General features: G+C 36.0%; 4 protein-coding genes across 8 annotated transcripts; 1 reads left to right on the top strand and 3 right to left on the bottom strand.

Annotated features, from left to right (window-relative positions):
• The first annotated feature begins 47,049 nt into the window (after positions 1 to 47,049).
• Positions 47,050 to 111,489, top strand: LOC123556229 (uncharacterized). Of its 3 annotated transcripts, XM_053542500.1 has the most exons (13): positions 47,050 to 47,788; positions 47,941 to 48,046; positions 48,429 to 48,560; positions 50,410 to 51,158; positions 52,722 to 52,801; positions 58,296 to 58,478; positions 82,866 to 83,016; positions 84,441 to 84,598; positions 84,972 to 85,049; positions 90,519 to 90,640; positions 93,549 to 93,605; positions 95,765 to 95,890; positions 109,652 to 111,489. In XM_053542500.1, the coding sequence occupies exons 4-9, from the start codon at positions 51,149 to 51,151 to the stop codon at positions 84,999 to 85,001; spliced, it is 612 nt and encodes a 203-aa protein (XP_053398475.1). In that variant the 5' UTR covers positions 47,050 to 47,788; positions 47,941 to 48,046; positions 48,429 to 48,560; positions 50,410 to 51,148; the 3' UTR covers positions 85,002 to 85,049; positions 90,519 to 90,640; positions 93,549 to 93,605; positions 95,765 to 95,890; positions 109,652 to 111,489. The 3 variants fall into 3 exon arrangements, with proteins under 3 accessions (XP_053398475.1, XP_053398476.1, XP_053398477.1); XM_053542501.1 differs by lacking the exons at positions 90,519 to 90,640; positions 93,549 to 93,605 and adding an exon at positions 88,683 to 88,866 and having other exon boundaries at positions 47,051 to 47,788; XM_053542502.1 differs by lacking the exons at positions 93,549 to 93,605; positions 95,765 to 95,890; positions 109,652 to 111,489 and adding an exon at positions 88,683 to 88,866 and having other exon boundaries at positions 47,051 to 47,788; positions 90,519 to 92,663.
• Positions 67,570 to 72,958, bottom strand: LOC123556227 (uncharacterized). Its single transcript, XM_045346820.2, has 2 exons — positions 72,860 to 72,958; positions 67,570 to 70,127 (listed from the first exon to the last, which is right to left on the bottom strand). The coding sequence occupies exon 2, from the start codon at positions 70,124 to 70,126 to the stop codon at positions 68,009 to 68,011; it is 2,118 nt and encodes a 705-aa protein (XP_045202755.2). The 5' UTR covers position 70,127; positions 72,860 to 72,958; the 3' UTR covers positions 67,570 to 68,008.
• LOC123556228 (uncharacterized) lies at positions 103,029 to 105,125 on the bottom strand. The gene has a single exon (XM_053543476.1). It carries the CDS (start codon positions 105,123 to 105,125, stop codon positions 103,029 to 103,031), a length of 2,097 nt encoding a protein of 698 aa, XP_053399451.1.
• A 1,907-nt stretch (positions 111,490 to 113,396) lies between the features above and the next one.
• LOC123556231 (protein FRG1-like) lies at positions 113,397 to 141,689 on the bottom strand. 3 transcript variants are annotated; one of them, XM_045346823.2, is made up of 8 exons: positions 141,532 to 141,689; positions 137,116 to 137,207; positions 136,355 to 136,477; positions 125,545 to 125,711; positions 118,929 to 119,033; positions 117,688 to 117,779; positions 114,972 to 115,082; positions 113,397 to 114,406 (listed from the first exon to the last, which is right to left on the bottom strand). In XM_045346823.2, the coding sequence occupies exons 1-8, from the start codon at positions 141,594 to 141,596 to the stop codon at positions 114,370 to 114,372; spliced, it is 792 nt and encodes a 263-aa protein (XP_045202758.2). In that variant the 5' UTR covers positions 141,597 to 141,689; the 3' UTR covers positions 113,397 to 114,369. The 3 variants fall into 3 exon arrangements, with proteins under 3 accessions (XP_045202758.2, XP_053398474.1, XP_053398473.1); XM_053542499.1 differs by lacking the exons at positions 137,116 to 137,207; positions 141,532 to 141,689 and adding an exon at positions 136,860 to 136,884; XM_053542498.1 differs by lacking the exons at positions 137,116 to 137,207; positions 141,532 to 141,689 and adding an exon at positions 136,796 to 136,831.
• Between the last annotated feature and the right edge of the window lie 2,490 nt (positions 141,690 to 144,179).

The raw sequence follows: 144,179 nt of genomic DNA, 5'->3' as shown, positions 1-144,179 counted from the left end.
TGGACGGGACTGAACACGATATTCTTTTCAAAGAGTTTATCTTGAAGAGTGGTGTGGAAGATCAGCAGTCCTACAAAACGAGACAGACTCCTCTGAACTCCTACTCAGACCTAACAATCCCTATGACAGAAGACGAGTTCCACCAGTTCTGTGGATCTGACAGTGAGACTAAGTTTGATGGTTTCGATAAAGACGATCTTCCACTGGGAGATCTGAGACAGTGAGAAACTGATTGTCTCAAATACTGTGACTGGGTTTCCTGGTCAGCCCTTTTAAGGGCTACACAATTTATTCAAAAGAATACCTCTCATATTGTCTATCAAAAACTAAATAAATAAATTTTACTGAAACTGTCAATTTAATTGAATCTGACCTCAAAAGTCATTTTCACAACTTTGTTAAAAATTACGAGAACCACTTCAATGGCCAGCCGATGCCGGAAATATAGAATTTCTTTACATTTTTACAGGTTTTTTAAGATTCTTTTATTAAATAAATAAATTAATTTCATTGAAACTATCAAATAAGTCTCTTTCCTTGCAAATTTCATAAGTCCTTTTCACAACTTTGATAAAATAACCAGCCGATCAATCATGAAAGACGTTGTTTCATAACACATTAACTCGTTTTTTTAGATTCCCTTTTAATCTGTGACCAATATATGGGTATAAGCATTTTTCCAGAATTCTGTTGATATTTTTTCACTGCATCCTATACATGAGAGCGACCTTTATTCGGCCGATTACGGTATGTAAAACTTAACTAACTTCTATGTCAAAACTAAGGTCCGTAACTGAGCTAAATCCTTGTCCTAGTTATGTAGTCTTACCTACATATGTAGACTATGGTGGTAAACAAGTGGCCAAAGTTTCAAAGCCATATGACAAACAGATTAGGCAAAATATGGACTGTTATGAAAAACTTGACTAATTTCCCAGTCCAAAAAGGGCCATAATTCAGCCAATATACTTGACAGAGCTATGTACTCTTGCCTACAGATGGAGATCATGATGATAAACAAGACTTAGTGTTCAAAGCCACATGTCAAATAGTTTTGACAAAACATGTACTTGTACAAGAACTGAACCAATATCCAAGTCCAAAAAGGGAAATAATTCAGCCATAATACTTGACAGAGTTAAGTACTCTTGCATACAGGTAAAGACTGTTATGATAATCAAGTGTTCCAAGTTTGAAGTAAATGTCTTTGATGGCATACAAGATATTACCATAAACTTTAACCAATGCCAAGGCTGATGCCAAGTAGTATAGCTCTCCATATTCTTTAAATCGTAAAGCTAACAAGAGCTGTCACTATTGGTGACAAATGCCCCCGAAGCGTGCCTAAAAATGCTACTGTAACAGTTGTCTGCGCAACATATGCCAGAGTAGTTCAGGTATGAATCATTTTGTGACCTTGACTTTGACCTGAGAGACCCAGGTCATAAGTGTGACACATTTTCTCAATTTAATTAACAACTGAGTCAAATTATTTTCAAATCACATGATAAATGGCAGAGTTATGGACGGGACAAGAAACCGACCTTAAAGTGTGACACTGACCTTGGAGCCATGGGTCTGGGTCTAATGCATGACATGTCATCTCATTATAGGGAACATTTATGCCAAGTGATTTTAAAATCCTTTCATCAACGGCAGAGTTATGGATTGGACAAGAAACAGACCCTCTTAACCTTTGACTTGTGTGACCTTGACCTTGGAGCTAGGGGTACGGGTCTCATGCATGAAACAACGTCTTAGTATGGGAAACATTTATGCCAAGTTATTTTAAAATCCCTTGATGAATGGCGGAGTTATGGACCAGACAGGAAACAGACCATGTTTACCTTTAACCTCTAAGTGTGACCTTGACCATAGTTAGGAGTCTGGGCCTTGCGCATACACATTGTCTTATTATAGTGAATGTTTATGCCAAGTTATTTCAAAATCCATTTATGGATGGCAGAGATACAGCCCAGAAGAGAATTTACATGGACAGATGCATGCACAGATTGACAGTGCGATTTTAATATGCCCACCTTCGGGGGCATAAAAACAAAATTTGTCATTTCCTGTTCCATTGGTAACCATGTTCAAGTAGGGATAAGTTTGATCGGCTGGTCACAGCAAAGAAAACATAAATTTGCTTTATTTAAAGCTGGCCAAAATTGCCCAACGAAAGCAGTGTTACAGTAGTTTTCTGAAACCAGCAGCCAGTATTTCTTTCTTATCTTACCATATCCTAACTTATTTAATCTTAACTTAACGTTTTTCATTCTATTTTTCATGGAACAGCCCTAAAATGCAGTAATGGGTAACTGTCCTGGGTTGACTGTGATTTTACCACTTTTGTTTACAATATATGTCAATGTCACTAAATATATGTACATGTACGATACATAACCTGTGCTTTCTAATGAAGTGGATAAAGATTTTAAATCATACATTTCACATTATTTAACTTAGGTGGTTAATCAGCTTTTGGTCAACTAATTTGTTCCAAACTTAAACAACTAATCATTTATACTTATTTGTGTTCACTGAGTTCTTAATACAAGTTAGAATTTTACTGGAAGTATTTTCAAAATTTGATTTTCTTAACCTTTAGCCTAAGTATAAATTCAATAAACATTTTTTTTTCCTAAGGAATAATATGGATATAAACACTTCTGTATTAGATTTGTCAAAGAATTTCATAGACAAGTATATATTTTGCCAAAATTCATTAGAAATGCAAATTTATAAAATTATTACCTCCCTTTGCCTATCTCTGTTTCACAACCAAGATAGATTGAAAATAGATACATGTCTAAAGGTACTACAGATACTGTGTAAAGGGAGTTTATTAAAATAAATTCTTTGCTTTAAATTGAAATGGGTTTTAGTCTTTTGATCAAATTAATATAAAGATAATTCACCCCACTTAAAGTGTTCCCTAATTTCCTAGACTTGGTTTTTAGATATGTGTTAATATGGTGTCTGCCTGTCTGTGACAGTGTCTGACTCATGATATAGTTACCAAGTGCAGCTCACTGGAGCAGTGGCATTAACAAGGTCCAGTCTTGTTGCTGAATAGTGATCGTGATTATACTGTCCATCTGTGTCGTTATTTTGTGGAGCTCACAACAGCACTACAAAACTTTAGATTAGGCCCAACCAAGGGTGCTACAGAATGAATTTGCTAAAGATCCATCAAGGAGTTCATGAGAATATATATATTTTTTTTACTATTTCTATTTTAAGTTCTGGCAGTCCCTAAAATGAGTTAAGTGAAATAAAGAGAGAGAGAGAGAAAGAGAGAGAGGGAGGGAGAAAAATTCTAGCTATAATACTACAGACCAAATCTGAGGTAGATCCACTGAGAGGTTCATTAGAAGAAGCCTTTTAAAGCTTTTTTTGTTATTTTTAGCTCCAGTGACCCCTGAAAGGGATCAAATTTACAATCTGAACACATTTGAGAAATGTCCATGTAAGCATGCTACAGAAAATGTTTGCTCAATATCTATCAGGTTGTTCATGTAAAGAAGTTTTCCTATTTTTAGCTCTTTAAAACCACTTAAACTATTTTCAAAGACTATACAGACCAAGTTTTTTGAAGATCCATCTATTGGTTCAAGAGAAGAAGTTGTTTCACATTACAATTTTCTGCATTTCCATGATCTTCTTCGTGATACTGTGTTATTCCATGTTTAAATTATTCCAATGCAACTTAGTACTTACATTTACAACATGCTGCTTCGTCTATATACACTTACTCAATGACTTACTGGTCAATATCCAAAACCATCTAAACTGATGCCGAAAGGGCCCTGGGCAAATAGTTCTGACTCTTGCCTGGCAACGCATTCAATTACATGACATTAGTTTTAATTTTCAAAGTTTCTTCTTCAAATTTTAACATAAGCAGAATTTAGTGCTTAACAACAGTACAGTCAACAACCTGTACCGATACAGAAAGTCTCATGATTATATGAGGCAACTGTCTAAATAGCCATCCTATGTTCTGACACATCTTTTAAGCCTTTTTAACTACACACCAAATATATTTTTCTTACATGATAAATGATTGCTTATTTTGTTACAGTTTGTTAATTGTTATAAATTTTAAGTCTTACAAGAGCACCGCCTTGCGGTTGCAGATGCTCATCTGATTTTTTGTCTCTGTATAACAAAAATATTGTCCTACCCATGATTTTCTAAGTCCAAAAGGGGCCATAATTCTTGCAAAAAGCAATGTAGAGTTACGGTATTTGTTGTGCAGAGTCAGCTTTTAATGGCGAATAACTGCTCTGCATGAGTTTCAAAGCAATAGCTTTGACCGTTCAGGAGAAAAATTAACCTAAACACAAAACTTAACCAAGAAATCTGATATTTTCGAAGTCCAAGAGGGGCCATAATTCTTGCAAAAAGAAGGATGGAGTTATGTTTTTTGCTGTACAGAGTCAGCTTATGATGGTGAACAAGTGTTGCAAGTTTCAAAGCAACAGCTTTGATGGTTTAGGAGAAAATGTGACCTAAACATAAAACTTAACCAAGAAATCTGATTTTCTAAGTCCAAAAGGGGCCATAATTCTTGCAAAAAGCAGCATGGAATTATGTTTCTTGCTGTACAGGGTCAGCTATTGATTGTGAACAAGTGTTGCAAGTTTTAAAGCAATAGCTTTGATAGTTTAGGAGAAAAGCTGACCTAAACATAAAACTTAACCAGGCAATGCAGATGCCAATAACTCATCCTTTTTTTCCCCCAAAAAATCAGATGAGCTAAACACTAGATTAGAGTAGTGTAGAGAACAAAATGCAGTGAAAAAGTGAAAGACTTTTTGCTAGATAAACTCTAAATTTACCAAGTTTACCAGCACTTGAATCTGTAATTAAGGAGGTAGGTTACCTTGATATTTGTAAGTGCGCATGTCCAACCGGAAGCTAACGTGACGATTTACGACAACGTTTACGACAAACTAAATGTGTTTGTATATCCATTCTTCTGGAAATAAATCTTGAACCTGCCTCCGATCTTATGTTTAATGGTTTAATAATGCAGAAATAATGAATGAATTGCCGCAGAAACGCTTCAAAACATTGTTGCCTTAAAATGACGTCATTGACGTCATGACGTTACGTGTCAGTTACCGCGCAAAATTAATAGCTTTTATTTTGAAAGTACGTTATTCTGTGCTTTTTCTTCATTTGAACGATTTTTAAACAGCCATTATTTGCTGAAATACTTTTTATTAGTCTTTTGGTCTGAAAAATGATCAATATTTTGCTTCTTTTATGTAATTATATTGAAATGTTATGCGGAATGTAAGAAAATGGATGATGGTAACTGATGTGATTGGGAATATAGTTGGCTGAAAAGGTAACTTATTACGGTCATTTACAAATAAGAATTGGGCAGTTTGATTTGTTATACCTATTTCCCAGTTTCCGTTGATAATTTGTTACTTAAATACTAAAACTAAGCTCTAAAATTGTTCAAATTTCAGTATAAAATTGTGGTGTCTTGAATTAAATTGATGTTACCATGGAAACGAAGCCCGTGACCTATATGTCTAATTGTAAAATTCAAAAGCGTTGGCACTGGTCTATTTAAGGAACACAGCTTCGGCTTTTTATTTTTATTTCAACAATATCCATGAGAATAATAGCAGCATGCAGAACGATTTTTCAATAAAAATGTCAGACGACGGGCACTGCTGTAAGTATTTTAAGCTGTGAAATTTGTTAATTAACTGCAATTCATACGAAAATATTACTAACGTTAAAATAAGATGTTTTAAAGCTACATTAACAAGAAAGATAATTTTATATAATATTTTTTTATAAGAAATTACGATAAAAAGCAACATATAAGCTATTTTAAACATCTCTGTTGCCATGGTTACTCTAAACTTTAAGAAAAACATAGTACCATGTAAAGTTCTTGGTATTTTGCTAATCATATTACGCAAATACTCCATGTTGGTCAATAACAGAATGGCACTGAAGCCGTCGAAAAACCCGTTTTCATACATAATTGTTGAAAAATGAGAGAAAATGCGTTACCATGGAAACACGAGCCCCGCGACATATACATTTTAAGCTTTTATTAGAAAGCTAATGCGCATACTAGTAAAACTATTAATTATGCAGACTTCTACGGATAACAATGAAACCAAAATACACTGAAAAGTGTTAAAAATCCGTATTTTCCTTCTTCTTTCTATATAAAATACCTTAAGAAGGTCGTGTACTTCAAACCTGGATAAAAATTGTACTTGAAGGGACAGAGATAAACGGAACTGAGATTGTAGCAGTTAAAACATTAAATTACACGAAATACAAAAAATCACTGCGGTTCAACTAATTTGAATTTACCCTGGTAACAAGGTAACCTACCTCCTTAACATGTATATTTATGAACAAAATCATAAACTTACACTTAATTTTCCAGAAAGAATATTTAATTAAATATAAAGTTGTACAATATGCAATGAGCTGACTTGTTATATTTGCTGTCTATATCTAGTTTATTACTATGATCAACTTCTTAAGAACTTAATAGCTGATATACCTAAAACACTCTATAAGCTTACTAGCTTATTTTTCTGCTGTATTTTACCCGCTATTTCATATTCCTCTTAAAAGCTGAAATTTTCAAACAGCCAAAAAAAAAAAAAAAAAGACACTTACCATTTACTCAAACCAAGCCTTCTTCTGCTTCAAAAATGCCTCTTACAATATGTACTGATCTTTTTTCTCTGCTCTATGTTTTTGCGGTTTTCTCATTGTGTCTCTCTTCAATAAACTCTTATTTCTGACACATGTTGTTTTCTCATTGTGTTTCTCTTCAGTTAGTAGCTTTTACTTCTGACATTTTTTTTTTTTTTTTCAATTAATAATTTTTACTTCTGCCATTATGCTGTCTTCTCAATATGTCACTAGGATAAATGTTTTTAATTCTGACATGCTTTGTTCATCATATTTCTTCAAGCTTCAAGAGCTTGTCTGTTCAATTTTTTGTTTACACATCTTTCCTTGAATTAATCATCAGTAAGTGACTCTACATGCTGTCAACTGGAATTCCATGCAAATCAGGACTGTCTGCTTTTCAACTGTCTCCAGCTATTTGCTCTCTGTCTTACAATTTTCACAAACAAAACTACTAAAACCATCTATATCATTCCAACCTGAAAAGAAAAAAATTCTAAGTCTATTTTAAAAAGAAAACAAACACAATCATGTCTTTCCATACATTTCATTTCGGTAACAGGAGATGCAATACTGGCTTAAATGTTAACATATAAAGCGAAGGATATGTGCAAGTTAAGAAACCTGCCGCATGAGATCATCGCATGTTGTAGAAGAAGTGTGAAAAAATTGAAAACATTTGGTCAAGTAGTTCCTGAGAAACATAGTCATATGCAAAACTTTCACACAATCTCATATGTCAAAAGGGTTATGTTGATCTATAAATTTAAACAAGAGCACCCCCTGCGAGTCCAATAGCTCTACATACTGGCCATTGGTCTCTGTAGTCTTGATCTTTGAGATAGGGTTCTGGGTTTTGCGCAAGACATGTCTTCCATTGTTGGGAATATTTGTGTCAAGTAATTTTGTAATCCCTGAATGGATTAGTTCTGAACCAGCAGGAACAAGCCCTGTTGATATGTTAACCTTTGACCTGCCAGTGTGACATTGACTTTTGAGCTAGGGTCATAAAATTGTGCACCACACATCTTATTATGGGAAATATTTGTGTCAAGTAATATTACATCCCCTTGAGTTCATAGACAGGAAAAGCCTTTCTGACCTTAACTTCCAAGTGTGACCTTGACCTTTGAACTAGAGGGTCCAGGTTTTGCACATGACACATCATCTCATTATAAGGAATATTTGTTGCAAGTAATATTAAAGTCCGAATATGGATGACAAAGAGTTATGGACTGGACACAAAATTGCAGACTAAAGGAATGATAGAACAAAAGAAAGACAGACAGAAAATGCATTTTCCTAAAGTCCCTGAAACAGTAGGGGACTAATAACTGGACATAAACCTTCCCACAACATGTGAATGATCACCAGGTCCTGATGCTGATGACGTATACTGCTATTTGATCCATTTAATATGTGAAATGTCCTTTTTTGTGAAGCTTTATTTTTAAAAATTCTTACAAAATATTGCGTTTTTGCTACTAATATGCCATGAAAGTTCTTGAAATTATATTAAAAATTGTTGGGTGTCAGAAATGGCCGAAATTTACAATATAATACCAAACAAAAATCTTTTTTATGAATAAATCATTAGACTTGTCAAGATATTTTGAACAAGAGAGTCATTGACCCTAAAGCGCTCACCTGTACACAAGGCTTTGAGTTAATGGTACATGTACAGAGTTAGGTTTCTTCCTTAAAAATAGGGAACCCCGTGGCAGGGCCTCTTTTCACCCCAGGGGAATAATTTGAACAATCGTGGTAGAGGACAACAAGGCAATGCTACATACCAAATATCAAAAGCCTAGGTCTTGTGGTTTCAGACAAGAAGATTTTTAAAGTTTCTTTCCTATACAAGTCTATATAATGTGACCCCCGGGGCAGGGCCATATTTCATCCTAGGGGGATAACTTGAACAATCTTGGTACAGGCCCACTGTATGATGCTACATAATAAATAAAGCCCTAGGCCTTATGGTTTTGGACAAGAAGATTTTCAAAGTTTTTCCCTATATGTCTATATAAACCATGTCACCCCCGGGGCGGGGCCATATTTGACCCTAGGGGGATAATTTGAACAAACTTGGTAGAGACCTACTAGATGATGCTACATAACAAATATCAAAGCCCTAGGCCTTGCAGCTTTGGACAAGAAGATTTTTAAAGTTTTTCCTTTCCGTTGCCATGGCAACCAGAGTTCTATACGAAATTCAATTCTTTGAACAATTTTTAAAGAAGAAATCCAAGGATCATCCCTGTGAAGTTTCATCAAAATTGGCCTGATGATTTAGGAAATGTTGTTTAAAGGAAAGTGTGGATGGACAGACGCCAGATGTACAGATGCCGGACGGTGAGTGATCACAATAGCTCATCCCGAGCATTTTGTGCTCAGGTAAGCTAAAAAGCAAAATAGAGTTATGGAACCTGTGCAATGTAAGTCAGTTTATCACAGTGTATAAGTGTGTGAAGTTTCTATCCATTTCCATAAGTGGTTACTGAGATACCAGCTTACATACAAAAACTTAACCAAATCGGGACACAGACGCATGATTGAGTCCAACAGCTCTACCTTTTCTTTGAATAGTCGAGGCAAAAACTAAGCCAAACATTCAATCTCTTGAATAACTAGTTTTTGCAAAATAATCCAATTTTACAGAGCAGAAAAAAATTTGCAGCCAACACCTGGCGCAAAACTAAAAACTGCAGTCTAGAAATTGAAAATCTCAAGTGCTGTGTGGCGGCTGTAAAGTAGTATCCCCGTCATTGGACTTGTTTTGTTATCTGATCATTTAAGATCATGCAATATTTAACGTTTATATATATTAAAATACCACTTAAGCCAGTACTAGGGCACCCGAAAGTTGCAACACATTTCATTACTCTCTCAAGACATCAATAAAACCGAGTCTACTCCTTTTTTGCATTTCTACAGTCTATGCCTCCAAAATGTCCTATACAGTACAATCACAGTAACTTTGAGATCACTTATAGTTGTGACATCTTATTTTAAAAGGATCATTCAATATAAGACATGGAAATTTTGAAACGGTCATCATTTATGATAAACACAGTTCACCATACCCTGAAACCAGTGTAACAGTTGATTTCAGCTCCCCTGACACTATATACAGAAACAGTCATTCTTGCCTATCTAGTAGAGAAAGACAAGCTATATATGCACACACTGATGTACAGCGTCAAGTTGTAATAAATCATTTCACTTTTACACTGCACATACTCATGTTGTGTTAAACAGCTTCACATTGAGCTGCATGGTACCACAATTTGTTGGGTGATTTCATATTACAGTGCATCGCAATAAGTTTTTCAATGCATCGTTCCACATTTAAATGGATGGAATGAAGTTTTGTATTAAATGGTATCAAAATGTAATGCGTTGAATGCAAATATATTACACGGGATGGAATTTTAGACAAGACAGTGTTGAAATGCACTGCAATGACTGACTTGTTTATGAATGGATTGTATATTTACTAATTTTGGTGGTTAACAGCCAACCATATTACTCCTGTTTTCAGATGTGTGGCAGAGTAGGACATATCAGACTGAAAAATGAAAGTTATAATTTTGTCACGAGTTGGACTAGTGTTTTCTCAACCACTGGACAGCATGGATAAAAAAAGCTTGCTATTATTCAGTTTTCCATTCCATGCTGTTCCTCAGGTTGGGAAAACCCCATCTTTCAAAGGCATGCAGTCATTAAGATCCTTACAATGATCTCTTTTCATGAGAAATAATGTTGTACAAAGTTTTGCATATAAGGCTGTCTTTCTATGACTCTGGTGGAAATTTTACACTAGATATATGTATGTTACATACACAATACATACCAGCATTTAGTTACCCCCAACAGCCACTGGCTTATTTTTCAAACGTAGATAATCTCTCATCTCCGCAGCAACACAGAATGGCATTGCATCCATGTCAATGTGCACTATACAGTGGCTCAAGTCATGCTGCTGTTCAAAATTTTCCAACAATCTATCAGCCTGAAAATATAAACAGATTCTGTAACTCAAATAACACTGTTAATCAAAATCTTCCAACAATCTGTCCACATAAAACTGAAAGGTACAACTTCTATCAATAACATTTCCAAAGAACAACTTAACACTTATGAACACAAGGGGCGACATTTTCTTTCCAATAATATAATCCAATTAACATTTAACAATCTCTGTACAACAAAACAATTATAGTCTTGTCTAGAGGTGTTTGCTCTAGAGAGGATGCAATTTAAAAGCTATGCATTCTTCCTATTACAGAAATTATTTATATTTATAACCAGAGGGCAATGATGCCATTAGATCTAGGCGGCTTGAACAATTTGGTAGCAGTGAAAATATCTAAGAAATTAAAGATCACGAATTACAAAGGATCAAGCATTTTAATTGTGAGATATTAATTTAACAGGAATTTGAATTAAAATGACATTTTGTGCATGAGTTTACGAGATATCCAGTTTCAGCCAGCAGTTTCTGACAAGATTTGAAATGTTTTTACTGTTTAACAATGTCATGCACGAACCTCTTTATACATACAGAACAGGAGTGCCAGACTGTCACAAAATACGCCCGTCTAAATATTCAGTTATGTAAATTCAAGGGCCAACGTCCAAGAGTGCCTGGGGTGATTCGGGTGGCTATCAAACCAAGTGGAGATGTTATGCCCAAAAACACTCATGAAGTTTCGTGAAGATCAGATGAAAACTGTTTGACTTAGAGAGTGCACAAGGCTAAATTGGCAGTTTTTCAGTTATTCAAGGGCCATAATCCAAGAATGCTTTGGGTGATTTGGCTGGTTACTGAATTTGACCGAGATATTATGCCCAAAAACATTCAGTAAGTTTGGTGAAATTAGGATGAAAACTGTTCGACTTAAGAGAGCGGACATGCTTTTGACTGCAGACCTCCTGCCCGCCTTCGGGTGTTCACATAATACACTCCCCTTTTTCAGAGACGGGCGAATAAGAAGGTGAACATTTATTTTTCACTCTGGTTGCCATGTTTGTTGACAAATTAAAATATGGTATAGTGTCATCAAAGTTCAACTTTAGTCATATTGTTTTGAAACCTGAAGAATCTGTGGTAGAATGTCGCCTAACGAATGTTTGTATGAAATTATTTCAGAACTTCCAAAGAAATTTTCCATACAGTCATATAGAGAAAACTAGCTCCGTTCCCGGACAGCCATGCTTTTAGACTGATCAACATAACATGACGGATTTCTGTGAGAATATTTCAAAATTCTGCAAGTAGCTTCTGGAGGTAATATTGTTAAACAATTTTACCTCAAAATCAATTTTATAATAGTCATTTTAGTTTACACTTAAATTTATCCTGGCATCTCTTTACAATTAAAATGCAACATAAGTATTTCTTACAAAACAATTTTACCTTCAAAATTATTCCTTCTTCACTTCATCATTTTCTCAAGTTTAATTTTACAAAATATGATAATACAAACCTATTAATTGTCTTTAAAATCTATAATGTATTTTCAATAACATTTTACATTTTCAATACTAAAACATTTATTGTCCAACCAAAAAGGTGAGAAAAACAGATACTCAACCACTTAATTACTTAAGTGTCATCCATTAATTAATGTTAATTAAACTGATAATGAGTTAAAAATCATCCAGAAACTTTACTCTATAATTACAATAACTAATGAGATACTGGAGTAGAATTTCTCAACAAGTAAACTTCAAAAATGTTTCCTATAAATTTCTGTAAAATCCAATCTAAAATCAAATCGCATCCACAACCATGTAACAGAATCATGTTCAAGTAACACAAAGGTATTTCTCTTATTATTTTAAATGAAATATTTACATAATCATGGAAAATATTCTTATATTCAAGAAGAAAATCTATTTTTCACACTTTATCAATCATAATAGATGAAAAAAATGTTTAAACTTCAAAACACAAATATTTATTTATAATATGAACAAGATCAACAATAATATTAATCTCAGCTTCTAATCTTCATAACTTTACCAATTATCTAGAATATAAATGTGGAAGGTTTCAGTCTAAAGGAGCATCATAGCAAATGAAACTCACAAAGGCAAATTCTAAATACTGAAACTTACTTCTATGCTAGGAAATAACCAGACAGACAGACAGATACTTTATTCACCCAAGGTATATGATATACAACATGAGGATATGCAATATGTTTGTTTTTGTTTTTTTTTTTTAACAATGTATTGTTTGTTCCGGTAGCAGTCAACAGAATATAAAATATGAACTATTAAATTAGCAGTATACATAAGTGTCAAGGGGGAACTCATAGAATTGTATCTCATAACTCATTTACATAAGTGCAAATTACTTGTAATCTTTCTATTCAAGATTATATCTGATCATTTCTGATTCATTAACACACATATTTAATCATAAACACATGTATACAATGCACTAATAAGCAAAGTTATTTTACTATAATATGGTTAACTATTTCTTGCGCGGAGTAGACGAATGACAATTGTAATTAGGTCTGTGAATGAGGGCACATTTACATATGCACGCAAAAAACAGAAAAAGTGATTTTTACGTTGCTATATTTAGACTGTAGAGTTAAAACAGGTAAAAGTAGTGCTGAGAATGTCAACAACTGGATTAACTTCTTAAGGTAGGCAATGTTCTTTCTATAAATACTAGCGTCTACTTTCTGAGTTTTGTATGATCGGGTGGTACTTCTTAAAACTTAGCTAATATTACTCTTATTAATTTACAAAAGTCAGCTAATTTAGATTCATCGACGGTCTGCATAAATGCTCGCAAAGAGTGATCATTATCGGTGAAATTACAGTTTTTTAAGTAAATATTTCTCTTACTACTGAAATAATCGCACTTAAATAAATAATGCTGTTCATTGGCAGCCATCTGAAGAAACTTAAAACAGGCCTGAAACATCTGAAGGAGCTTAACAGGCAGTCTTGACAAAGGTGTCTTTACAACCAAGAACTAACTGGTGCTGATGTTCATTATTCATCAGCATATACGTCTGCTTGGAAATCTAAAGAAACTTACCGGGGTAACACACACCTAAACAATCTGAAGCAATTTAACACACACTATCCTGAAAATAGTATGAGCTAGGTGAAGCAACTGAACATGTATGTATTTATTACCTGACCTTATCAGTACGGACATTTATTATTCTTTAGCACATGTCTATCCTGGAATATAACCATAACATGGCATCAATCTGAAGCAATTAACAGACCTAGAAAACCTGAAGAAATTTACCTGAAGTTTCATTATTACCTAGAATTTATTTGTGCTGATGTGCATTATTCATTAGAACATGTCTGTGATGAGATATACTCGACACTGGCAGCTATCTGACACAACTTTAGAAAGACCTGGGATATCTGAAGTTTCTAAACAGGCACTAAATCTTGAAAAAGATATATATGTCCTTATTACCTAAAATTACTTCTGCTGATAATTGTTTTATCAGCACATGTCTGTGCTGGGAAATAAGCTACCTGAAGCAACTGTACAAATATTTCACAATTGTATGTCTTTATGACCTAGAACTTATTTGTGCTGATGTACATTATCCATATATATGCTAGGAAATTACCATAACTGGCATCAGTCTGAAGCAATTAAACAGAGTCAAAAACACTAGAAGAAACTTGACAGAATTTTCACAATTGTATGTCTTTATTACCTAGAACTTACTTGTGCTGATGCTAATTAATCATTAGCACATGTCTGTGCTGGGAAATAACCAAGACTGGCAGCAGCTACCAGGATGAACAAAATGGACCTGAAATATCTAGAGCAAATCAACATGTACTACATCTTGAAGGTACTTCTTTATTACCTAGAACTTACTTGTGCTGATGTTAATTAATATTAGCACATGTCTGTGCTGGGAAATAACCAAGACTGGCAGCATCTACTAGGATGAATAAAATGGACCTGCAATATCTCAAGCAACTCAACATGCACTAAAACTTGAAAAAGGTATGTCATTATTACCTAGAACTTACTTGTGCTGATGTTTATTATCCATTAGCACATGTCTGTGCTGGGAAATAACCAAGAATGGCAGCTACCAGGATGAACAAAATGGACCTGAAATATATTAAGCAACTCAACATGCAGTAAACCTTGAAAAAGGCATGTCTTTATTACCTAGAACTTACTTGTGCTGATGTTAATTATTCATTAGCACGTCTGTGCTGGGAAATAACCACGACTGGCAGCATCTACTAGGATGAATAAAATGGACCTGAAGTATCTCAAGCAACTCAACATGCACTAAAACTTGAAAAAGGTACGTCTTTATTACCTAGAACTTACTTGTGCTGATGTTAATTATTTATTAGCACATGTCTGTGCTGGGAAATAACCAAGACTGGCAGAAGCTACCAGGCTGAACAAAATTGACTTGAAATATCTCAAGCAACTCAACATGCACTAAATCTTGAAAAAGGTACGTCTTTATTACCTAGAACTTACTTGTGCTGATGTTAATTATTTATTAGCACATGTCTGTGCTGGGAAATAACCAAGACTGGTGGCAGCAACCAGGATGAACAAAATGGACCTGAAATATCTCCAGCAACTCAACATGCACTAAAACTTGAAAAAGGTACGTCATTATTACCTAGCACTTACTTGTGCTGATGTTTATTCTTCATTAGCACATGTCTGTGCTGGGAAATAACCAAGAATGGCAGCTACCAGGATGAACAAAATGGACCTGAAATATATCAAGCAACTCAACATGCACTAAAACTTGAAAAAGGTATTCTTTATTACCTAGAACTTACTTGTGTTGATGTTAATTATTTATTAGCACATGTCTGTGCTAGGAAGTAACCAAGACTGGCAGAAGCTACCAGAATGAACAAAATGGACCTGCAATATCTGAAGCTACTCAACATGCACTAAAACTTGAATAAGGTACGTCTTTATTACCTAGAACTTACTTGTGCTGATGAAACTTATTTATTAGCACATGTCTGTGCTGGGAAACAACCAAGACTGACAGCAGCTACCAGGATGAACAAAATGGACCTGAAATATCTCAAGCAACTCAACATACAGTAAACCTTGAAGAAGGTACTTCTTTATTACCTAGAACTTACTTGTGCTGATGCTAATTAATCATTAGCACATGTCTGTGCTGGGAAATAACCAAGACTGGCAGCAGCTACCAGGATGAACAAAATGGACCTGCAATATCTAAAGCAAATCAACATGTACTAGCTTTTGAAGGTACTTCTTTATTACCTAGAACTTACTTGTGCTGATGTTTATTATTCATTAGCACATGTCTGTGCTTGGAAATAACCAAGACTGGCAGCAGCTACCAGGATGAACAAAATGGACCTGAAATATCTGGAGGAAATTAACATGTTCTAAATCTTGAAGGTTCTTCTTTATTACCTAGAACTTACTTGTGCTGATGTTATTATTAGCACATGTCTGTGCTTGGAAATAACCAAGACTGGCAGAAGCTACCAGAATGAACAAAATGGACCTGCAATATCTCAAGCAACTCAACATGCACTAAAACTTGAAAAAGGTACATCATTATTACCTAGAACTTACTTGTGCTGATGTTTATTATTCATTAGCACATGTCTGTGCTGGGAAATAACCAAGAATGGCAGCTACCAGGATGAACAAAATGGACATGAAATATATCAAGCAACTCAACATGCAGTAAACCTTGAAAAAGGAACTTCTTTATAACCTAGAACTTACTTGTGCTGATGTTAATTATTCATTAGCACATGTCTGTGCTGGGAAATAACCAAGATTGGCAGCATCTATTAGGATGAATAAAATGGACCTGAAATATCTCAAGCAACTCAACATGCAGTAAACCCTGAAAAGGGCATTTCTTTATTACCTAGAACTTACTTGTGCTGATGTTAATTATTCATTAGCACATGTCTGTGCTGGGAAATAACCAAGACTGGCAGCAGCTACCAGGATGAACAAAATGGACCTGAAATATCTCGAACAATTTAACATGCACTTAAACTTGAAAAAGGTACGTCTTTATTACCTAGAAAACTTACTTGTGCTGATGTTATTTATTCATTAGCACATGTCTGTGCTGGGAAATAACAAAGACTGGCATCTACCAGGATGAACAAGATGGACCAGAAATATCTGGAGCAAATCAACATGTACTTAATCTTGAAGGTACTTCTTTATTACCTAGAACTTACTTGTGCTGATGTTATTATTAGCACATGTCTGTGCTTGGAAATAACCAAGACTGGCAACAGCTACCAGGATGAACAAGATGGACCGGAAATATCTGGAGCAAACCAACATGTACTTAATCTTGAAGGTACTTCTTTATTACCTAGAACTTACTTGTGCTGATGTTATTATTAGCACATGTCTGTGCTTGGAAATAACCAAGAATGGCAGCTACCAGGATGAACAAAATGGACCTGAAATATCTCAAGCAACTCAACATGCAGTAAACCTTGAAGAAGGTACTTCTTTATTACCTAGAACTTACTTGTGCTGATGTTTATTATTCATTAGCACATGTCTGTGCTGGGAAATAACCAAGACTGGCAGAAGCTACCAGAATGAACAAAACGGACCTGCAATATCTGAAGCAACTCAACATGCATTAAAACTGAATTAGGTACGTCTTTATTACCTAGACCTTACTTGTGCTGATGTTAATTATTTATTAGCACATGTCTGTGCTGGGAAATAACCAAGACTGGCAGCAGCTACCAGGATGTACAAAATGGACCTGAAATATCTCGATATCTCAAGCAACTCAACATACAGTAAACCTTGAAGAAGGTACTTCTTTATTACCTAGAACTTACTTGTGCTAATGTTATCATTAGCACATGTCTGTGCTGGGAAATAACCAAGAATGGCAGCTACCAGGATGAACAAAATGGACCTGAAATATATCAAGCAACTCAACATGCACTAAATCTTGAAGATACTTCTTTATTACCTAGAACTTACTTGTGCTGATGTTAATTATTCATTAGCACATGTCTGTGCTTGGAAATAACCAAAACGAAGCAGCTAGCAGGATGAACAAAATGGACCTGAAATATCTTGAGCAAATCAACATGCACTAAATCTTGAAAGTACTTCTTGATTACCTAGAACTTACTTGTGCTGATGTTTATTCTTCATTAGCACATGTCTGTGCTGGGAAATAACCAAGACTGGCGGCAGCTACCAGGATGAACAAAATGGACCTGAAATCTATCAAGCAACTCAACATGCACTAAAGTTTGAAAAAGGTATTTCTTTATTACCTAGACCTTACATGTGCTGATGTTAATTATTATTAGCACATGTCTGTGCTGGGAAATAACCAAGACTGGCAGCTGCTACCAGGATGAACAAAATGGACCTGAAATATCTCAAGCAATCAACATGCAGTAAACCTTGAAAAGGGTATGTCTTTATTACCTAGAACTTACTTTTTCTGATGTTTATTATTCATTAGCACATGTCTGTGCTTGGAAATAACCAAGACTGGCAGCAGCTACCAGGATGAACAAAATGGACCTGAAATATCTGGAGGAAATTAACATGTTCTAAATCTTGAAGGTTCTTCTTTATTACCTAGAACTTACTTGTGCTGATGTTAATTATTAGCACATGTCTGTGCTTGGAAATAACCAAGACTGGCGGCAGCTACCTGGATGAACAAAATGGACCTGCAATATCTCAAGCAACTCAACATGAACTAAAACTTGAAAAAGGTATGTCATTATTACCTAGAACTTACTTGTGCTGATGTTTATTATTCATTAGCACATGTCTGTGCTGGGAAATAACCAAGAATGGCAGCTACCAGGATGAACAAAATGGACATGAAATATATCAAGCAACTCAACATGCAGTAAACCTTGAAAAAGGCATGTCTTTATTACCTAGAACTTACTTTTTTCTGATGTGAATTATTCATTACCAAGACTGGCAGCATCTACTAGGATGAATAAAATGGACCTGAAATAGCTCAAGCAACTCAACATGCAGTAAACCTTGAAAAAGGTATGTCTTTATTACCTAGAACTTACTTGTGCTGATGGTCATTATTCATTAGCACATGTCTGTGCTGGGAAATAACCAAGACTGGCAGCTACCAGGATGAACAAAATGGACCTGAAATATCCCAAGCAACTCAACATGCACTAAATCTTAAAAAAGGTAATCTTTATTACCTAGAACTTACTTGTGCTGATGTTTTTTTAATTATTTATTAGCACATGTCTGTGCTGGGAAATAACCAAGACTGGCAGAAGCTACCAGAATGAACAAAATGGACCTGCAATATCTGAAGCAACTCAACATGCACTAAAACTGAATAAGGTACGTCTTTTTTACCTAGACCTTACTTGTGCTGATGTTAATTATTTATTAGCACATGTCTGTGCTGGGAAATAACCAAGACTGACAGCAGCTACCAGGATGAACAAAATGGACCTGAAATATCTCAAGCAACTCAACATGCACTAAAACTTGAAAAAAGTATATCATTATTAAAACACCAAGACTGGCAGCTGCTACCAGGATGAACAAAATGGACCTGAAATATCTCAAGCAATCAACATGCAGTAAACCTTGAAAAGTGTATGTCTTTATTACCTAGAAATTACTTTTTCTGATGTTTATTATTCATTAGCACATGTCTGTGCTGGGAAATAACCAACACCGGCAGCAGCTATCAGGATGAACAAAATGGACTTGAAATATCTCAAGCAAGTCAACTTGCAATTAATCTTGAAAAAGGTATGTCTTTATTACCTAGAACTTACTTGTGCTGATGTTAATTATTCATTAGCACATGTCTGTGCTGGGAAATAACCAAGACTGGCAGCAGCTATCCGGATGAACAAAATGGACCTGAAATATCTCAAGCAAGTCAACTTGCAATTAATCTGGAAAAAGGTATGTCTTTATTACCTAGAACTTACTTGTGCTGATGTTAATTATTCATTAGCACATGTCTGTGCTGGGAAATAAGCTGTCTGAAGCAACTGAACAAATATTTCACAAAAGTATGTCTTTATTACATGAAGCTTTATTGTGCTGATGAACATTGTCAATAAGCACATCATGTCTGTGCTGGGAAATAAAAGAACACTGGCATCTATCTCAGGGACCAACAAGAGCAGTCCGTAACACAGCATGCTCAGCTTTTCTCAGTGCTTGACTCTGAATTAGAGCTTTGTCGGTTAAAACTTTATAAAACCTTTACAAAAAATTCTTATTTTAAAAGGGGCATAACTCTGTCACAATTCAAATCAGAGTTATGGTGATTGTTTCTCCTGGTGTAGACTTTGATAGTTAATAACTATTTTAAGTTTCAATTCAAAGGCATTGTTTTAAACAAGAGATATTTGACTTTATCAAAAACTTTAACCAATGGCGACAGCAAAGCCCGCGTGCAATAGCTCTACTTTTTCTACGAAACATCGGGCTAAAAACAGCCTTTGGCAACAGCCAATCAAAATCATTATTCACTTTTCGTATATACTGTCTGTGCGAAGGGGCTCGATAAAGGTAAACTCATTCAAGGGATATACTGTTTTATCTTAGTTAACCAATGAAAATATGAAAAATTTATTTGCAGTATTATAATATAAACAGTACTATATAAACATGCTAGGTTTTCTATAAAACCTGCAGAAATTGTTGTGTTTTTTTTTCAAATATAAAACTTGGATTTAATATATTTAAAATGTTTTTCCTTTTGCTTGCCATGGCAACAAAATTTTTGCATGGAATGTATTTTTTTGAAAACATTTTGTAGAGTATAATCCAAGAAACATCAAGACCAAATTTCATCAACTTCCATCAAAATGTTTCAGGAATGTTGTTCAAAGAAAAGTGTGAATGAATGCCATAAAATGGGCATGGATAACCATCGCTCACCCTGAACACCTTGTGCTTACACCTTGTGCTCAGGTAAGCTAAAATATGTCAATATTTCATCAAAGTAACAAGATTTATGAAACCTGTCACAGAGTTGATAGTGTCAAGGGGAAGCATGTGTGAACTTCAATTCCCTTGTGAGGAGTAACAAATGAGATGTGAGCTTGCTGTCTATACACACAAGACAATGCTGATAACAGAATGTAACATTTGTCAGTGAGCTACAAACAGGAAACCTTCTGCTAAACTCACCTGAATTAGCACATACTTTGTCCTTCAGTTCAAGTGGTAGACAGTTTAGAATCTTTAAATTATACCAAGGATGTTCTGTATCATCTTGGCTATGACCTGCACACAGATTTGTCCAGCAGACCTGTCAGTAAATAGATATCGTAAAGTTACAATTCATATACTGTTTTATCAACTGTTTGTGATTTATCAGGTCTGACATCAAGGGGAGTGTAATAAAGTCAATTACATTACAAGAGCTGGCCGTAAGACAGCACACTCCACTATTCGGCAATTTGACAGTAAAATGAATATATGTCTCAACTAGAGACCTCTACTTTAAAAGGAAAATACACCAAGGGGCATAATTCTGTCAAGAACACAAAATAGAGTTATTGGGATTGTTACCACACATGCAGATGATGATGGTAAAAATATATTTTGAGTTTCAAGTCATAACTTTATAAAGTATCAAAGTTATGTCCAGAAAACGAAGATTGTCAAAAAATTGAAGTATGAAAGGGGCATAATTTGGTCAAAAATACAAATCCGAGTTATTGGGATTGTTACTACTCATGCAGATGATGATGATAAAGATACATTTCAAGTTTCAAGTCTTTATCTTATATTGTACTAAAGTAACATCAAGAAAGCGAAGATTGCCAAAAAAATTTAAGTATGAAAGGGGCATAATTCGGTCAAAGATACAATTAGAATTATGGGGATTGTAACACACATTATAAAGAAATATTTTTAATTTCAAGTCATTATCTTTTAAACAAGAGCTGTCCGTAAGACAGCCAAGCTCGACTATTCGAAATATTGTCCCAGAAGCAGGAAAATATTACCCAAAAAGGTTAAATGTCAAAGAGTTTTAAGTTCAAAAGGGGAAAAGTTTGACCAAATGCTTTATCAGTTATAAATGGACTTGCTCCTATCAACTATTTTTTAAAACCCCAAAGGCACATGTGAAGTTTAAAATCAATACCTGCATATTTTTGGAGAAAATTAACTTGCATGTAAAACTTTAACCAAATTTTCTAAGTCTAAAAGGGGGCAAATTTGCTCAAAAAAGCATTCAGAGTTATGAGACTTGACCCAGTGAGGTTGGTAATTGATCTAGAAAAAGAAAACATAAGTTTCAAATCTATATGCCTTTTAGAAATAGCTTATGTACTTGCACGCAAAACTTTAAACCCGAATTTTCTAAGTCCAAAAAGGGGGGATAATTTGGCCAAAATGAAGTCAGGTTATGGGACTTGCTGCTATCAACTAGTTTTATAACCCAAAGACACATGTAAGTTTCAATCAAAATCTGCATTAGTTTTTGGGGATAGTAACTTGCATGTAAAACTTTAACCAAAATTCAAAGTCCAAAAGGGGCATAATTTGCTCAAAATACATGGCAGAGTTATGGGACTTGACCCAGAGAGGTTGTAATTTACCTAGAAAAAGAAAAAATAAGTTTCAAAGCTTATGCCTTTAATGATGGGTTTTATGTCTTGCATGCAAAAACTAACCAAGGTGGACGCCGACACCGACGCCTGGGTGAGTAGAATAGCTAGACTATTTTTTGAATAGTCGAGCTAAAAACCAAAAATATGTTTTATAAAGAAAGCTTTCAAAAAATTAACAGAAAATAATTCCAAGTATAACAACTTCATGACCTTGACCCTTTGGGGATAATGGGGCCCGCCCCCGCACATATTTTGTTTGCATGCTGACAATGTTTATGTGAAGTTACAGTAAGATATAAGCAATAGTAACAAAAATATTACAGAAAAACAAAGGTTGCCGAAAAACTTTAACCTTTGTTTGTTTGTTTGTTTTGGGTTTAACGCCGTTTTTCAACATAATTTCAGTCATGTAACGGCGGGCAGTTAACCTAACCAGTGTTCCTGGATTCTGTACCAGTACAAATCTGTTCTCCGCAAGTAACTGCCAACTTCCCCACATGAATCAGAGGTGGAGGACTAATGATTTCAGACATAATATGTTTATCAAATAGTTACGGAGAACATACGCCCTGCCCGAGGATCGAACTCGCGACCCCGCGATCCGTAGACCAACGCTCTTACCTACTGAGCTAAGCGGGCGGGCTAAACTTTAACCTTAAAAATAACCCAAGTATAACACCTTGGTGACCTTGACCTTTGGTATAATGGGCCCAGCCCCAGCACATACTTTGTTTGTATGCTGGACAATGTTGCTGTGAACTTACAGTAAGATATAAGCAATAGTAACAAAGATATGACAGAAAAACAAAGGTTGCCGAAAAACTTTAACCAAGAAAGCTCACGCCGACGCCGGGGCAAGTAGAATATTCTCCGAATAGCGGAGCTAAAAATGATAATACACTAGTGTAATAAAGCTTTGACATCAACCTTGTTTACAGTATAGGAGACATTGGTTATATTGACTTCTTTAGATAGTAAAAGAAAGTAGACTCTTTTTATGTTTCGACAGCAAAAGCTAACATGTAAAAAAAAAGAATATTGCATTTGTGATTTTCCATACTGAATTTATCACACTCATTGAATAAAATTGATAAAATGCTCGCCAGAGCCTCACATTTTATCATTTTATTCAACTTGTTTAATAAATTCAATATGAAAAGACACTTGTGTAATATCCTCTATATAATAGCATGTTATATCTTGCTAAGAATTATAATATTTCCTGTGATTCAAGCCTCAACCTGAAAAAGAACAAGTGAATGAAGTATTGCCATGCAACACAAAGTCCACTACTGGAAGGCATCTAATTTTCTCTACTGCAGTAAAACATAATGAACTGGTATCTGTCAATAATGTATAAACAATATTGTACTATATAAATGAAATATGTTATAACAAAACGCTTGGATTAAAATTTGTTCATATAAAAACCTATAGTTGTTTTTTTGGCCGATTATAAAAAAGGTATCGCCATTATCATATAAGTTATTTATAGTAAAAAAAAAAAAAAAAAAAAACTATACAAGTCCACATAAAACTCTTTACCAGGTAGATTTAGGGCAAAATACACCTAAAAATTGGATGTAACATGCATGTTGTACCACAGAAAACTGGTCTCGATTTTTCCCTACGGCCTGTAATAAATATATTACAATATAAGCTATTTATAGTAAAAACAAAGAGACATAATTCTAAAAACAAGGGTGCCTCATGGTGGTGAACATTTGTGCCAAGTTACATCAAAATCCCTCCATGCATGAAGAAGAAATGCTTGGGACAAAGTCATTCTTGAATTTGGCATTTGACCTCTTAAGTGTGACCTTGACCTTAGACCTAGGGACCTGGTTCTTGCGCAAAACAATCCGTCTCATGGTAGTGAACATTTATGCCAAGTTACATAAAAATCCCTCCATGCATGAAGAAGACATGTTCCAAACAAAGTCATTCTTGAATCTGACCTTTGGCCTCTATGTGTGACCTTGACCTTCAACCTAGGGACCAGGTTCTGGCGCATGACACTCCATCTCATAGTGGTGAACATTTGTGGTAAGTAATATTCAAATCCTGTTATACATCAGACAGGAAAAATGTCCCACAGACCATGACGTTTAAGCTAGGGTTCTGGGTGTTGCACATGACACATCGTCTCATCATGGGAAACATTTATGCCAAGTAATATTAAAATCCCTTGATGGATGGCAGAGTTCTGGACCAGACAGAAAAAAATCCTATTGACCTTTGACCTCCCAACTGTGACCTTTACCTTTGAGCTAGGGGTCTGGGTTTTGCACAAGACACTTCCTCTCATCATGGGGAACATTTGTGCCAAGTAATATTAAAATACCTTCATGGATGGCAGAGTTATGGACCGGACAGGAAAAAAGTACTGTTGACCTTTGACCTCCAACTGTGACCTTGACCTTTAAGCCAGGGGTCCGGGATTTCCGCAGGACACGTCGTCTTATCTTGGGGAACACGTGTGCCCACGGGGGAGGAAGTGTTACATGAAGGATGGAGTTCTTCTGATAACCTGTCATGTTTTCTTCTGATAACTGTTACGGAGTTCCTGGAAAACGTTAAGTTCTTCTGATTTCTGAATAACGAGCCAAGGAATCGGTGGATAAAATGGTAATTATTTATCTTTAAATAGAGAGAATGGGTTGTAAAACTAAAGGTTGATGATCAAGGTTGCCTGATGTCTTGTGCTATGCGTCAGAAAAAACTGTTTAGTCTAATAATCAGCGCCTCTTCTTTGAAATGAAGACATTTTGAGTAAAATATCGAAATCGTTTGCTTATTCATACATATTATTCTTCTTATTCACGTTCTTCATCCTCACCACATGCAATAGAATAATTTAAGTGCAAAGTTGCAAACATAAACCTCTTTCTATCAATTTTATGCCCGATTTTTTCAAATGTTACGGAATTCAGGTGATAACTCTGAAGATGTCACAGAGTTCTTATGATAACTTTTATTACTGCCAGGGTGTTTCTTGAGCTATGTTAAGATACCTTTTAGCTAATTTTATTATTTACAAAGGATGTTAATGATGTTCTAACGTAATATATTTATCCAAGGCATAGTATTGTGGTTATATAATGTACGGTAAGAGTCTTTTGTAAAGTTTAAATTATGTGCAGTATAATGACATCTAAAGTAAAATACGAATAGATAACAAATGCAGTAAATTGTATTCTTTCGTTCTATCAATGGATGTGCCAATGTTCGTGGGTGTCCGTTTTGATTGATCACTGAATTGAAATCAAATCCGTTATCTTTAATTTAGGGTACATCTATTTGCTGCATTTGCAGAGGCTGTCTTTTTCTGAAGCGGTTTATCGGATTAGTATGTATGACTGTGGCAAATTCAAAACACAGAGGTTTGATTTACTTGAGGAAGACATTGGACAGGACGAATCAAAAATATCCTATGATGAAGAAAGTGGTTTGATACAAGTGTTGACGAAAGATACTACAGAAAGTCCTGTACAAAAATTAAAAAGAATAAACACACCAACCAAGACTGTGCATAAACAGTTGTTTTAAATTTGCCACATGGCCTCAATGTTGTAATTGCGACTTTCCTTTCAGGATGAACATTTACAACATGAGCAACTGCTTTGGACGTCAGGAATCTTTTGTGACAGTATTTACATCTGACTGTCGCATCCTGAAACAAAGGACAATTATCTAAAGTTTTACCTAGCATATTGGCCTTTTCAACTTACCACATATTAACTCAACGTAAAGGTCATAATATGAATATGCATAACTAGACAAGCAATTGAACTGCATGCAATGACAACAGCAGTCATACATATTAATCCGATAAACCACTTCAGAAAAAGACAGCCTCTGCAAATGCAGCAAATAGATGTTGATTTCAATTCAGTGATCAATCAAAACGGAAACCAATAAATCGTTGTTCACGAACATTGCCACATCCATTGATAGAACGAAAAAATACAATTTACTGCATTTGTTATCTATTCGTATTTTACTATACATGTATATTTCATTATACTGCACATAGTTTTAAATTTTACAAAAGACTCATACCGTACATTATATAACCACAATACTATGCCTTGGATAAATATATTACGTATGAACATCATTAACACCCTTTGTAAAGAATTAAATTAGCTAAAAAGTATCTTAACATAGCTCAAGAAACACCCTGGCAGTAATAAAAGTTATTATATGAACTCTGTGACATCTTCAGAATTATCACCTGAATTCCGTAACATTTGAAAAATCGGGCATAAAACTGTTAGAAAGTGGTTTATGTTTGCAACTTTGCGCTTAAATTATTCTATTGCATGTGGTGCGGATGAAGAACGTGAATAAGAGGAATAATATGTATGAATAAGCAAACAGTTTCGATATTTTACTCAAAATGTCTTCATTTCAAAGAAGAGGCGCTGATTATTAGACTAAACAGTTTTTTTCTGATGCATAGCATAAGACATCAGGCAACCTTGATCATCAAACTTTAGTTTTACACACCATTCTCTCTATTTAAATATAAATAATTACCATTTTATCCACCGATTCCTTGGCTCATCATTCAGAAATCAGAAGAACTCTGTAACGTTTTCCAGGAACTCCGTAACAGTTATCAGAAGAAAACATGACAGGTTATCAGAAGAACTCCATCCTTCGTGTAACACTTCATCCCCCGTGCGTGTGCCATCCCTTAGTGAATGACAGAGTTGTGGACCGGACATGAAACAGACCCTGTTCATGCCATGTTAACATTTGACTGCCATGTGTGACCTTGACCTTTAAGCTAGGGGTCTGAAAGTTGTGCATGACACATTGTCTTATTATGAGGTACATTTGTGCCAAGTAATATTAAAATCCCTTCATGGATGGCAGAGTTATGGACTGGACAGGAAAAAAGCCCTGTTGACTTTTGACCTCCAATTGTGACCTTGACCTTTAAGCCTTGGGTCCGGATTTTCCGCAAGACATGTCGTCTCATCATGGGGAACATTTGTGCCAAGTAATATTAAAATTCCTTCATGGATGACAGAGTTAAGGACCGGACACGAAATTGCAGACGCAATGAAAAGCGCATTCCTATAGTCCCCGAAACTGGTTTTCAACCAGTAGGGGACTAACAACCAAAGCACACTTAAGGAGAGACTTCTGATCAACACCTAAAATTCCAAGTTAAAATGTATGAATACAGGCTGCATACACCTTAAAACAGGCATCAACAATTACAAGAAAAGTTATTTTTTACTATCTGATGTTGCTAATCTCTGTGTATCAAATGGAATTTTGAACCTTACACATTTTATGTAAAATTATGATTATCAATTTCAGTTTGAGGTCTCTTAACTGCATCAATGTGATCTTGTGTTTTACCTTTTTGAAATCTGACACAAGTGAGTCACTAATAGTGCTAGGTCCTCAAACAAATTACAACTGAAACACGTGCTTCAAACTGGAATTATGATACATGTGCTTTTTTGAAATATGCTAGAAACTTGTTTGAAAGCTTATTTTATGCAACTGCATTGCAGCTTTCATTTCCAATATGTGTAATTAACCCTTATCATGCTGAATATGATTGATTCTGCCTTTGCAACCAGTGTAGATCTTGATCAGCCTGCACATCCATGCAGTCTGATCAAGATCTGCACTGTTTGCCATTCAGTCAGGATCTTTTTTGGTATGTACCCCTTTTTACAGTCAATGGTACTGTCCAAATTTAAAGACGGATAAGTTCATTATAGAAATTGAGCAAGGTAAGGGTTAGGAAGATACTTAAGATATATACAGATATTTGTCTAAAACTCTCATATACATGTACTCACTTGAAGGAAGAAGATGCATAAGGAATGTCTGGGTTTTTTCCAGAGGTACTTTTTGGCTCTCATTCGTGTACTAGGATTTTCAGGAGCTGTAATTTTCACCATCAGGTCTAAGTCAGCTGAAGTGGTGGCAGTCTTTAGTCAGCTTGCAATGTTTCTAGGTATACACTAAATAAGTCTGAAAAAGTCATTTATTGTTCATAGCATTTTCATACTACAAAAAAAAGGTAACAAGAGTGCCGCCAAGTGGGGCAATATACGCCCGAAGGCTTACATCATAGGATGGGAGCAAAATTTTAAGAACTTGACTGTTGTAGCCCCAATGGACTGGAACAACAAAAGGAAAACTTCAAACAAGAGGGTCATGATGACCCTGGATTGCTCACCTGAGTAATATGAGCTACATGTTTCAATGTCAAACTAATGATAAAATATTTTAAAAGAAAGTCAGTAGGTCACATTCATGCTCAATGAAATTCAGTTTTACGATTTGTGTGCAAAACTGTGTATGTCATCAAAATTTCAAGGCTGTATCTTAAACAAGAGGGTCATGATGACCCTGGATCGCTCACCAGAGTAATATGTTTCAAATGTCAAACTGATGATTTTCAGAAATTTTTTGGAAAATTTTCCAATGTACAATCAAGTAACCCCTGGGGCGGGGCCAATTTTACCCCGGGGGTCATGATTTGAATAAAGTTTGTAGAAGTCGACTAGGCAATATTACACATCGAATATCTAAGATCTAGGCCTTCTGGTTTATTTTAAGCAAATTTATGAAGATTTCCCAATGTACAATAAAGTAAACCCTGGGGCTGGGTCAATTTGACCCTGGGGGGTCAAGATTTGAACAAATTTTGTAGAGGTCCACTAGGCAATGCTACATGTCGAATATCTAAGCTCTAGGCCTTCTGGTTTATTTTTAGAAAATATTGAAGATTTTGTTATGTACAATCAAGTAACCCCATGGGGCGGGCCAATTTGACCCCGGGGGTCATGATTTGAAGAAATTTTGTAGAGGTCCACTAGGCAATGCTACATGTCAAATATCTAAGACCTAGGCCTTTTGGTTATTTTTAGAAATTTTTTGAAGATTTTCCTATGTAAAATCAAGTGACCCCTGGGGCGGGGTCAATTTTGACCCTGGGGTCATGATTTGAATAAATGTTGTAGAGGTCCACTAGGCAATGCTACATGTGAAATATCTAAGCTCTAGGCCTTCTGGTTTATTTTAAGAAAATTTTTGAAGATTTTCATATGTAAAATCAAGCGACCCCTAGGGCGGGGTCAATTTTGACCCCGGGGGTCATGATTTGAACAACTTTAGTAGAGGTCCACTAGGCAATGCTACATGTCAAATATCTAAGCTCTTGGGCTTCTGCTTTTTGAGAAGAAGATTTTTTAAGGTTTTCCTATGTAAAATCAAGTGACCCCTGGGGCGGGGTCAATTTTGACCCTGGGGGTCTGATCTGAACAAATTTTGTAGAGGTCCACTAGGCAATGCTACATGTGAAATATCTAAGACCTAGGCCTTCTGCTTTATTTTTAGAAATTTTTTGAAGATTTTCCTATGTAAAATCAAGTGACCCCTGGGGCGGGGTCAATTTTGACCCCGGGGTCATGATTTGAACAACTTTAGTAGAGGTCCATTAGGCAATGCTACATGTCAAATATCTAAGGTCTAGGGCTTCTGGTTTTCGAGAAGAAGATTTTTTAAGATTTTTCTATGTAAAATCAAGTGACCCCTGGGGCGGGGTCAATTTTGACCCCGGGGTCATGATTTGAACAGACTTGGTAGAGGTCCACTAGGCAATGCTTCACACCAAATATCTAAGCTCTAGGGCTTCTGGTTTTTGAGAAGAAGATTTTTAAAGTTTTTCCTTTCGGTTGCCATGGCAACCAGAGTTCTGCATGGAATTCAATTCTTTGAACAATTTTTAGAGAAGACCATCCAAGGAACATCCCTGTGAAGTTTCATCAAAATTGGCCTGTTGGTTTAGGAGGAGATGTTGTTTAAAGGAAAGTGTGGACGGACGGACGGACGCCGGACGGTGAGCGATCACAATAGCTCACCCTGAGCACTTTGTGCTCTGGTGAGCTAAAAAACAAGAAAGAGAAAGTAGGTCAGTAGATCAAGGTCACAGTCAAGTGACATCATATTACTTGGGGTCATCAGGTAATTATAATTAAACAGTCTTGGAAAAAGGATCAGATGATTTTTTTAAGTATTTTTCCTATATAACTGACATAATAACTAAGTGACCCCAGGGCAGGGCCTCTTTTAACCCCTGGGGAATAATCTGAATAATTTTGGTAGAGGACTTCTAGACAATGCATCATACCAAAAATCAAAAGCCTTGGTCGTATGGTTTCAGACAAGAAGATTTTTAAAGCTTTTTCCTAGATAAATTTATATAAAACTTGGGATCCCCAGGGCAGGGCCTCTTTTCACCCAAGGGGTACAATTTGAAAAATTTTGGTTGAGGACCATTAGACAATGCTACAAACCAAATATCAAAGGTCTAAGTGTTGTGGTTTCAGACAAGAAGATTTTTAAACTTTTGTTCCTATATAAGTCTATGTAAAACTTGGGACCACTGGGGCGGGGCCATATTTGACCCTAGGGGGATAATTTGAACAATCTTGGTAGAGGACCACTAGATGATGCTACAAACCAAATATCAAAGCCCCAGGCCATGTGGTTTTGTACAAGAAGATTTTCAAAGTTTTCCCTATATAAGTCTATATAAACCATGTGACCCCCGGGGCGGGGCCATATTTGACCCTAGGGGAATAATTTGAACAATCTTTGTAGAGGACCACTAGATGATGCTACATACCAAATATCAAAGCACTAGGCCATGTGGTTTTGTACAAGAAGATTTTCAAAGTTTTCCCTATGTAAGTCTATATAAACCATTTGACCCCTGGGGCGGGGCCATATTTTACCCTAGGGGGATAATCTGAACAATTTTGGTAGAGGACCACTAGATGATGCTACACACCAGATATCAAAGCCCTAGGCCCTGTGGTTTTGAACAAGAAGATTTTTAAAGTTTTTCCTTTCGGTTGCCATGGCAACCAGAGTTCCGCATGGAATGAAATTCTTTGAACAATTTTGAAAGGGGACCACCCAAGGATCATTCCTGTGAAGTTTGGTGTAATTCTGCCCAGCGGTTTTCAAGAAGAAGATTTTTTTAGAAAATGTTGACGGACACACGACGGACAACTGACGACGTCGGATGACGGACACTGAGCGGTCACAAAAGCTCACCATGAGCCTTTGGCTCAAGTGAGCTAAAAACAAATCTAAGTCCACAAAAAAAATATTCAAAGTCTACAAAAAAATCCTTATCAGGTACAGGTATGTAAAAATACACCTTAAAATTGGAGGTACCATCCATGTTGTACCATAGAAAAGTGGTCTCGGTTTTTCCCTACGGCCAATAATAAAAAAGTTTCAAAATAAGCTATTTATAGTAACATAAAAGAGAAGTAATTAAACAAGAGCTGTCTGATGACAGCGCGCTCGACTATTCGAAGAATTGATTGAAGAATGGGGTCAAAATATTTCCACGGATATTCAGACAAAAGAAATAAATAGATTAGACAAACACTGTTCCTGTATTACTTTGATTTCGATAAGTCTTGCACTAAATGGCAATATATGAGCCAATTTCAAAGTCCAAAAAGGGCCATAATTCAGTCAAAATAGTTATGTACTCTTGCCTACAGATGGAAATTATAATGATAAACAAGTGTTCAAAGTTTAAAAGCCATATGTCAAATAGTTTTGACAAAACATGGACTTGTATGAAAACAGAACCAATTTCAAAGTCCAAAAAGGGCCATAATTCAGCCAAAATAGATGACAGAGTTATGTTCTCTTTCCTACAGATAGAGACTGTTATACTAAACAAGTGATAAAAGTTTCAAAGCCATATGTCAAACACTTTACAAAAAATATGAACTGGTACGAAAAACTTAACCAAGATTTCTAAGTCAAAAGGGGCCATAATTCAGCCAAAATCCTTGATGGAGTTATGTACTCTTGCCTATAACTGGACATGGTGATGGTAAACAGGTGTTGAAAGTTTAAAAGCTTTATCTCAAAAGACTTTGTCAAAATATGAACTGGTACGAAATATTAACCCAGATTTCTAAGTCAAAAAGGGCCATAATTCAGCCAAAATCCTTGATGGAGTTATGTGCTCTTGCCTATAACTGGACATGGTGATTGTAAACAAGTGTTGAAAGTTTCAAAGCTTTATCTCAAAAGACTTTGTCAAAATATGAACTGGTACGAAAAACTTAACCATGATTTCTAAGTCAAAAGGGGCCATAATTCAGCCAAAATCCTTGATGGAGTTATGTGCTCTTGCCTATAACTGGCCATGATGATGGTAAACAAGTATTGAAAGTTTCAAAACTTTATCTCAAAAGACTTTGTCAAAATGTGGACTGGTACAAAAAACTTAACCCAAGGTGTGACGCCAGGGGTGTGGAAATCTCAATATTTTTCACTTGTCCACGGACAAATGAGACTTAAAAATCTACTTGTCCGCAGTCAAAACTTACTTGCCCGGATTTTCAACATTTTAGCATGCAAATAATTCTTTATTTTGGACAATAATCTACAAGTAGTAACAAAGGCGAACATAACAAAGTGTAATACTGTAGCTGTTTCAAAAAATAAGTTTTCGACACTCTAGCTTGTGTTCGTCCGCGAGGCCATCGAACATTCAACAGAAATACCTAAACACTGCTCATCATGCCATGTGAACCAATGTGAGAAAGCATGACATTTTCTGGCTGTTAGAAAAACAAACATGAAACTTCCTGACTTGTACTAGCGAGCTCTTTGTGCTTTGACTATTTACTTCAATTTTTGTTGGCAGACGAAGTTGTAACCATTGAACGAATTTGTCCAAAACATTGTGATAATTGTTTACGTTTCCGGTTTCTATTCGACAAGTTACCGTGTGCAAAAATCACGCGAGATCATGACAGGGAACCAATCAGAATGCAGAGAAAGAGCTGCTAAATTTAGACACAGTATGGTTTTCCTAAAACTGGAGAAATCGAGAGGCCCTTGGTGGGTGAAACATCCGTTTCGTACATCAAATTCTTTTATTAACTCCATAAGCTTGAAGTACTGTTCAGAGTTCCTGAATTATTCTTTCCTTTTTTCATTTCAAACCAGAAATTTGTGCTTGTCCGCGGACAAACGGAATGCGAAAACTCACTTGTCCACCGTCAAAAAGTCCCGAGTCGGACAAGTCGGACATAGGAATTCCACACCCCTGGTCAGTGACGCCGACGCCGACGCCGTGGTGAGTAGGATAGCTCTACTTATTCTTCGAATAGTCGAGCTAAAAACAAAATTATTGTAAGTACAAAAAGAGATCTGCCAAATAAAAACAACAGCACTGCAATGCAGAGCAATATACACAAAGCAGTCATATATGACCTTTGACCCTTAAGTGTGACCTTGACCTTGAAGCGAGTCATCCTGAACATGCGCTCTGCACATCGTTACAATGTGGTGAACATTTCTGCCAAGTTTCTTTGAAATCCTTCCAGCAGTTCAAGAGTTACAGAGCGGACACGTAACAAACTGATATGACTTTTGACCCCTAAGTGTGACCTTGACCTTGAAGCAAGTCATCCGGAACATGCACTCTGCATGTTGTCTTGGTGTGGTGAACATTTGTGTCAAGTTTCTTTGAAATCCTTCAAGGGGTTCAAAAGCGGACACGAAACAAACTGATATGACCTTTGACTCCCAAGTGTGACCTTGACCTTGAAGCAAGACATCCAAAACATGCGCTCTGCACATTGTCCCGGTGTGGTGAACATTTGTGTAAAGTTTCCTTGAAATCCTTCAAGGGGTTCAAGAGTTACAGAGCGGACACGAAATTGCTAACGGACAGACGGACACCAGCGTCATAACATAATACGTCCCTTCGGGCGTATAAAAAGTTTCAAAATAAGCTATTTATAGTAACAAAATAGGGAAGTAATAAAAAAAAAAATATTGTAAGAGAACAAAAAAGGGATCTGCCAAATTAAAACAAGAGTACTGCAATGCAGAACAATAAACACAAAGCAGTCATATATGATCTTTGACCCCCAAGTGTGACCTTGACCTTGAAGCGAGTCATCTAAAACGTGCTCTGAACGTCGCCTCAGTGTGGTGAACATTTGTGCCAAGTTTCTTTGAAATCCTCCAAGCAGTTCAAGAGTTACAGAGCAGACACAGCAAAGTCATATATGACCTTTCACTCCTAAGTGTGACCTTGACCTTGAAGCTAGTCACCCGAAACAAGCGCTCTGCACGTCGCCTCAGTGTGGTGAACATTTGTGCCAAGTTTCTTTGAAATCCTTCAAGCAGTTCAAGAGTTACAGAGCGGACACGAAACACACTCATATGACATTTAACCCCTAAGTGTGACCTTGACCTTGAAGCTAGTCATCCGAAACAAGCGCTCTGCACGTCGTCTCCATGTGGTGAACATTTGTGTCAAGTTTCTTTGAAATCCTTCAAGGGGTTCAAGAGTTACAGAGCAGACATGAAATTGCTAACGGACGGACAGACGGACGCACGGACAGACAGACACCGGCGTCATAACATAATACGTCCCTTCGGGTATATAAAAAGCAAACTGGATAGCTTATTCAGTTGTAATAAAAGTGCATTTTAACAGGATTCAAAAGTGATTAAAGAAATTGTGCAACAAAATAAAATTATTCTGAGTAATTTTAAGATATTCTTTCCTTTTTTTCCTAATTACTTAGGACAATTTATAGTTCTTCATAACAAAAGCCAAATACAGTAAAAACTCCGAAACCCGGACACCCAAAAAAAGGAATCCTATGAAAATCAGATGATTCTCCAAAGTTTGTCTCTCATAAGACAGTTAACTTTTTCCGATTATTTTAAGTACAAATGGCATTCATTTTCAAAGGGAGACAACTTTTTCCGATTATTTTAAGTTATCGTCGAGTAAAAGTTGTTTCTCTTTGAAAATGAATGCCATTTGTAAAGAAATAAAGATAAACAATTGCTGAAAACTGTGTTCCACCTTGTTATGTGAAATTTCACCACTCGCACGCCATTGCAAATGCATCAAACAATTCTTTGAAAATGGTGTGTTTTTAAAGGCGTTTGACAGCCCGGAAGTGGAGTCCCTATAGGCAGTCATTTTCTGGAATTCAATGTTTATATCAGTATACTGACACTTGTTTCGTAAAGTATACATGTTTTACATGCTGTTCAATTTTCATGTCAAACAAATCTTCTTTTCTATGGTTTGGTGTTGTTTGTTTTTTGTTTCTCAAGGCCTACTTCGTAACCTTAAATGGTTTTTCTGTTAAAATGATTCAGTTACTATAACAGAGAGACACAATGCAGATTTAAAAATAAAAAAATCTAAAAGACATTGAACACAATACAGTCAGATGAAATAAATTAGAATATACATATTTATATAAACCCTCTCAGATATTTGTGCAAAATCCTCTGAAAACCTGACTTTTGACTTGGTCCAGACTGGGTACTGTTTTCAGAGTTTTTACTGTATCACTTCTCTATCTACCTCTAATATCAAACGTAAGTTAACAGTTACATGCAGAAGCAGGTAAAATACATATTTAAATCAAAGAACATTAGATTTATGAACCTGATTTAAAAACACTAAACTCCTATCTCCAGACTGAATTTTCATTTCTTAAGGTAGTTCTGCACATTCAGATCAATGCAGAATTTGATTACTGTTTTTTACAAAACTTCAAAACATACTTAGAAAATTTGGCAAACAAATATGATTTGTGTGCTCAATTTTTTGCTAGACCTATTTGAAAGAAAATGATCAAGTTTTCATAATTAGGAGTCTATGGGTAAATTATAATTTTGATAACATTTTTGCAAATAGAATTTTTACTACAATGTAGATTTCAACGAAACTTCAGTCTCACAGTAAATAAACATGTGGCCTACAATTTGATGAAATAAAATGTAACAGTCTGTGTCTTGTTTTTGAGATATTTGCCCATAATTACAGACATATGCGCATTTCAAGACATTTTTTGGATTTATCTAACTTGTTAGATGTCTTAATGTGTTTGTTTTGGGTTTAACACAATTTTTAACAGTATTTCAGCTATGTATGGTGGGCAGTCAGTGGATTCTGTACCATTAAAAACCTGTTCTCCGTAAGTAACTGCCAACTTCCTTACATGAATCAGAGGAGGAGGATGAATGACTTCAGACACAATGTCTTTTATCAAATTGTCTGTTTGCCAAGAGTTAGTGACTACTAGTCTGTGGAATAGTTATCAACTACAATAAAACATGGTGAAAACCACACGTCTGTATGTTGGACAATTGATAACTGTAACACAATACTTACTGAATTGGAGGTATGCATTTGGTCGATTGATTCATAAAAGATGTTTTCAGCATAATGCCAGGTGATTTCATGCTCATAGTCATTGGAATAGAACCATTTTCAAACCTGTAATTATTAATTAAAAGAAAAGGAACAAGAGGGCCAAGATGGCCCTAGGTCGCTCACCTAAACACACCATAACAGTGTTAACATGTTTGACATAGTGATTTCATGGAAACAAATATTCTGACCAATTTTCATTAAACAAGTATCTTCTTCAATTTAACATAATGACCTAGTTTTTAAGCCAAGGTAACCTACATTCAAACTTGGCCTAGATTTGATCAAGGCAATCATTCTGACTAAATTTCATGAACCTCAATTGAAAAATACAGCCTCTATTGCATACAAAACCTTTTTCTTTGATTTGTCCTAGTGACCTAGTTTTTGATCCCAGATGACCCATATTTAAAATTGACCTTAATTTCATCAAGGCTATCATTCTGACCAAATTTCATGAAGATCAATTGAAAAATACAGTCTCTATCGCATACACAAGGGTACCCATATTCTAACTTGACCTAGATTTCATTAAGGCAATCATTCTGACTAAATTGTATGTATATTCAGTGTAAAATGCAGCCCCTATTGCGTACACAAGGTTTTTCTTTAATTTGACCGGGTGACCTAGTTTTTGACCCTAGATGACCCATATTCAAACTCAACCTAGATTTCATCCAGACAAACATTCTGATCAAATTTCATGAAGATCCGGTGTAAAATGCAGCCCCTACTGCATACACAAGGTTTTTCTTTGATTTGACCTAGTGCCCTAGTTTTTGATCCCAGATGACCCATTTTCAAACTCAGTCTAGATTTCATCAAGGTAATCATTCTGACTAAATTTTGAGAAGATCAATTGAAAAATACAGCCTCTATCGCATACACAAGGTTTTTCTTTGATTTGACCTAGTGACCTCGTTTTTGACCCCAGGTGACCCATTTTCGAACTTGGCCTAGATTTTATCAAGGTAATCATTCTGACCAAATTTCATGAAGATCAGTTGAAAAATATAGCCTCTATAGCATACACAAGGTTTTTCTTTGATTTGACCTAGTGACCTAGTTTTTTACCCTAGATGACCCATTTTCGAACTCGGCCTAGATTTCATCAAAGTTATCATTCTGACAAAAATTCATGAACATCAACTGAAAAAAAAAACAGCCTCTATCGCATACACAAGGTTTTTCTTTGATTTGACCTAGTGACCTAGTTTTTGACCCCAGATGACCCATTTTCAAACTCGGCCTAGATAGATAGACGACGGACGCCGGACATCGAGCAATCAGAAAATTGCTCAGGTGAGCTAAAAACATGCCAAACTAGAGCTATCACTAAAGGTGATGAATGTACCCCCCACATGCACTGACACAGTACATTGCAATTTGACGCACACAAGATTGCATAATTATGTGGAAGATAAGGCGCACACAAGATTGCATATGCAGACTGTATGTACATAGTATGTTAACAAGAAACAAAGCCCCATAACTCTGCAATTTTTGTCGTTGGTCTGATTATCTGCAGTGTTGACAAATTCAATGGACATAACTCTGAAGTAACTTATGTAAACTGGCTTATTCACTGATCTTGACCTAGATTTTGGTAAACAAATAATCATAACCAATATCAAAGAAAATATGCTATGACTTGTAAAATTATGCTATGACTTGTAAAATGCACGCACAATTTTCTGAACATTCAGTTCAAGGGCAGCAACTCTGAAAATACTGATTCAACCTGGCTGGTAACAGAAACCTTGCATTTCATTGGGAGTACTATCCTGTACCACCATAGCTGAAATAAATAAACCTATCCTTTTACTGACTCAAATTCACTGTTTACAAATTCACATGCCATTCAGTACAATAATACCTGACCATCCTCCTTCAAATATGTTCAACCTTCACTAAAATTTCTATGCGAGGAAAAGACATCTTTGCCAAAATTTTGATGGCAGTTGACCCAAAGGCTGCTATACACCATTTCTTTAATGTAGTAACAGAACACCTACTAGGTGACCTAGCCTAGTGATAAACTGGCGGGAAGTCAAAAATTGCCATGACAAAGGCAGTTCGTTTCAACATTAAAGTGGTTGGCTCAGGGAAAAAAGTATATTTTTTTTTGTTAATCTACAAAGAATCTATACTGTAAGCATAAAAATTCAAGCCAAAACTCATAATATTCTTTAAAAAAAAAAATACCTGTCCAGATGCACAGTTTCCGCCATGACACACCTTGGCTCTCTTTCTTTGTGCGCTGCTTTGTTGGCTTTGCACTATTCAGCACTAGCTACGCGGGAATTAGCATTCGACCGTAACTATGTTGAAGCGCTGAAAGTTTTTTCCTCAGTGTCATTAGAGATAAGAGTACCATGCTGTATAGAATATTGCACCAGCGTGTTGCTATACCTAACTGGTACCAACATCAATTCGACAAAAAGCCACAGCATAGGCTTCATAATCCCACACCCGATACTTCAGCTTCACATCTTTTCCCAAGTGCCATATGATTATGGAACACCCTTGCAGAGACAGTAGTAGTAGCAGCCAGCATCACAGAGGACTTTAAGTCTGGGCTGCTATTATCTTTTTCTAAGTAAATTACGTGAGATGTCCTCAGCAACACATGTACTGAGCTAGATAAACTGCGGTTATCCATCTGGTTGTTGAACTTGGCGGAGATAATATATGCCCATAAACATTCTGCCCAAGCTTTGGGAACACTGGATAAGAACTTCCTGCCTTAGTTTTTGCATAAGTGAGTAGACAATGCCAACCCTTAACTTGGAGTAATTCAAGGGTCATAACTCGAAAGCGACTGGCACTAGGCGGCTGGTCATCGACCTTGGCTGAGATATGTTGTTGTTTTTTTCCAGTCATGACAGTTGTGGTTTGTTGCGATAATACGCATAATTCCGCGTAGCAGATACACTTTAGTGAATAGCCCGTGGTGCTTTTACAAATTTGAGTAATCGAGAATTTCGTGAATTTTCTGCAAAGGTGCATTCCTATTGGTTGAGCAATTTAACATGTTCACTCGATTTTGTTGACAATTGTTTGTAAAGTACAAGTATGGCGGCCAATACTGCCGTTAGTAAGGCCCCTTCCTTTTTTTTTTGCGTGTGAGGGCAGGAGACGCAAAACGCAAATTAGGGGAAATAATGAAACCTGAATTCCAAGTCCTCGTGTTTTCACATCAAAACAAGACAAATCAACAGTTACCAACCTTTCGTGTTTCAATATTGAGTAAAATACATCTTATGGCCATTGTGAGCTTGGTAGAGGTTTAACTGGGATATGTTGAAGACGTGGGGCCGAGAAGAAGCATGGTGCAGATGGGCATTGCCCTGAAGCGGCTACCTCTAGTGGTTTCCATGACATATTTTTTAGCTACTACTCCCAGATGATACAGATGGCCTTTACATACAAACTACAACAACAAAATAAACAACAGTCAATGACAAGAACGATCTTATAATAGTTTTATCTACTTCTTAACTCTCAAAAAGGCATAGGTATTCAATCATTACAACGGGTACACTTTTGAAAAATGGTACCCTTTGCTACACCATAAATATTTCAAAGACACACAACACAACTGTAAACATTTCAAGAGCGAATAAAAAACAAAACAACAAAATTGTTGTCTACAATGATGACTTCCTATCAGGGCCATCGCCACATATTACAAATATGATAGGCTACTGTGATGTTGAAAAGTTGAAACAACGGAAACACGTAGTATTTGGAATATATTTTGACAATTATTTGAGTAGTTACTTTACGAGAAACATTGATGCACAATTGCACCGTTTTATTTCAAGTTACTGGTGATTTTTTTTTTATTAACTACCTTATCCATTTGTTGAATTCATAGATTCATTTCGACAACTGTATGGTCTATCATAGGACTGGTGTGTTTTGTTGTGTCATGAGCAGACATATCTGTATCACAATGTGATATTGAAAACATTGTTCAGAACAATTTCATTTTTTACATACTTATTTAATAACTCCGTTAATAAGTTCCAATGGAAACTGAAACGTCAATATTTTTCCATATTGACGTTCAAATTTCTTATCGGGTGTGTGACCTCATTTGTGACGTCAGTTTCATACATGTCGTCACGTTTAAAAGTTCTTTAACGACGATATTTTCAATTTCAACCAGGCTAATTAACATATTTGTATCATTTATGTAATAATTTTAGGTGTAGATGCGTATGTAATAAAAAGATTGTTAGATTTGCATCAAGAAATATGCACTCGTTCTTTCGCGGAATAATATTGCGCTCCTAAAGTCGCGCAATATTTCCGCTGCAGAACTCATGTATATTTCTCGATACAAATCTAATAACCTATGAAAATATACCAAAATATTAGGGGTGGGGGCCTAAGAAGTTTCGTTAAGCGGAGCGAAGTGTGTGTGTGTGGGGGGGGGGGGGGGGGGGGGGGGCGTAAGAAGTTTCGTTAAGTGGAGCGAATGCAAAAAAAAAAATGTTAGTTTTCGCTTCATTTTAGTCCCTTTATAAAAAAGGATTAAGATGTGACATGCTAATATTTTCGTCAATCTGGACACTGGAAAAGTTCAGATAGAAGTAAAATAGGTAAACCAGTAATCATTATCATCGCTAAGCCATTCAAAATGTTGCATTGTACAAGATGGGTAATTAATTTCAAAGTTTTTTTCTGCAGGTTTGTCTTTAGCCTAGCAAGCCTGTGTTAAACAATAGAAGCGTTGGTCTCTAATAATAATTATGTAGTTCTCTTAGGCTGCTCATAAAATCTCCATGCTGCAAACTGATAAGATTCTCCTGAAAAACAAACCAGTGTTGCTATATTTTCTGGTACTTCATGCAGGACATTCAATTTTTCTGTAATAAAATTCCGTTTAAGGCGGTGCAGATTTCATTATTTCTTACAAACGGTCTCAATAAAACAGTCTGCTATTGTGTTTCTTGGCTGCGTTTTATTATCTCAAAAATCTTTTCACAAACTTTATTGATGTACTTTGTTGCGCCCCAACGTCGCACTGATAATAAACGGCGGATCAAAAAAGGTCCACCGGTGCCACCCATTGCCAAGCGCACGCGGTCCACCAAAATGCTTTTTGATTTTCTTTTTTTTTCAATTCTAACAGTCCTGTTGTTCATGCAAGAACACATGCAGAATAGTAACAAATTTACCGGTACATTTTACAAGAAAACTCCATCATAAGAGCAGCGAATGGTATACGAGATTTCTGCCGCTGAAGCTCAAGTTCAAAATAATTTAACGGTATACTACACCCAAATTTCATATTTGAAAGTATAAACATTTTTAATTTAAAGTTCCCCCCCCCCCCCCCCAAAAAAAAAATCCGCAGTAATTACTTTTACAATACTTTGATTCCTGCATCTTATTTTTTTTCTATTATAATGACTACCAGTCAATTGAAGAAGTATTTATCACACGGAAGTTAGAAAATAGAACGGCTGCTAGGGAGTAGAACTTGATTGAACAGTATGAGAAAAATCAGTGAAAACATGTTTCCCCCAAAATACGCATCACGTCTATGTGCATGGAAAGAGGGACAGTAATGTTCAAAGACAGAGCAGTTGGCTGGTAGTTTATAGTGCTGGCATTTCAGCATCCGTTGGCGGGTTCAACATTGACTATATATACAACCGGGGGGAATAAAATATATATGTATTTATAATAATCTATACTGCAGTTTGTAGCATTGATGATTGTGTGTACGGTATTAAAGACTAGCAGCACATCTACATGGCCTCTTTTTATGCTGCTAGCAAGGCCTTGTACAAAACCCTTGAGTTAAGTTTCACAAGACATGCGAGCCCGAAAGCCATATGCTGATTGTCCACCAGGATTTTGAAGGTATTCAAGTGGTCCAGAAACATTGCTTATCTACTGCTAATTGCTCAAGAAGCTTACATGCTATACAAGTAAGAAATGCCGGTCAGACTCTTTAGTTACTGGTCCTTTTTGATGATCGGTAATACAAGTCAAGTGGTAAGTTAAGTCGGCCGTTAGCAATTCATAGGTTAGCCAAATGTTGAAATGTTGTTACATGAGTGATTTTTGGTAATTCCGACACGTCAAGACACAAAATATTTCATCAGCGTACTTCACTCTCGGCTATATCAAGAGTGTCAGCATTACCCAAATAATTCCATTATTTGCTCTTTATGCACAGCAAGTTGGAATGTGGTGTAAAGGGGGCTGTTGGGGTAGCAGCCCCCAAACATATTTATAACATACCATGTTATGTTTTCTTGTCTGTGTCAAGAAATACTAAAGTATCATTCGTTTTGAAACAACTTTATTGAACGGAGCCTATCGATAATATGCTGCTGGGAATAAGGAGACTCGCATACAGTAACAATAATCATGTGACATAATCTATAAGTGGAGTGCTGGAGTAGTATCCCTTGAATTTTGGACACTATAACATCCTATTTCTTTTGAAAAGAAAAAAATATATAACCTGAATATCTATGAATGTTGTTTTTTTCTGACTTAGCACTACACTTTTGATATTTAGTAGTAATAGTAATTGTTTCACACATGGATTGGTCGCTGTTATTTCATTAAAAATTAAAAATATAGTAACCCCTTATACTGCCTTATACACACTTTGTTCAAGTAATTGTTATATTTGAGCAATACATCCGTCTGAAGCAGTCAAATGATGTTATGCTCACAGGAACTTATTTTAATTAGAATAACCCGTTTAGGGCCTATTCATATCAATGAGGTTTGCAGCCTATCAGTCTAGTGGTCCAGTAGCGTGAAGTAAGCAGCCTCTAAGCAGCGAAGCAGCCTAACGGGCTTGCAGCTTTGTATTCAGGCTAGATAGCGGCCTAGCAGCCTAGCAACAAAGAGAGACAAATATTGACTGTTATGTCAAAAAATGTAGAGGTTGTTGTTCTGGAGAGGTAAATTTGATGGTATAGTTCAGCTTAGTAAAAAAAAATTTTTTTCTATGCCACTGTCATGGCTGTAAGTGACGATATAATTCATTCTGGGAGCAGACCATTTCTGAGACAATTTAAAGCAGTGTTAGGCTTATCCATTACTAGTATGTGTCTAGTTTGAGCAATAGATCTATGTCACTGACATATGGAATTTGAGATCTATAGACGAAATTACGAAGTCATATAAGAAGGTAGTTTTTACGTGAAAAATGCAGTGGCATGGAGGGGACATAGGAAATATCTTATTTATCACATTCGCACGTGTTAGCACCACGTGCGCACGTGTTAGCTACCACGTGCGAACGTGCTATTTAACAAGTGCGCAAGTAATAACTATCACGTTCACACGTGGTAGCTTACACGTGCGCACATGGTGCTAACACGTGGTGCTAATAGGTGCGCACGTAATAAATAAAATATTCCCTCCACCGATATCATAATTATATTGAAAGTCACATTTTACTGTTTTGATGTTCTGAGTTACTTCCCTTTGTTATTGATACGCCATCTGCAAGAGGAGAGAAATTCGTATTTTCGTAAAATGTAAGGATAAGTAATTATGTCTTTCTCCATACATGGGGGAGACATATTGTTTTTGCCTTTGCCGTCCGTCCGTCCGCATTAACTTTGTCCGGCTTTCACAGTATTGTGTCTGCAATCATTAGTCCTCCACCTCTGATTCATGTGGGAAAGTTCACAGGTGCCCGTCCAGTCTTGGTGCCAATATGGGTGCCTCCTCCAAAAAAAAAAATTAAAAACAGTTTTAAGCCTAAAACGAAAAAAAAAAATTTTTTTTCCTATAAATTATATACTTTAGGCTTAAAACAGTGTTTTTAATTATTATTATTATTATTATTTTTTTTTTTTTTTGGAGGGGGCGGCACCCATATGGGCACCAAGACTGGACAGGCACCTGTGGGAAAGTTGGCAGTTACTTGCGGAGAACAGGTTTGTACTGGTCAAAGAGCTATAAAAATAAAAAAAAATTATACTTCTTTCAAAAGTTTGTACTGGTACAGAATCCAGGAACACTGGTAAGGTTAACTGTCCGCCGTTACATGACTGAAATACTGTTGAAAAATGGCGTTAGACCTAAAACAAACAAATAAACTGCTGGCCGGAATTCGACGAAACTACATAGGAGTGATCAGTACCAAGCCTAGTTGAGCAAACCGCTGGCATGTTCTGCTTTGCTGCACTAAATGGCCACCAGAGCTAAATATAGAAAAATCTTGTCCGGATTTCACAGGTTAAATGGTTGGCCGCGGTGTTCACTGAAACTTTATAGGAGTGATGAGTACCAAGGTCCGAGCCTAGTTCTGCATATCGCCAGCATGTTAAGCTTCACTACACAAAATGGCCACCAGAGCTAAAAATAGAAAAATCTTGTCCTGCTTACACAGGTCAAACTGCTAGTCGAACTAATACGATGCATACAGTGTGTTTTATATTGTGATGGTCAAACTATAACGTCACGGTGGCTGCAAATGTCAGAAAATTAAAAAGCAACCACTCAGCAACAGTAAGCTTGTCTAGTCAAACTGCTGGCTGGATTTCGAAGAAACATCACTGGAGTGAACAGTACTGAGCTCAGTTTTGCATATCGCTGGCACATTCCGCTTTGCTGCACAAAATGGCCACCAAAGCTAAAAATAGAAAAATCTTGTCCGGCTTTCACAGGTCAAACTGTTGGCTGGATTTCTACGAAACTTCACAGGAGTGATCAGTATCAAGCCTAGTTGTGTATAGCGCTGGCACATTCTGCTTTGCTGCACAAAATGGTCACCAGACCTAAAAATAGAAAAATCTTGTCCGGCTTTCACAGGTGAAACTGCTGCCGGATATCGAGCTTCAAAGGAGTGATCAGTACATATCACTGACAGGTGCTGCTTCGCTGCACAAAATGGCTGCCAGAGCTAAAGGTATACATAGGGGGAGACTTATGTTTTGGGAAAAAAAACACCTTCCAGTTAATGCTTCTGTTTTTAGCTCACCTATCACGTAGTGGCAAGGTGAGCTTTTGTGATAGTCTGTCGTCCATCCACAATTTCTTGTGAACACGATAGAGACCACATCGATTTTAATCAAACTTGCACACAACTTGTATTGGCATAATATCCTGGTTCGTTTAGAAAACTTGCCAGATCCCATCATGGGTTCCAGAGTTATTGCCCCTTAAATGTTTACAATTCGTTATTTTGGCTTGTGAACATGATTGAGGCTACATTTTGCATTCAATTTTAATCAAACTTGCACACAATTTATATTGGGCTGTGGGATATGGGAGAGGGGGCAGTAATATATCTTGGTTCCTTTTGAAAACTGGCCAGATCCCATATGATGATGGGTTCCAGAGTTTTGACCCCTTAAAGGTCCAAAATTTTAGTTAAACCTAACCCTTACATATAGTCAGTATATTTTGGTGGTGTGCACCGACTCTATTGAATGTTTCATATGGAAAAGAGTTGTACCCATGAGAGGGTGCTTTCCCATGAGATTGAGGTTTATAAACCATTTAATAAATGGAAAGATACCGATGATAAAACCTTTTTAACTCGACTATACGAAGTATAAAGAGAGCTATCCTACTCGACCTGGCGTCGGCGTCTTTCCGCGTCCCCACCTTGGTTAATGTTTTTTTACACTTTCTCTTTTTTCATCATATCTCAGTAATTACTTGATGGATTTGATTCAAACTTAAAATAGTTATTCCTCATCATCACCCACATCATCTGACATAAGGGTCATAACTCTTGCACCAATATTTCATGATTTATCCCCCCTTTTCACTTAGATTTTCAGGTTAAAGTTTTGATGCACTTTCACCCTATCTCTGTTATTACTGAATGGATTTGATTCAAACTTAAAATAATAGTTCAACATCATCACCCACATTATATTTGATTCATACTTGAATTAGTTGTTCAACATGATCACCCACATCCTATGACACATGGTGCATAACTCTAGCACCAGTGTTTCATGAATTATTCCCCCTTTTAACTTAGAATTTCAGGTTAAAGTTTTGATGCACTTTTACTCTATCTCTGTTATTGCTGAATGGATTTGATTCATACTTGAATTAGTTGTTCAACATCATCACCCACATCATATGACACAAGGTTCATAACTTTAGCACCAATGTTTCATGAATTATTCCCCCTTTTTACTTAGAATTTAAGGTTAATTTTAATTTATTTTCACTATATCTCAGTTATTACTGAATGGATTTGATTCATACTTGAAGTACTTGTTTCACATCATCATATTCATCATATGACACAAGGTGCATAACTCCTGCACCAATATTTTATGAATTATGCCCCCTTTTTGTTTAGAATTATAGTTATATAATGTTTTGATACACTTTATTTTTACCTGTCTTATTACTTGATGTTTTTAATACAGACTCAAGCTATTGTGCATTATCTTCATCCATCATTGGAGTAATTAAACTCTCCAGTGACAGCTCCAGTTTCCTCAGATGTGCCCAGTTTCACTATCCAGCATTGAAATAGTCGAGCGCGCTGTCTCCTGTGACAGCTCTTGTTTTTTTGAGCAATCAAATACTAAAGAGCTAGAGGACATTGGTTTTAAAAGTTAGTAAAACATATCATGCAAGAAAGCAATTCGAAAAGCACACTTCTTTTCATCAACAGTAGTCACTGCCAGTTGTAGCAGCACAGACTTTAAACTTGCGAACCTAACAACAGATGTAAGGTGCTACATGTTTTCGATCCTTAAGATTAGTCCTATAAATAAGCCATAACTTAATATGTACAGTTTTACCTTCATGTTTATAGTAAAAATGTGGTTGCTTTAGTCCGTATTCATGGACCATTATTAAGTGACAATGTATATGAAATTAACTGGCAGTATATATCCTATATTATGTATCTAGGCTCAACAAATTGTTTGAAAGCAACTTGTCCTGCAGGAACCGTAATCTTGTTCTCCAGCTAATGCTATCACAATGGTTATCGTAATGGAATTAATTGAGTGGATTTGAGAGTAGCGACTATCAAATTAACTTTTGTTTTAGATCTTTTTGTTACCCAGCTTCTTCACAGCTCCATTTTAATTAGATTTATTGTATATTTGGTAAACAATTGTACTTATCCGGCAGGACAAGTACTACAGCAAGTTTGAGTCATTCCGAGCCAAATTCTACTCGTATTTGCGAGCGGACGAGTGGATTTGCTGAACCCTGGTATGTCTAAATGGACACCGTCCTAATACTGACACCTCATTGATTTTCTATTATTATTTAATTTCTAAGCCAAATTGAGTTCAGAGAGATGTTGCTTTTTTCATTTGATTCATTCGTAATATTTGACCTATAATTGCCTTCTTATATTGCAGTTTTGGAGAAATGGATGTGTAATGTTATGGCGTGTGAATCTTTCAGCCTGTCTGTCTTTCTGTCCATCATTTTCCTGCTTGGAGCATAACTCAGTTACCATTCAAGGTATTGACTTTAAAATTAGCATATAGGTATTTGGTGTTCAGAGGATGTGCAGAGCCAATGAACCAGGTCAGTAGCTCAAAGGTCAAGGTCACAAATGGAGCTCAAAGATCAAATTTGTCCCAAAATTTTGTGTCTAGAGCAAAATATTCAAATTCTACTCTTAGACAGTGTACAGTTGTGAAAGCTTATGGTAGTTTTTAATATCATGTCAGTAATGCTATTACAGATCATGCTGATTCTTAGCAACTTAGATAATGGTACAGAAATATACTACTGTGGTTATATTAGATGGCTTTTGTGCAACTTAATCAATACAAAAGCAATGTCATATGAAAGTGTTTACTATATGAATGTTTAAATTGTATGTTATTTATGTTTCTAGGCACAAAAACAAGTGTATTTACTGTATAAAGGGAAGTGTAGAAAAACTGCTGAACACCTGTCACCAAGACCTTTAGCCCAAAGGTCAAGGTCGCACAGGTGTATAATGTTTGCTGTAGAAAAACTGCTCATGGTATGATTTACATTTATTATTTTGTTTACAGTCAAAACATACACATTTTAGTAACCATTGCAAGGCACAAATAATATCTGTCATGTGTTTACGAATCAGATAGAAATATCCGTCCTGAGGGCACCTGCGCATCTGGCGGTAACAAGGCTAGCTGAGTTACCACCCATGCGCAGGTGGCCGAGGGACGGATATTTCTATACGATTCATAAACACATGATTGGTATTTTTTCTTGCATATCGTATACATATAAGCATTTAATTCTGACAGATTTTTTTTGCATACCGTATTTTACAAAAAAATAAGAAACAAAGCAAATAGAAATGCACTCTTTCTTGTAGTAGAGTATGTACAGCGGGGGAAATTAACATCCTTAAGCAGAAGTGATGTCATGAGGTTTCAGTGACGCACAATAACAAAGTTCCCCTTAAGTTGTATCATTTGTAGCGTAACGGTATGTTCTTACCATAAAATAACGTATTTTGAATTGAGAAATATGCTATAAGGAACGGAGAGAAACTATCAAGGTACCTGATTTTTTCGTATCTTACATATTCGGTGCATGAATCGCTAGCGAGCACTCGAGTCATCTGGCATAGGGGGTGCCAGGTGGGTTTTGCCTGCATGGGTAAAATTATTATTATTATTTTTATACTAGATTCATATAGTGCCCTTTTCATGATAAACACGTTCAAAGGCGCTTTACATATAGCAAACGCAGCCACACAGGGCGCTAAATTCATCCTCTACTAGTACAGACGCAGAGCGATCTGACCAGAGGGACAGACTGAGATAAAGCCTCCCCCGAACAGACAGAGAGAACAGAGAGAGATACATCAGGCCTGTCCGGCTAACTTAGCCTAGCACTTTGCGAATAGACAGTCTGGTTCTTTAACGTGTCCGGTGTATAATAATAATAATAATAACTTTATTTATAGAGGAAGGCACAGTTGGGGCTTGCCCAATCTTCCCTGTGGTCCTCTTTCAAACATAATTTACAAACAATATACACAAAAAAGAATCCTGAAGTTCAGTAAGGACTATTAAATTGAGAAATTCAATAAAATTGGGCATTGTTCTTGCAGCAGGATCATTGCAGGCTGTTCAAAAAGTGCAAAATTGATGATTTTGGCATGCTTTTTTTCATGGATGGTGTAAAACTTTTGTTTTGATAACTTTCTTTATTCTTGTATGAGAATCCTGATCTTGCCATTAATTAAAAGCACAAAACATGCACGAAATTTATAAAATGGCCACCCTGATTCTGCTCATAAGGGAAGTGCAATATTGCGACTCGCTACTTGTAAGACTGTCCGTGCCCAAAATTTTTGAATCTAAGTGTACCCTGCTACCTAATGTTATACATGTTAACAAAAGGGAGATAACTACAGGTATAATTATGAATAGCTAAGATCATCACGATTGCTTACCCTTGATACCTGAAATTCTATCAATAATCAAGCCAGCACAAGTTCATATAAAAAGATCCCCCTCTATATAAAAATGGTGATTGATGCTTTGTGTATTTTTGATGGTCTTGTAGCTGCTGCGTCCCTTGTGTGGTTATTGTTGTTTACTTTTTCAGGTTGCTTTGCATATAGCTTTTGGTATTCTTACTTCACCTGCATTTACCTTAAGAGTGTGGAGTCCTGTCAGACAGGTTATCACAACATATTTCAGTTTCTTTTCAGAACTAACTGCAAGTTCATCATCGGGAGGGGGATTTGTTGATGCCAGCCTGCCATGTATGTTGTGGTACTTAGTTCAATCTCTTCTATGGCAGGAGCGCTTGGCTTCATTTTTATGATAGATCTCTTGTATTAAGTGTCTGTTATTTTCTTCCATGTATAGGTTAGTGGTATGATGACTAGCCAGAAACCTGCAAAGATTTGGGTGATTCTGACAGCTTGGGCAGTCACCAGCTTACTATTGCAGTTAAAACACCAGGGAACTCTTCCAATGCTTATAATCATGTCCACATGCTTTTTTATTAGATTTTTGAATATCAGACTACATCTAGCCTTGATATTTTGACCTCCCGGTGTTCAAATCTTCAAATCTACATGTACAGTATACTGCCCAAAAATCATAAAAATTATAACTGGGAGGTGCTTGCTTTGTGTGGGACAGACTGTTAATAGATGAGCAAGCTCATTAGGAGCAGAGTTAAACAGAACCACTGAGAATTAAAACAGCGATAAAGATTAGAAGGTTTCAGTTGCCAGTCATTCAGGGAATAGTCAATCTACTCTTATATACCAAGGGAGACCAATCAAAAAATGTATGATTCTTAGATGATTGCAGGGTGCTGTGTGTGAGATTGAGATATTTCAGGTTCTTGTTGTGTTGGTTATGATCAACTGCAACAAGATTATACTTTATTTTGCAGAATATTATGAGAGCATTTCGATACGGAGATATTTGAGAGATTTCCAGTTAACATCTTTAAGCATTAATTTAGGGTGACACTTCTTGTTTAACCATAGATGTTGCATACATATTGAGCTGCTGATCATTGTACTCACTCAGTTTCATGTGAGCGGGACTTTTACCATGGATGCAAAATGGTTTACCACTATTCAAACTGTAGATGGAGATAGGTATTTTATACTGTTTCTTTGATTTTAGACATGTATATCTCATGGTACTTCTGAGTGAGTTAATTACTTTTGCTGTTATGTTATTTATGTGCTTTGGTCATCTGAGATCTATCCTTAAAGTGTCTTTGAGGTATTTCACAGTGTCTGTTATCTTGAGCATTATGTTATGGAGTGTGAAATAGTAAATGATAGCATTATGTTATGAAGTTGGGTGTGGCATATAGTAATTGCAGGATTTGTCTGTTCGTTTGTTTGTCCTAAATTCATGTCTGATCTGTAACTTTGTAATACATCAAAGGATTTAAATATTACTTGGCACAAATGTTCCCCATAATCAGACAATGTGTCATAGGCAAGATCTGGATCCCTAGGTCAAAGGTAAAGGTCACACTTGGAGGTCAAAAATCTACAGGGCTTTTTTATGCCCGGTCTGTAACTTAACCATCCATCAAAGGATTTTAGTATTACTTGGCAAAAATGTTTCCCATAATCAGACAGTGTGTCATGCTCAAAACTCAGAACCTGAGCTCAAATGCCAAGGTCACAATTGGAGGTTAAAGGTCAACAGGACATTTTTCCTGTCCGGTCTGTAACTTGACCATTTATTTGGGGATTTTGTATTACTTGGTACAAACATATCACATATGAGACAACTCATCATGCATTACACCCAGATCCCCAGCTGAAAGGTCAAGGTCACACTCAAGACGTCAAAGGAATTACTATTTTTACTGTGAGGTACATAACTCTGTCATTTTTATGCCCCCGAAGGGAGGCATATTAGTTTTCAACTGTCCGTCCGTTCGTTAGTTTGTTCGTTCATTAGTTCGTTCGTCACAACGTTAACTTTTTGCATGATGGCACTTTACTTGCGAACCACTGCACCCAGGACCTTCAAACTTCACATGCTGATATTACTTATTGTGTACAAGAACCCTACTGACTTTGGGGTTACCAGGTCACAGGTCAAGGTCACTAGGTTAAAGGTCAAGGCGCTGTGGGGGGCATTTGTCACCATTAGTGACAGCTCTTGTTAAACCAATTTTGCTATTTTTGTCACCAATGTATCCAACAATGAGACGACGTGCAACTCCCAGACTCCTAGCTCAAAGGTCACACCATTAGTACAGATGTCAGTATTGTTTTTTCCTGTCTGGCCTATAACTTTGCTATCCATCAAGGGATTTTAATATTTTTTTTGCACAAATGTTTCCCAAAATTAGACAACTGTCATGTACAACACCCAGACATCTAGCCCAAAGATCAAGGTCACGCTCTGAGGTCATAGATCAATGGGCTGTTTTCCCTGTCTGATCCATAAGATACAGGTTATAAAAAACAACCAAACATTTACTCAGATATTACATATCAGTTCCCACTTCCATTCAAATGATGCAGTATGGGGGCATGCACTTTTTCAAAAGTGAGTTAACAAAATGCAGAATGCACAACCCAGGTCACTAAGTCCAAGGTCAAGGTCTTGGGACTCTGAGTTTATACCTAACATCAAACCAGGATGTGGCTGTCCAAAACTTTATGATGATTTTATTAATATTATTGCAGATTTTAACTTGACACAGATAGTTACAGACACCACCACAGGAGGAAACACCCTGGATCTATTTTCAACTTCAAAACAAAAAGTAAGTTAAGTCCAGACATTTCCTGGCATTTTAAGTCATGATAATTTTACATTTTAATTCTCATGTAAAACCAACAAAAACTAAACAGACACCCAGAATAGACCCACTATTCAGAAAGACAAACTGGGACAGGTTTGGGGCTTATATGGAGGAAGAAAAAAATAATATTTTATTATCTGCAGAACGATGTCTGTTGAAGAACTGTGGTCTGATTTTTTAGAATTTTGCTATTTTCAGTTCTTCCAAAGCAGGTAATTTACCGTTTCCGTTTAGACTTGATATGAGTCTTCAGCCGTAGCCTCACATATCCACTCATATCCAAGGATTTCACAGAATCTAGGCCAACAAATGCATTAGGATCCATTTCCGTGTTGTTTGACAGTATTCTTAACTTCTTGAGACTTCGCAATCCCTGAAAGCACTTGCCTATTAAGGAGGTAGGTTACCTTGTTACCAGGGTAAATTCAAATTAATTGAACCGCAGCAACTTTTTGTATTTCATGTAATTTAATGTTTTAACTGCTACAATCTCAATTCCATTTATCTCTGTTCCAGTCCATGTTTGAAGTACATGACCCTCCAAATATATTTTATTAGCTCACCTGTCACATAGTGACAAGGTGAGCTTTTGTGATCACCCTTCGTCCGTCGTCCGTCGTCTGTGCGTGCGTGCATGCGTCAACAATTTCTTGTCTGCACGATAGTGGTTTCATTATTGATTTTATTTTAACCAAACTTGCACACAACTTGTATCACCATAAGATGTCGGTTCCTTTCTTGAACTGGCCAGATCCCATTATGGGTTCCAGAGTTATGGCCCCTGAAAGGGCCAAAAATAGCTATTTTGACCTTGTCTGCACAATAGCAGCTTCATTTATGATTTTATTTTAACCAAACTTGCACACAACTTGTATCACCATAAGATCTTGGTTCCTTTCTTGAACTGGTGAGATTCCTTTATGGGTTCCAGAGTTATGGCCCCTGAAAGGGCCAGAATTAGCTATTTTGACCTTGTCTGCACAATAGCAGCTTCATTTATGATTTGAATTTAATCAAACTTGCACAAAACTTGTGTCACCATAAGATCTCGGTTCCTTTCTTGAACTGGCCAGATCCCATAATGGGTTTTAGAGTTATGGCCCCTGAAAGGGTCAGAATTAGCTATTTTGACCTTGTCTGCACAATAGCAGCTTCATTTATGATTTTATTTTAACCAAACTTGCACACAACTTGTATCACCATAAGATCTTGGTTCCTTTCTTGAACTGGCGAGATTCCTTTATGGGTTCCAGAGTTATGGCCCCTGAAAGGGCCAGAATTAGCTATTTTGACCTTGTCTGCACAATAGCAGCTTCATTTGTGATTTAAATTTAATCAAACTTGCACAAAACTTGTGTCACCATAAGATCTCGGTTCCTTTCTTGAACCGGCCAGATCCCATAATGTGGTCCAGAGTTATGGCCCCTGAATGGGCCAGAATTAGCTATTTTGACCTTGTCTGTACAATAGCAGCTTCATTATGTCTCCCCCAGGAGACATATTGTTTTTTCCCTGTCCGTCCGTCTGTCCGTCCGTACGTCACACTTCATTTCCGAGCAATAACTGGAGAACCATTTGACCTAGAACCTTCAAACTTCATAGGGTTGTAGGGCTGCTGGAGTAGACGACCCCTATTGTTTTTGGGATCACTCCGTCAAAGGTCAAGGTCACAGGGGCCTGAACATTGAAAACCATTTCCGATCAATAACTAGAGAACCACTTGACCCAGAATGTTGAAACTTCATAGGATGATTGGTCATGAAGAGTAGATGACCCCTATTGATTTTGGGGTCACTTCGTCAAAGGTCTAGGTCACAGGGGCCTGAACATTGAAAACCATTTCCGATCAATAACTAGAGAACCACTTGACCCAGAATGTTGAAACTTCATAGGATGATTGTACATGCAAAGTAGATGACCCGTATCGATTTTGGGGTCACTCCATTAAAGGTCAAGGTCACAGGGACCTGAACATTGAAAACCATTTCCGGTCAGTAACTTGAGAACCACTTGACCCAGAATGTTGAAACTTAATAGGATGATTGGTCATAAAGAGTAGATGACCCCTAACGTTTTTTGGGTCACTCTGTGAAAGGTCAAGGTCACAGGGCCCGAACATTGAAAACCATTTCCGGTCAGTAACTTGAGAACCACTTGACCCAGAATGATGAAACTTCATAGGATGATTGGTCATGCAGAGTAGATGAACCCTAACGATTTTAGGGTCACTCTTTTAAAAGTCAAGGCCACAGGGGCCTGAACATGGAAAACCATTTCCAATCAATAACTTGAGAACCTCTCGACCCAGAATGTTGAAACTTCATAGGATGATTGTTCGTGCAGAGTAAATGACCCTTATTGTTTTTGGGGTCACTATGTTAAAGGTCAAGGTCTCAGGGGCCTGAACATTGATAACCAGGTCCGATCAATAACTTGAGAACCACTTGACCCAGAATGTTGAAACTTAATAGGATGATTGAACATGCAGAGTAGATGACCCCTATTGATTTTGGGGTCAGTCTATTAAAGTTCAAGGTCACAGTGGCCTGTTCATGTAAAATCATTTTTTGGAAATAACTTGAGAACCACTTGACCTACAATGTTGAAACTTAATAGGATGATTGGACATGCAGAGTAGATGACCCCTATTCATTTTGAGGTCACTTGATCAAAGGTCAAGGTCACAGGAGCCTGAACAGTGACTTGAGAACCACTAGGCCAAGAGTGTTGAAATTTAGCGGGATGACTGGACATGCCAAGTAGATGATCCCTATTGCAGCCACCCATCAGTGTCTCTTTGACTTTCGCTCCTGACCCCTATTGACTTCTTGCCTATAGGACTTTGCATTGGGGGAGACATGCACTTTTTTACAAAAGCATTTTCTAGTTTATGATTTGATTTTAACCAAGCTTGCACACAACTTGTACCACCACAAGATCTTGCTTCCTTTCTTGAACTGGCCAGATTATGTCTTGGGTTCAAGAATTATGGCCCCTTAAAGGTCCAAAATCGGCTATTTTGGCTTTTGCAGCCATATAGAGACTTCATTTATGGTTTTATTTGATACAAACTTCCAGAATATCTTCAACAACAATAAATCTTGGATTCAATGACAAATCAGATCCAGTCGTAGGTTCCAGAGTTATTTTATATCTGATTACCTCCCCTGATTGTAATCAAAATGGATTTATATCAGTAAGTACTTATAGGACTTATTTGAAATTTCATTATTGTTATTAGTTGGACTGAGACAATCAGGGTAGATAACTATGGACTGATTTTATGTCAAATTACCTCCCTTTATTTCAAACTAAAATGGGTATATCTCTGTAACTAATGAATTTATTTGGCAGATCCTTCTTTTGTTCACTTACAATATTTTTTTTTAATTACTTCCCTTTTACGTTACTATAAATAGCTTATTTTAAGTAACTTTTTTATTATTGGCCATAGGGAAAAACCGAGACCACTTTTCTGTGGTACAACATGGATGGTACCTCCAATTTTTAGGTGTTTTTTGACATATCTATACCTTGTAAGAAATTTTTTCTTCTGTTTGGTTAAATTTCTTCCCTTTGTTGTTCCTGTCGTTTGGATTTAGATATTTTTTCTGAGGACCTTCTTGTCCTCAAGTGCAATGATAACAGGTGAGCGATATAGGGACATCATGGCCCTCTTGTATTGAAAGATGACAGGTTACTTATGGTAAAAAATTCACTTTTAACAAGCCGATAATAAAATGAAATAAAATACCAGTTAGTATTTTACAGTGAAAAGAATACGTACGGTTTTGCTTGTATCAAAATGTAACAATAGAACAGGTTTTGTAATACAGAACAGTTAGAATTAGTAAAGGTGCAATTATATTGGTCTCTATTTCCTATGCCTGTTTGTAAATTATGTTTGAAAGAGGACCACAGGGAAGATTGGGCAAGGCCCAACTGTGCCTTCCTCTATAATTAAAGTTATTATTATTATTATATTCTGTCATGTTATCGCAACTAAACACAAATGACAAATGGAAAAGTCTCATTTGTATCGAAACACTTTAATTCATTGTCTTAGTGAAATAATAAAGCAAAAATGAGGTAACCACAAGGCTAGTTGTTCATTTTCTTGGTATTGAATCTATTTTGCAAATTGATAAAATACCTGTGAAGCATCAAAGGTGTTCCTCACCTGACAGTAATATTTAAATAGATACGAAGTTGCAAGTAGTCCATGCATCACTGTTTACTCTTAAAAAAGGGAAAATACGGAGAAAGTCATTATTATCCCTAGTTTTGGAATCTAGAAAATTGTCATCAATTATGTATACCATAAATTTACAGAACTGCAGTGAGAGTAGTTTTGTTATTTGAAGATACATTTTTGTATGGGTCTCAAGAGGTGTCAAAACTCACTCTTGTTGCATGGTTGTCACAAAGTTTTTTTTATGCCCTCGAAGGGAGGCATATAGTTTTTGAACCGTCTGTTGGTCTGTCGTTCTGTCAGTCTGTCCGCAATTTTCGTGTCCGGTCCATATCTTTGTCATCGATGGATGGATTTTCAAATAACTTGGCATGAATATGTACCACAGTAAGACGACGTGTCGCACGCAAGACCCAGGTCCGTAGCTCAAAGGTCAAGGTCACATCTAGACATTAAAGGATAGTGCATTGATGGGCGTGTCCGGTCCATATCTTTGTCATCCATGGATGGATTTTCAAATAACTTGGCATGAATGTGTACCACAGTAAGACGATGTGTTGCGCGCAAGACCCAGGTCCGTAGCTCAAAGGTCAAGGTCACACTTAGACTTTAAAGGATAGTGCATTGATGGGCTGTACTTGTCCGGGTTCCCTATCTTGTCATCGATGATGGGTTTCAATAAACTTGGCATGACTATGTCACGTAAGTGTCACGGCAGACCAGGTCCGTAGCTCAAAGGTCAAGGTCACACTTAGACGTTAAAGGATAGTGCATTGATGGGTGTGTCCAGTCCATATCTTTGTCATCCATGGATGGATTTTCAAATAACTTGGCATGAATGTGTACCACAGTAAGACAACGTGTCAAGGTCACACTTAGATGTTAAAGGTCATTTTTCATGATAGTGCATTGATGGGCGTGTCCGGTCCATATCTGGGTCATTCATGCATGGATTTTAAAATAACTACGCATGAATGTGTGACACAGTAAGACGACGTGCCGCGCGCAAGACCCAGCTATGTAGGTCAAAGGTCCTTAACTCTAACATCGGCCATAACTATTCATTCAAAGTGCCATCGGGGGCATGTGTCATCCTATGGAGACAGCTCTTGTTTATATAGTAACCATCTGCACAAGAACATATCAGTCACTTATTTTGCAAGATTGTCTTACAGTGACAAAATTGGTTTGATCAAAATAAACACTGGCTTTAACAAGTTCCAGAATTTCACTTCAGAATCTATCTGGCTATTTCCTTTCCAGCCAAAGTTGCGGGACATGGCAGCAGCGCCATTGGGCAGTACCAGTTCTTTAAGTTTGGCTCCATCCCTGGGTTCTAGCTGTGACAGTATCAATGTAGAAGACATGAGCCCAGGTCAGTTATGCTCCCAGGCTCAGTTACTAGCAGGAACAGCAGCTCCAGCTGTCAAAGTCTCGGCAAGACGGGTAAGGATAGTGAGTTGAACAGAAAAAGTACCGGAGATGGTATATTTTATACAGGTATATTTTATATATGTTTAGTCTGACTTTTCGAAAAATGACTATTCGAAGAATAATTATGGCTATTTTACTCACCCAAGCTGTGACATGGGAGTCAAATTGCATTAAGGTTTAAAGTTTTATGGCAAACTTCTCCATTTCACTATATTTTCTTAACTATTGCCCCATAAAGATTTGTCCCCTATGAATACTAATGATTTTACAGCAGTCATATTTTAAAAAGTTTGGGTAAAAATACCACAGCACTGTTGAAATTAGTTGATTATCAAAAATAATAAGATTCTGAAATCCTTGATAAAAGTCACTAGAACACTACAATAATCCAGTAGATGGTGCAGATAAAACTGCATAGCCTCTGGATATTTATGTCAGATGTTTTGAACATTCAGAAATGGCTTTTTTAATAATTGCAATAAAAAGAACTTTTTATCTGCAACAGCACTATATAGTAAACTCTAAAATGCTTATTATTATTAAGTCGGGCTAGTGAAAATTGATATAAAATTGAAATAATTTAATTGTACTTTGTATCATAAACATCAAAATATCTATTTATACAATACTGGTGTATTGTTTGTACATTTTTGAAATACTGCACTTACTGTATATTCACCTTTTATAGGTGGGAAGTTAGGCAGCGTATGAAATCCTTGTCTGTTCAATAGCTAGAGCTTTATATGCTCTCTGAAAAATTTCAAGGGAACAAGCATGTAGTTGCTGCCTCATCTGTCAGTCAGTATGTGCATGCATAACTAGAATAGCTTTTCTCAAAACTATGTCAAACCTATACAAATTGTGTACCTCTTTGAAATATAGGCCAAGTTTGTTAATCAGCTGGTTCAACCCAGAGTCTTAAGTGTTATGGCCCTTGAATCAGTCAAAGTTGACCATGTTTGCTTGATAACTGGAATAATATTTCTTCGATCATAACCATAACCATTACTGTAACCAGTTATTCCTTATCTAGTTTACAAAGAAAAAAATCTCTTTCTGTGAAATTACCTGTATACATGTAAGGGAAAATTATTTCCCCTTTGGAATTTGGGATGGTATTTTGAAATGAATATATTGGTGATCTTGCTACATGACAGGCATAATTATATTGTGACAAATAATGGCACTTTTTTATGCCCAGATACGGAAGACCCGGGCATATAGTGTTTTAACATTGCATCATTAAACATTAGAGGATTGTTGTATAGCATGTGAAGTTATGCACCAGGTGTTCTGTTAGGGATTTCACTCAGTGAGACCAGAGTCGTGGTCCTTGACTTAGTTAGAAATATACATAAATTGCTTAAAAGTTTGTTTTGCATATAATAATTATCTTAAAAAATGTTTCACCTAGAGTCATGAAAGTCCTATGGACACTTGTCTAGTTTTACCTTTTGTTCCTTATGTTTCTTAATATTGTCTTTTAGTTAGTACCGTATCTTATTATCCATAACCATCCTGCCCACACGTGTCCCCCAAGTTACCTGCCCACGTGTCCCCCAAGTTACCTGCCCACACGTGTCCCCCATATTACCTGCCCACACGCATCCCCCCAAGTTACCTGCCCACATGAGTCCCCCATGTTACCTGCCTGTATTTAGTGATAAGTTAAAAAAATCTTGTCTTGTTTAGAAAAAAATCACCCTCTACCAAAACTGTTGAAGCAATCACGGGCCATGATGGCCTTCTATATACCTTGTATACTCAAATTCTCCTATAGCTTCCATTCAGTTTAGATGATACGTAACATACTTCATCAACAGGAAGTGGAAGTGCGCATATTTTTTTATCTTTCATGTCTGAATATTTTATCTTGTGTTATGTACCTGTTTTTGACTTTACAGTATTGCTGCTACATTAATGCATTGTGTGCTCAACTCCTCCTACAGCTTTCATTCAGTTCAAATGAAACTTGGCATACATCATCAATATCAAGGGGACATTCAGGTATTCTTGGGAGTTTTATCTGATATTTTTTTGCTGAGTTAAACATTGTTTTTTTTTTACTTGAGATACAATTTTGTCGAGCATTGGGCATGACTGTGTCATACAACGTTTACACCATTCTTGTTGACATCTGATAGCATTTTCAGTCAGTTTTAAAAAATGTGAAATGTTTTATGTTTATTTTTTCCTTAATTTAAACACTACCATTTTGAATATATGAAAAATCAAGTCTTTTTTGTATTTTATTCTTATTTAGCATTTTAATTAAAGAAAAGCTTATGTAATATATATATGTATATGGTATAATTCTTTTAAGGTCACAAATGTTCTTTGTAATATTTCACTTATTCATAACTTGCAGATATGAAAAATATTATCTAAAAAGGATTCTGATTGTAAGTTGCACTACACATTAAACCATTACAAACAAGGTTATTGAGTTTTTTAACATAAAAAACTGGTAATTATATGAGTACAACTAAAATCAGTTATAGGGGAAAATAAATCATCCATCCCGGCCAGTCTGCATGGTTAGTCACTACTACAGTTTCTTTCCTTGTGAAATTAATGCCAGATTAAGGGTATTTCCCTTAATATCCAAATAGTCATGATTTTTCCCTATATATTCTGAAAAAAATATTCCCCCTCCCCCATAAAAAGTATAAATAGCTGAGACTCAGTATCCCCAACTGTCTTCTCACAAAATTCTGGTTATCTCAAAATTGTGATTATCTCAAAATTCTGGTTATCTCAATTTTCTGTTATCTCAATTTTCTGTTCAGGTCCCATCAAAATTTCTTCTTAAACTATGTATGTTCATTTGACTTCAGTCAGATTCAAGATGTGGCAACTTCAAATGTATAGAGGTGAATTTGAAGTCCCTCATGCAAATTCCTGCATTTACCTCTCAATGTGTCAAAGTTAGATAAGCATTGCTTATATGAAAGTGAGCTCCTAAGATTCGAAAATAAAGTAAATAAAACCTAGGAAAGAATGCATTTCAGATTGCTTGGTACATGCTTGGTACATGTATTTCGAGACTAAAGCAACACATTTGTATCAAATATCATTTTTGTGCACCCCACACACCCTCCAACAGTTTTCAACTTCAATTAATAAGACTGCATAAAGTGGGAATTCTAATAGAATAATGATTGCATGTTATATTCATAGACAATGAATTTGGTGTTCATGTCCTTTGTGTGTGGGATGGAGATTTCACTCTTGAAGTGATATGATGACATAATTAACCATTTGGGACTTTTTCTTGGTTCATTGTAAGAAAGTATGGTATCAAAGACTTGGTTTCCAGTGTATGAGAAAAGTTATTTAATGCTCTAGCCTCATTATGTCCCCCACCCGCTCACCCCACCACCAACCCCACTGGGGAAGACATATTGTTTTTTGCCCTGTCCGTACGGACTTCTTTCTGTCACACTTCATTTCTGATCAATAACTGGAGAACCATTTGACCTGGACATGACCCCTATTGATTTTGAGATCTTTAGTCAAGGGTCAAGGTCACAGTGACCCGGAACATTTAAACCATTTTCGGAAGATAACTTGATAACACTTGGGCCTAGGATCATGAAACTTGATAGGTAGGTTGATAATGACCAGCAGATGACCCCTATTGATTTTGAGGTCAAAGGTCAAGGTCACATAGTTAAACCATTTCCAGACGATAACTTGAGAACGCTTGGGCCCAGGATCACGAAACTTAATAGTAAGGTTTATCATGACCGTCAGATGACCCCTATTGTTTTTGAGGTCAGTAGGTCAAAGGTCAAGGTCACTCTGAGCCTGAACAGTAGTTTTTTTTGCCATTTTGCCAAATAACTAGAGAATGCTTTTGGCTAAGATCACATTTGATATGGAGGTCACTTATGACTGGTAAATGACCCATAATTATTGAATTGAGATCAGTACGTCAAACATTCAGTGCACAGTGACCAAGCCCCAATTTCATGAAAAAACTTAAGTAATTACTTAGTTAAGTCTGTTATTTTAAAATCATGCTATTGCTTAAGCTATTGTTATTTAATGTTGATTTTTTCTATACCAATGTATTTATAGCTAAATTAAACTATGGTTAGTAGTATTTGTCTGCAGTACTTATTTCAGTCACGCAAATATGATATTTCTATTTAAGCACGATATAACGAACTTAAGTATATGCTTAAGTATATTTCTTATTTTTAGACTTCATTTTCTGTAAAATTCAGAATTGTTGTGGTTTGATCTTTGAAATAGTTATGTATGGGTCAGATATAGACAAAAAAGTCAACATAGAAGACACATAACGGGCAAAAACAAGCATTTGAAATAACAGACTTAAAAATTGGGTCCTACTACCGTCATCCTAGGAATATACGACGCACATTTTTTTACGAGATTCTGGTCTCGAAGGACTGATGTGTCCTATATATGGGGATAGAAAAAGACCAAGCATCTCCCCTGACACAAAAATTAAGAGGATCGATCTTTGTTTACCCCGCGTACCTCTATATTGAAGAGAATTCAAGGGGAGTAAATACCAATGACTCGGGCATAGCTAATAGCCGGTATCGGGACCCGGCGTCTTAAATTACTTTTGTATAAAATGTAAAATTTAGAGCTTGCGTAAAAAAGATAAATAAATGCTGTTTTTCATTAAAACATATTTTACAACGCATTTCTGTAACTGATCATTAAGTTTTTTACAAGACCTGTGTAAAACTTTCCTGGCGTGTTTTCACACATTTTGCATTAAGATACTTGAAACTCCATATCAGGTAGTCCGGAAATTGATGATCTAATCGTCAAACATAATTTTGATAGTTGTCTATAATCCTCTTGTTCATTGAGAAATTCATGTCCGAGGCATTACTTATCTTACACCTACTGTCACAATCTGCAAACAATTAACCGTTTAATCATACCCCGAGGCAATTGTAAACATGTGCATGTGAGATTTTAGACTGATCCAATATGATCTTGATGTTCAAAACAATTTGCAAACCAGTCTTAAAATTACGTCATTTTACAGCCACGTGCCAAAATGTACTTTCGTTTTCACTGGCGTCAATATTCATGGAGCAGAGGATGCGGCAGTTTAGTGCATACACAGAGTTTATGCTTTTCAATTTAAATACTTGCCACAACATCCAAAAAAATCGACAATGATTAAGCAAAACTGGCGAATTCGTAGAAACTATAGCGAATTTCGGACAAACATAAGTTTGGATAAGTGTTAAGTGGGTATAAGCATTTTTCCAGAATTCTGCTGATATTTTTTCACTGCGTCCTATACACGAGTGCGACCTATATTCGGCCGATTACGGTAGTCATTTCTGTTCCTTGTGCAGTTACTGAAGGCATCAAAGGGGGCATTTCGTGTTCTACAAGTGCTTGTTAGTCCCCTACTGGTTGAAAACCAGTTCCCCTACTGGTTGAAAACCAGTTTCGGGGACTATAGGAATGCACTTTTCCGTCCGTCATTCTGTCATGCCGTCTTTCCTTCAGTTTGTCCGTCTGCAATTTCGTGTCCGGTCCATAACTCTGTCATTTATGAAGGGATTTTAATATTACTTGGCACAAATGTTCCCCATGATGAGACAACATGTCATGCCAAAGACCGGAACCCTTGCTCAAAGGTCAAGGTCGCAATTGGAGGTCAAAGGTCAACATGGCTTTTTTCCTGTCTGGTCCATAACTACCATCCATGAAGGGATTTTAATATTACTTTGCACAAATTTACCTCATAATAAGACAACGTGTCATGCTCAACTTTCAGACCCCTAGCTCAAAGGTCAAGGTCACACTTGGCAGTCAATTGTTTACATGGCATGAACAAGGTCTGTTTTGTGTCCGGTCCATAACTGTCATTCATGAAGGGATTTTAATTTTACTTGGCACGAGTATTTCCCATGATGAGACGACGTGTCATGCGCAGAACCCAGATCCCTTGTTCAAAGGTCAAGGTCACAATTTGAGGTCAAAGATCAACAGTGTTTTTTTCCTGTCCGGTCAATAACTCTGTCATCCATCAAAGGATTACTATATTACTTGGCATAGATGTTTCCCATGATGAGTTGTCCTGCACAACACCCAGAACCCTAGCTTAAAGGTCAAGGTCACACTTGGAGATCAAAGGTCAATAGGAATTTTTTCTTGTTCGGTCTAAAATTTTGACATGCAAAAAAGGATTTAAATATCATTTGACACAAATATTCCCCTGGATGAGACAATGTGTCATGCGCAGAACTCGGGCCCTTAGTTGAAAGGTCAAGGTCGCAGTTGGAAGTCAAAGGCCAAAAGGGCTTTTTTCCTGTCCAGTCTGTAACTTAACAATCCTTAAAGGGATTTTAATATTACTTTGCACAAATGTTCACCACTATGAGACAGAGTATCATGCACATGAACCAGGTCCCAAGATCTAAGGTCAAGGTCACACTTACAGGCCAAAGGTCAGATACAAGAATGACTTTGTCCGGAGCATTTCTTCTTCATGCATGGAGGGATTTTGATGTAACTTGGCACAAATGTTCACCATCATGAGAGGGATTGTCTTGCGCAAGAACCAGGTCCCTAGGTCTAAGGTGGAGGTCACTTAGAGGTCAAAGGTCAAATTCAAGAATGACTTTGTCCAGAGCATTTCTTCTTCATGCATGGAGGGATATTGATGTAACTTGGCACAAATGTTCACCACCATGTGGCACCCTTGTTTTTAGAATTACTTCCCTTTGTTTTACTATAAATAGCTTATATTGTAATTCTTTTATTACTGGCTGTAGGGAAAAATCGAGACCACTTTTCTGTGGTACAACATGCATGTTACATCCAATTGTTAGGTGTATTTTGACTTATCTCTGCCTGGTAAAGAGTTATGTGTGGACTTCTATTATATGGAATTTTTTATACGCCCGAAGGGACGTATTATGTTATGACGCTGGTGTCCGTCCGTCTGTCCATTAGCAATTTCGTGTCCACTCTGTAACTCTTGAACCCCTGAAGGATTTCAAGGAAACTTTACACAAATGTTCACCACACCGAGACGATGTGCAGAGCGCATGTTTTGGATGTCTCGCTTAAAGGTCAAGGTCACACTTAGGAGTCAAAGGTCATATCAGTTTGTTTCGTGTCCGCTCTATAACTCTTGAACCCCTTGAAGGATTTCAAAGAAACTCGACACAAATGTTCACCACACCAAGACGACATGCAGAGCGCTTGTTCCGGATGACTTGTTTCAAGGTCAAGGTCACACTTAGGGGTCAAAAGTCATATCAGTTTGTTTCGTGTCCGCTCTGTAACTCTTGAACTGCTGGAAGGATTTCAAAGAAACTTGGCAGAAATGTTCACCACATTGTAACTATGTGCAGAGCGCATGTTCCGGATGACTCGCTTCAAGGTCAAGGTCACACTTAAAGGTCAAAGGTCATATATGACTTTGCTTTGTGTATATTGCTCTGCATTGCAGTGCTCTTGTTTTTATTTGGCAGATCTCTTTTTTGTACTTACAATAATTTTTTTTTTGAATTTCTTCCCTTTTATGTTACTATAAATACCTTATTTTGAAACTTTTTTATGATTGGCCATAGGGAAAAACCGAGACCACTTTTCTGTGGTACAACATGGATGGTACCTCCAATTTTAAGGTGTATTTTTACATACCTATATCTGATAAGGATTTATTTGTAGACTTTGAATATTTTTTTTGTGGACTTAGATTTGTTTTTTGAAGTTTTCCTTTTGTTGTTCCAGTCCTTTGGGGCTACAACAGTCAAGTTCTTAAAATTTTGCTCCCATCCTATGATGTAAGCCTTTGGGTGTATATTGCCCCGCTTGGCGGCGCTCTTGTTTAAGGATTAACTTTCCTCTGTTGTTACTATAATTAACAATAGAGAAGATAAGGTGCCTTCCAATAGGGGACTTTGTATTGCATGGCAATACTTCATTCACTTGTTACATTTTGTCTTATTGTCTGTTCCACCATTGATAGCCGTAAAAAGTCTAACAGATTGTTGTATTTCTGTGTGAAATATGTGATCAATGTAATGGAGCATCATTATGGCTCAGGAAGTGAACTGCTGGTGAGGGAGTGTTCTCTTGACACTTTCACAGATGGTTTCTCTATGACACTTTCACAGATGTGTTCTTTCTTGACACTTTCACAGAATGATGTGTTCTCTCTTGACACTTTCACAGATGTGTTCTCTCTCTGACACTTTCACAGATGTGTTTTCTCTGACACTTTCACAGATGTGTTCTGTCTGACACTTTCACAGATGTGTTCTCTCTGACACTTTCACAGATGGAAATACTTTTTAAAAGTCTAAAGTTGTCAGTGTAGAGATCATTGTAGACAAACAAAGGGATAAAATCTAAATTAAAAAAATAAATTGCTTTAATATTTTCCCCCTGGAAATGGCATGATGTTTCACATCAAAGTTCGTAAAAACCCATACCTAAGTTACATGGTTAAGTGATGTCTTACTTGAAACTTTGAATTCTTTCTTAATCATCAATATAAGATGAATATTACATGTTTGAAATTGCATTGTGTGTCATGCTATCAGGAAAATTAACTGGTGACCTTGAAAACATTTGTAACCAGGTTAATGTTATGATGCATGTTCTAATATTTGTCTTTTTTTAATTTCAAATATATCTTAGAATCTAAGATGAATAAACTTCCTGCTGAATCAGTTTCAGTGTCTTCAGGAAAATAAGTGAGAGCAATGTTATATAATATTTGCTTGTGCAGCACCTTCTCCAGTATAATAAATGAGGGTCATTAAAGATCTAATAACTGATGGAGAGTGCATTTGATCAGAAGTAGCTTGTAATTTTTTATGATATTTTTTATAAAATCATCAGAAGAAAAGCAGTTGATAGTAAAATATGATCCATATTACTAACATGAAAACTTTACGCTTTTTGTTTATTTCTTTCCTTGTTTTTCATCAGTTAGCTAAAATAAAAGAAAGCCCTAGAGAAAATAAAGAAATTGTCTCACATCTTGGTGATATATTTCATGAAAAACAAGCCAGTATAAGCTTGATTTAAGATTATTTTATAATTATACAAGGGAGATTTTAATGAAATAAGTCAAAAACATTTTCACCATTTTATTATGTTAGTGTAAAGAAGAAGGAAAAGTTTGTATTTGTAATATCTATTGAAAACTGATGTTGAACATTAAGAGACTGTGTTACAATGATTTGTGAAATGAAATAAATATGTTACTCCATTCCAGTTTTAGTCATACTTGACCTAGACTGGTAAAGTTGGTATAGACAAGCATTTAATAGGACTGAAAAGATTGTATGTATATTGACCCATAGAAATAGTGCATCTCAAATAATCAGATATTCAAACTGTTATCTTAAAACTTGACCAAGATAAAATATAAAAAGAATATTTCAGTACTGATTTTGCATATGAAAGAGTTAAACTGCAATAAAAAGAGCTGTATAGACATGGAGACTAACATTTGATCATATGGTTTTCAGTGCACCATTCTGATAATTGTTAAGTTGAAATAGCAGATTAATCTATTGACGGTCATGAATTTTCTGTAAAACTTGGCTTGTATGAAAATTTGCAGCATTATTGGTCGGATGTAGGTTTGTAGATTCTGTGTAGCAGTTTAATGCATCCTCAAGTCTGTCCTCCTCCTCCATACATTGTCCAAGTAGATTCAAGGCTGTTTCTCGGTGTCCCAGGCTTAAGTCTGTGTCTGTTCTTCTTCTCAAGTTAGTGAAAGCTCTCTGTTGTTGCTCTATATCTCCCAGGCTACTGTAGACCTTGTATTGTAAGAAGTAAAAGTAAGGAATGGAGTCTACCGCAACCCAGTCCATCCAGTCGTCATGCATTCCTCTGTTTTGATGCATGTCAAATTCTGATCTAAACAATTCATGCTGAAGCTCCTCTGGAATACAGTTAAATTCATAGGGCAAGTACCTCACACAGAATCCAGTGTAGTTGATAACAGCTTCAATATCTCCAACAGCAGACACTGTTATGAAAGATTTCCCCGGGGATTGTCCTTGCTCTTGGTAGCAGCAACAGACTGATTGGACATTTACTAAATTGTATTGTTCCTCAATGTCTTTAAGAATATATTCCGTCTGCACCATGTTTCCTGTACAATAGAACACTGATGCACATTTCAGTCTAGAAGAGAGATCTGCTTTGGACCCTTGCAATAACAAGGCAAAAGCTTCTCGTGGTATAAATCTGTTAAGTGAAATACTGTGTGATGCCAGAACTGATCCTAGCGACATGCATAGAAATGGTGACAGAAGTTTACTGGCTGCTTGTTCAAATTCATTGCCTTCAAGATGTATGCCTCCCAGTTTGTCAATAGACTGTGATAAAGTTTGGACAACAATTTCAGTCTTACATTGTGCCAAGTCTGATAGAAACTCTCTATTGCATGCACTCAGGCGCAGCATAAAATTATGAAGAAGATTTCCTGATAGATTTTGACAGTAAAATTGAACTGATGGTAAGACAAGTTGAAACTGTCGACTAAGCCTCCTACCAAGTTGTCCACTTAACCTCCTACCAAGTTGGTCAATTTCAATCTCCAGTAAAGCTCTACCATTACTCAGTATAATGTGACGTATTCCCTCTAGTATCTGTGGTTTGATATCAGGTGGAATGCGTCCTGCCATAAGATTGTTCACATGTATAATAAAGTGTGGACAGTGGTCAAATGACACACAGTTGTAAAGAAATTTTAAGCAGAAATTTAAACTTGATAATAAGTTATCATCTTGCCAGAAATTTGCCTGAGTGCTTTCAATGCAATGTATCAAAACAGTTTTACAAATAAAAGTTGAGAGTGCATCATCAGAATGAAGGATAGGGTAAGATTTCAGGATCATCTTCATTAATACATAACATCTAATTTGAGAAATGTTTAAACTGAACATTAATGTACGTTCTGTGAGACAAGTAGATATTCTCCATTGAAGTTCTTCATCTTGAGTACCTACTTTGCCAACTGGAACAACAAAACATCCGTCATTCACAGATTGTCTCTTTATTTCTTCAGTGGGCCAGTTTCCTACACTTCCTCTTTGTAACCAAGGCATTGCCTCAAGTGGCCAGGATTTACAGTAGTACGCATACACTAGGTCATCATCAGCAAAGCCTGGTATGCCTCTCAGTGACTGTGAAGGACCATGCCTTGTGCATCCTTCAGGGATTCTGTCGACAAACCATGAATTCTTCATGACAACTCTTCTTCTCCTGTCTGTAACAAAATCATTGCTTGGCGTATAATCAACAGGTAGGGGGACATTCTCGTATGTTTTCTGTAGCAAACAGTATCCAGGTGGAGTATCCTCGTCTCGAACCATTAACAGATTAGTAAAACCTTGTTGCCATTCTCCAAGATCCTGCATGATATTAAAGTGATTGTCACAGACCAGGGTATCAGAGTCTGGTAGAAGTCCTGCTGTAGTTGTGCCTTCTGTACGACTGCCAAAATGAAACAATGTTGTATCCAAACCTTCTAATGTTTTGGTCACTGTCCTCAAAGACTCCTCTGTAAGCACTGTGTTTCTCCTCTTCATCACAATGTTGTCATTTACACCTATTTCGTCAAGCACATTGGACAGTCGCAAGGACACGTTCTGTGTATACTCTGGTGTGCAGAACATTCTGCAAGATGAACATTTCTTTAGTTTTATTTATGAAAAGATATAAGCAGTCAACCAGTCAGGTCAACAATTGAAGAACAGTAAACAAGACCTATGGCAGTGTAATCATGTTAGTTTGTTATCAGAATATTTCAAGCTGCTCTTTCTAATTTTCAGTTGAACTTTTCGGTTGTATTTATTTTTGCAAATAATGCCACTCGCTAACTCAAAATGTTTGTGAATAGTAATCAGCATCATGACCTAAAATACAGACATGTTTCAGCGAATTCTTAATATTGCATATAAGGCTTCCAACCATAAAATTGTGAAATAAAGTTTCTTTACCAGGCTGGTATCTTAAGGACATGCATTTATTTTTTTAGATTAAATTATCTTGTGTGCACGACATCTTATCCCGTGTGCATGACATCTTATCCTGTGCGAACGACAACATCTTATCTTGTGCGAATGACATCTTATCTCATGTGCTTGACATCTTATTTTGTGCACTCGACATCTTATCTCATGCACTCGACATCTTACCTCTAGTGTACGACATCTTAACTCGTGCACACGACATCTTATCTCCAGCGCTCGATATCTTATCACGAGCGCTCGATATCTTTTCTTGTGCACACGACATCTTTTCTTGTGCGCATGACATCTTATCTCAAGCACAGGTCATTTTATCTTGAGCGCTCAACATCTTTTCTCGAGTGCATGACATTTTATCTCGAACACTTGACATTTTATCTCCTGCTCATGACATCTTATCTCCATCGACATCTTATTTCGAGCGCTCGACATCTTATCTATATATATTAAGGCCCTTTTTGGGGATTCAGATCATCAGTATGACTGCGAGTTATAAGATGTCGTGCACATGAGATATTAAGTCGTGCGTTTGAGATAAGATGTCGTGCGTACAAAATAAGATGTCGAGCGCTGGAAATAAGATGTTGTGCGCATGAGATTATTAAAATCTAAAGAAATATATAAATGCATGTCCTAAGGATACCACAGTACTTTAAAGTACATTAATTACATTTTAATATAAAGTTTATATTATGATTATGATATTGTCATTATGTTATCAAAGAGATTATCCTATATGTATATTAAAACATTAAAAACATACATGGTTACAAGAATCTCTTGAAATTTATAGTACAACCTTGCAAATTTGCAAAAAAAGAAGCTGTAAGAGAATGTTTTAAGAGTGGACACACAAGACCAATACTGGCTGTTTTAACTGTCTAACTAAAACTACACTCTACCAGAGAAAAAATCTGATTAAATCTCAAAGAAAATAGAGAAAGATGCATTTTATATAAAGATTAACCAAACATGTTTGTAATTTCTAATTTTTTAAAATGCATACAAGGTTTGCCCCAGAAAATCATGAACTTTTTTTCAAAAATAGAGGACGCATCAAATAATTATTTTAACTGATGTAATTTCATTGTATACTCTACAGGACTATAGAGTTTAAATTTGATTCTAACACGACCAGCAAATAACCTACATACATGTAGAGCAAAATCTATCTTGGGTTATTCTGCAATAAATCACTTACATGCAATGACGTCATCTGATCCAGGTGCGTAGCACGGTCGTAAAAAGTAGTTACTATTTTTTCTAACACTGTTGTACTAGTATGTCATGTTAGAATCAAGATAACAAGTTCCCAAGTGTGATTTATCATGGAATAACCTGATTTTTAAGTTCTTATCCATAAGAATATATCACGAAGGCGTACGCATAAGAACTCAAAACCCAGGTTATTCTATGATAAACCACATTTGGATACTTATTATTTCTAAAATATCCCTCATATTATTTGAGTATTTCTTAAATAATGGATGGCAGTCTGTGCTAGTCGGAGCATGCTCAGTTTTCCCACTGCAAAAAGAAGTTGTTTCATTTTAAATTCATGTAACTTACCTGATATACATCTCACAGAATTAAAACAGATTGATATCACTTTTATTAAAATAGTGAAATAATTTTGAAATAATGTTCGCATGCCATTTCAGAAATGGCGACATCAGATAAGTATGCCTTGCAGAAAGTATGAAAGTTTTATGTTGCCCTCTCTTTGAAACACTTGCCTAACCTTCCTTAAAACGTTTTTGTAACGTAAAGACAAATGTCCTGCTAACATTTGCCAAACTTCCAGAATTTTCCATTTTTTGTTTTGTTTGTGAAAGAGTCATACCGTGATCTACACCAAATTTTATTAATACTTCCTGCACCGCGAAATGATCAGATGTCGCATTTCTGAAATGGTGTGCGATCATTACTTTCAAAATTACGTCACGTTTTTAACGTTAGTGACGGCAAAGACTTGAAATGCAATATAATCACGCACTACACATTGCTGTAAACAACAATATAATTTTCAATCCTGTGAGATGTATGTCAGTTAAGTTACAGGAATTTAAAATGAAGCCACTTCTTTTTGTAGTGGGAAAATCAAAAGTGTGCCAACTAGCACTGACTACCGTCCATTATTTAAAAAATACTGGAATTATGTGACAGATATTTAATTTTAAACTCTATAGTCCTTTAGAGTATACAATGAAATAACATCAGTTAAAATAATTATTTGATGCGTCGCTTATTTTCGAAATAATAAAAAAAAGTTCGCGATTTTCTGGGACAACCCTCGTACTTAAGCATAAAAGAAGGACTATATGTATAATTTTGCTATAATCCCCATTATTACAACTATACAAAGAAATGTATACTTACATTTCACTGGTTTAGAGATGTTGAATGTCTCCATGAAAAAAAATTTACAGAGGTCTTATATCTATAATGCAACTGCATCATTCAGGCTCTTAAATGTTATGATGGACAGAAGAATTTTTCTAAGAAATCAGATATATATGATAATGTTCTATTTAAGTTCCCCATACAATAACCTTTGGCCAAATAAAGGAAATAATTAACTTTTTATCACATTTTAGTTTTGCCTTATGGACCCCTTTAAGTTACTTGAAACATCTTTTGAATTGCAATGCAGTGAGTCAGATTATTGAAAGGAGTAGTTAAATTCAGTATTGAGTTAGAATACAAAGTTAACTACAGTCAAATACTGTTACCTCGATATTCAAGGGACCGCAAAAATTTCATCGACGTATACGAAGTTCGACGTAACAATATCGACTATCTGGGACTTTATTTTGTATGTTTAGGACGTCTATATTGTCATTATATCACATGCTTCTTTCAGTATGTTTGAAAGGGGAAAGAAATAATATAAAACGTAAATACGATCTTAATTTTATTGACAAATAAAACATCTTAATTCAAAATTACACACATACATACAACCTTTTAATTCTTTTAAGACTAATAACTGGCAATTAAATGCAAATTTGCTGACATTTAAATTTGATTATAGATTAGATAACAAACAAAACAAACACACAAACCGACATGATTACAATTAATACATCACAGGACAACAATAGCTTACAAATAACATGGATAGTTTTTGACAAGCTGTGATATCGACTAAACCAGGTGTAAAAACAGTACAGGTAAGTTGACGGGACTGAAAAATCTCATCGAGCTAAACAAAATATTAAGCTAATGATATCTAGGTAAGTATAAATAATAACATTAAAATTTATAGAGAAAAATCCGGACCAACTAAAACACATCATGCTAACCGGAGTATCGAGCAAACTGATATCGAGGTAACGATATTTGACTGTATTTGTTTCTGTTGTCAGGTGATAGGGGTTGACTGAATTCAATAACTTCCATTCCAGTTTTCCAGGTCAGATATGCAATTACCCTGCCAGGAAAAAAAATCAAAATGAAATGGGGAAACATTAGGTACTGACCTCCTTTTGGTTTCAGTTTCAACAAAAACTGTTGATTTGTCATACTTCACTGTAACTGAATAATGGAAAATATTTCAATTTCTGCTTTATGTAAGAATCATGTAGGAAGGTATAATGATCTGTGCCTGGTCAGTTTTTGCAGTATTTTTCTACTCAGAGTTGTCTCAAGGAAAAGGTTAATATCTGTTTTGAAGGTCATCTTTATTGAATTTGCAAAGACAAAAACTGAAGAGGCTAATGTAAGGGCCGGTATTCATCTACATGTAAGGGCCGGTATTCATCTACATGTAAGGGCCGTTATTCATCTACATTTAAAGTCTACAACTTGGGCTTAAGAATGGCAAATAGTTAATATGAGATTACAGTGTTTACCAAATATTGCAAACTTATACTGATGAAATGTTGCTGTGCTGTCTGCATGTAACTGTAGAATGCATGTTTATTTAAAATTTAACCCTCATCATGCTTGACACAACTGATTCTGCCATTGCAACCATTGTAGATCTTGATCAGCCCGCACATCCATGCAGTCTGGTCACGATCTGTACTGTTTGCCATTCAGTCAGTATCTTTTGGAAGCTCCCCATTTTTAATTCCCCACTACAAGTGGTGGGGGGTTATAGGAATGGTCTCCGTCCATCCTTCCGTTTGTCCATCTGTAACATTTCATGTCCGCTCTGTATCTCCTAAACCCCTTAAAAGATTTTCATTAAACTTGGGTCAAATGATCACCTCCTCAAGACAATGTGTAGAACCCATGAGTCAGCCAGGTCGGCTCAAGGTCAAGGTCACAACTTACTGTTGAAGGTTTGAGCCTTCCATTTTGTGTCCGCTCTGTATCTCCTAAACCCCTTGGAGGATTATCATGAAACTTTGGTCAAATGATCACCTCCTCAAGATGAAGTGCAGAACCCATGAGTCAGCCATGTCAGCTCAAGGTCAAGATCACAACTTGAGGTCAAATGTTTGAGCCTTCCATTTTGTGTCCGCTCTATATCTCCTAAATCCCTTGAAGGATAATCATGAATCTTTGGTCAAATTATTACCTCATCAAGAATATATGCAGAACTTACAAGTTAGTCATGTTAGCTGAAGGTCAATGACACAACTCGAGGTCCAAGGTTTGAGCTTTCAATTTTGTGTCCGCTCTATATCTCCTAAACCCATTGAAGGATAATCATGAAACTTGGGTCAAATGATCGCCTTATCAAGATGATTTGCAGTACTTATGAGTCAGCCATGTCGGTTCAAGGTCAAGGTCACAACTCTGGGTCAAATGTTTGAGCTTTCCATTTTGTGTCCGCTCTGTAGCTCCTAAATCCCTTAAAGGAATTTCAAGAAACTTGGGTCAAATGATCACCACATCAAGACAATGTGCAGAACCCATTGTCAGCCATATCAGCTCAAGGTCAAGGTCACAACTCAAGGTCAAAGGTTCGAGCCTTCCATTTCGTGTCCACTGTGTATCTCCTAAACCCCTTGAAGGATTTTCATGATTAATTAATCACCTCATCAAGACGATATGCAGAACTCATGAGTCAGCCATGTTTGGTAAAGGTCAAGGTCACAACTCAAGGTCAAAGCTTTTAGCCTTCTATTTTATGTCTGCTCTGTATCTCCTAAACCCTGTGAAGGATTTTAATATGACTTGGCTTTAATATTCCCCTTTTTATATCAAGACAATTTGCAGAATTCAAAATTCATCCCTGCCAGCTTAAGGTCAAGGTCACAACTCGATTGTTCAATGGTTCTACCCAATACCATAAACCTTCTCACTATTCATAACAATGGCAGGGGATATAGGTAGCTGTCTTTCAAACTGCCTTGTAACAGTTAATGGTACTGTCCAAATTGAAAGATGGACACGTTCATTATAGAAATTTAGCAGAGTAAGGATTAATTGAAATCTGTTCCAATCTTACACAGAGCAAAACGAAAATTTGATAGCCTTTTGAAATCTCAAATCAGATGTGGATGAATATTTGTCTAGGATAGCTGTGGTTTAACAGTAGAACACAAGAGAAGTCAGCTACTTTGAACATTGATTTACATTTTTACGCTCCCCAAAGGGTGAGCATATAGTTGCCACTTTGTCTGTCCTTCTGTCAAGCTAGAGCCTTCAAATTTGAAGCACATATATAGTTTTGTGTACCAAAATGAACTTGAAAATGAAAATGAAATTAATCTAGTGACCTGCTTTCACATTCTTAAGCTACAGCTTTCAAATTTGGACCACATGCACAGTTTTGTGTACCGAAATGAACCTTGACCTTGATTTTGAGCTAGTCTTGAAATTTGGAACATTCAAAAATGGCTCAATGATGGGTGCCAAGATCACTCTGTGATATCTTGTTACAAAAAATAAGGCTTGTCTGGAGCATTACTTGAAAAGTATTAAATGCATTTCATTGAAACTTTACAAAATGATAGAGGCCATTGACGGCCATAACTCTACTTTACCTAGTTTTTTAATTATCTCCCTTTATTATACAAAATGAGGCTTGTCCTGAGCATTACTTGAAAAGTATTAATGGCATGAATCATTGAAACTTCACAAAAATGATAGAGGCAAAAATTACACTTAATGATATGACCCTTGCTTTAATTATCTCCCTTTATTCAATTCTCTTATTATTATCTACAGTGTTTTTTGGTTTCTAATACGTTACTCCCCATATTGGGACATGCACATGCATCGGGGAGCATCATACGGTTTTACCGATTCCTTGTTTTCTGTTCTGATAATTGCTCTCCCCCTCCCCCTGCCTCCTGAGGAGGTGTGGTTACTTTAATTCCAATTGCCTGCCTGCCTGTCTGCCCTATTTTGTCTTGTCTGTAGTGGTAAAACTTCATAGGATGATTGCCAGTGTTCTGTGGGTTATCCATATAGTTTCAGTAGGTCAAAGTTCAGTGTTTCAGAGATCGTCCGACAAAAAAAATGGTTTCTATTTAATACTGTGAAATCATTTAAATTCGCTGGCTTGAAATTTCGCGCAAACATGAAGAAGGACTTTTTCTTGCGGGCTTTAATTCGCGCATTTTCAATTTTAGCAATGAAAAATATAATAAAAAAATTATAATAGCGTGGTCTTAAATTCGCGCATCGGTCCTAGCGCGAATTACGCGACAAATTCGTCCTATGCGAATAAAAATGATTTCACAGTAAACGGAGAACAGTTGGGACTACAGCTGTAAGACTTAATGGAATAGTTGCGTTTGGTCAGAAGATGACCCCAATTAGTTTGGAAATTAGTAGGTAAAAGGTTAACATCTCATTGACCTCCAGAGTGAAATGGGGTCCTATCTGGAGAACAATGCCTTGGTTAGAAGATTACCCTATAGTCTTGTTGTCCTGTCTGGAGAACTATGCCTTGGTTAGTAGATTACCCTATAGTCTTGTTGTGGGGGTTAGTAGGTAAAAGGTTAACATCTCATTGACCTCCAGAGTGAAATGGGGTCCTATCTGGAGAACAATGCCTTGGTTAGAAGATTACCCTATAGTCTTGTTGTGGGGGCTAGTAGGTAAAAGGTTAACATCTCATTGACCCCCAGATTGAAATGGGGTCCTATCTGGAGAACAGTGCCTTGGTTAGAAGATTACCCTATAGTCTTGTTGTGGTGGTTAGTAGGTAAAAGGTTAACATCTCATTGACCCCCAGATTGAAATGGGGTCCTATCTGGAGAACAATGCCTTGGTTAGAAGATTACCCTATAGTCTTGTTGTGGTGGTTAGTAGGTAAAAGGTTAACATCTCATTGACCTCCAGATTGAAATGGGGTCCTATCTGGAGAACAATGCCTTGGTTAGAAGATTACCCTATAGTCTTGTTGTGGGGGCTAGTAGGTAAAAGGTTAACATCTCATTGACCTCCAGATTGAAATGGGGTCCTATCTGGAGAACAATGCCTTGGTTAGAAGATTACCCTATAGTCTTGTTGTGGGGGCTAGTAGGTAAAAGGTTAACATCTCATTGACCCCCAGATTGAAATGGGGTCCTATCTGGAGAACAATGCCTTGGTTAGAAGATTACCCTATAGTCTTGTTGTGGTGGTTAGTAGGTAAAAGGTTAACATCTCATTGACCTCCAGATTGAAATGGGTCCTATCTGGAGAACAATGCCTTGGTTAGAAGATTACCCTATAGTCTTGTTGTGGTGGTTAGTAGGTAAAAGGTTAACATCTCATTGACCCCCAGATTGAAATGGGTCCTATCTGGAGAACAATGCCTTGGTTAGAAGATTACCCTATAGTCTTGTTGTGGTGGTTAGTAGGTAAAAAGGTTAACATCTCATTGACCCCCAGAGTGAAATGGGGTCCTATCTGGAGAACAATGCCTTGGTTAGAAGATTACCCTATAGTCTTGTTGTGGTGGTTAGTAGGTAAAAGGTTAACATCTCATTGACCCCCAGAGTGAAATGGGGTCCTATCTGGAGAACAATGCCTTGGTTAGAAGATTACCCTATAGTCTCGTTGTGGTGGTTAGTAGGTAAAAGGTTAACATCTCATTGACCCCCAGATTGAAATGGGGTCCTATCTGGAGAACAATGCCTTGGTTAGAAGATTACCCTATAGTCTTGTTGTGGTGGTTAGTAGGTAAAAGGTTAACATCTCATTGACCCCCAGATTGAAATGGGGTCCTATCTGGAGAACAATGCCTTGGTTAGAAGATTACCCTATAGTCTTGTTGTGGTGGTTAGTAGGTAAAAGGTTAACATCTCATTGACCTCCAGATTGAAATAGGGTCCTATCTGGAGAACAATGCCTTGGTTAGAAGATTACCCTATAGTCTTGTTGTGGTGGTTAGTAGGTAAAAGGTTAACATCTCATTGACCCCCAGATTGAAATGGGGTCCTATCTGGAGAACAATGCCTTGGTTAGAAGATTACCCTATAGTCTTGTTGTGGTGGTTAGTAGGTAAAAGGTTAACATCTCATTGACCCCCAGATTGAAATGGGGTCCTGTCTGGAGAACAATGCCTTGGTTAGAAGATTACCCTATAGTCTTGTTGTGGTGGTTAGTAGGTAAAAGGTTAACATCTCATTGACCTCCAGATTGAAATGGGGTCCTGTCTGGAGAACAATGCCTTGGTTAGAAGATTACCCTATAGTCTTGTTGTGGTGGTTAGTAGGTAAAAGGTTAGCATCTCATTGACCTCCAGAGTGAAATGGGGTCCTGCCTGGAGAACAATGCCTTGGTTAGAAGATTACCCTATAGTCTTGTTGTGGTGGTTAGTAGGTAAAAGGTTAACATTTCATTGACCTCCAGAGTGAAATGGGGTCCTATCTGGAGAACAATGCCTTGGTTAGAAGATTACCCTATAGTCTTGTTGTGGGGGTTAGTAGGTAAAAGGTTAACATCTCATTGACCTCCAGAGTGAAATGGGGTCCTATCTGGAGAACAATGCCTTGGTTAGAAAATTACCCTATAGTCTTGTTGTGGTGGTTAGTAGGTAAAAGGTTAACATCTCATTGACCTCCAGATTGAAATGGGGTCCTATCTGGAGAACAATGCCTTGGTTAGAAAATTACCCTATAGTCTTGTTGTGGTGGTTAGTTGGTAAAAGGTTAACATCTCATTGACCCCCAGATTGAAATGGGGTCCTATCTGGAGAACAATGCCTTGGTTAGAAGATTACCCTATAGTCTTGTTGTGGTGGTTAGTAGGTAAAAGGTTAACATCTCATTGACCTCCAGAGTGAAATGGGGTCCTATCTGGAGAACAATGCCTTGGTTAGAAGATTACCCTATAGTCTTGTTGTGGTGGTTAGTAGGTAAAAGGTTAACATCTCATTGACCTCCAGATTGAAATGGGGTCCTATCTGGAGAACAATGCCTTGGTTAGAAGATTACCCTATAGTCTTGTTGTGGTGGTTAGTAGGTAAAAGGTTAACATCTCATTGACCTCCAGATTGAAATGGGGTCCTATCTGGAGAACTATGCCTTGGTTAGAAAATTACCCTATAGTCTTGTTGTGGGGGCTAGTAGGTAAAAGGTTAACATCTCATTGACCCCCAGATTGAAATGGGGTCCTATCTGGAGAACAATGCCTTGGTTAGAAGATTACCCTATAGTCTTGTTGTGGTGGCTAGTAGGTAAAAGGTTAACATCTCATTGACCCCCAGATTGAAATGGGGTCCTATCTGGAGAACAATGCCTTGGTTAGAAGATTACCCCTATACTCTTGTTGTGGTGGTTAGTAGGTAAAAGGTTAACATCTCATTGACCTCCAGATTGAAATGGGGTCCTATCTGGAGAACAATGCCTTGGTTAGAAGATTACCCTATAGTCTTGTTGTGGTGGTTAGTAGGTAAAAGGTTAACATCTCATTGACCCCCAGATTGAAATGGGGTCCTGTCTGGAGAACAATGCCTTGGTTAGAAGATTACCCTATAGTCTTGTTGTGGCGGTTAGTAGGTAAAAGGTTAACATCTCATTGACCTCCAGATTGAAATGGGGTCCTGTCTGGAGAACAATGCCTTGGTTAGTAGATTACCCTATAGTCTTGTTGTGGGGGCTAGTAGGTAAAAGGTTAACATCTCATTGACCTCCAGAGTGAAATGGGGTCCTATCTGGAGAACAATGCCTTGGTTAGAAAATTACCCTATAGTCTTGTTGTGGGGGCTAGTAGGTAAAAGGTTAACATCTCATTGACCTCCAGAGTGAAATGGGGTCCTATCTGGAGAACAATGCCTTGGTTAGAAGATTACCCTATAGTCTTGTTGTGGTGGTTAGTAGGTAAAAGGTTAACATCTCATTGACCTCCAGATTGAAATGGGGTCCTATCTGGAGAACAATGCCTTGGTTAGAAGATTACCCTATAGTCTTGTTGTGGTGGTTAGTAGGTAAAAGGTTAACATCTCATTGACCCCCAGATTGAAATGGGGTCCTATCTGGAGAACAATGCCTTGGTTAGAAGATTACCCTATAGTCTTGTTGTGGTGGTTAGTAGGTAAAAGGTTAACATCTCATTGACCTCCAGATTGAAATGGGGTCCTGTCTGGAGAACAATGCCTTGGTTAGAAGATTACCCTATAGTCTTGTTGTGGTGGTTAGTAGGTAAAAGGTTAACATCTCATTGACCTCCAGATTGAAATGGGGTCCTGTCTGGAGAACAATGCCTTGGTTAGTAGATTACCCTATAGTCTTGTTGTGGTGGTTAGTAGGTAAAAGGTTAACATCTCATTGACCTCCAGAGTGAAATGGGGTCCTGTCTGGAGAACAATGCCTTGGTTAGAAGATTACCCTATAGTCTTGTTGTGGGGGCTAGTAGGTAAAAGGTTAACATCTCATTGACCTCCAGAGTGAAATGGGGTCCTATCTGGAGAACAATGCCTTGGTTAGAAAATTACCCTATAGTCTTTTTGTGGGGGTTAGTAGGTAAAAGGTTAACATCTCATTGACCTCCAGATTGAAATGGGGTCCTATCTTGAGAACAATGCCTTGGTTAGAAGATTACCCTATAGTCTTGTTGTGGTGGTTAGTAGGTAAAAGGTTAACATCTCATTGACCTCCAGATTGAAATGGGGTCCTATCTGGAGAACAATGCCTTGGTTAGAAGATTACCCCTATAGTCTTGTTGTGGTGGTTAGTAGGTAAAAGGTTAACATCTCATTGACCTCCAGATTGAAATGGGGTCCTATCTGGAGAACAATGCCTTGGTTAGAAAATTACCCTATAGTCTTGTTGTGGGGGTTAGTAGGTAAAAGGTTAACATCTCATTGACCTCCAGAGTGAAATGGGGTCCTATCTGGAGAACAATGCCTTGGTTAGAAGATTACCCTATAGTCTTGTTGTGGTGGTTAGTAGGTAAAAAGTTAACATCTCATTGACCTCCAGATTGAAATAGGGTCCTATCTGGAGAACAATGCCTTGGTTAGAAGATTACCCTATAGTCTTGTTGTGGGGGCTAGTAGGTAAAAGGTTAACATCTCATTGACCTCCAGATTGAAATGGGGTCCTATCTGGAGAACAATGCCTTGGTTAGAAGATTACCCTATAGTCTTGTTGTGGTGGTTAGTAGGTAAAAGGTTAACATCTCATTGACCCCCAGATTGAAATGGGGTCCTATCTGGAGAACAATGCCTTGGTTAGAAGATTACCCTATAGTCTTGTTGTGGTGGTTAGTAGGTAAAAGGTTAACATCTCATTGACCTCCAGAGTGAAATGGGGTCCTATCTGGAGAACAATGCCTTGGTTAGAAGATTACCCTATAGTCTTGTTGTGGTGGTTAGTAGGTAAAAGGTTAACATCTCATTGACCTCCAGATTGAAATGGGGTCCTATCTGGAGAACAATGCCTTGGTTAGAAGATTACCCTATAGTCTTGTTGTGGTGGTTAGTAGGTAAAAGGTTAACATCTCATTGACCTCCAGAGTGAAATGGGGTCCTGTCTGGAGAACAATGCCTTGGTTAGAAGATTACCCTATAGTCTTGTTGTGGGGGTTAGTAGGTAAAAGGTTAACATCTCATTGACCCCCAGATTGAAATGGGGTCCTGTCTGGAGAACAATGCCTTGGTTAGAAGATTACCCTATAGTCTTGTTGTGGGGGCTAGTAGGTAAAAGGTTAACATCTCATTGACCTCCAGAGTGAAATGGGGTCCTATCTGGAGAACTATGCCTTGGTTAGAAGATTACCCTATAGTCTTGTTGTGGTGGTTAGTAGGTAAAAGGTTAACATCTCATTGACCTCCAGAGTGAAATGGGGTCCTATCTGGAGAACAATGCCTTGGTTAGAAGATTACCCTATAGTCTTCTTGTGGGGGCTAGTAGGTAAAAGTTCAGTGTGACAGTGACCTTGACACTTAAACTGGTTGTAGATGAATGTCTGCTTTTGTGGCATTTTGTTAACAGCTCTTGTTATATTTAGATAATTTATTTCTCAAATTATAAAATGTTACCTATTTCAGTCTTCTGTGTCAAGTAAAACAGCAGGCGTGACGCAGTTCTTGACCTCTGCCCAGTTACAGCTTCTTCAGCAAGCTGCTGCAGCACAAGCAGCCCATGTGAAAGCCCAGGCTCAGGCACAAGCTACAGGTAAAGGACAAGGAAAAGTGCAAGGTAAACAAGATCTCTCCTAAACTTTTCATTTAAGTCTGTATAGTTTAGCCTGTAGGCGTCAAGTGATTCTGCCTTTGCGACCATGCAGACCAAGATCAGGCTGCACATCTTTGTCTGCACTATTCGCTGTTCAGTCTGTAAATTTTCAGAGAACACCCATTAGAATAATAAGTGGTGCTGCCCAAATTGAATGATTGACCAGTCCATTTTAGAAATTTAGCAGGTCAAAGGTAAACTTTTGACTCATATTCCAAGAACAATTCAGGGATGTTAAAGGATACCGGTAGTTTCATTTATTGTCATTGCTGCTCATGACAAAATACCAGGAACTCCAAAGGTTGTTAATTATTTTCCTTTAAAGGCACTAACCCAAACATATTACGCTAAAAATATTTTTTCATGAAAATTCATAAGAAGTGTTCTCTGAAAGTGACTAGTTGTACAAACTTATTGACTGAAGATTTTTGCAAGGTATTCCTGTAAATAACTAAAAATATTGTGCAGAAGGTAGTTAATCGTTACAATGCTTTTGAAATAAGTTCAGAAAATTTACATTCTTCTTGCATGTTAACCAAAATTTACATTCTTCTTGCATGTTAACCAAAATTTACATTCTTCTTGCATCTTAACCAATATCTAATTTTGCTATCATGTATGCATTCTATGCCAAACTTGATGGAAATGAACATGTTGAAAAAAACAGTTGGTGAGTAGCATGAAATGTCTGTTTAGTAAAATGGGATAAATTATTTTATGGTAAAATGGGATTTATTATTTTATGTTAAAATGGGATTTTTTTATTATGTGGATGTCTGTCAGTTGTTTGTTTATTTGTCTGTTTGTAGCATTTAATATGGAAATTTAAGGGTGTATTATGCTTCGTTGGCATTGCTCTTGTTCCATCTAACTGAATCCATTTAAGAAAAGAATTGTCTTGATTGCAATATCGTTTAAACTCATCAGTGAAGACCTTTATATGCCATCTTAATTTTGCATTAAAAACATGTTTGAAAACTTAGAAATGAAAAGATAATACTTTGAAATTAATGAAAAAACAGTGGTTTTATACAGCTGACAATATTTTACCAACAAGAAATATGAATTTTTTAAATCAAAATGTTTTACTAATGAGTTAGTTTAATTATACAAGTTTGATGGATTATACTTTGAAATTTTCTATGAGATCATAAATTGCATTAGTAAAAGAAAATACATATTCAACTCCCCTTGATTAATTTTATCTTTATATTTTGAAAACTATGAATTTATGTCTCCATGAAATAGTTATTACAGTAAAAACCAGGAAATTTAATGCCAGTGAATTATATTACATTGTATTAGAATAATTGATGTATAGGTTACACTCTGGTGATTTTAGCAATTTATTTGTAAGGAATATTTTCCCTGTGAACATTTTGTTACAGGTGTGTTCCCAAAATTAGATCTGGCAAACAAAGTACAGAACGTTACTATCAGCCAGCAAGGTCAAGTGAAGGTCATCCCTCAGACAACCTCTATAGCCTCTGTTGTCAAGGGAATAGCTCCACCAAATGTCACTGTTCAGACAAAACCAGAATTACAGGTAGTATCACTATATCTAGCAAAGTTTTCATAATGTTTGTAAATCGTATAGCTACTTCAAAGTCTAGTACTGTTTTAGCTAAACTATTTGAAGAAAAGTGAGAGCTGCTACAGTTTTCAAATTTGGACCACATGCATGGACCACATGCACAGTTTTATGTAGCAAAATGAGCTTTGACCTTGATTTTAACCTTGAGCTAGTCTTGAAATTTGGGACATTCAAAAGTGACTCAATGCAGGGTGCCAAGATCACTCTATCTCTTGTCAACTTACAAAATTATATAAATGCTGTTATTATACACATATCATTCAACAGTTTCTGGCTTAAATATTACCTTGTGGCATATTACAATTGTTGCTGTTTTTACATTCAGGTGTTGAATCTGGAAATAGAAGTAATGTGAAAAGACCACGCGAAACAGCAAAGTGCTCATCTACTACATAACAGAAAGGTAATAAATCCTTGTCAGCTCAGATATTTTTTTAAGGAAAGATGTCCCTTTCATGCAGAGAAAATAGTTTATATAAATGGTGGCAAGTAAATACCTAAATGAGGATATTGGATTGACCCTTTGGTACGTATAGTTCAGGTCATAAATCTTAATTCCTGTCGTTTTTAGCTCACCTGTCACATAGTGACAAGGTGAGCTTTTATGATCGCCCATCCGTCCATCTGTCCACAGTTTCTTGTGAACACAATAGAGACCATATTTTCAAACCGGTTTTAATCAAACTTGCACACAACTTGTATTGGCATGATATCTCGGTTCCTTTCAGTCATGGGCTCTAGAGGTATGGCCCCTTAAAGGGCCAAAATTTGCTATTTTTTTCTTGTGAACACTAGAGACCACAATTTGCAATAGATTTTGATCAAACTTGCACACAGCTTGTATTGGCATAATATCTCGATTCCTTTTGAAAACTGGCCAGATCCCGTCCTCATTGCAGAGTTATGGCCCCTTAAAGGGCCAAAATTTGCTATTTTGGCTTTTGCAGCCATAAAGAGACTTCATTTATGGTTAATTTGATACAGACTTGCAAAATATTTTTAACAACATATTCCATGATGAATTCGTCAGGTCCAATCATAGGTTCCAGAGTTACGGCCCCAGATTGATCCCTGAAAGAGCAAAAATTTGTAAATTTTTACCTTGTGAACATAATAGAAATGACATTTTACATTTGATTTTAACCACTTTTACAAACAACTTAAGTCACAATAAGATCTCTAGTCCTTGCGAAAACCAGCTAGATTCCATTATGGTTTTGAGAGTTACTGCCCCTGAAAGGTGCAAAATTTTCCATTCTGTCCCTTTCAGCCATATAGAGGTTTAATTTACGGTTTGATTTGATACAAACTTGCACAGAATGTTAATCTTGATGATCTTCAGGCCAGGTTTGAAACTGGGTCATGTGGGGTCAAAAACTAGGTCACCAGGTCAAATCAAAGGAGAGGCTTGTTAACACTGTAGAGGCCACATTTATGACCCTATCTGAATGAAACTTGGTCAGAATGAATATCTTGATGATTCCAAGGCCAATTTTGAATCTGGGTGATGTGGATTAATTGTGACCTACTGACCTACTTCCTTGTTTTTAGCTCACCTGAGCAATGCTCAGGTGAGTTATTGTGATTGCTCAATGTCCGGCGTCCGTCGTCTGTTGTCCGGCGTCTGTCAACATTTAGCTTGTGTATGCGATAGAGGCTGTATTTTTCAATTGATCTTCATGAAATTTAGTCAGATTGATTGCCTTGATGACATCTAGGCCAAGTTCAAAAATGGGTCATCTGAGGTCAAAAACTAGGTCGCCAGGTCAAATCAAAGAAAAACCTTGTGTATGCGATAGAGGCTGTATTTTTCAATTGATCTTCATGAATTTTGGTCAGAATGATTACCTTGATGAAACCTAGGCCAAGTTCGAAAATGGGTAATCTGGGATGAAAAACTAGGTCACTTGGTCAAATCAAAGAAAAACCTTGTGTATGCGATAGAGTCTGTATTTTTCAATTGATCTTTATGAAATTTTGTCAGAATGTTTACCTTGAGGAAATCTAGGCCAAGTTTGAAAATGGGTCATCTGATTAAAAAAACTAGGTCACTAGGTCAATTCAAAGAAAAACCTTGTGTATGCGATAGAGGCTGTATTTTTCAATTGATCTTCATGAATTTTGGTCAGAATGATTGCCTTGATAAAATCTAGGCCGAGTTTGAAGATGGGTCATCTGTGTCAAAAACTAGGTCACTAGGTAAAATCAAAGAAAAACCTAGTGTATGCGATAGATCTTCATGAAATTTTGTCAGAATGTTAACCTTGATAAAGTCGAGGCCAGGTTCGAATATGGGTCATCTGGGGTCAAAAACTAGGTTACTAGATCAAATCAAAGAAAAACCTTGTGTATGTGATAGAGGCTGCATTTTTCAATTGATCTTCATGAATTTTGGTCAAAATGATTTCCTTGAAACCTAGGCCAAGTTCGAAAATGGGTCATCTGGGATGGGTGCACGACATTTCATCGAAACACGTTTGGTCGAACAGACAAATGGACAAAAAGACATTATGCCTAATGGGCATTATGCAGAATGCGACAATTAGTCGATTAAATTAACAGGCCACGACACTTGGTCGAAAATAAATTATTATTGTTGATAATTACTCAAATTAAACGATCAGTAAATGCCAAAAACTAGGTCACTTGGTCAAATCAAAGAAAAACTTTGTGTTAGCGATAGAGGCTGTATTTTTCAACTGATCTTCATGAATTTTGGTCAGATGATAACCTTGATAAAATCTAGACCTAGTTTGAAGATGGGTCATCTGGGTCAAAAACTAGGTCACTAGATCAAATCAGAGAAAAACCTGGTGTATGCGATAGAGGCTGTATCTTTTAACTGATCTTCATGAAATTTTGTCAGAATGACTACCTAGATAAAATCTAGGCCAATTTCGAAATGGGTCGTCTGGGATCAAAAAGTAGGTCTAGGCCAAGTTTGAATATGGGTCATCTGGGGTCAAAAACTAGGTCAAATCAAAGATAAACCTTGTGTATGTGATAGAGGCTGTATTTTTCAATTGATCTTCATGAATTTTGGTCAGAATGGTTACCTAGATAAAATCTAGGCCAATTTCGAAATGGGTTGTCTGGGATCAAAAAGTAGGTCACCAGATCAAATCAAAGAGAAACCTTGTGTATGTTATAGAGGTTGTATTTTTCAATTGATCTTCATGGAATTTGGTTGAAATAATTGCCTTGATGAAATCTAGGTCGAGTTTGAATATGGATCATCTGGGGTCAAAAACTAGGTCACTAGGTCAAATCAAAGAGAAACTTTGTGTATGTGATAGAGGCTGTATTTTTCAATTGATCTTCATGAAGTTTGGTCAAAATGATAGCCTTGATAAAATCTAGGTCGAGTTTGAATATTGGTCATCTGGGATCAAAAACAATGTCACTAGGTCATATGAAAGAAAATACTTGTTTTAACTCAAGAGACCACATTTTTGGTCGAATCCTAATGAAAATTGGCCAGAATATTTGTTTCCATGAAATCACTAGGTCAAACATGTTTATACTGTTATGGTGTGTTTCTCAGGTGAGCGACCTAGGGCCATCTTGGCCCTCTTGTATAAGTTACAGCAAAGAAATTTGGACCACATATGTAATGTTTGATACAGATTTCAACACTCATCTTGAATAGTCTTAATCTTGACCTACTGACCTATTTTATTGTTTTTGAAGATACAGCATAGAAATTTGGACAACATGTATAACTTTTGATACAGATTTCAATAATCATCTTTAATATTCTTAACCCTGACCTACTGACCTCCTTTCTTGTTTCTGAAGCTACAGCAAAGAGATTTAGACCACTTGTATAATTTTTTAACAGATTTCAGTCGTTATCTTGAATAATCTTTACCATGGCCTACTTACATATATTTTTGATTTTGAAGCTTCAGCAAAGAAATTTATTCAAGCAAGCAACTAAACTCAGGTGAGCGATATAGGGCCGTCATGGCCCTCTTGTTCATCATTTGCATTATTAAAAAAACCCAGATTCATACATTTATGAATTTTTACACAGCTTGACAACCAGCTTGAAAGCGACTACGTTCATCCAGTCTCAGGTTCCTGAAACTAATCGAGCATACCAGCCTGAATTCAGCAGTCTGAGAACCAGCCAGAAATAAATTCAGCATTTGCGAGAGTGGCTGACATACCTACTGTTGCTTCTCCATCCCCTTGTTTCGGCATATATAGTGGAAATGGTAATTCATATATTTATACAGGTGACTTTTTTATTGTGATTCATGCTGTGTCCGTCGACCGCCTTGTGTCCGTCTGTGGTCAATCTCCAAAACTACTGATGGATTTTGATGAACCTTGCCCTGGATGTTCCTTGGATGGTCCTCTGCTAAAATTGTTCAAACAGTTCGGCTTGGTTTAACAAAGGGGCTGCCAGAGCTAAAAATAGAAAAATCTTCAAACAACATCTTCTCCTAAACTGATGGTCCGATTTTGAAATAGTTTCACACAATTAGTCTGTATGTCACTCTCTACCAAGATTATTCAAATTATACTGATTCGTTAAAAAACATGGCCACCAGGGTGCATAGTAGAAATTAAGAAAACAACTTCTTGTGTGAAACTGCTAGCCCGATTTTAAAATAATTTTACACAAATGGTCCTTGTATGACACTGTACCAAGATTGTTCAAATTATTTTGATTCATGAAAAAACATGGCTGCAAGAGGACGTGGTCACTTTTCCCTATATGTGTGTAGCGGAAACATTAAAAATCACCTTGTGTGAAACTGCTGGCCTGATTTTAGAATAATTTCACACAAATGATCCTTTTGTGACTTTCTACAAAAATTGTTCAAATTTTTCTGATTAGTCAAAGAACATGGCCGCCAGAGGGCGTGGTCACTTTTCATCAATAATTTCATTAAACAACATCTCCTCAAAAACCACTGAATTGATGAATGTTTCTCATTGCAGAGTTGGTGCAGCCGTTCGGCGCATGCGCGGAATTATTATCAAATGGAACGTACGGCAAAAATACTCATTTTTTTGCATGTCCGCATGCATTTAGTGTATAATGTGCATAATATATTGACTAAAGGTTAGGGTTAGAATCACCATGGTTACAAAATATATACATTTAAGGTATTTTTGTTCAAATTTAGTTAATCCGGTATATACCGGAGTCTGTAATATATCACGGGCGCACCAACTCTGTATTTAGTCACAGCCTGAATTGATTTTGATGAAATTTTACACATATGATCTCTTGGTAGCCCTCTTTCAAAATCATCAAAATCTACTTTGCTGAAAAATTTCTATTTGCGAAAATGTTACGAAAGTTATGATTTTCCAAATTGAATAGATCGACTTCCATTATGAAATATTGTGTGAGGTCTGTATTTTTCAAATCAGTCTAGCAAAAAATCAAGCACAGGACCTTATTTTTTTTTTTTTTGCTGAATTTTCTAGGTATATTCTGAAGTTTTGAAAAATCAGAGTTTAATCAAATTCTACATTGTAGAAAAAATTGCGATCCAGATGTGCATAACTACAGTACAACCTCTCCACAGCGGCCCTCTCTACAGCAAAAACCTCTCCACAACAGCATCATCGAAGTTTCCAATAGCTGAAATTTACTATCAATTTAACCTCTATAGAGCAACAACCTCTCAAGAGAGGTCAATATCTGCTTCTCCCAAAGGGTGTTGCTCTGCAGAGGTTACACTGTATCTTAAAGTTTCTGTTCCAGTATGAACAACATCAGCATAATTAAAATCAGTGGAGACTTAAGATCTCCACACAACTGTTAAATAATTTTTATGTGTTTAGAGTTTTGTTCTTTCTCTATATATAATTAGCCTGCTAAAGGTTTGAAAAATGTTCTTCTTTGTAGTGAGTAGTAATGAGGTGGCAGAATCACTACAGTACAGGCCATGAACTTCAGAGATGAAGAGTACAACGTGTATGAGGGAAACAGTAATGGCAGCTGTAGAAAACATAATAAAAGGGTCATGTGTAGTTATAATCATTTTCACTTAATCAAGCTGCACTTAAAGTTATAGAAGAGCTGAATAATATGTAAAAATATATATAAAGAAAATATACAGCTTTTTTCGTGTATGTGCGTGCGTCCATCTGCACATGGGTACATGCATCTGTCCAGATTAATTTTGTTTGTCCTGACCATAACTTTCAGGGTTGCCAGCAGTCTTGAAAAGTCAGGGAAACTGGTTTCTTTTTCAAGGTTAGGGAATTGTCAGGGAATTTTAAAATTTGGTCAGTGAAAAATGAAAATCCTGGAAAGTCAGGAAAAAGTCAGGGAAAAACGATTTCAAAGCTCGAAGAAGTTAATCATTTTAAACTTTTGTGGCTATGGCAGTCTTCAAGCATTAAATTTAAGTAATTAAAAACAAAGTTTAATGATGTAATACTGTAACATGCATTTGATTTGTTTAAATCACCCATTTTTCTTTAAACACTGATTTTGCTTGAAGACTGAAAGGCTTTGCAACCCTTGCCCCAGAGCTAACTAACATTTTTTTGTTATTTTGTAGGAAAGTGACACATGAAGACAGCCTACAACTAACATTATTCTAATACACTTTTTTTGTTGTAGGTACTCCAGGTGTTTTCTGGACACTGTATATTAAGAGATCTTGGATTTTGAGAGTGATGTTTTGTCAATATGATTCCAGTGGTCTTGCTGTTAGTCATGGTGTTTTATTGTTTTTGTCTCTAGGAAACTGTATAATAACAGATCTTGGATTTTGAGAATGATATTTTGCTAATACTAGCAGGGTTCCAATGGTCTTTTTATTAACCATACTTAATTGTTTTTACCATGAGGAAAGTGTACCTTAAAAGATGTTAGATTTTTGATAGTTACATGTCTTGCAAAGATGCTTTTGATACGTATCTCTTAATAATTAGGTTTCACTGACCAATAGTCACAATTATGTTCCATTGACTTGACCACCAAACAGTCATACAAGAAAGAAAGCCATGTTTATTATCATTGTGTTTGATGTTTATGTTTAATATATTGGAAAATAAATGTAAAACATTTGGAAAAAAAATAATGGGAGGATTGGACGGCTATAGGGGAGGTCAGGAGGCCATTTAAATGTTTGGCGGTTTTGGTCAGTGAAAAACATGAATTGGTCAGGGAAAAATCTGGGAAAAGTCAGGGAATTTTTTTCACCCAGAGTGCTGGCAACCCTGACTTTGACATGCATGGAGCATTCTTGCTTATATTTGGCATGACTGTTAACCTCAGTGAGATGGAATGTCTTGCACAATGTTCCTATCTCAAAGGTCAAAGTCACAGTTAGGAGTCAAAGTTCATTTGAGAGCTTGTCCGTGCCATAACTTTGTTATAAGTATGGAGCAATCTTTTTTTTCTTTGGCGTAAATGTTCACCTCTATGAGACAGAGTGTCATGAGCAAACCTCTGGTCCCTATCTCAAAAGTCAATGTCACACTTGGGGGTCAAAGGTCATTTGAGAGCTTGTCCAGGCTGTAACTTTGCCATGCATAAAGCAATCTTTTTTTTATTTGGCATAAATGTTTGCCTTAATGAGGCAGTGTTGTGTGCAACTCCCAGACCCTTATCGCAAAGGTCAAGGTCATACTAAGAGGTCAAAGGTCGAAATTTGGTGCAGTTTTCCTTGTCAGTGCTGTAACTCAGCCATGGATTGAGGGTTTCTTAAATAACTTGGCACACCTGTTTGCCTCAATGAGACAGTCTGTCAGGAGTAAGTAGTTGAAAGGTCAAGGTCACATTTAGGGGTTATAGGTCAAAGAAGTTGATGCAGTTTCTCTTGTCTAGGCTGTAACTTAGCCATGGATGGAGATGTTCTTTGATAACTTGGCAGAAATGTTTGCCGCAAACAGTTCTGTAGCTGCCAGATAGTATCATAAATGTTAGTCCCCTCTCCCCATCAAAATACAAACAAACAAAACAAAACACAAAAAGAAGAAGGCATTTAGAAAAAATTAACATATTTTTGGAGTATTTCAGCTATATATGAGCCGTGCCATGAGAAAACCAACATAGTGGGTTTGCGACCAGCATGGATCCAGACCAGTCTGCGCATCCGCGCAGTCTGGTCAGGATCCATGCTGTTCGCTAACAGTTTCTCCAATTCCAATAGGCTTTAAAAGCGAACAGCATTGATCCTGACCAGACTGCGCAGATGCGCAGGCTGGTCTGGATCCATGCTGGTCGCAAACCCACTATGTTGGTTTTCTCATGGCACAGCTCATATAAGGATTATGGTTACTGTCCCAGTAGTCAAAGTATTACCAATGTCAAGTATGCTGTTCAATCTGAAACTAGTGTTATTGTAAAATTTACATGTATTGTGTTTATGTCATTCTAATTTGTGTGAGGAGGGAACACTTGCATTTTGGAACATGAGAAACTATGAGTTCATTCTGAATATACATCTCAGTCTGTCTTGGGGCACAAATTTTATTGCAGTACTCTAATCTTTTACAGCTGTTATAAAAAATAATATTTTTAAAACATAAATGTTGTTAAACCTTAAGCAAGGGAATGACAAAATTTGGCTGTTTTAGGTAGGTGGCTGCTTAAAACAGTTCAACTGTATGTTTTAATGTAATCACATTAGTTATAATAGGGTTATTATAACAGTAGCTTGATCTGGGATGCTGTATTTGGCTTGAGTGGATTTTTGCCGGATCGGATCTCATGAGGTGCGAAAGCGCCGAGTGTGATCTGACCTTGCAAAATCCACGAGAGCCGAATACAAAATCCTAGATTGAGCTAGTTATAATGATTCTTTTAGTATATACATCTACCTTTTTGTTAAACTTTTTTGTTTGGTTTTTGAACGAAATCTTCAATGTTTATCAATATTAAAATGGGACTAAGTGTAGTTTTTATGTCTGTTATTTATAGAACTGTGTCAGGTCATGCATATTCATGAAAGTAGTCCGGCTGTATACAATATGGAAGGTACAAATTAATACGTAATTTTTTTTCTGCCTATTCATATTTAATTGTGAAATACAAGCCCCTTTTTTAGCTCACCAGTCACAAAGTGACAAGGTGAGCTTTTGTGATCGCGCAGCGTCCGGCGTCCCTCCGTCCGTAAACTTTTCCTTGTGACATCTCTAGAGGTCACAGTTTTCATGGGATCTTTATGAAAGTTGGTCAGAATGTTCATCTTGGTAAATTCTAGGTCAAGTTCGAAACTGGGTCACGTGCCCTCAAAAACTAGGTCAGTAGGTCTAAAAATAGAAAAACCTTGTGACCTCTCTAGAGGCCATATTTTTCACAAGATCTTCATGAAAATTGGTCAGAATGTTCAACTTGATGATATCTAGGTCAAGTTCGAAACTGGGTCACGTGGGGTCAAAAACTAGGTCAGTAGGTCTAAAAATAGAAAAACCTTGTGACCTCTCTAGAGGCCATATTTTTCATGAGATCTTCATGAATATTGGTCAGAATGTTCACCTTGATGATATCTAGGTCAAGTTCGAAACTGGGTCACGTGGGGTCAAAAACTAGGTCATTAGGTCTAAAAATAGAAAAACCTTGTGACCTCTCTACAGGCCATATTTTTCATGGGATCTGTATGAAAGTTGGTCTGAATGTTCATCTTGATGATATCTAGGTCAAGTTCGAAACTGGGTCACGTGCGGTTAAAAACTAGGCCAGTAGATCTAAAAATAGAAAAACCTTGTGACCTCTCTAGAGGCCATATTTCTCAATGGATCTTCATGAAAATTGGTCAGAATGTTCACCTTGATGATATCTAGGTCAAGTTCGAAACTGGGTCACATGCGGTCAAAAACTAGGTCAGTAGGTCTAAAATTAGAAAAACCTTGTGACCTCTCTAGAGGCCATATTTTTCAAGAGATCTTCATGAATATTGGTGAGAATGTTCACCTTGATGATATCTAGGTCAAGTTCGAAACTGGGTCACGTGGGGTCAAAAACTAGGTCAGTAGGTCTAAAAATAGAAAAACCTTGTGACCTCTCTAGAGGCCTTATTTCTCATGGATCTTCATGAAAATTGGTCAGAATGTTTACCTTGATGATATCTAGGTCCAGTTCGAAACTGGGTCACGTGGGTTAAAAACTAGGTCAGTAGATCTAAAAATAGAAAAACCTTGTGACCTCTCTAGAGGCCATATTTCTCAATGGATCTTCATGAAAATTGGTGGGAATGTTCAGCTTGATGATATCTAGGTCAGGTTTGTAACTGGGTTATGTGCGGTCAAAAACTAGGTCAGTAGGTTGAAAAATAGAAAAACCTTGTGACCTCTCTAGAGGCCATATTTTTCACGAGATCTTCATGAAAATTGGTGAGAATGTTCACCTTGATGATATCTAGGTCAAGTTTAAAAGTGGGTCACGTGCCTTCTAAAACTAGGTCATTAGGTCAAATAATAGAAAAACCTTGTGACCTCTCTAGAGGTCATATTTTTCAATGGATCTTCATGAAAATTGGTCAGAATTTTTTATTTTGATGATATCTAGGTCACATGTGCTCAAAAACTAGGTCACTATGTCAAATAATAGAAATAACGACATCATACTCAGTTCAACACTGGGTCATGTGGGGATAGGTGAGCGATTCAGGACCATCATGGTCCTCTTGTTACAGAATTAATATAGGTATATAATAAAAGGAGATATTTAATGCTTGAGATGTTTAGGTTATAGACAGTTTAAGTATTCATTTACAGGTATTGCACTGTATTTATAGGTTATTAGCTTTGTATCGGGAAATATGCACGAGTTCTTCAGCGGAAATATTGCGTGACTTTAGGAGCGCATTATTCTTCCGCTGAAGAACGAGTGCATATTTCCCGATGCAAAGATAATAACCTTTTTATTACATACGCATCTACACGTATAAATATAATGAAAATATCATAAATTTGTTCAATAGCCTGAATAGAATTGACAATACTGAACTAAATAGAAAAAAATAGTGAAACAACACACACTGAATTACGTCAGGCACCCGATATGGAATTCAGGCGTCAGTGTATGGAAAAATATTGATGTTTCCAGTACCAATGTAACTTTACAGGGAATAGAAACGAGTATGTAATAATACAGTATATGCTATGATGTATAAAAATATTGTTTTTGTGTTTCAGAGAAACAGAGAAGCCTGTATACCCACAACAGCCCCCTCCACCACTGCCACCACCTCAGCCAGAGCCGCCAAAGAGACCACTGGTCTTCTCAGTGTATTATGGAAAATCTTGGGTAGCAGAAATCAGGTAGGCTGTTACATCAGTAATTTCCTATAAATAATTAGTTGTTTATGTAAAAGCTGGAAAGTTGCCACAATATTTAATGATAAATGGGACAGCCCATATGCCCGCCCGCTTAGCTCAGTAGGGAGAGCATTGTGTCTGAAATCATTCGTCCTCCACCTCTGATAATTCATGTGGAGAAGTTGGCATTTACTTGTGGAGAACAGGTTTGTACTGGTACAGAATCCAGGACCACTGGTTAGGTTAAATGCCCGCCGTTACATGACTGAAATACTGTTGAAAAGCAGCATTAAACCCAAAACAAAACAACAAAAAAACAGTATATATATTTACAGGGTAAAAATTTCTTTAAACTTTGTGTACTGACTGAGAATCAAGTTTAAAACATAAATAAATGTGTATCAAAAATCATAGGTACCTAGGCTTGATCTTGAATTGTCTGCCCTTGAAAGTAGTTTTTTTCAGTATTTTCCGACTTTCAAGGGCAGACAGTTCATGACCAAGGCTGGGTTTGTTTTATTTCATATTACTGTTTTTTATTTGATTCTTTGTCAGTAAAAAAGTTTAAAGAAGAAATTCCTTCTGTAAGAAAATTCTTGCCCCATGTCGATATAGAGACTGTTGCAAATATCCCTATCTATGAACATGACAAAATGATACCGCAAAGTCCTAAGCTTTCCCATGGACCAAATTTCTTTAAGTTCTGTATACTGACTGCAAATGAAGTCTGGAACAGAAATAAGAATCAAAATACACAGTTCTCTTGCCTTGATCTTGATATTTTCTGATTTTTAAGGACAGATTATTCAAGATCAAGCCTGGGTACCTATAATTTTTAATACATATTTTTCCATTTTAAACTTGATTCTCAGTCAGTACACAAAGTTTGAAGAAATTCTGTTGTAGGAAAATGTTTGCCCTATATACATAAAGGAAACTGTCCCATTTACCCTTAAGTTGCTATGGTACATAGTAATACAGAGCTTCAGATAAGCTTTTGATGCAAATGGGTATTTACCCATCACTTTTTGTCTGAATTGGTATTCGAAATTTGAATTGGGTAAAAATAATATCATTACCCAGCCTTTTCAGAAGTAATTGGGTATTTGCTAAAACCAGTTGGGTATTTTACTAATCTCGCACTAACAGTTTAGTATTTTTTGCTTACAGTATACATGGTATATATCATTGAACAGGATTGACTAAGCAGCAAAGTACTTTAATGGCGCACCTTAAATGTTTAATACAAAAATGTATTTAAAATTGTAATGAATGTTCCATACTGTTGTTTTCTTTTTCACTTTTAATGAAGTCGGAGATCAGTTCATCCACAATATCCGGAACGATGTGGTCACCACAATATGCATTCTCCCAAAAGATATCACCCAGTATTGGTGACACTACATCGTCACAAACAGATAACTGTCATTGTTGAACAGCAAAATACCCCACTAATTTGTTTGTGCTGCAACAATGTTTATTCTTCAACTCTTATACATTTTATCGGCGTAAAATTATTTACAAAGTATCCAAATAACACCGATCAGCCGACTGAATGGTCCTGTGATTTTTCCGATAAGTTGCAACCTGTTCTGCGGTAATGTATAACCAGTCAGTCAAATCTAGCATTAAAGTCTCGTACCCGTTCTATTAATAAGGAAAATGCGATACGCAAGCTATTTTTTATGAATTGGGTATTAGGAATTTTACTTGCGTTTCATTTAGCACACTGTATAAATTCAATTGGGTTTTCTGCAATTTTAATTGCGTAAATACGCAAATACGCAGCTTATTTGGAGCTCTGGTAATAGCTTACATTTCAACAGATCAACAAAACAAGTCTTCTCCTGTGAAATCAATGATCCAAATTCAGAATCATTTCTTTAGAGTTTTCAATTCTTCAAACTTATCACCAAGTGATTCTCTACAATTTTCATCTAGTTATCATCTGATAATTCTCTAAGGTTATCATCTGGTAATTCTCTACAGTTATCACCTGGTAATTCTCTACAGTTATCACCTGGTAATTCTCTAAAGTTAACATTTGGTGATTCTCTACAGTTATCATCTCACAATTTTCTATAATTATCATCTGGTAATTCTCTACACTTTACTGGCTAGCGACCACCAAATCTGGATGACCACCAAACCGGACATTTTCATCTGGAAATTCTCTACAGTTATCACCTGGTAATTCTCTACAGTTATCACCTGTTTATTCTCTATAGTTATCATCTGGTAATTATGTCTCTCACCACATAGTGGTGTGGGAGACATATTGATTTACTCCTGTCTGTGTGTCTGTAATCACAAATCTTGTCCGGACTCTAATTCGACCATTTCTCATCAAATCTTCAAACTTAAATAGAATGTGTTTGACCATAAGTCCTCGGCCAAGTTCAATAACTAGCCAAATCAGGCCAGGTGCTTCAGAATTATGGCTCTTGAATTACCTTAATTCGCGAAATCCCCAAAGTGGGAGCATATCAATTTGCCTTTGTCTGTCCGTCCTTCCGAGAATGTTGTGTTGCCCCTAGCTCCAAAAATATTTGACGTAGAGTCACAAAACTTTACAGGAATGTTGGTCAGCATGTGTAGTTGTGCACCTGGAGCTTCACGTCCGGATTCATTCAGTCATGTAGGAGTTATGACCCCTGACTTAGTAAAAGATTTGTCATTTTAATGTTGTGCCGTGCGTATCTCCAAAAGTATTTGACCTAAATTTATCAAAGTTTACAGGAATGTTGGTCAGCATGTGCAGTAGTGCACCCAGGGTTTTGCGTCATAATTCATTCAGTCTTGTAGGAGTGATGGCCCCTGACTAAGTTAAAAATTGGTCATTTTAATGTTGTGTCGCGCGTAGCTCCATAAGTATTTGACCTAGAGTCACCAAAGTTTACAGGAATGTTGGTCAGCATGTGCAGTTGTGCACCTGAGGTTTCGCGTCCGGATTCATTCAGTCTTGTAGGAGTTATAGCTCCTGACTTAGTTAAAAATTGGTTATTTTAATGTTGTGTCACGCATAGCTCCGAAAGTATTTGACCTAGAGTAACCAAAGTTTACAGGAATGTTGGTCAGCATATGCAGTTGTGCACCGTGGGTTTCGCATCTGGATTCATTCAGTATTGTAGGAGTTATGGCCCCTGACCTGGGAAAAAATTGTCATTATAATGTTTTGTCGTGCACAGTGTTTTCCCAAAGTTGATCTGTGTCCTTTGTTATGTAGTAGTGGCATCTGTGTCCCATAGACACATTTCTAGTTTACTCTTGTCCATGCTTTAAGTCAATCATTTCTCATCCAATCTTCACCAAATTTAAGCAAAATTCCAGCAAACACCCGACGTCTAAACAACGTTGAAACAATGTTGGATTTTGGTTGTAACGTCGGCGACCTATATACAACTTCTGTTCAACGTCATATTCATGACATCTATACGACGTTGGATTCTGGTCGGACTGATAAGAGAATGAAATGCTGTTCTAAGTTAAATAACTATTTGGTGTAAAATTATTATTTATATAATATAGAATAAGTACTTGTTCTCGTCTTGAAAATTTGCTTGAAACTGATAATAATATTTCATTTGGATATTAAAAATCATATCTTTTTTCCTTTTTTTTGACTGAAATTTCATATCAAAGATGGTCTACTTTCATAATCAAAATATATAATAATGATGATAATAAATTTTACACTGGAAATCAATATGCATTGAACATGTACTCCTAAAAGTTTATAACCCAGGGTCTTCTCTACACATGTTGTCTGTATTTTGTCACGCATTCTCCAGATACACTCTGTTCATGTAATTTGATACTTTGGAGAGGTTAGATAGAGCCAGTTTCAAATACTTTAAACAAAGGGATCTGCAATGTCAGTAAAATATTTTAAACTTAGGCTTACATTAATATGGTTGCTGAAGATTTTGTTAAATTTTTTTTTAATATTTTAGAACTGCATTTAACCAAAGTTTTAAACTTTTTATGAGGTCAGGGAAGATATCTGGATCTTGGATATATATTTGTTTTGTATGAAGTGATTATGATTCTAGCTCTTATGAAGTAACATTTTCGCTTTGTTTTTTTCAATTTAGTGGATTTGAATTTATATTTTATACATTTCAGGTGGATTTTTTAGTTGTGTTGAAGAGGCATGCATAACTGACTACGATTTATCTTTTGGACTTAGTTATGTTAATTAATTGCCACAGTATGAAATAAAGATTAGAAGATACATACATGTATAATTGTGTTTATAATATGTTGGGTCACAAGTAAAATTCCAACGTTTAAATGCCTAAAATAGTAAATTAAGGGTAGAATGTTGGGTTATGGTTGGGTTAAGGTTGTATCATGGTTGGATATTGGTTGGATTCCCGACATTGTATCGACGTCGTATTATGACATCTAAAAACCTTTCAAATTCAACTATAATCCAAAGTTGATCCGATGTCGAGGTCCAGCGTTGGTACAAAGTCTTTTGTTTGCTGGGATGTTTTTGGCCATAAGTCCTCGGTCAAGTTCGATAACTAGTCAAATCGGCCCAGGCACTTCAGAATTATGGCCCTTGAATTACCGAATATCCTAAGTCAAACATTTCTCATCTGATCTTCACCAAACTTGAACAAAATGTGTTTGACCATAAGTCCTCAGCCAAGTCCAATAACTAGCCAAATCGGCTGAGGCTCTTCAGAGTTATGGCCCTTGAAATACTCAAAATCAGCCTTTTTACTCTTCAAAGGTATATTTGTAGTTAGTAAACAGTATATAAAGACTGACTTACTATTTAGATGATTAGGCAGTTGTGGGAGACATGTGCTTTTCTCAAAAGCAGCTCTAGCTCTCTGCAGTTATCATCTGGTAATTCTCTACAGTAACCAACTAGTTATTCTCTACAGTTATCATCTGGTTATTCTCTACAGTTATCATCTGGTGATTCTCTACAGTTATCACCTGGTAATTCTCTACAGTTATCATCTGGTGATTCTCTACAGTTATCATCTCACAATTTTCTATAATTATCAGCTGGTAATTCTCTACACTCTGCTGGCTAGCACCACCAAATCTGGACGACCACCAAACCGGACAGTCCTGTGAATGCTTGTTTTCGGTCTTTAACCTTGTTAATATGTTTACGATCAAATCATTTAATGGATGCTTGATGTGTTGAATGTAAATTGAAAATCAATAAAGTGACAACTCGCTATCCAGACACATGGTACCGTTAGACCTTAAAATAACATGATTCGGCGGCCCTTTGTGCGGGCCTCGAAAAAGTACTTGACCTAATTTTAGAAGTAAACAAATTAGCTTTTTAGTTAGGAGGAGAACCTAGCTTTGTTCACATGAAATTTCAACCACTAGATATTATTATAATATCTATTTCCCGAGTTATCGTGAAAAATATTCCAAAAGTGTCCGGTTGTAGGATGCTAGCCAGTATACCAACAATCAACATTAAAGTGGGCCTGTGTGCCTCTCAGCACAGTTGGTTTAAACCTTGCTTGGGGTTTATAATTCTGTCATGTGAGGAAGTTGTCCAGCTGGGTTGCGGAAGATTGGTTGTTTTACCCTGGTACCCGCCATGCCTTAAATAATACTTGGAAGGTACCTGGGTCTTCCTCCATCATGAAATACTGGAAAGCCACCTGTCATTATGCAGGTATGATGATATACAATTGGTAAAAAGCAAAAGTTACAAGAAGGAAAAATTTAGTCATGATTGCAGTCAAAATATTTTATTTACATCTCATCATTATGTACAACATACTAAGTATATAAGAGATAAGCCAGATAAACATTGAGTTCAGAATTTACATTTAAACACCTGCTTCACTATAGAACATATTAAAAATGCTAACAAGTGAGGAAAACTGTGAGTCTACCTATTTTAAAATGTTACATATAAGTCCATGATTTACACCTAGATCTTCTGTTAAAAGTGATAAACAAGAACTGTCAAGGAGACAGCGCAGTCGACTATTTCAGTGCTTGATAGTGAAACTGGGCACATCTGAGGAAACTGGAGTTGTCACTGGAGTGTTTTATGACTGCAATGGTGGATGAAGATATTGCACAATAGCTTGTGTCTGTGTCAAAAATATTAAGTAATAAGAGAAGATAAGATAAAGTTTTTCAAAACACTAGAAGTATAATTCTAAGCAAAAGGGGGGCATAATTCATAAAATATTGGTGCAAGAATTATGCATCTTGTGTCATATGATGTGGGTGATGATGTGGAACAACTCCAGTTTGAATCCAATGCATTTCATAATAACTGAGATATGAGAAAATGCATAAAATTACTCTTAAATTCTAAGTAAAAGGGGGCATAATTCATGAAATATTGGTGCCAGAGTTATGACTCTTGTGCCATATAATGTTGGTGATGTTGAGGAATGACTATTTCAAGTTCGAAGGAAATCCATCAAGTAATAACTAAAGATAAAGAGAAAGTGCATCAAAACTTTAACCATAGTGCGGACGCGGAAGGACACCGACGCCGGGTCGAGTAGGATAGCTCTCCATACTTCGTAAAGTCAAGCTAAAAAGTTCAGTTTTAAGATACCTGAACAAAATTTGACAATACAACTCTTTATAAACACTCATATTAAATTTCTGTTAGACTGTCTTTCATGTTTTGTACCAAAACATAATCATTGCATCTTCAGACTGATGAAGTCAAAGAAAATAACAAAAAAATAGAAGTAGTAGTAGTCCAATAACAGTGCACTGCCGGACTATTTGGCACCAATTTACTACATACTAAATACGCCACAGTTATTTTGAATATCACCATATGACCTATAATCGTACAATATGATGTTATACTAAACAAAAAAGTTATTTACATGTTGCATGTATTTATAATAGAGGTACTGAAGTATCTTGACACCGATGTCGTTTTTGCAACATTTGAATGCCCAGTTTAAATAGTAATACTTCTACTTATATTTTATTAATTCACTTTAAAGTTTTCATGAGAAAATAGTAGTTACTATTTATAGTATTTCCTTCTGTACATACCAAACTCCACAAGACAGAAACCAAAGACTTTTTAACGGGGTCCTGCCAGTACTTATTCAAATATATTTATATTCGCAACTAGATACCAGAAAATGTATACCTTTTCTAGCCATTACTAGTTACTTATGATATTTGATAAAAGTGTACAGATATGGAACTTGGCAGCATTGTTTCTCTCCCTTACACTTAGTGATAATAAATAACAGCGCAAAGCATCTCTAGCTTGGTACTTCTGTTCCATACACTGTCCCAGTAGATTCAGGGCTGTTTCCCTGTGTCCAAGGTTTGGTTCCTGGTCAATGGTTCTCACAAGATTCATAAGAGCTCTTTGCTGATCTTCCTCTCTCCCAAGATAGCTGTAGGTCTTGTATTGTAGGAAGTAAAGGTAAGGGAGAGAATCCACCACTGCCAAGTCCATCCATAGTTCATTTCTACATCTGAAAGCAAGGTCCTCTTGTGTAGATCTATACATTTCCTGTCTTAGCTCACGTGGAACACAGTTAATTTCACATGGCAGAAATCTGACACAGAGTGCTGTACTGTTCTGTAAAGCTTCTTCATTATGATTGTCATATATTGCCCAGAATCCTCTTCTTCCAGCTTGCTTGGCGAAGTTATGGCAACAACAAACAGGCTTAACACTATTTAGATCATAGCTTCCTTCAATATCTCCGAGAACAATTTCTGTTCTTTGAGCATCCCCTAAACAGTATAACATGGATGCTAGCTTCAGTTTACTAGATGAAACATCTGTGTTCAGACCCAGTGTGGTCAAGGTAAAAGCATCTGCTGATACAGCATTGTATTGGTGTATGTTAATGGATGCCAGGATAGACCCAAGGGTTGTACAGTACCATGGAGCCATAAGGCTGCAAGCTGTTTTGTCCAATCCTTGGCATTGATTAGAAATAATGAGTAGTTTGATAATAGATTTCAGCAATGTTTGTATAGCTTCTGTATAGCAACTGTTTTTTGTTGAAATTAGATATTTCTGTAGGTTCTTATCAACTGCGAAAGCAGTTATTTGTAATAACTGTCCAGAAATGATATCATTTGTTTTGAATGAGAGAAAATAACTCGACTTCAGCCAAATCCTTGCACCAAGAGCATCACATTCAATCTCCAGTAATGCTCTCCCTTCACTGTTTATAATATACAGCAGTATTTCAAGAATGTAAGGTTTAGATTCATGAGGAATATGTCCTCTCATCAAATTGTTTCCAGGTATGATAAAATGTGGACAATATTCATTTAAAATACTGCTGTACAGGACAAATAAACACAATGAAAGACAAACAAGTAAGTTATTGTCTCTCCAGACATTAGAATGTGTATTTGCAATACAGTGGAACAGAACTGTTTTACACATAAAACTTGAAATGGTGTCTTCAAAATGTGCTTTTATGAAGGTTTTTACTATCATCTTCATCAAAATATAACAGCGAATCTGTGTAATATTGAGATTGAATGTTAAACACCTTTCTGCTAGAGATGTCAATATTCTCCATTCCAGCTCTTCATTTTCACTGCCCTTGCTTCCAACAGCTACAACAAAACATTCAGTACTTCTACAATACCTCTTCATGCCATTTGAAGGCCACTGACCCACACCTTGCTGGTCTAACCATTGCCTAGCTTGTAGAGACCATGTTTTACAGGGGACAGCAGGAACAGTATCATTATCTATAATCCCAGGTGATCCTTGGCGTGCATATGCTGGACCATGTCTTACTCCATCCCCATAAAATTCAGCTGCTGATTCTGACATGATTGTGTTCTTTAACAATATTCTTCCTGTTCTGTCTCTGAATTGATACCTGTTAGTTACATCATTGGAAGGAAGAGGAGCATCACGTCTCAGGCGTTGTAGTAGACAATAACCAGAAGATATAGTCTCATCCTGGATCATCAAGAAATTCCGTACACCAGGTTCCCAGTCAGCCCAGTCTTGTATCAGATTGAAGTCATTAGCACATAAAAGTTGATCAATGTCTGACTTTAGTCCCTGTGTGGTTGTTCCCTCACACTGACTACCTAAGAAGTATGATGGAAGGTCCTCATCCTCTAGTTGCGATGTTATTGTTTCTATAGATTCCACCAGTAGCCATGTTCTTCTTCTCTTTAGAATAATTCTCTCACTCACCCCTATATCAGCAAGAACTTCTGACAGTCCCATTGACACATTCTCAATATAACCAGGTTGTTGAAACATTCTGAAAATAAATAAAAAATATCTATATAATTGTGAAGACTATTATCTCTCAGTTCCTATTCTACCATAAAGCTTTCTTAATCTAGGTTGTAAAAGAATCAGTTTAAATAAGTCTTACAGATATACAGTCCTTAAATTACCGGTATATCTCTTCACTCAGAACCTTCACGTCTTTGAGCGAATTTACGGATAATGCCAAATTTTGTCACATTTATAGCTAGATGAATAATAATATGCCATATTTTTGTGATGTCAAACAAAAGTCTTTTGTATTTTAAAATACATGCAAAGCGTAAAAAAATTGTTGTCTCTGGTATCCTAAATGTTTTTTATGGCCTTGGAGAATTTTTTTTTTTAACAAAAGATTGCAAAACTGCACTTTTTATACTTTGAATATGGTCAGCGATGTTAGAAATCAACTTACTGATGCTCTAAAGGCATAACCTCCTTATTTGTATTCATTTTTTGACACAAAAATTATTCCCAAAAAGTCTCAATGTAAAAAATCCTGAAAAAAAATTCTGACCTACCTACCCTACTTTTTTTCAGCACGTTTCCGGAAACAAAGAATTTTTTTTAGGCCTAAAGTACAGTGTCTGTAAAGACCACTATTTGATTATGAAAAATAAAGGTTGTTAGCTCATCTGTCACGTAGTGACAGTTTGAGCTTTTGTGATCACCCTAATCGTCCGTCGTCCGTCCACAATTTCGTGTCTGCACGATACTGGTTTCATTTATGATTTTATTTTAACCAAACTTGCACACAACTTGTATCACCATAAGATCTTGATTCCTTTCTTGAACTGGCCAGATTCCATTATGGGTTCCAGAGTTATGGCCCCTGAAAGGGCCAGAATTAGCTATTTTGACATTGTCTGCACAATAGCAGCTTTATTTATGATTTGATTTTTACCAGACTTGCACACAACTTGTATCATCATAAGATCTTGGTTCCTTTCTTGAGCTGGCCAGATTCTATTATGGATTCCAGAGTGATGGCCCCTGATAGGGCCAGAATTAGCTATTTTGACCTTGTCTGCACAATAGCAGCTTCATTTATGATTTGAATTTAATCAAACTTGCACAAAACTTGTGTCACCATAAGATCTCAGTTCCTTTCTTGAACCGGCCAGATCCCTTAATGGGTTTCAGAGTTACGGCCCTTGAAAGGGCCAAAATTAGCTATTTTGACATTGTCTGCACAATAGCAGCTTCATTTATGATTTGATTTTAACCAAACTTGCACACAACTTGTATCACCATAAGATCTTGGTTCCTTTCTTGAACTGGCCAGATTCTATTATGGATTCCAGAGTGATGGCCCCTGAAAGGACCAGAATTAGCTATTTTGACCTTGTCTGCACAATAGCAGCTTCATTTATGATTTGAATTTAATCAAACTTGCACCATAAGATCTCAGTTCCTTTCTTGAACCGGCCAGATCCCTTCATGAGTTTCAGAGTTATGGCCCCTGAAAGGGCCATAATTAGCTATTTTGACCTTGTCTGCACAATTGCAGCTTCATTTATGATTTGATTTTAACCAGACTTGCACACAACTTGTATCACCATAAGATCTTGGTTCCTTTCTTGAGCTGGCCAGATTCCGTTATGTGTTCCAGAGTTATGGCCCCTGATAGGGCCAGAATTAGCTATTTTGACCTTGTCTGCACAATAGCAGCTTCATTTAGGATTTGAATTTAATCAAACTTGCACAAAACTTGTGTCACCATAAGATCTTGGTTCCTTTCCTGAACTGGCCAGATCCCGTGATAGGTTCCAGAGTTATGGCCCCTTGAAAGGGCCAGAATTAGCTGTTTTGACCTTGTCTGCACAAAAGCAGCTTCGCTCTGTAACTCTTGGACCCCTTGAAGGATTTCAAAGAAACCTGACACAAATGTTCACCTCATCGAAACAATGCAGAGCGCATGTTTCGGATGGCTCACTTAAAGGTCAAGGTCACGCTTAGAGGTCAAAGGTCATATGACTTTGTTTTGTGTGTATATTGCTCTGCTTTTGCGTTGCATTGCAGTGCTCTTGTTTTTATTTGGCAGATCCTTCTTTTGTTCACTTACAATATTTTTTTTTAATTACTTCCCTTTTACGTTACTATAAATAGCTTATTTAGTAGCTTTTTTATTATTGGCCGTAGGGAAAAACCGAGACCACTTTTCTGTGGTACAACATGGATGGTACCTCCTATTTTTAGGTGTGTTTTGACATATCTGTACCTTTAAGAAAATTTCAACTATATTTTCTCATGATTCTTTTGATTGATCTTGATTATGATTTTTTGACCTTCTTGTCCTTAAGTGCAATGATAACAGGTGAGCGATATAGGGCCATTATGGTCCTCTTGTTTCTTATTACGGGTAAAATTATACTCTATTTATGGTTGAACAAAAATGAAAAATAGTGACCTTGATAAGCAGCTTTTACAGTAGTGGTCTTTAAGCCAAGGTTTGACTGTATTGTAAAATCATTGGATTTGTGGAAAATTAATTTTCATGTATTTCTTGGTTACCTCAATCCATTGAACTCAAATCCAATGAAATTAAAACATTCCCTTTCATTTTACATCAACAGAAATGGCCATTAACCAAAGAAAATAATTTTAATGACCACAAAAGTGAATGATTAATCAGTAAAAACTACTTTGAAAATGAGAAAGTATATACCTTTGTTTAATATGAAGTCAGCAATGTGCTTATTAATCAGCTAGTTCAAATTGAAACTCTTTTTTAACCGGGCCAAAATTGGAAACTCCTCAACTGTGTAGTTACAGGGTATATTTATACTTCCTCTTTCTATTTCAATAGAAGGATAACTCTGAAATTAAACAGCTTTAGTCTTTCATTTGTTACTTACCTTTATAACAGCAAAAAAAACAAAAACAAGATTGAAATATACAGTATCTGAGTAACTAATAGAGATACACTTGATAATAACAATATTATTAAAACCAATAGTAATAACAATAAGAAAAGAAAAATTTGGAATTGGTTGAAATTATCTAAACAAGCTGTTGATCTGGCAGTAACATCAACTGTGCTTTATTTTCATAAAATTTGCCTGGTCAAGTTGTTGATCTGTGACATCATCTGTGTTTCATTTTTAGCTGGTCTGGTTTTTGAAAGTAAATCTACGAGGTATTGTTGTCACTTGATCGTTGGCTTCATTGTTGGTTTAAACTTTTAAATTAGTTTAGGTCCACCTTTTTTCAAAAACTGTTAGAGCGACAGCTTTAAAACTATGCACACTTGTTTGTCAGAATCTGTCTGAAACAGGATCTGAATTTAGCTAAATTTTGTCTTGTTGTATCTGAGTAATTATACTCATTTCAGAAATAGTCATATAAGAGGCTTTGGTGCAGAAATTCTCAGAGAAAATCAGAAAAAAATCAATTAGATTCAGACTCATTTTCATTTCATTCAGGATTTTTTTAACTGGGTTGTCTCCCTTGAATTTTGTTACTGCAACATATCATTTTAAATTTTGATATCTGACACTTACATCATGCTTTAGTATTGATGTGTTATATGAAAACCTGTCTGTTAGGAAGAAATTAACAAATGAATATATTAATTAAATAAGCAACTAAAATGTCAATTTCGGTTAGTCAATGTCCACTGCAGCAGATAAAAAGCTTTAGCTTGTATGCTGAACACTCCTGATTGTGTTTATTGTAATTTTGTTTTCTTATGATGTGCATCCACACATTGATATAGATTGATTTGATACATGTATTATGCAAGGAAGCATTACAGAAGATATATTCAGATATTGACTGTGATTTTATTCACTGTGATTTATGCACTGAAATCTAAGTCTCAGTCCTCATAGAATTCATATAATCAAAGTACAAGCAAAGTCATCCTATATCAAATTTTCATTTTAATTCCATTTTAAGAAAAGATAAGCATATCATTATTCTTCCAATTGAAATTACTGCTTCTCTGCGCAGTTGATACTGTTTCAATATATATGTACTGTAGCTTCTAAGTTTCTAAACAGTGTTGTCTTTATTAGTTTAATAAATGGGAATATTTCTAAGTTTGAGCCCAGCAGTCAATTAAGTTCCATACCACCTTCTTATATATTAGTATTTACCAACAAAAGGTGATTTGTGTACTCTGTTGTTTCACATTATACATAAATGTATTGTTTTCTTTGTCTGTTTGTTATAGTTTCTGTAATGTAACGGTAGGTAATTAACCTAACAGAGTACTCTCTTCAAGCAAGTGCCAACTTCAGAGGTGGGGGACTACTCATCACAGACACAACACTTCTTTCAACAAGTCATGGAAACATACACCTCCACAAGAACCCTCTGATACATAGTTTTGTGCTCTCCTAAATTTCTAATAAAATAAGTGTGTAAATTAAGCCTCTTACATAGCTTTGAACTTTTCTGTAATTTTCCTTCGGAGAGACCTGAGGTATACATGATCTATTTGATTGAATGTATATGAAACTTTCTGCATATGGAAAGAACAACTTTTCATGATTACAACATTACTCTTTCAGATGTTAACTGACTTTGAAGACATGAAACAGAACACTCCTGATTGATACATTAAAACTTTCCAGTATAAAGTTTGATAAAACCTGAAATGTTTTTCTCTACTGCTGAAGTTGGGCTGTGATAGTGGCCTGAGCCTGAAATAGACAGATTTACTTTTATTGGTCTTTAAAGCAAGGTGGTATCTTTTTACAGATGGTCTTTAAGTGGTAAAATTACTGTATGTTTTGCAGCTGGATACATTAACATTTAGATTCTTTTAATAGATTTGTGCAGTATATGAACTGCAGTTTTACTGGAAAACTCTTCAAGTAAAATAAATCAAACTTGTACCTCTTCAGGTGAATGAATGAATGAATGATCTTGTTATCAAATATTAAGTTATACCAGTTAAGGCTAGAGTCATGTTCAAAGTTTTAGTAATAGTCTTCCGTGTCATCAATGGTACAGCTCCAGTATATCTGAGGGAAATGTTTGTACCTACTCGACAACGATACAGACTTCGCTCACAAAGTGACACTAACTTTAACATCCCTAGACGGCGAACAAAACTAGCAGACAGATCTATGGCAGTCGTTGGTCCCAAATGGTGGAACAATCTGCCTAGCTATCTGAAAAACATTCAGTCTGAAGCCAGCTTTAGATCAAAACTGAAAACACATTTATTTAGGCAGTTTTATGAACAATGAGTGTAGTCTTGTTAAATACAAAATATTCAGAAGTGGTGTAAAATAGTATTTATATATGTCCAAATCTTTAAATCTAAGTTCTAGGATCCTGTTCATATTTTGTATGTATATATGTTAAATGTGTGTTATGTAATTGTAAAGCGCAGTAGAATATTTTATAATTTTTGCGCTATATAAATGCCATGTATTTGTATTTGTATATGCATTATGTTTTATCATATTTTGTGCAAACTTTTATTTAAGAAATAATTCATAACAAAACCCTGTTTTAACACTTTATAAAAGATGGGTGGTTATACGTCGGGCATAATTTCACAATGGTGCAGCCTAAGTGCAATTATTTAGTAAGATGTACAACAGCCAGAGTGTATGAATAGTGGTCAATCACAGTTTTGATATTAATTATTATGTGTTTTATTGTAAAATTTAGATCAAATATGACATTACTGTTTCATGGCGCATGTATGGTGTCAAATGGTAATACATCTTGCGAAGTAGTTTCATTAGGGTGCGAATGATTCTGAACTCCGTGTGTATGTAAATTAATCAAGACAGTCGTGCTATGTGACATTTTGTTTCAAACATGTTTCAAGTAAATTTTTTATCAAATTTGAAAGCGTTATTTCTAAATACATACATGGTGCTAAATATTACATCGACCTGATGTCAGTATAATATTGTTGTGATGGTTTAAGTATTGCTAATCATATTAGAATATATTTTGTAAGAGAGTTTCAAATAAGCTTAGCTTTCTACTTTAATTATGTAGTATTTCATGTTGTAAATGTATATATATGAATAAAAATATTGTTTAAACCAATATATTTTGTAGAATATTTGCAATACTTAAACAAAATAAATGAAAGATGTTTTGAATATTAAGCCATTTTAGTTTTTTGTTTTTAAAAATGTAGGAGACCCATTTGAAAAAGTATCAGTTTTATGTTAACACAATCATAAACTAAAACAAGAGGGCCATGAAGGCCCTGAATCGCTCACCTGACCTGCTGACCTAAAGATCATCAAGATCAACATTCTGACCAAGTTTCAATAAGATATGGTCATGAATGTAGCCTCTAAGGTGTTAACTAGCTTTTCCTTTGATTTGACCTGGTGACCTAGTTTTTGACCCCACATGACCCAGATTCAAACTTTATCTCAAGATCATCCAGATTAACATTCTGATTAAGTTTCATGAAGATACAGTCATAAATGTGGCCACCACAGTGTTAACAAGCTGTTCTTTTGATTTGACCTGGTGACCTAGTTTTTGACCCCAGATGACCCAATATCAAACTTGTCCAAGATTTTATTGAGGGTAACATTCTGACCAGGTTTCATTAAGATTGGGTTAAAATTGTGACGTCTAGTGTTAACAAGCTTTTCCTTTGATTTAACCTAGTGACCTAGTTTTTGACCCCACCCGACCCAGATTTGAACTTGACCTATGGATTATCAAGATTACCATTCTGACCAAATTTCATTCAGATATGGTCATAAATGTGGCCTCTAGAGTGTTAACTAGCTTTTCCTTTGATTTGACCTAGTGACCTAGTTTTTGACCCCACCCGACCCAGATTTGAACTTGACCTATGGATTATCAAGATTACCATTCTGACCAAATTTCATTCAGATATGGTCATAAATGTGGCCTCTAGAGTGTTAACTAGCTTTTCCTTTGATTTGACCTAGTGATCTAGTTTTTGATCCTACATGACCCAGATTCAAACTGAAACTTGAGATCATCAAGATTAACATTCTGACCAAGTTTCATGAAGATATAAATGTGACCTCTACAGTGTTAATAAATTTTTCTTTGATTTGACCTGGTGACCTAGTTTTTGACCCCAGATGACCCAATATCGAACTCATCCAAGATTTTATTAAGGGTAACATTCTGACCAAGTTTCATTAAGATTGGGCCAAAATTGTGACCACTAGTATGTTAACAAGCTTTCCCTTTGATCTGACTGGGTGACCTAGTTTTTGACCCCAGATGACCCAATATTGAACTCATCTAAGATTTTATTGAGGGTAACATTCTGACCAAGTTTCATTAAGATTGGGCCAAAATTGTGACTTCTATAGTGTTAACAAGCTTTTCCTTTCATTTGACCTGGTGACCTAGTTTTTGATCCCAGATGACCCAATATCGAACTCGAACAAGATTTTATTGAGGGTAACATTCTGACCAAGTTTCATTAAGATTGGGCAAAAATGGTGACCTCTAGAGTGTTAACAAGCTTTTCCTTTGATTTGACCTGGTGACCTAGTTTTTGACCCCCGATGACCCAATAATGAACTTGTCCAAGATTTTATTGGGGGTAACATTCTGACCAAGTTTCATTAATATTAAGTCAAAATTGTGACCTCTAGAGTGTTAACAGTCAAATTGTTGACGACGGACGAACTGAAGACGTTGGACACAGGGCGATCACAAAAGCTCACCTTGAGCAGTTCATGCTCAGGTGAGCTAAAAATCTGGTTTTATTTACTGTGAAAATTAACCCTTATCAAGCTGAATATGGTTTATTATGCCTTTGCGAACAGTGTAGATCATGATCAGCCTGCATATCCATGCAGTCTGATCAAGATCTGCACTGTTTGCCATATAATCAGTATCTTTTTGGTATTCTCTCCTTTTTACAGTTAATGGTACTGTCCAAACTGAAAGATGGACAAGTTCATTAAGGAAATTTATCAGGTTAATCAATTTCATGGGTAGAGAATTTTGTGGTTTTTGTTAAAAAAGCCCTTTCACCTGTATTTGAACATAAAAAGATGACCACTTAAGGAACAAAAGAGTTGAGTTGTTATGGAGTGAATACAATGGATTCTAGGTCACAACAGCCTAAGGCATCAATTGTTGGCTCCGAAAGATGTACTTGCAAGAGAAAAACTAGTAGGGGTGGGGAATAAAAATAACTAACTTGGATATTTTTGTCAATTCTATATTTAATTGGTCATTTTCTACTTGGATTATTTGTCATTTTTCTCCACCTCAACATCACTATCATATAATTGCTTTTGTGGCAGACTGGGTGAATTAAAAAGAACTGACTTAAATGATGCAAGAGCATAGCTCGCCTTTAATTTTAAGAACTCAAGTTTACAGTTTACTTTTATTATGTTCCTGAAACTCTAACACTCCTTGAAGTTAAAAGTATGCACAGAATATAACTGTATTGTATACAGCATTGCTGTCTAAATAAAACAAGCCTGTAGAACTCCTGTGATATTCAGATTTTTGTTGTCAGATATTAACAATTCCTTTTAATATCATTTCAATTAAATATGATGGTTCCTCAACATTTCTGATGTATCTGGATTTCTGTTCTATGCAAGTAACAGACAACTTTATCATATAAATAACTTACATTCATCTTTAGACAATTACTGAGAACATTAACCATTACCAGCTTACTGAACAAGCCACAAACAGATACTCTCCCTTAGATCTTTAGATATTCGACCTTATCATATATCAATTCTTACTTCTTCTGGAAATATTTGTTTGTCAGATAATGCTGAGATAGCACAAGTTGCTACATTTAATGTAAAATTTGTCTGAGAGACATATTCTTATATTTCATGCAACAAATAGCAAATTATCTGTCAGTAGTCTAGATGTATGAAACAGACATGTTCCCCTCTAAGAAACATGAAGCAAGCTTACAGCTTACTTATCAGGTTCCTGATGGCACACAATCTTTTTAGCATCATTACTACCTTGGTTTTTGCTGGATTTAAAACACCATGGAAAACAAAGAACGTTTCATGTTGTAGAAAAACAACAGGTACTCCTCATGGGCATTATTTAAGCCACAAGCAATGGCACCTTTGTAAATTAACCAAACTTTTACAGGCTCGTTGAACATCCTGCCTAAAACTATACTCTTTGAAGAGAACAGATAAACTGAAATAGGCTCCAATAGTCCCAGGCAGTCACTTATACTACCATGTAGTCACAAATATTCTCCAAGTATTCACAAATATTCCGATGACATCACTATTCAACAATATCCCCACTGTCGCTATTTACAATATCTGTCAGCTTTCATCTTTTCTCGTCTGAAAATTAAATATAAAACATAAAAAGTTTCTATTTTTGACCTCTGTTGTGAAAGACTTGTTTTTGTTAAAACTTAGTATCCAATCTGCATAATTATGATGACTAACAAATAATAACAAAGAGTTCTGTATCTATAAATGTAATGCAATATTGAATACTGTTGCTATTTGTTATATATTGTGACTACGTAGTATTGGGCGTAAAAAAAAATTGTTCCCGGTATCCCGAACTATCCTAATTCTTTGGCCCGACCCTAAATGTTTTTATGGCCTTGGAGATTATTTTTTTCAACTTTTTAAAAAAATTTGCAAAACTTCACTTTTTATGCATTAAACATGGTCAGTGATGTTAGAAATCAACTAACTGATGCTCTAAAGGCATAACCCCCTTATTTGTATTCATTTTTTGACATAAAAATAATTTCTGAAAAATCGCACTTAATAAAAAAAAATTCCAAAAAATTTTTTTTTTCCAACCTACCTACCCTATTTTTTTAAGCATGTTGCCAGAGACAAAGAATTTTTTTTAGGCCTTACCAAATTATATTTCTACATTGACCTTTACCTGTCTAACATAGATTCATGTAAACTGCCTTCAAGTCTGGCTTTCTTCAAATGAGATTTGTCTTCACTGCTTATCTTTAAATGTCTGTCTTGAAAACTCTGAAACTTCTTCCTGAAATATACAGAACAATGGTGATGTAGCTTTACACGGAGGTGCATATCATATGCTACTTCAATTATTACAAACCAAGTATATACATGTACACCTTTGTGTAACATTTTTGACTTCATTCAGTATCAGTATGTCAAACAAGACAGTCATGATGTCCAAAGATCAATCACCCGAGTTTCGCAGCTCAAAGATGCAACATGGTGACCATTTTTTGTACCAAATCCAAATGGTGTTAATTCTAGTACAGGGTCACCCAAAGAATACATGTGTGTGAAATTATAAAAAAAATCAATAAGTTTCAACAAGAAGATTTTCAAAGTTGTCCAGATTTACTGTATATATCATATAATTATATGTTATGCCACACCCTTTGGTCATGTTCTTTTTATGAATCATGTCAGACTGTTTGGTACAGGTTCACCAAAGAAACATTCCTGCAAAATCATACTGCAATCTGGCAGTAAGTTCAAACAAGGGGATTTTCATCAATATGTATAGAGAAAACAAGAGGGCCATGAAGGCCCTGTATCGCTCACCTGACCTATTGACCTAAAGATTATCAAGATTAACATTCTGACCAAGATATGATCAAAAATGTGACCTCTAAAGTGTTAAATAGCTTTTCCTTTGATATGATCCGGTGACCTAGTTTTTGACCCCACATGACCCAGATTCGACCCTGATCTAAAGATCATCAAGAGTAACATTCTGATTAAGTTTCATGAAGATACAGTCATAAATGTGGCCTCTGGAGTATTAACAAGCTTTTCCTTGATTTGACCTAGTGACCTAGTTTTTGACCCCACCTGACCCAGATTTGAATTTGACCTATAGATCATCAAGATTAACACTCTGACCAAGTTTCATTAAGAAATGGACATAAATGTGGCCTCTACTGTGTAAACTAGCTTTTCCTTTGATTTGACTCGGTGACCTAGTTTTTGACCCCACATGAGCCAGATTCGAACTTGACCTAAAGATCATCAAGATTAAAATTCTGACTAAGTTTCATGAAGATACAGTAATAAATATGGCCTCTACAGTGTTACCAAGCTTTTCCTTTTATTTGACCTGGTGACCTAGTTTTTGACCCCAGATGACCCAATATCAAACTTGTCCAAGATTTTATTGAGGGTACATTCTGACCAAGTTTCATTAAAATTGGGACAAAAGTGTGACCTCTAGAGTGTTAACAAGCTTTTCCTTTGATTTGACCTGGTGACCTAGTTTTGACCCCACATGACCCAATATCGAACTCGTCCAAGATTTTATTGAGGGTAACATTCTGACCAAGTTTCATTAAGATTGGGCCAAAAATGTGATCTCTAGAGTGTTAACAAGTTTTTCCTTTGATCTGACCTGGTGACCTAGTTTTTGACCCCAGATGACCCAATATCGAACTCGTCCAAGATTTTATTGCGGATAACATTCTGACCAAGTTTCATTAAAATTGGGCCAAAATTGTGACCTCTAGAGTGTTAACAAGCTTTTCCTTTGATTTCACCTGGTGACCTAGTTTCTGACCCAAGATGACCCAATATCAAACTCGTCCAAGATTTTATTGAGGGTAACATTCTCACCAAGTTTCATTAAGATTGGGCCAAAATTGTGACCTCTAGAGTGTTAACAGTCAAATTGTTGACGACGGACAGACGGACGACGACAGACACAAGGCAATCACAAAAGCTCACCTTTGAGCACTTTGTGCTCAGGTGAGCTAAAAAATGTCCTATACCCTGGTAGCTATGATTTTTGAGAAACTTTTAAGATTCTTAGTTGAAGAAATGCTAAAGTGAGTCATTCAAGAAATGTTCCTTAAAAATTATTAGCAAAATAAGGAAACCTTGCCCAGAAGTTCATAATGAATCAAGATGTCTTGAACAACTTTTGGTAGAGTCACACAAAGAAAATATCCATGAAATACTTCAAAGTAGGCCAGCAATTTCATACATGAAGCTATGTATTTTTTTCAGTATACATACTGGAAAAAGGACCATGCCCTCTGGTGACCATGTTCTTTGAGGTAGCGGAATAATTAGAAAAATCTTGGACTCTCAAGATTAACCTGCGAAATACAGCTAACTTCCTACCAATGAACATGACATTATCTTTCAAATACAGCTAACTTCCTACCTTGTCACACATTTCACAAGAATCCACCTAAAAACCAGAATACTTTCCTTAACTGGAATACACCTGTATTTTTTTAATTAAAGGTATTTTTGAAGGGTTTTTGACAGAATTCAATCAATTATATACATAAAGAATTAACTTACAAAAGGAAATTAAATCTATTTTTAGCAACAGTGACCTTTTTCTTGCACTTAGTGACCTCATATGCAATCCCAAACTCTGTGTCTAAGCAAGCTAACTATAAACCAAGTTTCATTCGAATCTATCATTCTTAACTCAAAGTTATTGAGTGAAAACTGAAAGAAAACCCGTCTGCCCCGACAACGACATTCGGCAATCTAATAACCAGATAAACAATGTTTGTTGCTTTATAAATATACATTGCCTAACAATGAGTTGCTTTTTTCTTTAATATATTATTACTTATAATTGATAAATAGAAGTTTTGTCCCTTTAAAACATGTTAGCTTACACATAATTGATTTCTGCATCTTTCAATGAGCCTCTCTCTTCCACTGGTATTGCCAACTTTGGATCTGTGTCCCGTAACACATTGGACCTTATCTGAAAATTTAATTCAAAGACTGACAATTGTTTCTTATCAAAGCCATTGAATCAGTAGTCAGGAAAACTCAACAATTTATCATGTAATAACAGTATCTTGATTCAACTTTCTTGTTTGATTTGTTTTGATTCATGGACAGTTTCCAAGTATTTAAGACATCAGCCGAGGCAGACACATAGATAGAACTACTGGCCTTCTGAAAGTCAGATTCCTGAGAGAAAAAGTTTGACCCTGTAAAGACTTCAGGAGAATAAGATTTGAGCAATGGTTACAACACAACATTAAAGGCTCCATGTTCAGGTAGTTCTGCACATTTTATAAAACTGAAGAAGAGGCGCAACATCATTTAGGCGGATAAAGTAGAATAATGCCTGAATTCAATACACAGAAATGAAAATTGTTAGATGAATTAATTTGTTTTTCTTAAGATATGACATTAAAATATTTCACATATTAAATAATTCCAAATGATGTCTTATAAAATCAGTTTGTATTGTGCGGTTTTCTTAATTATTGGCAAATACCTTCATGATGGCCCTAGATCGCTCACCTGAGCTTGCTGAACAATTTTGGTTGATGTTTTTGCAAGGCAAATATGTCTTTAAAGTTACTATGAAATAATGCCAGTGTTTTCTGACAAGAAATATTGGTGAGAAATATGTATGTGTTGAGACAGAATAATCATATATATAAAATTTTCACACTTAATGAAAATCACCCGATATTCTCTCTAATTGTCAATATTTTCGATAATAATGAATTATTTATTGACGAAAGGTTAAAGAAAATATTCACTCTTAAAGGATGAAAAAAAAAATGTGAAAAGGTTATAGCAAGTTAAAAGTACAAATTAGATAATGACAAAAAATAATGCAATCTTGATTTGGAGAAAAGTATGCAAGTAAGAATATATTTACATATAATGGCAAATACTTCTTAAGTTTCTACAGAATGACATAGATTTGGAGTCAGGTCCCTTTAAAAGACAAACGTGTTAAAAAATGAAGATATAACTAGCATTCAGCAGCTTATCGTATAGGCCCGCATGGAAGATCGGGAAACCGAATGTGAAGCCTCGTTAAATAAAAGACATTACTTACTTACTTTCCATAACTTCACAACTCATTCTGTCAAAAATATAAACTTACTCTGATCATTTCTTTATCTCCTGCTGTTTTACTTGCACAAACAACATCTTCATCTTCATCATAGGATAAAAAACAAGAATTACATCCATTTAATGCCATCTTACCCTGAAAATATATATTTGAAAAAAAAACCTCTTTATTTAATACAAATCCATAACCGTATAAAAGCCAAATCACTTTGTAAGTAGATCATGTAGCCCTGACGTAATTTTCACAGGAGAATTTAATCACAATAGAAAAAGACTTTTTTCATAGAAATAACTAGCAAATATTATAAACAAATATTATTTAAACATTATGGCATATTACAATTGTTACCATCTTCTTTGGTTTACTACAACAAACAAGAGGACCATGATGGTCCTGAATTGCTCACCTGTCCCCACATGACCCAGTTTTAAACCGAGTATGATGTCGTTTTTTTCTATTATTTGACATTGTGACCTAGTTTTTGAGCTCATGTGACCCAGTGTTGAACCTGACCTAGATATCATCAAGATAAAAATTCTAACCAATTTTCATGAAGATCCATTGAAAAAAATGGCCTCTAGAGAGGTCACAAGATTTTTTTATTATTTGACCTAGTTACTGAAGGCACGTGACCCAGTTTCAAACTTGACCTAGATATCATCAAGGTGAACATTCTGACCAATTTTCATGAAGATCCATTCAAAAGTATGGCCTCTAGAGAGGTCACAATGTTTTTCTATTTTTAGACCTACTGACCTAGTTTTTGACTGCAGTTTACCCAGTTTCGAACTTGACCTAGATAAACATTCAGACTAACTTTCATACAGATCCCATGAAAAATATGGCCTCTAGAGAGGTCACAAGGTTTTTTTATTATTTGACCTACTGACCTAGTTATTGATAACACGTGACCAAGTTTCGAACTTGACCTAGATATCATCAAGGTGAACATTCTGACTATTTTCATGAAGATCCATTGAAAAGTATGGCCTCTAGAGAGGTCACACTGTTTTTCTATTTTTAGACCTACTGACCTAGTTTTTGACCGCAGTTGATCCAGTTTCGATTTTGACCTAGATATCATCAAGATAAAAATTCTAACCAATTTTCATACAGATCCCATGAAAAATATGGCCTCTAGAGAGGTCACAAGTTTTTTTTTTGTTATTTGACCTACTGACCTAGTTATTGAAGGCATGTGACCCAGTTTCAAACTTGACCTAGATATCATCAAGGTGAATATTCTGACTTATTTTCATGAAGATCCATTGAAAAGTATGGCCTCTAGAGAGGTCACACGGTTTTTCTATTTTTAGACCTACTGACCTAGTTTTTGACCGCAGTTGATCCAGTTTCAATTTTGACCTAGATATCATCAAGATAAAAATTCTAACCAATTTTCATACAGATCCCATGAAAAATATGGCCTCTAGAGAGGTCACAAGTTTTTTTTTTGTTATTTGACCTACTGACCTAGTTATTGAAGGCATGTGACCCAGATTCAAACTTGACCTAGATATCATCAAGGTGAACATTCTGACTAATTTTCATGAAGATCCATTCAAGGGTATAGCCTCTAGAGAGGTCACAAGGTTTTTCTATTTTTAGACCTACTGACCTAGTTTTTTACCGCAGTTGACCCAGTTTCGAACTTGACCTAGATACCATCAAGATGAACATTCTGACCAACTTTCATACAGATCCCATGAAAAATATGGTCTCTAGAGAGGTCACAAGGTTTTTTTATTATTTGACCTACTGACCTAGTTTTTGATTGCACGTGACCCAGTTTCGAATCTGATCTAGATATCATCAAGGTGAACATTCTGAATAACTTTCATGAAGATCCATTGAAAAGTACGGCTTCTAGAGAGGTTACAAGGTTTTTCTATTTTTAGACCTACTGACCTAGTTTTTGATCGCAGTTGACCCAGTTTCGAACTTGACCTAGATATCATCAAGATAAACATTCTGACCAACTTTCATAAAGATCCCATGAAAAATGTGACCTCTAGAGTGGTCACAAGCAAAAGTTTACGCATGCACGGACGGCGGACGCTGCGCTATCACAAAAGCTCACATTGTCGCTTTGTGACATGTGAGCTAAAAATAAATGACAGATTGTTTCGTATTAATATTTAAGGACTAAACAACCAGACTGTCATATAGATTTTCAATATGATAAAAAGGTTCTCAGTGTCCTGTGTACACAATCATTTGAACTTTTCTTTAATTTCATCTGTAGTGATGCAAGACCTAGCAAGCTGTAAATCATTTCAGCTAAATTTAATTTAAATCGATCAAATGATTTTGAAAAACTCATTTGTATAACCAATGCAATATATGTATCAAAACTGATAAACAGATCTATTGAAAGCACTAAATAGTGTTATTATAATGGTAGCTTAATCTGGAATTATGTGTATTTGAATTATGTGGATTCAGCAAGGCCTGGTTCACACTCAGGACACAAGTGACAAATGTTACATGGCCTGATAAGATCCTGAAGAATAGATCAAGCTACCCTTTTATCATGTACCTCCACCAATTAGTTGGTTATAATTTTAGCCAAATATGATTAAAAGCTCTTCTGAACCAAAGAACTATTTCTTCACCAGGTCATGATTAATAATGAAATAAGTCAAGTCCAGGCAATGGCAAAAATACAGAACTGAATAGCCTGTTGCAAAAACAATGTTTGTATTCTATTTGTAAAATACAAGACATTTTTATAAGATATTTATAGGTATCAGGGTTTCAGAAATCTGCAAATGTATTGGTAGCCCATTGGGTTACCAAAATTTTGATCTGGTAGCCCAAACATTTAAGTTTATTTGGCAATAGCCATTTCGGTTTATTTACTATGTGCTTCTATACTACAGTGGATGGAATGATTAAATTATTAGAGATTTCATAATTTTAGCCATACGCACATTGTTATAAATTTTGTTCTCTTAAATAGCAATTATCATTACTCCTTTTTCTCATTTTAAAAGATAAAACTACATGTTTTTAAACTGAGAAATATTAACAGGAGTTCTCCTGATAGTTATTGCAACATGGCAATAAAAACAAGAGGACCATGATGGTCCTGAATTGCTCACCTATCCCCACATGACTCAGTGTTGAACTGAGTATGACGTCGTTATTTCTATTATTTGACATAGTGACCTAGTTTTTGAGCACGTGACCTAGATATCATCAAGATAAAAAATTCTGACCAATTTTCATGAAAATCCATTGAAAAATATGGCCTCTAGAGAGGTCACAAGGTTTTTCTATTATTTGACCTAATGACCTAGTTTTTGAAGGCACATGACCCACTTTTAAACTTGACCTAGATATCATCAAGATGCACATTCTCACAAATTTTCATGAAGATCTTGTAAAAAATATGGCCTCTAGAGAGGTCACAAGGTTTTTCTATTTTTCAATCTACTGACCTAGTTTTTGACCGCACATGACCCAGTTATGAACCTGTTCTAGATATCATCAAACTGAACATTCTCAACAATTTTCATGAAGATCCATTGAGAAATATGGCCTCTAGAGAGGTCACAAGGTTTTTCTATTTTTTGACCTACTGACCTAGTTTTTGACCCCACGTGACCCAGTTTCGAACCTGACCTAGATATCATCAAGGTGAACATTCTGACCAACATTCATGAAGATCTCATGAAAAATTTGGCCTCTAGAGAGGTCACAAGGTTTTTCTATTTTTAGATCTACTGACCTAGTTTTTGACCCCACGTGACCCAGTTTCGAACCTGACCTAGATATCATCAAGGTGAACATTCTGACCAACATTCATGAAGATCTCATGAAAAATATTGCCTCTAGAGAGGTCACAAGGTTTTTCTATTTTTAGATCTACTGACCTAGTTTTTAACCCCACGTGACCCAGTTTCGAACTTAACCTAGATATCATCAAGGTAAACATTCTGACCAATTTTCATGAAGATCCATTGAAAAATATGATCTCTAGAGAGGTCACAAGGTTTTTCTATTTTTAGACCTACTGACCTAGTTTTTGACCGCAAGTGACCCAGTTTCGAACTTGACCTAGATATTATCAAGGTGAACATTCTGACCAATTTTCATGAAGATCCATTGAGAAATATGGCCTCTAGAGAGGTCACAAGGTTTTTCTATTTTTAGACCTACTGACCTAGTTTTTGACCCCACATGACCCAGTTTCAAACTTGGCCTAGATATCATCAAGGTGAACATTCTGACCAATATTCATGAAGATCTTATGAAAAATATGGCCTCTAGAGAGGTCACAAGGTTTTTCTATTTTTAGATCTACTGACCTAGTTTTTGACCCCACGTGACCCAGTTTCAAACTTGACCTAGATATCATCAAGGTGAACATTCTGACCAATATTCATGAAGATCTCATGAAAAATATGGCCTCTAGAGAGGTGACAAGGTTTTTCTATTTTTAGATCTACTGACCTAGTTTTTAACCCCACGTGACCCAGTTTCGAACTTGACCTAGATATCATCGAGGTGAACATTCTGAACAATTTTTATGAAGATCCATTGAAAAATATGGCCTCTAGAGAGGTCACAAGGTTTTACTATTTTTAGACCTAATGACCTAGTTTTTGACCCCACGTGACCCAGTTTCGAACCTGACCTAGATATCATCAAGGTGAACATTCTGACCAATATTCATGAAGATCTCATGAAAAATTTGGCCTCTAGAGAGGTCACAAGGTTTTTCTATTTTTAGACCTACTGACCTAGTTTTTGACCCCACGTGACCCAGTTTCGAACCTGACCTAGATATTATCAAGGTGAACATTCTGACCAATTTTCATGAAGATCTTGTGATATATATGGCCTCTAGAGAGGTCACAAGGTTTTTCTATTTTTAGACCTACTGACCTAGTTTTTGAAGGCACGTGACCCAGTTTCGAACTTGACCTAGATATCATCAAGATGAACATTCTGACCAACTTTCATAAAGATCCCATGAAAAATGTGACCTCTAGACTGGTCACAAGCAAAAGTTTATGGACGCACGGACGCACGGACGGACGCACGGACGGACGACGGACTCCGCGCGATCACAAAAGCTCACCTTGTCACTTTGTGACAGGTGAGCTAAAAAGGAATGCAAATCAATTTTTATAAACTTGCAAATTCCTTAGAACTTACTAACTTAGAGCTGTATGAATTGTAATTTATCTCAAAATTATTTAAAGTTGATCCTGTCTGATTCTAAACATTTGCCTGGTTTAATAAACAGACTAGAACCGCTTATATAACGTCTCTGAGTTTCTTGACACTGTGTATCCACTTATCCGAATTTATGTTTGTCCAAAATTCTGTATACTTTCCGATATTTTGCAAAATCATGGTCGATATTTTTGCATGTTAGGCAAGTATTTAAACTGAAAAGCATAAACAATCAGTGTAAGCACTAAACTGCCTCAATATCAAATATCTGTTCTTTCGATTCTGATCGCTCGATCAATATTGAGGTCAGCGAAACTGAAAGTACACTTTGGCAGGTGGCGCTAAAATGACGTAATTTTAAGACTGGTTTGCATATTGTTTTAAACAATACCTATCAGCAACTTTGATGTTATTGGATCAGTCTGAAATCAATCTTGCACATGTTTTTGTAAACATTTGCCTGCGGGTACGATTAAATGGTTAAGTGTTTGCCGATTGTGACAGTAGGTGTTAAGATAATTAAAGCTTCGGGCATGTATCTCTTGATAAACAAGGGGATTATAGACAACTATCAAAATTATATTTGAAGACTAAATTAATGATTTCCAGGCTACTCGATACAGAGTTTCACGGTAGCCCGCCGGGCACGCTCTGAAAAAATTTAGTAGCCCAACAGAATTTTCTGGTAGCCCCTGGGCTCCGGACATGGGATTTCTGAAACCCTGTAGGTATATATCAAGTCTCTCAACCACTCTGAAATTTTACATGTTACATGTATTATATACCTCTAGTGACTACTTATAGCCATAATGGAACATCCTGTGGTACTGTTTATATTTATGATACTGTACTACATTAAACATCTTGAAACACTGGTTCCCACTGTTCTGTGCTACCTATAGCCACAGACCTTCCAATAACAAGATTGCTGGTTCCCACACTGTGGTATTGATCATACTTAGGTTAGATAGTATTAAATGCCTCCGCTACTATTTTCTATGTAAAAATAACAATATATAACATATTTAATTTTCTATCAGCATTTTTAGTTTTTCACTTCCTGCAAGACTACCCTTGTCTTGAAGGTTTGGCTTTAGGCAATCAAAAAATATCAAAAAAAATATGGGGTTGACCATAATGCAGTGGAACCACGGTCACATGACTAAGACATGTGATGAAAACGCTAATATTGCATAGGCAGACATCAGGAAATCCCTACTTTTACTTTCATTTTTATCAAACAGCTTCGTCTCAACTTTTGAACCATATAACGTAGCTTAAAATCATCCGCAGATATTCCGCTTTACAATCAAGTATCAATAAAGCTTAAATCTGGCATGAAAATGGCCTTTACTAGGCGGGAGAGTCACACTATATATTGATATGGACTATATTCGAGTGGAAAGCGGAAGCATATCCGGCGAAATACTACCTTCATGCCATAATGCATACTACATACCTCTTGAAACACTGGTTCCCACTGTTCCTTTGCACCTATAGCCATAGACCTTCCTATAACAAGATTACTGGTTCCCACACTGAGGTACTGGTCATACCCAGATTTCAATGCTATTTTTGTTTCATCTACTTTAACTGCTGTCAGAATTTCTTCAGGCTCTGGTCCAGCTATAAAAAAGACACATCAGAAGGTATAAGGGACATTTTCATTGTAATACAGACATGCTATTCTGCTTTGTTGGAGTTCTATAATATAGCCATATTTTCTTCTGTAGGGTAAAGAAATAATAAACAAGATACATCTTGTAATCAAAACCAAGGACTATAATGGAAGGATAAGAAGCAAAAGATATACACCTTTAAAGTTCCATTAGGCTTTAAATTTTATGTTAAAAAAAAAACAGATGACAAAGTGTGTCCAAACAGATGATATACATATGTGTATGGTTAGAAACGCACTACTTTTAACACTGTTCATGATCTTTTACAGCAAGAGCAATAATGGGAGGCAATAAAAACAAACAAGAGGGCCATGAAGGCTCTGTATCGCTCATCTGACCTATTGACCTAAAGATCATCAAGATTAACATTCTGACCAAGTTTCATTAAGATATGGTCAGAAATGTGGCCTCTAAAGTGTTAACAAGTTTTTCCTTTGATTCGACCTGGTGACCTAGTTTTTGAACCCACATGACCCAGATTCAAACTTGACCTTAAAATCATCAATATTAACATTCTGACCAAGTTTCATGAAGATACAGTCATAAATGCTGCCTCTACAGTGTTAAAAAGCTTTCCTTTGATTTGACCTGGTAGCCTAGTTTATGACCCCTGATGACCCAATATCAAACTCGACCAAGATTTAATTGAGGGTAACATTCTGACCAAGTTTCATTAAAATTGGGCCCAAATTGTGACCTCAGGAGTGTTAACAAGCTTTTCCTTTGATTTGACCTGGTGACCTAGTTTTTGACCCCAGATGACCCAATATCGAACTTGTCCAAGATTTTATTGAGGGTAACATTCTGACCAAGTTTCATTAAGATTGGGCCAAAATTGTGACCTCTAGAGTGTTAACAAGCTTTTCCTTTGATTTGACCTGGTGACCTAGTTTTTGATCCCAGATGACTCAATATCAACCTCATACAAGATTCAACTGAGTGTAACATTCTGACCATATTTCATTAAGATTGGGCCAAAATTGTGACCTCTAGAGTGTTAACAAGCTTTTCCTTTGATTGAACCTCTAGAGTGTTAACAAGCTTTTCCTTTGATTTGACCTGGTGACCTAGTTTTAGACCCCAGATGACCCAATATCGAACTTGTCCAAGATTTTATTGAGGGTAACATTCTGACCAAGTTTCATTAAGATTGGGCCAAAATTGTGACCTCTAGAGTGTTAACAAGCTTTTCCTTTGATTTGACCTGACCTAGTTTTTGACCCCAGATGACCCAATATGGAACTTGTCCAAGATTTTATTGAGGGTAACATTCTGATCAAGTTTCATTAAGATTGGGCCAAAATTGTGACCTCTAGAGTGTTAACAAGCTTTTCCTTTGATTTGACCTGGTGACCTAGTTTTCGAACCCAGAAGACCCAATATCAAACTCATCCAAGAATTTATTGAGGGTAACATTCTGACCAAGTTTCATTAAGATTGGGCCAAAATTGTTACCTCTAGAGTGTTAACAGTCAAATTGTTGACAACGATGGACGGACGACGACGGACACAGGGCGATCACAAAAGCTCATCTTTGAGCACTTTGTGCTCAGGTGAGCTAAAAATTCAATAAAACATTGAACAGATGCTTCTTAAGTATTGCAAAAAGAAAGTGTCTTCATTGATGAATGAGATCTGACTTTCTTGTCACAAGATTTAGGAAGATTTCACTCAGTGATCTTATGAGGATGACAATATTTCATAGATTTTTTTGTAAGATTTACAACAGTTTCTTGATTCTTGTTATATCAGAATGAAGTATTTTTACTTCAGACAAACACCATGTTATGGAGCATGTACATGTATATACCTAAACACCCTATGATAGGTAAGTTGTACCTTTAGTCACATATAATAGTATAACAATTACATAAGCTCTGAATGACCTTTTTAACCAACTATTATACAATCCTCATTCTACTTGAGTTTATAACCTGCTGTACAGGAAATATATGAGCCGCAACATGAGAAAACCATCATAGTGCAGACCAGCCTACACATCCACGCAGTCTGGTCAGGATCCATGCTGTTTGCTTTCAAAGTCTTTTGCAATTAGAGAAACTGTTTGCGAACAGCATGGATCCTGACCAGACTGTGCGGATGCGCAGGCTGGTCTGGATCCATGCTGGTCGCACATGCACTATGGTTTTCTCATGGTTTGGGTCATATACAGGTGATATAACAGGCATTATGCATTATACAGACAGCAAATAATAAGCAAACAAACACAATGATCCACCTATCAGAATGAGAGAAAATTATCTGTTTATAACATAGATATTACTACAGAGTATGTAACTTGAACAAAACTTACAAAAAATTTCAAAGCAACACTTTGTAATGAGAATTAGAATGCAGACAATTAGAAGTAGCTTTAGACAAACTGGCAACATAATTGTTCCATAAGAGTTTAAAGTGACTTGCTGATGGTTTCTGTGAAGTGATAAAGTCCTTCTTACAATTATTACATTCTTGTATTTTGCATAAAATTACTGATGTATAAGCACTTGCACAGTATCTTTATGAAGTACAAGAAGGGTCTCCCTAAAGTGCAGACATTTTAGCAGATTGCAGATTGCAGTCTGCAATTTTTTCCCTAAACTGCAGACTTTTTCTGCAGTCTGCAGATAAGAAACTCATTACTTCTCCACATGGTACCATCCCCCATAGGGTTCTGCTATAGCTCTGCTGAAGTGTAATAAAGATTAATCAGCCACTAAGCAAATGTTTCAAACACAACTTTTAAGTACGGTTTTAGTGTTTAATACTGTTAAATGTCCCAGGAAGTGTTGAGTCATTTTCTTTTTCGTAAAAAAAGTACCCGGTCTCTTCATATCCTATATATTTTCAACATCATCTTTGTTACATAGTGAAATGTTACAAACCAATTTCCCGGTGTGATTAGAAAAACAAAGAATGTTTTTGTAAAATCACTTTTCCCCCTTTTTCCCAATAAAATGCAATTCAAAACATCTGACATTATATATTAAGGTAGTTCTTCACATTCAGATCAATTTTTTTTTCTCCAATAGAGAAGATTTTAATGCTTCAGAATATACTCAGAAAATTTGGCAAATGAAAAAGATACGTTTGTTTGCTTTATGTTTTGCTTGACTGATTTGAAAGATTTGGACCTTGCATTCATTTTCATAATGTGCGTCTATGAGGAAGTCACAATTTTAATAATATTTTCAATGTAGATTTTAATGAAACTTCTCATAGTCGTAAATAAACATATGGTCTATAATATGGCAAAATAAAATGTACAGGCCCGTGTGCTTGTTTTTGAAATATATGCCAATGATTAAAGACATCTGCACATTTCGTGTTGATTTTTAGCTTGACTGTTCGAAGAATAGTCTAGCTATTCTACTCACCCGGTGTCGGCGTCACACCTTGGTTAAGTTTTTGCATGCAAGTGCATACAGCTATTATTTAAATGTATATAGCTTTTAAACTTATTTTTTCTTTTTCTAGGTCAATTACCAACCTCACTGGGTCAAGTTCCATAACTCTGACATGTATTTTGAGCAAATTATGCCCGCTTTTGGACTTAGAAAATTCTGGTTAAAGTTTTACATGCAAGTTACTATCTCCAAAACTAATGCAGATATTGAATTGAAACTTCACATGTGTCTTCGGGGTTATAAAACTAGTTGATAGCAGCAAGTCCCATAACTCAGACCTTCATTTTGGCCAAATTATGCCCTCTTTTGGACTTAGAAAATTCTGGTTAAAGTTTTGCGTGCAAGTACATACAGCTATTACTAAAAGGCATATAGATTTGAAACTTATTTTTTCTTTTTCTTGATCAATTACAACCTCACTGGGTCAAGTCCCATAACTCTGACATGTATTTTGGGCAAATTATGCCCCTTTTAGACTTAGAAAATTCTGATTAAAGTTTTACATGCAAGTTAATATCTCCAAAACTAATGCAGATATTGAATTGAAACTTCACATGTGCCTTCGGGGTTATAAAACTAGTTGATAGCACCAAGTCCCATAACTCTGATATGCATTTTGGTCAAATTATGTCCCCTTTTGAACTTAAAACTCTTTTGATATTTAACCTTTTTTGGGTAATATTTTCCTGCTTCTGGGACAATATTTCGAATAGTCGAGCTTGGCTGTCTTACGGACAGCTCTTGTTTAAACAAAAATAAACGTCCCAACAACATGCAGGTGTCCTCTTCATTTTGGTGATATACAAAGTTTCATCTTATGTAGATGGAAACTGTAGGAGGAATTGAGTACACAATGTTCTCAATGTTCTGATGAAGTTGTAGCTTTTCTTTGTCCTCCTTATAAGGTCTTCTACTCCAAATGAAAGTCCTGATAATATGTTTGTGACCACTTCATGCTGACGATGTATACAAAGTTTTATTTTAACTGAATACTAACTTCTACACAAGAAATTGTGCTAGATGGACTGACTGGAGGAAGGACAAATGGATGAACCGACTGACATTTTAAACACATTATGACTCCCCTGCCTTTGAATCTTAGGCATAAAACAGTTTTATAAAATATTCTAGTTTCTAAAAAATTGAAAATGACTTTAAGTGAATTTTATTTATGGAAAAATGTGTATTGGATTCTGACTTATTATTTTATAAACCTACAACTGGGATAATGTATGAACATAGTTACAAGAACAACAAAAGTTAAAGTTACTGCCAGTAGTTGTTGTCACATTGTTCATTATTTTTACAGTGTCTGTAACTGTTTGACAAATGCTTCCAATGTTCACACACATTTTGGCATCATAAGGTAACTTCACACAGTAAGTTACGTAACTCAGCTTTTATTTAATCAAAATTTTATCTCTTTTAACAAAAATGCTTAAACAATTTGGTTAAAGTTTAGCATATAAGCTGGTTTCTGAGAAAGTACTGTGCGGAATGCTTACAAACTTCAGGTCTCTTGCATCATTAGATGACTCAGTACGGCAAGTGGAACAGCTCTAGCTCTTTTTTTATACTGGAACAGAAATTTATTGTCTGAATAATGACCGAGTATGAATCATGTCTGTGTTCTAAAACTCGTCTGAATAAGTTCGGATTAATCCTGAACTACATTTGAACAGGTCTGTATTCTGAAGTGTCAAAATACATTCTAACTATTTCAGAATAAGAATAACATTTGAACATTTCACTGTTTTGAAAAAGTGTTTGAAAATGTTCTGATTACTTCTAAATGATATCACAACATTTTAGATAGTAGTTCAGAATAATTCAGACACTGAAATCTTCTGAATTATTACTGAAACAATATTTATAATTTAAAGGCACTACTGTCTGAAAATGTCTGAAAACAGATGGCTACTTTGACAATGCAATCTTTTGTACCAGTGTCCCCATCTCAAAACAGCTCCCAGTACTTAAATAATTCACCCATAATATGACTAATCTTATTTTTTCAGACTCCAATATGTCACCCCAACAACATTGTCAGATCTTCAGAAAGTTCTGAAACAGAAGCAATATTTTTAAAAAATCTAAAATAGTATATGATCAAACATGTTCCACATATTTATGTGTATATCTGTTTAAGAAAATTTCAGATAATAATCAGGAAACAATTCATAAGGTCGCTTACATCGCTGTGAATTATTACATATTTGTAAATAAAAGGTCATAGTAATATACATATACAATTCCTTTTTTACTTTTCTTTTTCTGTAATATTCTTTCTTTGGGAATTGTAAGGCAGTGTTTTTATATTAAGGTGGAATGCGCCTAATTTGAAGTTCTTGGGTTCCGTTTTGAAATTTTGTTTAATATAAGATTCAGCAGATTCCTCATAAAATGCGTGTTTTACATTTTTGATTTTTCTGTAACATTTTTCTCTGCAAACCTTCAAACTCGACCATTGACGTCCATTTTTGATGAACCATGATTTCGCATCCGTCAGACTGTTTTTGTAAATCGTTCTGTTCAGTCAGCAAGTATCGATTTGCTTGTTACTCATAATATTTTCATTTAAAGATGTCTTAAAAATGGTGAATAATTTGTGGAGATCATTTTAATGTTGAGGTCGATACTTACGTTAAATTGACGTCAGAGCGACAAATATGACGTTTAGTTTTGAAAAAAAGTTTGCGTTTATCTTGTCTCATGTAAAACCCAAATGATAGACTAACATGATGATGAAAACTTTATTTTCTGTCGAATGAAGGAATAAAATTATGGGGTCACCGAATTCATTTTCGCGTAAAATTACGTTATGCTACCCCTACCCCCAAATCACAAGATAGCGCAACTGAGTATTTTTTCATGTATCTCCTCTTTTTAGAATAAACTGTACTATTTTATTTTACCTAGTAGAATTAAATCAAAACAGCCTTTAAAACTCTGTTACTTCAGCAAAATAATTTCTGTGTTAGATTTTGATGTTTAGATTATATTCAATAAATGAGAATGCGACAAAATCGACACCCCATTACTCTTTGCGCTGAATTACATTACACTACTACCCCAGATAAAAAAAATGCGTAATTCAATGGATTTTCTGATTCTCGTGATCAAGACATCTCATTTTTAACCTATACAAACCTCTGTTAGTAACCCTTACAGAAGCAAGCCTCTGTCGCGTACATGATGCGTATTTGCTGTGTATATGCCGCGAACACAGTAGTACGCCAGACGAGTACATTTTACATACACCACATGCTGCGTACATGCCGCGTACTATTTCGACGAGTACACAGCATGTACGCAGGAAGTCACTAGTACACTTCAAGTATACAGCACAGACTCTGAAAATTTAAGGAGTACACTGCATGTACGCAGGAGGGACTTGTACAAGAAAATAGTACACTGCATGTACACCGCAGATACTTTGAAATTTGTGCAGTACACTTCATATACGCGGGAAAGACTTGTACAATTTCTTTTGGCATTTATACTTAGTTTTTTTTTATAAGTTAAAGTCTGAAGTAAACTTCATATACGCGGGAGGGACTTGTTCATTTTCATTTGGTGTTTATACTTTGAATTTTTTTAGGTAAAAGTCTGAAGTACACTTCATGCAGGAAGGATTTGTACATTTTTTTTTTTTTTTTTTTTTTGGAAGCAAGAACTTGATTTCCGAGTAACTTTTATCTTAATAGCATAGAATAGTTCAGATTACCGGTATTCTGAACAATGAAAATTTGCCAAACTATTTGCAATGTTCATTTGTGAAGCTTACATCTTAGTGATTTCTGAGCTGCACCTTGCATGCAGTGTAAAAATATATTCTTTTTCATTTTGAATTAATCCTGGAGCTTTCTAACTTGGATAATTGAAAAGCCTTATTTGAACTTCGTTGCATTACATTTTGTAATACATGAAATAATTACCAAGATAATGCCTCAACAGCGCCCGAATGAGAAGAATTAATAGCTCTCACTGTTATTTGAATACTCTTAAGCAAAACACCATTCTATCATGTTTTATAAAGGCTTTAATGCTCATTATGTTAACTCATTAAGCCTCACCAAATTAAAAAGTTGTTCATCGGATTTGCCGCTCGTATATTTTCAGAACGTTTTTGGCTAATTGCGCTCGCCCCATTGGAAAAAAATAAATCCAAAATTTTTTGGTGCGCTACTTTTTACGGACGTATAAGTGTATAAATGCTTATATAATTCCAGTCCTAGATTGTTCTCAGATGGATTTTAATCAAAATAAATACATACTACGCACACATCGTCTATAATAAATCATAACACTTATATTTAGTTGCATTAAAGTTGTTTCCCCTTGATGCAGTTATGCCATTTTCTTCAAATGTTTACCAAATTACATGCTACAAAAATTGATTTATTTCATTGAAAAGTGGATGAAGAAAAGCATACTAATTTATTTGATAACATCAATCTACATTATTTTGGTAAGGGTAAATACTTATTGATGCATGTCACTTATCTTTTTTCTGTTTTTTTCTGTCCAAATGATCAGCATTTGCATACGAAAGTTGGTAGGGTAAGGAATTTACATTATCACAGCAGTTTCGCCACAAGAGTACACAGCATGTATGCAGCAGGAGTACACAGCATGTACGCCGCAGGACTCGGGCCAGGAGTACACAGCATGTACGCCGCAAGAGTACACAGCATGTACGCCGCAGGGGTAGTACACCGCAGGCTCATTTGCATGTGAAAAGTGTATGTGCCGCGTACATGCTGCGTACTATTTCCCGCATACTAAATTCCTCCAGCGTACATCCTGTGTACTATGTAGTCCACAGCATGTACGCAGCAAGTAGTACGCGGCAGAGCTCATTTGCATGTCAAAAGTGTACTACAAACGTACTATTGGTGTATGTGGGGTGTATATCCTGTGTACTATTTAAAGCCCTTGATTTCAGTACACATCATGTACGCATCATATACGCTGTATGTACACAGCAAGAGTACGCAGCAGGCCTTTTTCTTCTCTAAGGGAACTGCCAACTTCCCCACATGAATCAGAGGTGGAGGACAAGTAAGTTCAGACACAATGTCTTTTATCAAATCGTCACGGAGAACATATGCCTCTCCAGGAAATCAAGCTTATGACCCTGTGATCCATAAATTTGCACAGGAAAAAAGAATATGTTAAAGGTATAGAATAAATTTCCTAGAAAATGAATTTCAATTTTCACTAATTTATCCAAAGTATTATGACCTAGGATGAAAACGTTTTAAACCTCATTATCCTAGATGGCCAACTATAAGAAAATTTGATACATTAATGTCAAGCTGAAAATCATAGGATTTATGCAAATTCTTTTTTGCATTTAAATTTAGAGAAAGAACTTGATTTTTAATTTTTCTATTGTTTCTTTCCAAGAGGAATCGATCATTTAGCTACTTTCTCATATACATTTGTATTTAAAACTTATTTTGTAAATTTGATTTTTTTAATGTATTTACGTAAAAAAAGAATCCTGTAATTTGCACAGTCTCACACCATGATATTAATTATCATATCAGTTAGCCTCAATTAATTACTCAGTTAGCACCAAATATCAATTAGCCACAATTAATTACTCAATAATTGCTAAAGCCAATAAATCATCTGATAAGTAGATGTGAACAGTAAGTATATACCGTAAGTATATACCATTTACATCCCTATTACTGTATTAATTGTATATGTATATACATGTGTATATTTATATTAACTGTATTAAAGTCTTATTCTTGCATATAAATTAATTTTAAACAACAACCGTAACTGCAAGACCATTGTAAGACAGATTTATAAGATACTATCAATTGCAAAGGCTATATATATTTTAAAGCTGAATTATTATGAAATCAATAATCATATTTCGAAGTCTGACTTATGAGTTAAAATTAAAGATTTTTATGACGCTGGTGCTGAAAGACACAGAATGCATATATTGTCTGAATATAAGTGATGCCACTTCCTAGCCTGACTATTTGAAGAATAATCGGAGATATTCAGGGCGGCAGCGTCTGCATCACACCTAAGTAATGTTTTAAAGTTTTGCATGCAAGCTCATATCTCAGTAACAATTGCTTTTATTGGATTGAGAATTTACACATCAAACCCCAGGCACTCTTGGATTATGGCCCTTGAATTACTCGAAAAAATGCTAATTTAGCCTTGTCTGCTCTCTTAAGTCGAACAGTTTCATCTGATCTTCACCAAACTTGCCGACGATGTTTGTGGGCATAATATTTTGGCCAAGTTCAATATTAACCACACAAATCGCCCCAGGCAGTCTTGAATTAGGTCAAGTTCGATGACGGGCATATTTTGTGACAGTCTGGCACTCTTGTTATTATTTCCTATTACATCATATTAATTGTTTGTTTTTTATTTAACTGAAACTGTTTGACTGACTTTAAATATATCTGCCCGGGATAAAAAGACAGTAACAATTTTTTTTTTGCTAGGTTATGTCTAGAGCAAATAATTTGATTTATATAAAATAGATCAATCCAATCTACATATGAAAGTTAATGACAATCTATAGAAACTTATTATGTTTAATATTGCTATTTATTTTTCATTTTCATTTTTCTTTAACTCTAGAAAACTTGGATTATGACGCGTATATAATTATACATGTATATATGAAACTGATTAAAAAAATCATGTTTTACTCAGCATTTATTTAGTCGGGAAGAACACACTAGGTGGTAAATAAGATAATGAGCCTATTAAAAAATGCCCAACATGGGGTATCTCTTATATAATTACACTAGTCTGCAATCAGAGTCTGCAAAATAGTCTGCAGTTTAGGAAATTAACATTATTTGCCCTGTATAATCTTATCTGCTTGCAGACTGCAGTCTGCAAAAAAGTCTGCAGTTTAGGGAAAAAATTGCAGACTGCAATCTGCAATCTGCTAAAATGTCTGCAAAATAGGGAGACCCGTACAAGAACAATGACTGGAAAGGCATAAAATGTGTGAGAAATTTTTCAAAAGACAATCTAAAGCAATGTTCTACATAGGCTTGTACAAACACTAAATATCCAATCAACATTTTTTTTTTCAATTTTCTGATATTAGTGAACATTTTACATAAAACCATGTGTAAATTACTTTATTCAATACTGTTCATACTGTGAAGAAATAAACACATACCTTCTCTAGGAGGTCCGAGAACAAATCTGCCATTATCTTGAGCAAACATGTACCGTTTGTCTTCCAATTCTATACATATGTTACCAGTAATCTGACCTAACTTTGATACAACCCACCAGCCACCTGAAATTAACAAAATCTCAAGGAATTTCATGTTGAGTTTTATTTGTTATTGTAATCTGTTAACAATGTATTTTAAAGTTAAACAAATCATTTGACCAAATTCTGACATATCATATGATAATAAACTCATATATTCATTTTGTACCACAATGTAGAAATAGTTAAATATTTTCTTCATTTTTTTACGTAACTTAAAGAGATTTAACTGAGAGATGGTACTAACAAATTGTGCAATATCTGACAAATCAACATACAATGCTGTGCAATATCTGACAAATCAACATACAATGCTGTGCAATATCTGACATATCAACTTACCATGCTGTGCAATATCTGACATATCAACTTACCATGCTGTGCAATATCTGACATATCAACTTACCATGCTGTGCAATGTCTGACATATCAACTTACCATGCTGTGCAATGTCTGACATAACAACTTACCATGCTGTGCAATTTCTGAAATATCAACTTACCATGCTGTGCAATGTCTGACATAACAATTTACCATGCTGTGCAATGTCTGACATAACAACTTACCATGCTGTGCAATGTCTGACATATCAACTTACCATGCTGTGCAATGTCTGACATAACAACTTACCATGCTGTGCAATATCTGACATATCAACTTACCATGCTGTGCAATGTCTGACATATCAACATCTGATGATCCAGAGGGCACCTCCTCCCCATCTTCATACTTCCTCTTTTTACTCTTCTTATGCCTGTTCAATAAAAAGAATGTTTAATCATGGAAGAGCAACAATTGTTACAACTACAATTATAAAGCTAGTTTTCTTTTCCAGCAATAACCTATGACTTCTCCACCTCTGTCATTTTTTTTGTTGGCCTTTGTGTCACATTGACACAACTGGGGTACTATTCAGCTTTTGATGACAGACAAAGACCCCTGGTGCCCCTTATTATTTCTGACACTACTGGCATCTGGGTAGTACCACCAGCTATTTGAAGCCATGTTAACGGCTTCCTCAAAGAAAGAATTCCAAGTTGTTGAGAGGTTTTAAACGTTGCAAGCCAACTTCTTTCAAAGGAGTGAGATGCATTCAAGCCAAGTTTCTGGACTATAATATGTTTCCATGCTCACGATGATATAAACAATTGTAAATTACTGTGATAAAGAAATGCTTCATAAACTTACAGAAAAGTCAAGTAAAACAGACACATACAATAGTGAGAGATTGTACAGTATCGGAGAAATGGTTTATCAGTGACATTTCATCCGGAGGATCACATGCTTCCATGCAAACAGATATATTATTACATTAATCATTATTTTGTTTTAAATATCAGTCTGTCTAAATAAAAAAATTAAATTCATGAAATGATGTTGAAACCTGGGATTTCAGGCCACTGTCTGGTGATGGACCTGATATGTTATTTCTAAAGAGTGACAGGCTGTAATACCAATATATACTCTCCATCTACAGGAATTATATGAACAGAATATGGAATGTTTTGTCTCAATGGCTGCTTCCCTGAGCTTCAGCTCCAGCCTGTTTTATGAATACATAGGTTAAGCAACAGAAGACGAAAATGATGTAGCATGGAAGTGGTCATCTCTACAGGAGAAGTGGAAAGGTAGTAGATAACACAAAGTCACTGTCAATTCTGGCAAATCGCCTTACTGGAAAGGAGTGTCTATGGGTAGAGATCCCTACCTGCAGGACCTGAAGCATCAAATGGTACACATCTTTACCTCTTAAACATGACAGTGGATTTAAGTTTTCAAATCTGTTGCAAATTAAAAATTAAAACATAAATGGGTGCATTTGCCTTTTCAATCTGTGTGCATTTTTGTTTTTTTTTCCTGTATATTTCAAATATATTTCATTATCAAAGGGTTTAATACTAAGAAAATAAAGCCATTTCCTATCAATAAATGAAGCGGCATGGAACAGCTTTAGTAATACTCAATTACTTGGCATAAGTAACTGTTTGGGAAATCTTCAACCAACATAAAGAAAACAAAAGTGTGAAATAATGCCCTAAATATCTTTTATTCATTAGACTGAAAAAAGGTTTGTCACACATAATTTTGTCTAATCTACTTGTACTTAATTGATTCCATGTAATTTATTTGGTGTTCCTTGGTTATTTATGTGGTGACAGTAGGTTTAAAGGCCACTTCCAACAGCCTTGCTGTTGATTAACCTTTTAGCAACGTGGTAAGAGTGTCTGCCTATGGATCACGAGGACCAGAGTTTGATCCCTGGTAGGGACCTTGGTATTTTCTCCCCCAGGTAACTTTGATAGTGTCAGAAGTATTTGACAGACTCATTGGGTAAACATAGTTGGTCATTCTTCTGAGCTGAGTAAAGGGAAAGAAATGTTGTGTTTAATATAGGCCTTGCTGTTGGTTTAAACCTTTAGTGACGTGGTTTGATCCAGCGTTGGCTTGTATTTCCAAGGGACAGGAATTCCCACCAGTATTTACCCTGTCATCCAGATTCTGGAATATATACGATGTATTTGTATTTGATTATATGTCTGATAATTAATTCATGCTGACATTACAGCATGAAATTGCCCCTTATTTGAATGGTAGATATCCTCTTGCACCTGTTCACAACATTTCCAAAGATTTACTGTCTGTTTTTTAAAATTATGCATGATATTCAACTCACTTGATGTTTCTACTAGAATATTCCAGCAACGAGTTCATTGCGAAATGGAATGATACTATTTTTACTTGGGTAATAATTACATTTTACTAAGAATGTAGCACAGACTCCTTGTGTAAAATTTCAAACTTTAAAATAAAATCAAGGTATTAAATCTGTATAATATATCAATTAAACTTCAGTTTTGTAGTTTGTAGCATCGTCTTGGGCACATAGTGTTAAAAATCTAATATGACTTCTGAAATAGTGTGATATTTATTTCTAAAGTCACTATTTTCACTGCAAAAATACTTTGTTTTACCCAGATAGAAACTGGCAGGTACTTGAATGTAAAGCTCTCTGATTAGTCAGTTAGAACTCCTGATGTATTGACAAAGTAAGGTTTGTATGTTTTGTTGGGTTTAACATTGCAGTGACATACAATGTAATTACAGGGATCATCCTTGGTCAAAATTTTAGGGAGAAGTGACTTCTTCCTCCACAGAATTTAGGGAGAAATCGAAGAATTTAAGGACAAGTTTCGGTATTCAGTTTCCTGCCTATATATCCAATATCTATGTGTCTTGCTATAACTTTTAAACAGTAATTATTTAAGGAAATTGAATTTTGTATTATTATTATCATGAATTTCTAAATAAAGTACAAACTTAGCTATAAAAAAGTCGCCTTTAAGTTTTTATCTGAAATTTACACGTCAGAAACTCGTAAATTTATCAGGTGCACGAATGAAATGCTGTGAAAATTTTCATTCATGTTTCGATTCTCATACTTTAATAATGCTCGATTCTTGCATCAACTTGTTTAGATTTATACATTTAACTGATTTATTTATTAATCTTTTCGAAAATAATACAAAACTTTAAGATATTGACGATCTTTTTACAGTATTTTGTATGGCAGATCAGACATCCGTGGAATCGATTTTTTTATCCACAGCGCCCGGGCAATTCATTTACAGAAATTGGCCGTATTTGAAATAATTTGTGAAGTACTTTTTAATAAAATCAAGAAATAATATACAATTGATGCATAAGATCATGCACGCGTTAAGTTTATCAGCTTTTTACACGCCGATTTGAAAATTTTCAAAATGACAGCGGCTTACATTAATACTTAAGTGGGATATTAACACTATGATTGGCTGAAGTTTGACAGGCAAGTAGGCGGGGTTGACAATGGATTTATCGGTAGTTAAATCTAGAATATGCATTAACTTTCACAACTTAAAGTAAACAGATTAAAACACTCTGAAAAACTAGGCGATTCCAATTTGCCTGGAGGCGATAATTAGGCAAAGTGGCCAACTTTACAGTGACGATATCGCTCACATCGCTTTGTAGGATGATCCCTGAATTATAGGTCAAATATGGCGACTATCCAGCTTTGACGGTAAAGGAAGACTCAAGGTGCCTCTCTGGGCATTATTTCATCACAGGTGGACACCTGGGTAGTCAAAATAATTCGATGTTCAAATTGTTTTATATTTGTGATGGGCAATCTAAACGTCAAAACTTTGAAGGACCAAATAATGGAGGATAAATCACAGTACACAACCATGTAAAGTTATTGGTTTTATCACTTGCGTGTAGACACGTAAATGTTAATCATGTACAGTACATACATAGGTCTAAATCACCAGAAAATTCGTAATTTTGGATATTATTTGGTAATTTTTACATAAATCAATGAGAAATTGAATCCCCTTGCGATACATGTAAGTGTTATTTCAATTTATGGCCAATTCGTGAAATAATCGGCATTTAAACCTATAGCATGTCAAGCGTCAGCAGCAATGAAAATTTCATAAGAAATTTCTTCCACTATTTTGGTATTTCGAGTGTTTTAAGCGTGTGGGGATATTGCCCATCTGAATAAATTATCTCAATATTTCCTAGGATCGAGTCAAATTAGCTGGACTAGACACCTGGGTAGAACCACTGACATTCTGTAAGCCAGCTGAATAGTTTCCTAACATGAAGAATTCAGTGCCTCGAGTGAGGCTCGGACCTACATCAATGAGTGGCAGCTTCAGTGACTGAACAAGTAAGGTTTTATGGATGCATACCTCTAGAATCTGATTCCAGATGTACGGATCTGTACTTGTAGGCACATTCTTATTGAAAACGCAGGGTGTATGACCATTTTCCACGATTTTGACGGTTGGTTTGTTTTGTATGACTAATTAAATCACATTGGGCTATTCCAGAAAATATCCGCACCCCCCCCCTATGGAAGGCATTTCAACCCCCAAATACCCCCCTTGGACAAAAAAAAGTGCCTTCCATAGAGGGGGTTCAGATATTATCTGGAATAGCCCATTAGCCGAATCCAAAACCGTCCGATATTACGTACATGTACTATTCAACAATTACGTTCGATTTAAATCTAATATTGCAATATTTCATACTTTTTGTGCTTGCTCCCTTTCAGTTTCAGCTTGCCTCCCTTTACGAATGAATATGAATCTGCCATTATTTACTTGTTTTGGTGAAATTTAGTCGGAGTTGCTTGTTGTTTTGTTTTTTTTCGGGTTCACTTAAAACAGCGAACGATTCTCTCTATGCATTGTTGTCGTCACTTACATTCCCGATAATGCGACTTTAGTGTATTTGGGATATTTTGTCGAAAGAAAAATATTGATTTCGATAAACTAAAGAAATGGTAAGCACATAAAGAAAAAAATATAGACAATGTTACTTGAAATGTCGACCAAAGTCACCTTAGAATAACTAGAAACTCCACAAGAATATGGACATAGTTAAATTTTAGCGGTCGCTTAACCAAAAAAAGAACAGTCAATTTTGCCGAAAATCAGCGGTCGCTGGTCGCGTTAGACAAAAGTCGTTTAGCACAAATATTTTAATAGTAAAATTGTAACCTTTTAGGTTATTAATAAAACCCGGACCGGCCCGGCCCGGCCCAAACCACGGAAATAGCCGATTCTGATTGTACGGAAACCACCGGAAACTTACGGACGGAAGGCTAATATAATTACGAATGATATCGTGTCAATATCAACTTACATATTTAGAATTTAGTAAAAAAAAAACACTGAACTTTATGATGCCCGCGAGGAACTTCTTTGATGAATGGGTTAAAACTGCGTGTTCTTTCTGGTTGCAAAAACGTCTTAATATAATTTGTAAACTTGTACACAGGAAGTCGTTATACATAGCGTTGTTTTGACGAGCCTTCTAATTAGTTCCCGATATTTTGTATCGTTATCATTATATACTATTTTATAATCACGTTTTGTCCAACAGTTATTATATTTCGAAGAAAGGAATTCCTCTCGGGCTCAAGAGTTTTTATTTCACCTGTGCATTCCCAAGCCTAAATAATTCTTTGTGTCCGGTAACATGCCTAAAAAAATAGGTAGTAAAAAGGCAGGATTTTTTTATACTTTTTGTTCAATGAGACTTAATGGAAATTATTTTTATGTCAAAAAATGAATACGAATAATTTCTAATATCACTGACAATTTTTAAAGAATAGAATGAGCAGTTTTTTTAAAACTTGTTATTAAAAAGTTTTTGAAAAATCTCAAAGACCATAAAACATTTAGGGTCATGTAAAAAAAAATAGGATAGGTCGGGATACCGATTACGCACGAAGAATACAGCGTTGAATATTGAAAGTTTTACACACGGTACCCCATATTTTTAAAATATTCCTGTATAAATATATAGAAACAAATTGTTCACGCAGTATTCTGAGTATCTCTTGAACTTAGTCGACTGAACTGACGTACGATGAAAGTCACAAATTGAATATATTGTGGTGCATTGCAGTTTGTGGCATAGCCTTTGCACTTTCGGTAATCGATTTCATATTCGGCAGGTTGCTATAATGTTTTAACATATTTTTTTTTTAAGTTTGCAAGTAATCTCTGAATAAACTGACTAACTTAAGTTATATTCAAATTAGTTCAAAACTATATAGAGTAGAATCGAGATACAAATTTTACCCTTTTACATTTTTGTACAGATGTCTCGTAAACCGGAGGTCGAATCCTGTCAGCGGATTTTGACCGTGACTACAACAGTCCCTTCTTTCTGTGCGAGTACTGGTTACTTTCCAGGAAGCAGTCATCGAGTGTATTTCACATTAGTTGGTGAACCAAAACTCGACGCGAAAAAGAAATCTTTTAATGGGAACAAAATTACCATTTAACTGCACTCAATACACAGAACGATTCACACTGTTTCGTGAAAAAAGACCAAGTAAAAACTTGTTAAGGTTCGTTTGGATATTTACCAATGCTCTACACTTTCAGATTATGAATTTAGATACTTCAAAATTAAACTTCAATGGTTAGACATATCTTGCAAAACTTTGCAATTTATTTAGGTTGATTTGATATATTATTGTATACGAAATGCCTTTTCAGTCAGTTTGCTAGTGTCGGCATTTTGATACATAACAACTGAAGAATCGTTTGAGTCCGCTAATCATAATTTACAAATAAGTCTCGAAAAAGCAAATAAAACTTTGAACGGATGTTGTTTCTTCAAATCTCAAAAATTTCTTCATTAAGATTTTTTGTTGTTGTAAATTTATCAATATCACAATGCACTGCAGACGATTTACTCTAACACTGCTTACTTTACTATGGTTACGTGACCACACCGGAAGTGAACTGTACTTGGATCTATATTGAGCAACTTTAATGCTGTCGCATTCTGAGACCTTACGTTTTGTGAGTTTTTCATTGGTAGAACGAAACCTATTGTAATTATGCAAATAAAACTGTTGCTCTTCTTTTGTATATACCGAGTAATTGTACGATAGTTTGCAGTTTTTTACGAAAGATCTGAGTGTAATTCTTCAGCTATAATTGGTTTGATAAACTGCCCATGTGTGGCCAAATCCATAAAGCATCTCAGAAAAGTTTTAACCTTACAATTTTTTTTTTCAACTTTACGGTAAAGAAAGTGTAATGAGCGGGATTTTCCAAAAACAAGTTGCATTCTTCATAACTTGTTTTAATAATAGTAAAAGTTGATCTTCACCCGATATTACATTGTATTGAAACTCCTTACGCAAATCGCGTCG

Source organism: Mercenaria mercenaria, chromosome 5, assembly GCF_021730395.1.
Source record: "Mercenaria mercenaria strain notata chromosome 5, MADL_Memer_1, whole genome shotgun sequence".
Classification (NCBI taxonomy): Eukaryota; Metazoa; Mollusca; class Bivalvia; order Venerida; family Veneridae; genus Mercenaria; species Mercenaria mercenaria.
The sequence above is the reverse complement of the archived record's forward strand: the minus strand, read 5'-3'. Positions and strand labels throughout refer to the sequence as shown.

What these genes read in the sequence shown, in the direction of transcription:
- LOC123556231 (XM_045346823.2), bottom strand. Translation starts at nt 141,596, where the DNA reads ATGGCAGATTCATATTCATTCGTAAAGGGAGGCAAGCTGAAACTGAAA. An exon ending in GTCAGACATTGCACAGCATG is followed by an intron (nt 136,478 to 137,115) that starts GTAAGTTGATAT and finishes TGTTAATTTCAG; the next exon opens with GTGGCTGGTGGGTTGTATCA. An exon ending in GATGCAGAAATCAATTATGT is followed by an intron (nt 115,083 to 117,687) that starts GTAAGCTAACAT and finishes TGTATATTTCAG; the next exon opens with GAAGAAGTTTCAGAGTTTTC.
- LOC123556229 (XM_053542500.1), top strand. An exon ending in TTTCAACTTCAAAACAAAAA is followed by an intron (nt 52,802 to 58,295) that starts GTAAGTTAAGTC and finishes TTTCCTTTCCAG; the next exon opens with CCAAAGTTGCGGGACATGGC. An exon ending in AGACAAAACCAGAATTACAG is followed by an intron (nt 84,599 to 84,971) that starts GTAGTATCACTA and finishes TTTTACATTCAG; the next exon opens with GTGTTGAATCTGGAAATAGA.
- LOC123556227 (XM_045346820.2), bottom strand. Translation starts at nt 70,126, where the DNA reads ATGTTCTGCACACCAGAGTATACACAGAACGTGTCCTTGCGACTGTCC.
- LOC123556228 (XM_053543476.1), bottom strand. Translation starts at nt 105,125, where the DNA reads ATGTTTCAACAACCTGGTTATATTGAGAATGTGTCAATGGGACTGTCA.